Source organism: Struthio camelus, chromosome 9 (assembly GCF_040807025.1).
Source record: "Struthio camelus isolate bStrCam1 chromosome 9, bStrCam1.hap1, whole genome shotgun sequence".
NCBI classification, from domain to species: domain Eukaryota; kingdom Metazoa; phylum Chordata; class Aves; order Struthioniformes; family Struthionidae; genus Struthio; species Struthio camelus.
Window position 1 is genome coordinate 2535378 of NC_090950.1, and position 114046 is coordinate 2649423.

The window sequence follows — 114046 nt, forward strand, 5'->3', positions numbered from 1 at the left end:
TGGGATTTCTGGGATGTAATGATATAGCACATGAAAAGGTGCTGCAAAAGTGTGGGTTTAACAAATTCATGTCTGCAGGCAGTGAAAGGTGCCAGCTTTGTGCCTTGGTTGAGATGCAAAACTCAGTGTGTAAACACATTTGCCAAGCACCCTTAATAAATATTAATAAGTATGCTACAGGAAGCATTATGTGCCGCAGAAAAGATGACTAAACGCTCAGATTTAATGATAAGCAATTTTTAAAGCTGTTAAAAAAAAAAAAAAACCCTTGCCCCAACAGGAAAGTGGAAGGAAATGTCACATACATACACAGCCAAACCTGTATTTCCAAGGTCCATGAGGGGTGCCAGAGGGAGCTCAGAAGGGTCTTCCCCTGCTTGAAAGACCAGCAGCTGAGGGAAGTTTGTGTTTTGTGACTGAGAGCTGTTGGGTATCTCTCCTGGTCACCTGGTTTCCCTGGTGCCCCACGAGAACTGAGCAAAGGCCTTTCTTATACACACTGGGCTGCAGGATGGCAGCTCAGGGCTTTAGTGGCCCCAGGGCAGGCAGGGGAGCCAGAAAGGCCATGCATCTCCCCCTTGCTCCCAGGGATGGTGGCCTAGTTTCTCTGCCTCTTCTTGGGCAGCCACAGCTTTCTCAGAGGATGGGATCCCTGCTGCCTGAGCTGGACAGCCAAGGAGGAGCCGGGCAAGGGGCATCGCAAGATGCTAGGCTGGGCCTCCAGGAAGGTGCTCAGGGAAAGCTGGTCCCACGTCCCAGAAAGCTGCTTCCTCTGTGGCCCACGTCACGGTGTCAGGCACACTGGGGCTGAAAGGCACTTCGTGTGGGGTGGTGAGTCCCTCCTGTCCAAAATGACTCATTATTTGCTTTGTAGCACGCATGTGGTGGGAGCTGCGCCTCAGAGCCAAGCAACTTGAACACGACCCTCTAGGTTGGTTCTTGCTTCATGGGTGGTATTTCTGGGGCTAGCCCCAGCTGCCGCCCAAACGCTGCTGCAAGGCTCATGAGCACCCCATGGATGGGCTCGCCACAGTGAAACGTTTGTGCCAGCTCGGCTCTCCTTTCACCTCCACGGCTCTTTGCACAGCTTTTCAGTGGTTTCTTCCTCACTTGTGCACTAGCACTGCTGTGTTGATACCACAGGATGGTAGCGTTTTATTGTGGTCATGCTTCTATTTTCTTCAAGGCACCACTGTCAATGCTGAGAAATTGCATGAAGGGCCCTTGCTCTGGTCCCAGGGAGGATTTACTTTTTGAAATAAAAATGGGGGACGTGACTTCAGCACCAGCAGGCACCCAAGTAAACCTTGAGATAATGCAGCTAGGCTATCTTCCTCCACAGTGGATCTGACAGAGTCCTCTGCAAGGCTACAGAGGATGAGACGCTGGATGGCAGGGGTAGTTTGGAGCTGTTTTTCCTGCCGTACTGCCTCCCATCCACACGGGTTACCCATCCCCTCTTGCTCCTGCTTCTCCCACTCCTGCCAAAGCCCTGAGATACTTGCCCTTGGCTCCTCACCTTGGTTTTGGGCAGGAAACATAGATACTTTGTGCTCTCCCGGACACATCACCTGGCAAGTAGGATGGTTGAAATGGAAAAGGCACTGAGTACCCCATTGACAGCAATTAATTCTGGCAGCAGATATTGCCAAAAGAGCAGCAGCAGAATATACTGCAGGCAACACTAATGAGATGCATCTTATAGCTGGCTGCACAAGAAGGAGGCATGTCAGCTGAGCTCCTTACATTTTGCCTCCACGTTCTCACTGCAGCGGCTGTGGTTGGGAGAGGTCATTTGAGAGACAGTAGAGCCTGCTAGTTGACAGGCAGAAGAGCATACTGCGGTAGAATAGTGCTGAGTGGTTTTGTTTTCTTTAGAAATTCAGTAAAGTATGTGACAAGAAGAAAAAACAGTTATATGTGGGACAGTGCATATGCAGGATCAGTGCCCAGCAGGTAAAATGCATTATGACGATGCTATTGAGCACGATGCAATGCCATGGTGTTGTGTCTACTGCAGTCTTCAGCATAAGACTTTTGCAGTAATAGGTTTGGGGTAAACATCAGTGAGAACTAATGTGGTGCTTTAACAGTTCTGTGGTGTCCTATGGCACCCATCTATCTAAGGCTGGGAGAAGATCTTTCAACGTATGTGCAGCAACAGCTCTTTTGCAAGAATCTCCTGTGCGACCCTGCTCTAATCTACCACCTACAGATTCTGCGCTCACCTTACCTGGAATCTGCTACATATCCATTTATGCCCTGTGAATGAGCACTACGATCCTTAACCCCCCCTCTCCCCCCCGCCAACAAGCCAGCAAAAGCAATTGCTGCTAGCTGGAACCGCAGTGGCTTCGCTGTGGAAATGAATTGACCCATGGGATAGTGGCAGCACTGTGACTGTGTGCTCACATTGCCGTAATGGAAAAGACTGTTGTCGCTCAGTGACAAACAGCATAAAGTGAGAGACAGCTAAGCTGAAAAAAATACTGAAAAAAGAAAAAAAGCTAGATGCTTATCTGATATACAATGGAGGTTGTTTTTTGGCAGAGCCATCATCCAGATGTGTTCAGTTGTAACACAGCTACTGGGTATGATACTGTGTGGACTAAATTATTCTGAATGCCATCTATTTTCTACAGATCTACACATCCTGGAGTAGAAGGGAGCTGGAGGAAGCAGTGTCACTTTACTTTCTTGTCCTCACTTTCTGCAGGCACTGGAGCTGGAGTTCTCAGTAAAGAGTGACACGAGAAAAGAGCCTGGCCTGCATCTCTAGCACACCCAGGTGCTAGAGATTTTAGTCTGGTTTTGACTGAGGGTAAACAGCTGGAAATGAAAGTGAGGACTGTGGCTGGTCTGACAAATGCATTCTTGGAGCCCAGTTAAAGATGCATTACAGTCCAGAAAGGTTGGCTGCATGGGCTGGAAAAAGAGCAGAGCCAGATGCAATAGCTTATAACCTTTTCTCCTGTTGTCATCCTCTTAGGCAGTTTTCAATGAGAAAGGACCATATGTGCTGGCGTAGTTGCTTTCAGCAGTCAGCAGAAGTTGCTCGTTCATGCTGAAAGCCATGGTTTCCAAACGCAATAACGGAGTGCCCTCCCCAGGCCAAGGCATTAGGTGGGATCTCTTTCACCTTCACTGCTGCCTGGCCTTACCCTGTGGCGCTCCAGGACTCAGTTTGGCATCCAGTGACGGGGACTGTGGAGTTATCTTGCCTACTTTCTTCCAAGGCTTGACTGTCTCCTGGCTAGGACTCTTCTTTTATTGTCTAAATTAAACCATCCTCTCTATAATATAAGCTGACTACTACATATCTTGCACCGGATGGACATGGTGAGCATTTGATTCTTGTCTTCTTTTCAGCAGCCTCTTTCCAAAAGTGCTGCTTGCCTTTTCCACTAGCTCAGGGCTAGAGCAAGATGTGATACTGCAAAGCAGGCTTCCTCAGCATCTTTTCACCATCATCACACTGGTGACTTCTATCCATGTTGGCACTCATGCTGCCTCTTGAATTGTTGCCTGGCAGGTCCACTGCATAGCTGGTTATTTCCCTTTGCACATCTAATTCCTCTTCTCCAAAGGAGGTGTATTGGTCTTGACTCAGCTTCCTCTTTCTTGGGCTTTTTTCCCAGGTTATCAGGACCATGATAGCTTCTAATGCTCACTAAAGTCTTGCAGTCCTCCCAGCTCAGAGTCCTTTGCAGATCTCACAATTGCATGTGCTCTGCTGTTATCCCCCTTATTAATGGATTTATGAAAGGACAGACCCCAGTAGGACCACTCTGGCCCTGAGTTGCATTCACCTAGCTGATCTCCCCCATTACGAGGATGGCACCCAGATCACACTTCCTTAGCTCACCCATTGACATACTGTAAGGAATACTGCCTTTCCTAAGAAGCAGCCCTGTCTTACCTCCTCCTCTCTTCTCTTAATCACAGAATGGTTGAGGCTGGAAGGGACCTCTGGAGATCATCTAGTCCAACCTCCCTGCTCCAGCAGGGTCCTCTAGAGCATATTGAGCCACTGACCACAACCCTCTGAGCTTTGCCATCCAGCCAGTTCTCAATCATCCACCTCACTGTCCACTCATCCAACCCACACTTCCACTTCACTTCCTTACCTAGGAGGATGTGATGGGAGACAGTGTCCAAAGCCTTGCTGAAGTCCACGCAGACAACATCCACTGCTCTCCCCTCATCTACCCAGCCGGTCATCCCATCATAGAAGGCTATCCGACTGGTCAAGCATGATTTCCCTTTGGTGAATCTGTGCCGACTACTCCTGATCACCTTCTTGTCCTCCATATGCTTAGTGAGGACCTCCAGGAGGAGCTGTTCCATCACCTTTCCCGGGATGGAGGGGAAATTATCATCAATGCTCTGCAGGAACCTCTTTGACTGTTTGTGCCTAGCTGTGCTGTCTTCCCAGCAGAGGTCAGGGTGGTTGAAGTCCCCCATGAGAACCAAGGCCTGTGAACGTGAGGCTACTTCCAGCTGTCTGTAGAAGGCCTCATCGACGACTTCCTCCTGATCAGGTGGCCTGTAGTAAACCCCCACAACAGTGTCGCCCATGTTACCCTGCCCTTTAATCCTTGCCCATAGGCTCTCAACTTGCTCTTCATCCACCCCGAGGCAGAGCTCCACACATTCTAGTTGCTCCCTCACATAAAGGGCAACTCCACCACCTCGCCTTCCTGGCCTGCCTTTCCTAACAAGCACGTAGCCATCTATGACAGCATTCACGTGAGCTATCCCACCATGTCTCTGTAACCACAATGAGATCATGGCCCTGCGACCGCACACACATCTCTAACTCTTCCTGCTTATTCCCCATGCTGCACGCATTGTTTCAGAGAGCCAGTCAAGCATGTCAGCTTCCCAGGAGAGGTGCAAGAGGATCCTCCATAGCCATGTCCCATGCTGCCTCCCCCGGCTGTATGCACCTGCTGGAGGCATCCTGACTTGAGCGGTGTTTTACTGACTCCCCTGCCACTATACCACTCCCCTTCCCCCATCTTGCCTAGTTTAAAGCCCTCCTTACCAGGCTGGCCATGTTGGCAAAGACGCGTGTGCCCCATTTGGTAAGGTGGATCCCATCTCTCCCCATCAGCTGTTGATCTTCAAAAAGGGTCCCATGGTCACAGAAACCAAAGCTCTGCTGCCAACACCGGTGGCACAGCCAGTTGTTAACTTGGAAAACTCATCTACTCCTCCTCCCGTCCTTTCCCCTCCCAGGCAAGATTGAGGAGAAATTTATTTGTCATTTAATGACAAGTTACACTGCCTGCAGAGATTTGCAGGCTGCTCCCTCCAAAGGGCTCCATGTTAAACACCTAAGTGCCTTTATGGATCTTGCCAAAGAAGGGCATTTGGTTGGTTTGATGTGATTTGCTTTTCACAAACCTGTGCTGGCTATCTCTGACCAGGATATGATCTTCTCGGTTTGTAGGAACTGATTAGAGGACTGAATAGCCTTCAGTGTTGAAATCATGCTGTTTCACCTGCTTCCTTCCCATTTTAAAAACATAGGATACATTTGCCCTTTTCCAAGTCCCTGTGACTGTCCATGCCTGCATCTTCCATGAATGATCGAAACAACTTCTAAGTGCTACAGAAATTGTTGGTTTCTTTAGTGCTCCAAGGGGGATTCCTTCCGGACACAGAGGGATTACATCTGGACACATCTGCTGTATTCCTTATTTGCTTCTTCCACTTCTGGCCCATACTTCTACATCCACATTAAACCTTTTTTTTGGTCTTACCATGTGCCCTACTAGTTGTATCTCACTTTGTGCTTCTCTGATATTAGCCCTATCTGGTCCCCTGCATTTTATTAATAACATATTCTTGCTTCAACTTTAAACACAGTCTTTTCTTCCAGGTTATTAAAAAGCTCCTGACTGAGCAAGTGGCATAAAGCTGGAGGAGGTGGGGCATATACATGCTCAGTTCGCACAATATAACATTTACCAGCCTCTCATTGCTTAATCAATGGAGTAAGCAGGCACACCTACCCTCTCTGTTATGTACCCAAGCATCAGGTGTGCAGCCACATTAGTTTCTTGTGATTTTTTCTCATTAGCAGCCCGGTTTGGGAAATGATGGGAGAGGGACATGACAGAGCCAAAAAATGGTTCTAAGCACCTCCAGTTTGTGCTGCAATGAAGCAATTTTGCACACTCTGATTGAGCCCATTTCTTGGCCTGTTTCACACACATGGAAATGATTCTGGCTGTTCCCCTAGGTCAGAGCTCAGATAAAACAAATTTTTTCCATCTTCAGTAATAAAAACTTATGGCTTCTTCTCTGTACGGCAGTTTTTATTACGGCAGTAATAAAAACTTCCATCTTCAGTAATAAAAACCTACGGGTTCTTCTCTGTATCCCTCCGGCAGCCCACACTCAGTTCCTGGTAAATGATCCCTTTGCCCCAGGATTTCCTATGCACCAAGGAGACCCGAAGGATTTCTCACTCTGGCAGTAAAGCCCTGTAAACATCCTTTCAGAGCCACTCTGCTAACCTTTCCCACCATGACAGTTTTATGCTGGATTACACTATGGCAAAAACCTCATCTGGCTTCTGGCTCCTTGCTGGCCTCTTCTAAACTTGCAGCATTGACAATCCTCTCCTAAAAGCTCATAGATGATCTTCACAGTACTCCCTGATGCCTCTTCTCCTGGTGAACTGCCAGACAGACCCCACTTTACTGAATTCTGTCTCTTCTTGTCCCAGACTGTCCAGGCAGCCTCTTGCTTCACCCTTGTAAGTCTTTGACTTCAATATATTCGATCAGGAACCTGGTACTATAGGCAGCTGAGCACTACGAATCTTCACACGAATGAGCTGCACTCTCCCTGAGCTGGGCTGCCCAGAGCACTTGGGAGGATTGACTTCCTCTCAGCCCAACCTTTCAGATTGTCACTGTCCTTGCTAGGAAAACAGAGAATGAGGAGACAATCTCTTCCCAGTGGGGAAATCCAGGTCCTTCTGGGTCAAGAACTGGCTGCATGGAGAAACTGCACACAGAGGATTTCCATGGCTGACAGTCCCTACCATGGGAAAGCTAATTACAGAGCCCTGGATCGTCTTGCTGGGAGAGCTCTCTGATCCTAATTGCTGTCCATCTGTTGTGATCCAGATGCTGAAGAAAAGACAGAGGGGTTCTGCAACAGGGTGCCAATGCCCTTTGAAAGCTGGATGAGGCAGCAGCCTAACTGCTAATGTCTCAGGGTACATCAGTCTGTGCTGATCCTGCCCCCAGATACCAGCGGGTGATGGTGTAACTTGACTTCTCCTAAGCACTCTCCTGCTGCCAAGGAGAGGCAGAGATGCTCATGTTCGCCTAGTGCCCTTTGGTGCATGTCTGAAAAAATCTTCGACCTTATCAGCCATCTGCTCCTTCTGATGCAGACAACACAATCATAAGAGAGCAAAATCAGGATAGTTATTCTTGAAGCCTGCACTACATGACATTCATGCTGCCATTTATGCACTAAGCTGCTTTTTCCTGAAAGGATAACAAAATCTTACTTTGTCAGCCTCCCCTCCATCCCGGGCAAGGTGATGGAACAGCTCCTCCTGGAGGTCCTCACTAAGCGTATGGAGGACAAGAAGGTGATCAGGAGTAGTCGGCACAGATTCACCAAAGGGAAATCATGCTTGACCAGTCGGATAGCCTTCTATGATGGGATGACCGGCTGGGTAGATGAGGGGAGAGCAGTGGATGTTGTCTGCATGGACTTCAGCAAGGCTTTGGACACTGTCTCCCATCACATCCTCCTAGGTAAGGAAGTGAAGAGGAAGTGTGGGTTGGATGAGTGGACGGTGAGGTGGATGATTGAGAACTGGATGGATGGCAGAGCTCAGAGGGTTGTGGTCAGTGGCACAGTCTAGTTGGAGGCCTGTAGCTAGCGGTGTCCCCCAGGGGTCACTACTGGCTCCAGTCTTGTTCAACTTATTCATCACTGACCTGGAGGAAGGCACAGAGTGCACCCTCAGCAAGTTTGCTGATGATCCTAAACTGGGGGGAGTGGCTGACACACCAGAAGACTGTGCTGCCATTCCGAGGGACCTGGACAGGCTGGAGAGTTGGGCGGAGAGGAACCTCATGAAGGTCAACACAGGCAAGTGCAGGCTCCTGCACCTCGGGAGGACTAATCCCAGGCAGCAGGACAGGCTGGGGGTGGACCTGCTGGAAAGCAGCTCTGCAGAGAAGGACCTGGGAGTGCTGGTGGACAACAGGTTACGTTTGATCCAGCAGTGTGCCCTTGTGGCCAAGAAGGCCAATGGTATGCTGGGGTGCCTTAGGCAGAGTGTTGCCAGCAGGTGGAGGGAGGTGATCCTGCCCCTCTCCTCAGCCCTGGCGAGGCCTCACCTGGAGTCCTGTGTACAGTTCTGGGCTCCCCACTCCAAGAGAGACATGGCCCTACTGCAGAGAGTCCAGCGGAGGGCTCCAAAGAGGATGAGGGGACTGGAGCATCTCTCCTCTGAAGAAAGGCTGCGAGAGCTGGGCCTGTGTAGCCTGGAGAAGAGAAGGCTGAGAGGGGATCTGATCAACGTGTATAAGTATGTGAAGGGGGGGTGTCGAGAGGATGGGGCCAATCTCTTCTCCGTGGTGCCCAGCAAGAGGACAAGAGGCAACGGGCACAAACTGAACCACAGGCAGTTCCATCTGAACGTGAGGACAAACTTCTTCACTGTGAGGGTGACAGAGCATTGGAACAGGTTGCCCAGAGAGGTAGTGGAGTCTCCTTCGCTGGAGTTATTCAAAACCCGTCCGGATGCGATCCTGGGAAATATGCTCTAGAGGTCCCTGCTGGAGCAGGGAGGTTGGACTAGATGATCTCCAGAGGTCCCTTCCAACCTCAACCATTCTGTGAATCTGTGATTATGTAAGGGGTAACTTGACACTACTGTTTCAGGTACACACTGTTCTCATTTTAGCCTGCCATTCTAAGAAAACAGCCTTGTGTGACCACATGCTATGTAGCTCTCTGCCTGTTGGTTTACTGGTCTCATCACCCCTTTTGGCCAGTTCCAGGTTCATCTGCCAAAGGCATGGAGCGTGGAGGAGGGTCATGCAGGTGACTATTGGGTCTATAAATGGCATAGCAGGTAATTTATGGACATGCTTTCTGGGAAATGTTAACAGGTGAGTACTTGCTCCAGAGCTGAGAGAAAAAAAGTGAGATGATTTCTTCTACACCACTTCGGGCTATCCCTTGACCTGTCAAATACGGTCAAGGTTGGCCAGTAGGTACAATGGTTGCTGTGGCAGAGGGAGTGGGGGCAATATGCCAGCAGACATCCACAAAATAAGTATCTGACCAAGCAAGCGCAAGCATTGCATTAAGTTGTTACTGTCATTTGCAGTCTTTCAGCCGTTCTAGACTGGCTGGCTGGCTTGTCTGGCATCCTCTTGACTCAGAAAAACTACTCCTGACCTATATCCGCTGCCCACCCCACCTCTGAGGATAGTCCACTCAACAGGCTTCAGTCTGACACCTTTGACCTTCTTCCTCCATTCAGGACATTTCATGCATAAGATCTTAATATTAATTCTTTACTGAGATGAGCCACTGCCTAGTGCTCAGCTTAGGCAAAATTCATTCGTGCTATGTTTTTGGGAAGGTTTAGCTCCAGATGGCCAATGCAGGAAAGACACAGGGAAAGGAAATGGAGCAAGATGTTTTCTATTACAGCCTCCTTTGTCTTTTTTTTAGTTATTAGCGTTAATGGTTCTTTGTCAAAAACATCTGCAAATCTTAATAAATCTTAATAATCTTGGGCATAATATAGTATAAACACAGACAACAAGTCCAAGCACATTTAAGAGCAAAAGCAAGCAGCATCAGTGTTCTTGCCCTGGTATGCAATAAATAATCTGCAGAAACTGTATACTGTCCAAAGGGAAGGAAATGTGTGTATCCTCCCATTTTGCATGGTTTATTCTATCCTGAAAAATGTCCTAGGGAGGTTCTTTAGCTCCTGCCTCTGAGTGACTTCCAGATCTGACTTTCTTAGCTGACAAGTGGAACACGGGCTCCATGGGCTCTTCTAACTGCCAGCCCTATAAATTCAGACTGAGGCAAGCTTTTTCTTGCATCATCACCAGTAAAAAAAGCTTTGCAGGCCAAATTACTTAATCATTACCATAATCACTGTCTTCAGCAGCTTTACACAAATGTGGTTTATTTGAATCTCTTAGGCTGATTTTGCTGATGTAGGAGAGCACTAGGCTACAGATTCTTTAGCTGGCTCTGCTGGTCTTCCAGAGCTGACAGGAAATGTGTTAAAATGTCTTAGCTTTATCACTGAAGTCCCATCTGTGGGTAACTATATAGAAAGAGGCTCTGTTAGAGGTATGGCATTTTCTTCTTTTCATGGTGAGAGCCCTTCTAGGAGCCATGAACCTGGCTGGTATGGTGCCAGCCAGCCAATGAGGAAGCAGTTCCTCATCCTTCCTGGGCAAGGAGCCCAGTCCACAGCAGAGGAGGACTTGCAGATGGCTCAAGAAGTCAGTCTGGGCGTATGCAGCGACCATGGCAGTCTGGCTGCAGCACCCCTTGGCAGAAATACTCTTCAGGGAAGAAATACTCTTCTTCAGTAAGAAATCTCTTCCTCTTATGTGATGTCCCAGGTTCACCTTTCTCCTCTGATAGTACCAACACAAAGCAGAGGATGCTGGTGGGCTCTGACTCTTCTCTAGCTAGTATTGAGAGGTGACATGACAAAAATAAGGAGTCATTACAGTAGCTATATAAGTCTCTACTGGATAGAGGGCAGTGCTGCCTTGCAGTGTTCAAATTCTTTGGAAAGAATTGCAGTAAGCCCTGGGACTTTTTTCCTTTGGAGAGACTGCTGATTTTTAAGGGTTGTCTGTGCAATATTTACCCAAAGTCCTGCAGGCTTCTCCTCTCTCCCTGCTGCTGTGGCACAGCCACTCTTTTTTTCTTTTGTAGTGAGCGTCTCCCTGCAGCTGCTCTACTGTGGGCAAGCAGCCCAATTTCTTTGCATAACGACTTTTCATCGGATATTTTGCTTTTTCTCCTTTCCTGGCCACTTCCTGCCCCCTCAGTTCTTTGACATGCTTTCATCAAGACACATTCATAGCAATGCATGTTAAAATAAAACACATGTTAAAACAAGCAGGCACTGGCCTGTGCGCAGCTCTCACACACACAGAACTCTCCTCTAGGAAGGGGGAGGCAGAGATGAACAGCTAAGTACACTCTCAGAAGGATGATATTTATGTAGAAAATAGCTAATCTTATTACCTTGGGGAGGGCTGATACCAAGCAGCAAGGATATTTTCTCCAAGTCCTTTGGAGCCTTAAAGAAACTGGAGGAGGGAACAGAGCCACTGCGATCTCTACATCCATACTTTGAGGAGCAAAGCCACCTGGTATGTTCTCTAGGGCTTTGTCCAAATGAATTGTTGGAGCGTAAAACAGAGCTATTTTCACAAGTCCCACACTGCATCATGAAGCTTTTCCTAGTATGCTGCTTTTTTTTCTTCCTTACATTTTTCTCCATTGCTTTTATTTTAAAGGTAATTGCTGTTACCTCTCTATCCAGCCTTATGCATTTTGCCTTTCTGTTTTGTTTTGATTCTTTATCCCTGAAGTTTTGGGCATGTATATCTCCAGGCAAAATGTCAGCTACAGAAGGTACACGTATTCAATCTGTCATTAACTAGCAGTGTGGTGTAGATGGTTTAGATGACTTTCAGCCAGAACAGAGTCAGTGTCTGGCACAGTGGATGCATAATAATGTACATTTTGGTTAAACTGTAATTCTGTAAAGCAGGAGTTCCATAGGTAGAAAGTAAAAGTTTACCTTGAAATGAGAAACTAGACTCAGATCATCCATTACAGATAGCCCTCATGAAACAGTTTTCTGTGTCTCTACAGCAATTGATAAAACACTAAGCCTGAGCTTCAAACCAAACGCCAGGAAACATTTCCACACCAACTAAGTTTCAAAGTTATCAAAATACAGCCATTTTAAAGTCTTTCACAGGTGTAATTTAACCTCAAAGCACTTGCACGTAAGTCCTGACACGAAGATTAAGCTTTCCTGGGGAAATGCTCTGGTTTTAATTAGGCTTGTTCAACAGGGTGGAAAAAGCCCTGGTTTTAATGCAGTCCTTCAAGGGGGAATCATATGCTACTGGAATTATAGGTTGAGAAGGCCCAGGGAAGCTGGAATTTCTTCCTCATTATCAGTTTATCCAGGAAGCAGAAAGCAATAAATCTTTCAGGAAGGAAGGAATTTAATATACCCAGGTATATGTGAAAAGAAACCTAGCAGTTACTAAAGCACGTTGTTCTACGATAGCCTTTTGCCAAGCATTGCGGCAGCAGGGGAGAGGATGTGTTTGAGAAAACAGAGATGAAAAGTCCTGCTGTGGCCTGTCACAACACCTGACAAGGATATAGCTTGGCTTTCTACTCTTATGCTGAACTTTCCCTTTGTGCAGAAACCATGTTGTATCTGAATACTATGCTGTAAGTAGCTGTGTTTCTCGGCTCTCCTTCCATCTAGCACCAGTCATTTTATGTTCTTAGGATGCCCACCTTCACCATGAATAATAATACACATTTCTCTAGCATAATAATATGACTACGCTGAGCTTGGAGATAGTAAATGTGCAGGTCTGGCATGTTTGGTAAAATATTTAGCAGAAATTTCATTGCAAATTAGTCAACGAAACCCTTCTGATAAATGGGGCACTGAAGACGAGTAACTTTCAATTAGTCTCTGAAAGGTTGCTTTGATCTGACTGGAATCTGCGTATTGACATAAGATTTATAAATGTGCTGGTTCTCTAGGACCCTGCCATGTGAGAACGCTGTAAATATTCATGGTTGTCATCACTGGCTTGTTTTTTCAAAAATCACTGATCTAATTAATGTCCTTATCAGGCTAATCACATTAAACCAATAGCCTGCTTTTGGCTTTGGTTGATTTTGCCCTGATGTACAATCCTTTTAATTCTAGCTAGCGTTGTCTGAGGATACACAAATAGCAGTTGGGAATTCCACCCAGTGTGCTGGGATGTTTTTTATCATTTTGCTAGAAAACGGGAAGGCTGAAGTGATCATAATTCCTGTAACCTGTTGCTTCAGCAACTTTACTTAAGACACTAACCAAAGCTATCTTTCTAAATGGACTGAAATTTTCTGCCTCATGAGCAGTTACATTTGCTTGAAGTGACCCACTGAAAATAGGTAAGTTAATGCTCATTGCATAAAATGGCAGAGTCCAAGGTCTCCCACACTGAATTGAGTTTCTGTGCTGATCGCCAACAGATAAACAATATTAAGAATGAACTCACCAAGACTTACTTCTGAATCTGCATCAAGATCTTTATACGCTGATATGCTGCAATTTTTGACTGGAAGCAGAGAAAGGATTGATTGTGCCAGATATATACATACACCATCCAATAGTGGAAAAGCTAAGTCAGGTTTTATTTTGGTAATTTTTGGTAAAGGAGACATCAATTTCTTTCTCTTCTGAAATAAATACTGCCTTGGACAAACTTAAGCTCACTCATTTGCTTCAGGACAAAGTACAGTGGTTTAATTTACACTCATCTGGCATTTTTCATAGGATTGGTTCTATCATTTCCACTTTTAAGAAGAGAACTATTCCAAATACCAATTTCTGTGCTTTGAAAGTCTTACTGATAAAGTTGGCATGTTTTAATTCATTTGTGGTTGCAGAAGGAGGAAAGATAGGAAATAAATCAGCCTCAGGGGCAATTTAGAGCTCCTTTTAGTTACCTCAGGCATCTGTTTGTTGAGAATATTCAACTCAAGATGAAGGCTCACTCCTCTCAGTACCCTCACAACCCAACGAAATTCAGGAAGCCAAAACTTGGGAAGCTTCAGTATCACATAATTTCCTAGAGAGTCCTAGATTTAGTCTTCCAATTCTTACAAGAGAGTGGGACCTCACTAGTACAAACTGAGTGAGGTAGACAGTGGGATTAAAACCTTGAGTGGGATAAATAAAACACTAATTTGCAGAGATAAAGGTCCTCCAGATAGTGTTTTGATGATCACTGAGGAATTTGCCATAGCTTTATTTACTTGTCAAGTTCTCCGCTAGTATTGTTTAAAATGAGTTTGGAACTGTAGCCTGATGAGAAAACAGTAGTGAAGATTTTGCTTTATTCTAAAGACACCTCTAGCTTTTGTGACTTTACTCATACAGTTTAAGCACGTTTTCCCAGAGCCAAGCACTTACTGACAGAAAATTATCTAGTAGTTTAAGGAAAATACCTTATTTTATCAATTCACAATCACTGTTTTTTCAGGAGTACTGTCAGAACTAGCTTTTCTAAAAATTGTTTCTTAAATATAAGAGTTTATATTTGAGTAACCTGTGATTTAAGCATCACTCAGGAAATGTGAAAGTAATATTCTCATTGCAATGTTGATTTATCCAGAAAATAGACTAATATGTATTTAATGTTCCAACAAGTAATAATAAATACCATATCCAAGCAATAAAACTTGAGCATTGCTTTCAAGATATAAATATTTAACACTTCATTTTAAGATGAAGCTGAACAGAAATCATAGCAATGCAAGATGGTGAGGTCTTCTGCCAAAGTTGATTGAAATGTAAATAAATGATAGATGAATTACGATAGATTAATGATTTAAAATTATTTAGGCATTCATGAATATGTAAAGATGAAAAAACTCAGGTTCTGCTACCCCATTTCCATTTCATCAAGTTGAACTTTTTAAATAAAGTTTTTTAAATCTGAAATTGCTGTAACATCTTAGTCCTTGTTTTCTCTATAGTCAATATAATATGCATCAAGTGCATAAATTGAAAATGACGCAGTAGCATAAGTACAATAACAGCACTCTATGTTAGGAACATCAGTTTTCTCTCTGAACTGTCCATCTAAGAAGTCTTTGTCCGGAATCAGATTTCTTCACCTGACTCCACATCCCAGCCACAGGACTCCAGCTGCTCATCCTGGGGAAACTCAATCTCAACATTGTAGACAAAATCTGGGTCATCTTTCTTCTTCCTGTTCTTTTCAAAGAGCTCATCCATGATGCTCTTCCTTTTGGCTAGTTCCTTGTCATCTAATTTGTTCATATCCTCTTCTGGGTCAATTGTCTCTTCCTGATGAATCTGTTCCAAGCTCTCAGCCAGACTCTGTCCTCCCAAATGACCTTTCAACAAACTGTAGAACTTCTTTAACTGGTGTAGCGAGACTCCTTCAAGGTAAGCTTTGTGCCGAGGGTTATTCTTCAACTGTTCAGCAGCTCTGCTACAGTCTAAAGAGAAGACCACCATGAAGAATTATAGATGCAAGCAAACAGTCATCATATAAACACATCCCCTTTTCCTAAACTCTCACACGCACAAGACATCCAAACTTAGCAGTGCGACTACTCACGTTAGCATGCAGCCTGGGGCTCCTCAGTGGAGACAGTGCCGATACTGTCTCTGTATCACCCTAAAATAGTCCCCTTATGCACTCGCTGGATGCTGGTGAGAAGCTGCCCAACAGTCACTAAAAATACTGTGTTACCAACTAGCTGTTCCTTTTGCTGTGTGTAGAGTGGATCTAAGCAATGCCACAAATGAATACACCACACCTGAGAACTTTGAGAAATTTCGGATAGGCATGATACGCTGGCGAGTTTTATCCTTGTCTTCTTCTTTATAGATGAGGATAATGGATGGAGGCTGAAAGCAAATGCCACATTTTTTCGCAATGTAAGTCATAACAGCTCTTGCTACTGGCTGAAGTACATTCAATTTTATGAAATGTCCTCAGGGACTTCAGCGCTCACTGAAAGAAAGAAAAAGAAGAAAGAAGAAAGAAAGTGTGAGTGTCCCTGGGTACTGTTCTTAGAGGCAATGTAGTTTAGAGCCAGCTATTTATCAGGATTAGTGACCCAAATTCAGCAAAAGCACTCAGCCATGGTGTAAGTATCCCTGATTTCAGCAGAACTTGAACATGTTCCTACATGCTCTTTAAGCATGAGCATGACTCTCAGCTGCTGATTTACACGTTTGTCACTACTTGGCCTTTGAATCAGGATCGAGTAACACACATTGTCACACACAAGTTACAGTTTTTAGTCTATCTGCTAAGCAAAGCACTGCGTAGTCAAATGGTACCTAAAAGACGCTTTTTATTTATGCATTTTTTAAATGAAAAACATCAATGTGCTACAGTTTCTTCATGAACAACTTTTACTGCATATTATACCCATTGCTCTGAAAAGGCTGGGAATTGTTCAATTACCAAACCCTTTTCTTCTCTAAAAACCATGCTTTTAATTTTGTATCACCTGATAGTTTATAATGAAAGTTCAAGGTGTCAGTTCAGGTAGAATCCAATTTTTCTGTAAAGATACTATAACATATTTCTGCTGTACGCTTATTTGAGAACATAGGAGAAAAATCTTTGGAAAGTAAATTTAAAATGAAAACTTGAAACATCTCAGCACTTCACTAAAAGAGTTTGTGCAAAATTAAATCAATCTGAATGTGGCAGGAAATATATAATAGACAGAGTTCTATTATCTATTATATATTATTTTGAAAAGATACAAATTGGTTCATACGGTTCAAATTTCCTTCACGTGTCTGTGTTTCTCTCACAAACCTGGGGATATCGCACTCCTTATTTCACACAATAAGGGAGGACACTTTCCTCCTTTTTTTTTTTTTTTTTTTTTTTACATTACGAATGGAGGGGCGTCTAGTCAATTCTTGCAAAGCTTGCTTCCAATTTCAGTCACCTCAATAAAGCAGCCCATAAGTGACCTATGACAAATGGGATAAGGAGGGAGAAGAGATTCAGAAAAGCAGAGTAAAAATGATTGGCTTCCAAGTAGGAAACACTGAAAACATGCAGTTATTTTAAAGAGATGACATTTAACTGTTTAATTCTTCTCTAACTAGAGTACACCATCAGTGAAACTGAAAAGCTGAGAATACACAAGTGACAAAGGGAAATGCTTTTTAACATGGCACATTACTATTGGTAGAGTTTATAGCTATCTAACGTTCACAAGGACCAAGAATTTATGAAGATTGGAAAATGTTGAGCTGTTATGTGAGGGGAGGAACTGGGAACTTTTGCCATACTTAAAAGGTGGAGAAAGGGTCTTAACTAGGGGTTAGAGGGAAAGACCTGAACGACCCACTACATCTGTAGCTGTATTTATATGGATAGCAAGAACATACAGTAAATATTTATGCTAGGATTTCATTTTTAAGTAAGAAGAACGACTAAACTCTCAAGTATCAGTGTACAGATCAGCTACTAAACAAACTTATTCCATAATTTTCCTTTATATTCTTCTCTGAAACATTTTCTATTGTCTTACAACCAGAAACACGAGTCAGAAAGACTACGGCAATTTCTCTTTTTCTGCTTTATAATACCTGTCTATACACAAAATGCTCTTGCGAACTCCTCGGTGTCTGCCATGCCCTTGGTTCTCATCCCCTTCGAGTCACCTGATATAGGAGAGGAGACGTAAAGATCAGGAACACTGCTGCTGCAGATCTTCTTTCCCGTCTTAGTGTGCAACACTGAATGCAAATGTTACTTTCCTTTTGATTTCAATTAAGTGAAAAGATGTCAAACATCTACGTTGTCTCCTACTTCACCTATCCTACGGACTGTAGAAAGCCAGAATAACTCAAAAAATTAAAATATATACCTCCAAATCAAGAAAGACAGTGTTAATGTTTAAAATTTTTTCTAAGCTGAGTTTAAAAATCAATCTGCCTTCTCTGTTGGAAGCCAAATGGGGAAGAGCTCGAATTCGCAATAATATTCTCGATACTGACAATTAACTACAGGAATTAGCTATACTTTTTTTTTTTTAAATAATTCTATGAGTTGAACAGAAAAGCTAAATCAGCACATTTCTCCTCAGAGCCATTTTCACCATCTTAAAAGGAGAAGATGCTTCAAATTGAACCGTTTTTTTGAAGTACAAATAACAATCATGAGAATCTGCCTCCATGCTTCAAATGGCAAAGAAACCCTTCTTAGAAGAAAAATGGAAGTATGAGAATACGCTATTCAAGTCTACATAAAGGACGAGAAAGAATTTCACATCTTCCAGCAGTATAAACAGAGACCGTTGGCTACTAGTGGCAGCAGGTGCTGAAAGCGTGAAATACCAGTGTTACTAGGCCTAAAACTCAGGTGCCCTTTTTTTCTGCCAAATTCTGCAATATAACAGAAATGTTTTTGCAGTTTGAAACAAGCTTTTCTATTACTGGTTTCTCCGCGAAATGCTCACGCAAGGTGACAAAACTCCGCCTCGGATCCTGCCAGGACGCACCCGCATCGCCTTCAGTCAGCACAACGTTTCAGTCCTCAGCTGAAGGACTCCCTTAAAAGGGTGAGACCATCCCTGAAAGTCTTGCAAAACCGCTGCGTACCCAGCACCAGCCCTCACGCCCGCTCAGCTGCTCTGTGAGAGACTTTGTTAGGATCAAGGCCTACAAGCACTTGGGCACCTCAAACCGTTAGGAAAAAGAGGGGAGGGGAAAAAAGACGACTTCTTTTTCCTCCGACCTCGCCCCTTCCCGTCACCTCAGGCACAAGGGCAAGCGGCAAGCGGCGGCCAGCGGCAGCGGGCCTGGGCAGGGCGCCGCCTCCCCGGTGGCGACGAGAGCCGCAGCCGCCCCGAGGGCGCCAGGCAGCTCGGAGGGCCCGGCCCGGCGGCAGGGCCAAGGCGGCCCGCCCAGTTGCCATGGCGACGGCCCTTCCGGCGGGCCTCGCCACCCGCGTCCGCCCCAGGCCCCCGCCTGGCTGCCCGCGCCGCTGCCTGCACGTCCGAGCGACGGCTCTGGCGGCTCGTACAGCTCTGCAGCCATGCGCCGGGTCAGAACAGTCGTTCGTGTGGAGTGCAGCGACGGCGTTTTGAGGTGGATCTCAGTGGGACCGCAAATTGCCGGGAAGTAGGCGTTGGGCGGTCAGGCGTTCGCTGCCGGGCCTGGGCTGGCGAGGGCGCCGCTCCGGGTTCAAGGCCCCCGCGGAGAGGGCTTGACGGGCGGGCTGGGCGCCGGTCATGGCGGCTGTTGGCGCTGGCGTGGCCGCGCTGCTGTGCGCGGCCGGCAGCCTCTGTAAGTGCTGCAGCCCGCAGCGTCGAGTCGAGTCGAGTCTTTCCGCAGCGGCGGGTTCCTGGGGGGCTCGGCGCGGAGCGGCCCTTGGGGCTGCCGCGGCGGGAGGGGGAAGCCGGGGCCTGTGGTAAAGCCCTGGGTCTGCAGAGGGTTTGAAGTCTCAAAGGTGCAGAAATGCAGAGCGGTATCTGACGGAGGAGCTGGCACAGCACCCGCCGGGGCAGCCCGGTGTTTTTATAAGCGTTTGGAATAACCTTTGATCGCTAAATAGTTTGAACAACAAGCAGTTTTGCCACTCGTGTTTATTTTGGAGCTGAGGGTGTTTTCCAGTCCTCTTGCTTGGAGTGTTTTGTAGCTTTTTCTTGGCCTGCCATCAGTCGAGAGAGCTGTGATGAGGAATGTGGAGGTAATCAAAACCAGAGGATTTATCTGTGTGTGTGTGGGCTTGGGAAGATTTAATATCTTTCCAGCTGGATGTGGTTACAGCTGTCGAGGCCTGGTTAAAGCCAGCTGGGTTGCTCTGAGGGTTATACAGTATGCTAAGTGGTGTAGGCTTTTTTCTTGGTGAAAGCTTAGCTGAGTTTAGACTTAATGTTTCAGGTGATGCTAGATGATGAAAGCTAACTGGATTTGTGTGCAAATAAATAGTGGTGTTGGTCAGATCTCTTTTTTTTTTTTTCTTCTTCAGCTGACTGTTCAACCCTTCTTACCACGTCTCTGCAGTTTAAATTTGAACACCTGGAATCTTTTTGTAGAGACATCAAACAGTTGGGGCTACATTATTTGGGCTTTCATCTTGCAAATGTTTACATTTGTGCTTAGTTTTATGCACCTACTTGTTCATAGGATGGGGTTCTGAATTTGGGAAACAAAGAGATCAATCAGTGACCTAATAAATGTGTAATTCTCTGTTGATCACAATGAATGAAATATTTCCCTTTTGTTGTGAGAGAGTTTGCAGATACTTTGTTCATACATTATAAGACTTTGCTGAGGCTTGTTAAAGTTGTCAGCCCCTGTGACAATTAAAAGTACCCGTGCTATTTTGTAAACACTGTTATTCATTCTGTGGTATTTTAGACGTGCAGGCTACTTGTCAGGATGCCATTGTCACACAACAGCTTCTGCAAGAGGGCTTCCACAGGTAAGCTGTCACTCAAGAACTCCATCAGAATAGCTTGCCATGTAATTTCATGTGTGAAGAAGTTTGTTTTCAATTCATGCATAGTTTTATCGGCTCACTGGGCCGTATCAATGGGTATGTATGTGGCTAGACGCTAGCTATGTGAATATTAGCATGATCAAGTATTTAACAGTTACAAGTTATAGTAGAAGAAGAACAGGAAGCTACCTTCTAAAACGTTTGTGGTGATTGTTGGCAGTTTAAATAAGCGTAACTTTATTTTTGTTCTGGATCTGGAATTAGGGTGAACTACAGCTTCCTAAATGGAAAAGAACAGAATAGCTTGACAGAGAGCTATTTTCTGAATGAATACCATGTAGGACAAATAATGTGAGAGCTGTGTCTAATTGCTGGGCATTTGGGAGCACGTTTCTTGGATTTTTTGGTGACGTCTTTTGAAACGCAGGTATAAACATTTGCTTCTGTTGCGTGTTTTAAGGGACCTATTGATGAAAGTAGAACTTGGTATAATGGAGGAGGATATAGGAGGATGCACAGTGGCAGCTAGAATTCGTCTTCCACCAGGAATCTATGTGGATCCCTATGAACTGGCATCACTATATCAGCACAACTTAACAAAGGTAACGTGCCCCAAAGTTGAGACATCTCACAGCTATTCTGATAGGAAAGAGTATGATTTTTGCCAGCATTTGGAGAATGCATTGCTCAGGAAGCTATAATCCGTGATTATTATGTAGCTCCTAGAATGCAAATGACTTGCTCCTTTTCCTGAAAGGAGATGCTGCACAGTATCATATTCTTGACTTTCCATTGCATCTGTCAGCCTTAGCAGCACTACCTGATGCAGGGCATGTTTTATGTCATGTGCTGGTGATGTTTCTACATGTAGGTGTGCAGACCTGGGAGTCACTGCAGATCTGTTTAGTCCCAGTTAGCAATTCTGGTAAAAGCTATCTGGATTGAAAAGACGGAAAGTTAACCCTTGTAAAAGAGGTGGTGGCAGGGAAACCAGCAGTGATTGCATGCTACTTATCTCCTCAGTCTCCTTGTCAAGACACAGTAGAAAGTATCAAAGTCTTCAAAGAAGTAAAGTAGTGGCTTCTCTGATGCACTCTAAGTAGCTATGAATCCAGACTGAGTAGCTTCACAGTTTCTGTTTCATCACAGCTTTCTTTGTTGCCTTCTAGTATTTATATTCTAATTTGGGGTAGAAATGTGATAAGGCTGTGGCTTTAAGATAATCCCCTTATGTACTTAATTCAGTTAAAACATATGGGTGCAAAGACACTGGGCAACTTCTGATGTTGCGATGCTTGCATGTACTCTTATGCCCCTATTAATGGCATAATTACATTGTAAACGCTTCAGATTTAAGTAACTCATTGGGCAGGGACTTGAAAAGTTATTTTGGAGCAGCGCAAGGACAGAACTTCCAGTATGATCCTCCTGACCATGGAACCAGGCCCAGTGTTAGAAACTAGAATGGTGAGGAAGATAGTTTTCATTAGAATTAGGTTGTAGTAATCTGCCATTTATAATTAGAGAAGGCAGTCATTTCCCAGTTTCTGGCTGCATCTTCTGGAGAGGTGCCCAGATTTTATAGTCAAAAGTAAGTATGGGGGACTCTCTGATTACGGCTAGTGGATTTTTCTGAGTTTGAGGCATGAAGATACATGCAAGTCTTGATTTTGTAAAATGCTAGAATAATATGGAGCTAGTGAAAGACATTCTAGAAAGGAAATTAATTCATTCATGTTAGAAAGTTTGCATGTTTCAAACGAGCACATCTGCTGAATTTTTTCTTAGCTCTCCAGGCAAGTAGGCAGGAATAAGGAGAAACAAGGAACTTAAGCAAGGGGAAGAGAAGTATTTTTGAATAACTTTCTTTGCAACAGATCCCAATTCAATTAGTGTGCAATTAAAGTGCTGAAACTGAGGTCTGAGAGATTTATGTGCAATTTTTGGCTCCACTGCAGCCTACTTGAATTGCCAGTCCTTAGTTCTCCCTCTTTAAATTGGGACTAGGCAGTGCTTCCCTCCTCCCGACATTGCTCTGTTTAAATTGCGCTCATGTGCTAAGAAACAATCATAAAACTATCCATAGTACTTAGCTCAACGGGACCCCTTTCTCAGCTAGAATAACTGGGCACTCCTGTAATATAATGTTTTGCAGTGGATGCAAAACAATGGCTTAAATTGTTGATCTGCATCATAACTTTGGACTGATGTGGATGGGCTTCAACTTGCTTCCTATTAGATGCTTCTAGACATCTACTCTGAGCTCACGGAGTAGATTTTCTTTATAGCCAGTTGGAAAGATAGGCACTTCTAGGACATGGTTCATCTTGTCCCGAGTTTGATGGCCAAGAATAGGTCAGATGACTGTAACTGCTTGGTATCTGTCCTCATTAGGGAGATTTACATGACTGGTCTGTTGTGGGAGTCTTAGGTAAGACAACGTGTTACACAGAGTAAAGTGCAATCTATATGTATGCAGAGTAGACTCCTACAGTTGACTTTCTTTGAAACTTTGAAGAACAAAGTATTAATGTAATGTTCTGATGCTGCAGAATGTTACCACAGCAGATAGTGACCTTAAATCCCAGAGTGGAACACGCTATGTCCATATGTGTTTTCACATCCATCGCCTGTGTTGATTCTGGTGGCAACCGTGCCTGTATCTTTCTCCACTTGCAGGAAGTGTTAATTTCTGATGCTGTTGATGTGGAAGCTCCTGAGTACTTAGCCACAGATCTTGTTGTTCTTACCTACATGAAACCCGACCCTCAGTGTTCCCGCTGTTTTAGAGCTGCCTTGCCCGTGCATGGACGGTACCACCGGCCAGCAGAAAACAATGGGGAAGCGTTGGTGGTTCTGAAGAGTCCAGAAGTACTGATCTGCTGCTGTGACAGTGAGTCTCATTGTACATACTTTGGTGGGGGGGGAGGGGAGGAATAACTGTAGAATCTGGACCTGTTCTCTCTTCTGGAGACAGAGCTCTTAGTAGCCATGTGAAAATGGGAGGAAGATAGTGGTCCCAATAAAGGACATGTTGGCTTCCTCTTTGCATTTACTGTGTATTAGGATGAATGCTACTGCTGTGGGGTTTTTTTTTGTTTTTTACTGTAGGGGGCTGTATCCCCTGAGTTTGGGCTCTTTCACCTGGAAGCATTGACAGTTGGTTTATTTGTCGCAGTCCCTGCAGGCTCTTTTGCTAAAGATCAGCTACTTAGGCCACGTTTTCACAATGTTTCTCTCTTGGCAGCTGAAGCCCTGCATGGCATATTTAATATTATTTGGACGCAAGTACTTAAAGTATTCCGATGGTTTCCAACTTTCTCCTCCTGCGTATGTTTTGAGAAAAATGTAGAAAACTGTCTTGCTGAAGGATGGAATGATTGGAGTCTCAGACTTCTCTGAAACAAGAATCTTGTATCCACTAACAACAAATACTTTAAGTTATATGAACAATTAAGTCCCCCATTTTTGCTACAAATTGTATTTTCTTTCATGAAAACGTTCTTGCTAGCTGCTAAGTCAAATGTGCTAATGTAACTCCACTTCTTGAGCATTATTGCAGCAATTATTTTATGGGATAAGGTAGAGGGAAGGGAGGACTGCTTGGTCAATAAAAAAGGGGTGTGAAATCTTCCCGTTCTTCTGCCTCATGCACTACTTATGAGCAGGAAAACATATTTCTTAACTAACGTAAGAACGTTTAAAGTAGGTGAGGGGAATTCTTGCATGCGGAAACAGGAAGCCAACAAGGATAAATGAAAGAATGACTTCTGTGTTCTGGGGAAAGAAATGTTAACTGCATGGCTGGATGTGGGGAGTCTGCAGACCAATGATGAATCCTTTGCCCTGGTAAGGACAGAGGGGTCAAGATACCACACGGGTGATACTTCTTGCTTAGGCATCTGCTATCTCAGGAACAGAAGATAGAAAAGTCATGAAAAGGACTGCCAGCACCACTTTGAATACACAGGTTAGCTGGTACGTTTCTGTCAGTACCTGTGCTATTTTACCTTTTGGCTAAAAGGTAAGTTGGTGCTGAGTTGGTGCTGTCAAGACATTGTGAAGGAAGGATACCTAATTTGGAGAAATCTTGCAGGCCGTATGGCTTCATCCTGTCTGGCTTTTTTGATGACGCGTTAATGTCTTCTGTAGGTCGCGTGTCAACAGAGTGTTGGAAACCTTCTGAAGTGGAAGCTCCCTGTTCAGGGAGAAATGACTACCCGTGTCAGTGGTATAGCATAAAGCACAAACCTGTGAGTTTTTGTTTCTGTTGAAAATCCTTGGTTCTCATTTAACAATTGCTGCCTTTATCTATGATTAGCATGTTCCAGAGCCTGGGAACTAATCAGTTAAATGGCTAGTTGTGTGATTCCTCCTTATGGAGGCTCCTTTCTTCCTTTCTGACTTGCTTTAGTGGGTGTCATTCTGACATGCTTGTAATAGCTCTCTGTGCTCTTCTACCCTTTGATGGCAGCTCCTTTTTTTTAGTTTGCTTAATAGTGTTGTTGGAATTCGATGATGTAATTGACACTGGTTGATTCAAGAAAGGACTTTGCAGTATAGGTGCCTCAGACAAGTAGCAAAGTGGAAAATAGTGTTATGAACTAATTGAAAAGAGGGATTAAATCCCCACAGGTTTATAAGGAATAACACCTAAAAAGGCCAGTTCTGTTTATCTGGTTGTTTTCTGATCAGCAAAGTGTCTAAGAAATATGAAGTTTCTTTGTTCTGTGTTTTAAGCCAGGTAAAGTTGAATCTTTAGTATGGTCAATAACCGCCTTTGAAACTGGAAAGGGTTGCACTGCTGTAGAGGTTCAGAAATAAGACTAAATTGTCTTGTAACAAATCTGTTGGCTTTGTAACACGCATGCCTTCCTGCATCTAGGATATCGGCAGATGTCTCGGGTATCCACAGTTCTTGTCCAGAAATGTTTGGGAACTTTCTGCAACACAAAGAAACCAAATAGTTGTTTGCCTTGGAGAAAACTCACTTCTCAGTAATCTGCAAAATGCTCATTCCGCGCGCTTATTTTTTTAATACTGTATTACATACAGATCCCCAATGGTAAGCCTGTTATAAGAAGAAAGCTATAGAGAATATAAATGGCTACCATTTAAAATGCAGCAGATTATTGAGCTTTGTAATACAAGAAGTGGCTGACTCTCCAGAAGGGCAGTAGACTGAAAGGGTATGTTGCATCTCAGTTTTGCTTTTGAATCCCAAAACGAGTCTGAGTAAAGGGACAGTTAAATACTGGTCTGATCACAAATCACTAATCCTCTACAGTTGCAGTCCAAAAGAAATGGCCTGTTAAATATGTGTATTAACTTGTTTTTCTTTGTAGGTCTATGAGGAGTTGATTCTGCAGGTTCCAGTGGGGCTCAGACAACATAATTCCTTAGTGTGTGTCGTGACTCTTCTTAGCACGGTCCTCTGTTCCAGCGTGATTCTTGCAGCTGTGTGCAAATATGGGCACTTCTCCCTGGAGACTTTCTCAGAGCAGAAGTAAAGCAATACGGAATGATGGAGTTCAGTGCAGTAAAACTGACAGAATATTGATTGCATCAGCTTCCTAAACGAATCCTACTCTGCTATTATTGATATTTTGGTAGCGTGTGAGGGTCCCATAATGGATTATTGTTCTCTCGGCCTAATTCTTACAAATGCCTTTCACACATAAGATCGTTTCAACGCATCGTAAAACGACAAAGCAGACGGAGGGTGAGAACAGCACTGCAAAGTGCTGAAAATACTTGTCACAGGCCATGCAGCAATAGTCAAGAACAGAGTCCTGGTCTCTGATTGCCGAACTGCCCCTGCTCCCCCAATCCAGAGCCTGTTTCAACTGTAATGCTGCCTCTTGCAGAGATGTGTGTATTTCTTGGATTTAAAGGAACTGACTTGGGGATTGGTTATTAAGGGTATGAAAAACATCATCTAGTCATTAAAGTTTCTGAATTTTAAGCTTATTTACACAGTCCGGGTTGGTTATCTATGAATTTGTGAAGAGACATCCTGTGCTTACCTGGGACAATAAAAGACTTAAATAATAACTCCCCCCCCCCCACACACACACACTCCCCCTTCCCCCTTTTTTTTTATTTAATGACTGTTTGATGACTTGGTCAAATCAATCAGATTTGAAAGGGGGCTTTGAAAATTTGAAAGAAATTTCACCCTATGTCAGAATCTGGGCAAATAATCCTTAGACGATGAGAGCTGGTGAAGAGATACTAACTAGAAGCAAATATTTAGAAGACTTGTATTCACTCATCAGAACAGTTGATAAATGCAAGGAAATGGAGAGGAAATTACTTCATTAATGGAAAAACTAAGTTGCTGTGGGTTGACAGAAGAGCTTGGTTGCCGTCTTTGTCAGTAGGTGGCGTTCTGAGCTTAAAGTAACTCATAAGGACTGTAGAGAAAACAGATATTATTCCCTATAAACTTTTTACTGAATTACTAAAAGGTGATTTTGGGCAGGGGGAGGTGAATGAAAATTCTGGCTTTTGAATTCTTTCCTCCTGTTGAGGCCTCTATGTGCAGCCTAGATGTCTCATCAGCAGAATCAACTTTTCATCATTGTCCGGCTGTAGCCTCAGGATCCCCTGGACGTCCTTCCTCCGCTTCTGCTGCGATTCAGTAGAAAGCTCATCTTGTGATTTTGCCCACAACAGGTTAGCAAGTGCTCTGACACTGGGCTCTTGTTTTCTCTTGACTGCTCTGAATGATGATGGCCGCGCCAGGACTTCATCCACTACCTCAGTGCATGACTCTTCTGCATCTGTTTGGGGGAAGGGAGAAATTAAAAGAGAACAATTGCAGAGAGATTTGGTGACAAATTTAACCATATCAGTGCAGCAGGGCTGTGACAAGATAGGCTGTGAATCAGTATTGCAACGCTTGTCTCTGAGTGGGATTTTTGTTTTTATTCCCAAAGTTGAATTTGTTCTTGTACTCGCTCACATGCAGGTACATAATTCTGTGTTGCAGTCTGACCCTTGCGATGGCAGCATCCCAGATTGCCATTCGTTTCTGACAGATCTTTTGCTTCTGAAAGTTCACAATTTCTTTAATGTTGGATAATACCAATTGAAAATCACAGTTTGAATTACTTATGTAAAACAAGCTGCCTAATATCTTAGTCCAGCGAAAGCAAACAGTGATTTCCTTGTGACCAATGAGAAAAATATTACTTTGGCAAAATATGAAGAGCGGCTGTTTTAGAAATTAGTAGAAGTGATGATGCGAGAATGGAAACCCATGTTAGTGGCAAGCTATAGTAGAGAAACTGAGGCAGGAGGGGCTTGAATTACAGGGGGCTTAGCACTGTCAGTACGAAACAAATAGCTGACATCAGACCAGTTTAAAAGTGGCTGCTAATGGGGGAAACTTCAGGGCACTAATCAGTTTGGAGGGTGCCTGGCTTACTAAGCATCTGTAACGTGCATTGAGATCCACTGATCGGCTTCTAGACTGAGCCTTAGTAATATTTATTCTTGTTGATGTAAAATTTGAGAGAAATCACAGAATTTCTCAGTGAATGTTTTTTGCTGTGGCAAATAGCAATGATTTGCTGGTTTTAAATTCATAGCAGTTGTGTTATAAAAATACAGTAGACAGGTTCTTCTCTAAAAGCTGTAATGTCAGTCATTAGCCAGGGGTCACTGGCAGATGCAGAGGAGCCATAATCCAACCAATTCTCTGTTAAGAAATTCTGGCAGTTTTGGAGACAGAAAGGAGGGGACTGCACGCTAGTTTGAGTTGTTAGCAAGACAACATAGATACAAGAGTCAGACACAAGCGTATACGTTATTGATGAGTGTAAGGATTGAATTAAATAAAGGAATTAAAGCAATAAAAGAAGGGGGAGGGGTACAGGGGGAAAAAGGCACGTTAAGAGTTAAGGGTTCTATCAGAGACTCTGAATCACAAGTGAATGTGCATAATTTAAAAAAAAATACTCTTTTAGTTTGTTCTAAAAAGACATGCCTGGGGAGAGAATGGAATGGGAGGTGGATAAGAGTTGTGAAAAGGCTTTGGGGCAGGACCTGAATGGGTTTGGGGGTACAAAGCTGAATCGGAAAGAAGTAAGGTCATTTTGTAGGAAATGAAAGTAAAGCTGGAGGAGGTGTGAAGAAAGTTTAGAAACCTGCCACAGTTTCTTGAGAAGTACATAACTGTGGAGATTAATTACCAGAACTTTTAGTGCTGAAAGGGATTAATAGGGAGTTGAGTCTAAGCAGGGAGAATGACAAAGCAGCATGCGAAGAGAAGTGGGGACGATGGCCTTGTCTGCAGTAGGAAGGAGACCAGAACAGTTGCCACTGGCCACAGCAGGGTCACTGCAGAGTACTACTCCTGGAATAATGCAGTGGAAATATTGGAGGTCTATGGGGGCATGTGTTCTGCAATCACTCACTCTGCATTAATTCTGTGGAGCTTAACAGAGATGATGACCAGCAAATGTGGGCTGAAAGCAGCAGAAGCTGGAAAGGCTGTTTTGCACTGTTTGTCCCTGGACGTGTGGGCAGGTACCAGGCCGTAATGGTAGCCGCCTACTTTTCCCAGACTTCTTACGAAAAGGATCTGCCTGACATGCTTTCTTTTCTTTCTGAAGGAAAAATCAGATGTTGCTTCAAGCCTGGGTTGAAGGAGGAGGTCAGGTCAGAGCTGCAGGGCAGGTGGATGTTTGGGTAAGTCATCTGGAAGATTAAATATGTCATAGGAATTTTGGGGGAGTAGGAGTTTCGAGGGCAAGTATGCTGCTTTCTCAGCTGTGCTTGCTACTACAGCTCTTGGTACCTGGGCGTTAGAGTAACTACAGAAGAGGTGGTGCAGGTCACTAATGACAGGACATGGTAATGCTGGCAGTGACTCTGGGTTCTGCTGCTGTAGTTCACATATAGTCCTTTTGGCAATACCGTCAAGACACCGAGCTGCAAGGATTCGTGGAATTGGAAGCACGTGGATTATTCTAAGTTAGAGGGAGAACGGTTAATTTGTCATTGGCTATGCTAATACAAAAACAAGCTCCTTCCAGCACATTAAGGCAAGAGGAAGGCCGAGCATAGCATAGCTGAGGACGGCAAAGCACAGCCCTCTGGTGCTCTTGGACGCCCCTGCCAGAGGCAGCAGCTGCTCCACAAGCACGGCGGGAAGCCCCCATGCTGCAGTAAACAAGTTTTAACCAACAAATCACAGAATGGCTAAGGTTGGAAGGGACCTCTGGAGATCTTCTAGTCCAACCTCCCTGCTAAGCACGGTCCTCCAGAGCATATTTCCCAGGATCACAGACGAGTTTTGAATAACTCCAGGGAAGGAGACTCCACTACCTCTCTGGGCAACCTGTTCCAATGCTCTGTCACCCTCACAGGAAACACGTTTTTTCTCAGGTTCACATGGAACTTCCTGTGGTTCAGTTTCTGCCCATTGCCTCTTGTCCTGTTGCTGGGCACCACAGAGAAGAGACTGGCCTCATCCTCTCGACACTCCCCCTTCACATACTTGTACACGTTGATCAGATCCCCTCTCAGTCTTCTCTTCTCCAGGCTACACAGGCCCAGCTCTCGCAGCCTTTCTTCCGAGGAGAGATGCTCCAGTCCCCTCATCCTCTTTGGAGCCCTCCGCTGGACTCTCTGCAGTAGGGCCATGTCTCTCTTGGGCTGGGGAGCCCAGAACTGGACACAGGACTCCAGGTGAGGCCTCGCCAGGGCTGAGGAGAGGGGCAGGATCACCTCCCTCCACCTGCTGCCAACACTCTGCCTAAGGCACCCCAGCAGACCATTGGCCTTGGCCACAAGGGCACATTGCTGCCTCATGCTTCACTTGTTGTCCACCAGCACTCCCAGGTCCTTCTCTGCAGAGCTGCTTTCCAACAGGTCCACCCCCAGCCTGTCCTGCTGCCTGGGGTTATTCCTGCCTAGGTGCAGGAGCCTGCCCTTGCCTGTGTTGACCTTCAGGAGGTTCCTCTCCGCCCAACTCTCCAGCCTGTCCAGGTCCCTCGGAATGGCAGCACAGTCTTCTGGTGTGTCAGCCACTCCCCCCCAGTTTAGGATCATCAGCAAACTTGCTGAGGGTGCACTCTGTCCCTTCCTCCAGGTCAGTGATGAATATGTTGAACAAGACTGGAGCCAGGACTGACCCCTGGGGGACACCGCTCGCTACAGGCCTCCAACTAGACTCTGCGCCACTGACCACAACCCTCTGAGCTCGGCCATCCAGCCAGTTCTCAAGCCACCTCACTGTCCACTCATCCAACCCGAACTTCCTGATTTTACCTAGGAGGATGTGATGGGAGACAGTGTCCAAAGCCTTGCTGAAGTCCACGCAGACAACATCCACTGCTCTGCCCTCATCTCCCCAGCCGGTCATCCCATCACAGAAGGCTATCCGACTGGTCAAGCATGATTTCCCTTTGGTGAATCTGTGCCGACTACTCCTGATCACCTTCTTGTCCTCCATACGCTTAGTGAGGACCTCCAGGAGGAGCTGTTCCATCACCTTGCCCGGGATGGAGGGGAGGCTGACAGGCCTGGAGTTTCCTGGCTCCTCCTTCTGGCCCTTTTTGAAGACTGCGGTGACACTGGCTTTCTTCCAGTCCTCAGGCAGCTCTCCTGATTGCCATGACCTTTCCAAGAGGATGGAGAGTGGCCTAGCGATAACATCCGCCGGCTCCCTCAGCACTCGTGGATGTATCCCATCGGGGCCCATGGATTTGTGGGTGTCAAGTTTGGACAAAAGATCTCTAACCTGATCCTCCTCCACCAAGGGAGAGTCTGCCTTTCTGCAGCCTTCCTCTCTTGTCCCCAGAGTCTGGAATTCCTCAGCACTGGCCTTAGCAGTGAAGACTGAGGCAAAGGCGGCATTCAATAACTCTGCCTTCTCTATATCCTTTGTTATCAGGGCACCCGCCCCATTCACCAGTGGGCCCACATTTTCCCTAGGCTTCCTTTTGCTATTGATGTACTTGAAGAAGCCCTTCTTGTTGTCCTTGTCCTCCCTTGCCAGATTTAATTCCAACTGGGCCTTAGCCTTCCTCGTCGCATCCCTGCACACTCTGACAACGTCCCTGTATTCCTCCCAAGTGGCCTGTCCCCTTTGCCACATTCGGTACGCTTCCTTCTTCTGTTGGAGTTTGGCCAGGAGTTCCTTGCTCAGCCACGCAGGTCTCCTGCCCGCTTTGCTGGACTTCTTCCTCAGAGGGATGCACCGGTCTTGAGCTTGGAGGAGGTGATGCTTGAGCATCAAATGAAGTATTGGGGAAATAATGCCAAATTTCAAAGAAAAAGCCAGAAGATAGAAGAGAGGTGTGAGTTTAAAAGACGTCCTTGTCCTTTATTTTGTCTTGAGGGTGTTTGCTTTTGTCAGCTGTGGGGATGTGCAGAGACTGCCTCTGATCGCCTCACTCCTGGCGGTGACGCTACTGAAGCAGCGTTAATTTGCTCTATAGGGAACCGCGTCCAGGGCCTGTAGAGCCGCCGCTGCCGGAGGTAGCGCCGCTGCCTCCGGCGCCATCTTGGGCCGCTTGCCCCAGACTACGCGTCCCGTGAGGCCCCGCGCGCCGAAGCGCCGCCGCGCGGCCTGCCGGGAGTTGGAGTCGGCGTGCGGCGGCGCCCCGCCCCTGCCCGCCCTCGCGGGCTGTGGCCGCGCGTGGCGGTTCCGCTTCCCCCTCCGGCTCCTGCCGCCGCCGCCTCGGTGGGTCCCGCCGCCGCCATTGCAGGAGGCGCCGTGTGGCGGCCGCGCCCCGTCCGCCCCGCCGCCCCCTCTCGCCCCCGCCGGGCCGTCTGCAGAGGCGGCAGGCGCTGCCGCCATCCCGGTGAGTGCCGCGGCGGCGGCCCGCTCCCACCTGCCGCCGCGTCGCCGCGCCTTCCGCCCTTTGTGGCCTCCTGCGCGGCCGCGGGCCTCTGGCGGGCCCGGGCGCGCCGTCTCGGCCGGGCCGCCGCCCGCCCTGCCCGCCGGCCGCCGTGGGGGGTGCGCGGGTCGCGGCGGGGCCAGCTCGGCCGGGCCGTGGCACCGGGCTGCGCCGCGGGAAGCCGCGGTGGCGCCGCGGGCGCCGGCCTGCGCCGAGCGCGCTGCCCCGGGGGGCTGGCCGCGCCCGCGGCGGCGATGCGCTGGCGGGAGGCGCAGCGGGGGCGCTGCCCGGGGGAAACGGGGCGGCGAGCTGGCGAGGAGAGAGGCCGCCTGGTCGTTTGGTGATCCGGAGGAGCTGTGGTGCGCTCGCCGCCGTTGCCGCGCGGCGGTGGCTGGCCGGAAAGCGGTGCCTGATGTTGCTGTAATGCTGATTTGCCCTCTGTGGGCCAGTACTGCGGGAACTCAGCAGGCGCTTTCTGAAGCCCAAGGGTCACCTCCATCCTCTGTCCCCTGCCGCCCCCCTCCCGACACGTCCCTTTCTGCCTCAGGGCTGGGCGCGGTGGTGGCACCCCCAGAGCAAAGAGCAGTCTGTCCCGAGGAAAACAGTACACCCTTCACAACAGCCTTCGTTGTTGTCAGATCGCTTAAAGTGGGGGGAAAATTAGCGTCAATGTATCTGTGAAAAACTCTTAAAGAAAAATCTGTACAAGTACGGAAATGTAGTGCAGAGAGCTTTTGGTCACATGCTTTCCTACAGTGAGTGAAGGAATCCGAGTACTGCAGCAGGTTATGAATCTTTCTTTGGAGCTGCTGTGATACCCTTTTTATACTAGACCGTAATGTAACTGCTACTCTTTGTGTGCTCTTCTGTTTGTTTTTTCTCTTTGCTGTGTTTTCTGTTTAGTTTTTGTTAGTGCGTTTTGCCTTCCGTTCTGTCCGTGCTGCCTGCCCGACAACAGTAGATGTCTAATGGTAGGCTGATCAGGGAATTGGGAAAAAAAATTTGGTTTAGCCTGAGCTCAGGGACTGGTGTGTACAAGCAACTGCCGGAAGGTTTGTCTGGGAGCAGACAGTTAATCAGCTAGCTTTCAAAGAGCAATACTGCACTTTGCCTGTAGCCAAAATAAATCCATTTACATGCTGTCTTATGGTAAGTGAAAGCAGGCCAGATATTGCAGCATTTTTATTAATAATCCTCATTATTTTGGAGGTATTGCAATAACTGGGATAGTAAGCACAATGACTGGGATAGTAAGCACAATTTGAGCATGGAATTTTGTGTCTTTTTTGTTTTTTATCTTCTTGCTCCTGCCTTTCTCCATTTTTCTCTTTCTTTATGTCTCTCTCTCTCTCTCTCTCCTCTCTCTCTCTCTCTCTTTTTTTTTTTTTTTAAAGATAGGCTTGCTCTTGGGCTTTTCAGTATGGTGCAGCCTTCACAATGTGAGCCCTGAAGTGGTATGTGGCTAAAAATCAGGGGACTGAGTACTTTGTGGTTCGGTTTCTCCGTTTAGGAGATGGAATTAATTTAATGCACAAAGATACTGTAGAGGCAGACTTACAAATATCCGTACATAACCAAGTGTGCTGTACCAGTTTTATGCCACCATAGGACTAAGAAATTAGTCATTTTATTATTGCAGACTAATAGACTGAAATAGGAGCAGTGTAGAAATGTAAAAATGTAAAGCCTTTGCATGATGAGATTTTGAGGAGAATCTTCAAGATCACAGGAGCACTTCAAAACAACTCGCCAAGTAATGCTTTAGATGAAGGAAAGGCCTATGACGGTGGGGGTATATTTCCATTCTTGGGGTAGAACAAAAATATTTTTGAAAGCATAGTGCAGATTCTCTGTATTGTCTAAGTTGCATGTGGGATTTGACTCTGCTTTATGTAGACATAGTTATTCAAAAAAAATGTTGGGCTAGGAAATGGTCAATAATACAAACGTTTTCAGCTGCTGTCTAGATATTTTGCATGTTTTAGCTGAGGGCAAAGTGTTTCAGTGGATCAGAGGTGCATGTGCTCTGAGTTGTTTTATAGGACGTTGTCAGGATCTCATTCACTGGGATGAAATTTATGCCAGCTTAACCTGAAAGTTTGGCCAATTGGGGGAGTTTTTCTGAGGCACCTGTTACTGTTTCCTGTCTGGAATAGCTGCTGGAGTAGATGGATGGATGCTTTGACCATGTATGGTAGGTCTAATCTGCTTACTTTAAAATGTGTCTTAAAAAAATCATGCACACTTGCATTGTTTAAATTAGCGTTTCAGTTATGTTTGAAAGGAAAAATTATCAAGCAACTTCATTTTCTAAATAACTTTAGGATAAATGTTAAAGGCTTTGATGCTGTTAATTTCGTTCTTTTGATATCAAATGTGAAAAGCAGCAGGAATCTGAATATAGGTCTCTGTTTTACTAGTAACAGCTACCTCCATTTCAGAATTCTCTTATCTGTCTTTTTTTTCCCCCTCCACCTTTCACATGTCTGTGCGGTAGCCACAGTTGGGAAAATAGTTAATTTGTTTTGGAAACAAGTCCTAGTTATAGAGACAGTGTTCTAAATGACTGGGGCCAGTGATAACTTGAGCAAAGCTCTGGTGACAGAGAGTTGAGCTCTAGCAGAAAGCTTTGAGAGTGAGTTGTCTTAAGAAAACATTGAGGAGGAAAAGAAGGGGCTAGGGGAGGCATAGTGGTGGGAAGAACAAGAAGACGGAGAGGTCTTGAGCAGCTGGGCATGATGCAGTCAAGCCAAGCTGCCTACTTAGCTCAGCTGTCTGAAAATGCAGCTTCCTTAACTTTTCACGTTTCAAGTGTCTGTTTAATGAAAACAGTTTCTACAAATGAGGTTTTGTAAAAATGAATTATATATTTTTATTAAGTTGTGGTTAGGTAAGTTTGATTTTATAATTGAGACACACTCCTGGAAAATGATAGCTTTGGATCAGTTTTTAGCTGATCAGAAAATAGATTACTTTCAAGCTTTATTAATTATTGATGTAATAATATCAAATACTAAGATTTGTAGTGGGTTATTGTAGGGACATAACTGACACATACAGGATCGTGTTACTACTGATGGTTTGAACAGGATGCAAACAAATTGTCCAAAGAAGGCAGTGGTAGAACCCTTCTGTAACTTGTTCTAGAAACTTAATTCCTGTGATGAATTCTACCGCTCAGCAAGCAGAGACGCTCGCTTGGATTAGAAGAGAAATTCAGAAAAAATGCTGGATGCTCAATTTTTACTTTTCTGAGGAAGCAGCTTCTTCTTAAATCAATTCAAATTTGATTATCTGTCTGAAAATGTTGAGAGCTTTGTTACTGCGGTGTAGTCTTGGAAGTGTTTCTGTACCTGCTATGGAAGTAGCAGTAATTGGACATACCTTTACAGTTAAGTTTTGCACTGCAAACACTGAAATTGCCACTGAAATTAGTTAAAGATAACTAATCAGTCCAAGTACTTGAGTGCCAGGCTGAACTACTAGGTTGGGTCTCAGAAACAGTATAGTCCTCTTAATGCCACACTTGGCCCAGTGCTGTATTCCTTCTGCCTCCTAGCAAGGTTAATTTGGCTAGGGAAGAACCATGGTGGATCTTCTGCGAATTTGACTATTTGCTGGGTTTTCCATTATGCCAGGTCAGTGTTTTTTCCAGCCTTCAGGCATGGCAAGGCCTTAGGGCAAGGCCTGCGGTTTGAGGTGGACAAGCAGGGAGTGCATATGTGTGTACATGGGTGCGGGTGCAAGGGGAAACCTTGGGTTCTGACAAGATGTGGGAGTAGCAGTGCTTGTGCGAGGAGAGCATTAAGCACTGGATGGGGAAGAGAAAAAGAGCCTAGGGTGCTTGTGTTGTGGTGAAGCGTAAGAAATTTCTGGGCAAGGTGCTAGTTTTTGAAGGCAGGACAATGCAGCTCATGTGCTTTAGCAAGGAAATGCTACAGCATTCCCTGAAGGCCTAAGGATCCTTAGTGTGCATTGGTATTTAGAATTAGGATGTCTTGAGGTTGCTAGGTTGTAAGATTTTTTTCAAAAACTCTTACTTGCATTTTAATACAGGTAGTAAGAGATACTGGATTTTTTGATATGAGAATATCAGATCAGCTGGTGAACTCACTAATTAGGGACCAGACTGTTATATGTAAATAGAGCTCACCATTTATATTCAAGCCTTATGCTGCTCAAGGTTTCTGGGATCTTGAAGCATGATTTCATATCAAGTCATGTTTTAGTTTAGTTGGAAACTAATATGCAGTTCAGTACTTGTATTTTGACTGACATAGTGGACAGTGTCTGCCACTGAAACACTGATTTTTTGGTCCCGCTCTGTATCTAACTTGCACATAATTTATGTAAATCATTCCTTCTCTTTTCCCAGCTAGGAACTAGAATTAATCAGGTTTTGAAAATGTCTCACCTGATGGGCAGACGGAGGTAGGAACGTGGGCATACCTTTCAGTTAAGTACAGTATTGGTAGTGCCGTACTTGCCTTCCTGAACTTTGGGGAAGGGAGAGGTTTCTTGGATACCTGCTAGAGATATCTTTGTGGGTCTTGGCTGGGAACTTCATTTTTTTTTATCCTGGCTCCTGGCAAGTAGTTATCTGATGTGAAGCTTTACCTTCTGTTGCTCTTGAAGGAGACGTTTCCTGTCTCAGAATTGCATCTGGAGAGTTCTGCCTTGTACTAAATTGTTTTTGCTCTGTGCTCTTCCTTCAGAGATTGGCTGGTCTGGGGAGGAAGGTCAGGCGCTTTCTCCAGGCAGCTGTTATCTTAGTTCCCCTTCTCTGAGTAGATGTAGTACTGCATTTCCAGAAAGTAGTAGTGTACACATTACCACTCTCTCTCCATAAGCTTGTGAACAAGCCTCAAAATTGACAAGAGTTTCATTTCTGATGTTTGGCTAAATTTCGAGTGATTACTAGCGCTCTTGGACCCACTATCTGTGAATATACAGAAGGAATTCTTATGCATTGGTTCAGCTTTTGAAAGGCTAAGGTTACTGTATATTGAAATGCTGCAGAAATTGGTGAGACTTTTTCCAGGCAAGACAAGTGGGTTTTGAAACTGTCAGGTTGATATATCTGACTTTTATTTGTGAATTTCAAAACGCTTTGCTTCAGCGGCTAGCTATATGCCTCAACTGCTAGTGATGCACTGGTATGTAAAACTGCTTTAATGAACACTCCTTGCTATGGGGATATAATATTGGATGCTTTGTAGCAGAGATCTGGAGCTTTACCCTAGAGATCTCGAGGCTAGTTTTGGGGTTGGTGTGATGACTGAGGATGGCAAGCAAAGAAGAAAACAGACTCTGTTGAGGAGAAAAAAGTAAGTAGTCTTTGGCTATTAAATTTGTTCATGAGCATCTCTACGTTGTCAGCTTTGAGGGAGACATCTCTGCTGCAATGTGAAAAGATAGGTTTTGCATAAAAATAATATATTACCTTGGCAAATTTCCATCACTGTTCCTGTCAAAAATTTCAATTATTATTTAGGCCTGGATCAGCAGGGGTCCTGTGGTCAAATACCTAAATTTCCTTTTGTCCTCTAGTTGACCAGTGCAGAACCTGGTGGCTCGTTTCTAATCACAAGTTTGCCCAGAGTTGCATACTTAAACTGCATGGCTTCGTTTGTTACTGAAATACCAAATGTTGCCTTGGAAGATAAGTGGTTATCTGTTGCCAGCAACTGTGCTTTATTTGAATCTTGAGTCAGAGTTGTTCTCTCTGCTAATTAGCAAAAATCACTGCCTATCCCTACAGGAGGTACTTTGATAAGATAGATTCTACTACCTTCTAATTATGTAGGTTCATTTCCAAGAAAAGCAGCTGTAGGAAGGAGCCAACATGTTAGGACAGCTGTGAGTATGATTTAAAAGTTGTGTACTGTATTAATGAAGGGATTTAGCATATTGTGAACCAGAAGCAGGACAGCTGGCAGGTGTATTAAGGGATGGGAATACACTAAAAAGTCTTTCCAATACAACTTCTACTTTTCTCTGAAGTTTTCTACTCCCTGTTCAGGTGATGGTGCTGGATGTTTGACTCATCATGTACCCACAAGAATTTACAACTGTCAGTGTTCGCATGCTTTCCCATAGCTTCTTTAAATGAATGAAGTTAGAATTTTAGCCACTAGTGTGGGGTTTATTTTGGAAACAAGTGTAGTGCTTTTTTACTCTAAGTTATATTCTTCTTTTACAATCTTTCTAGAACTGCTAACAGGAACACCTGTTGGATAAGAGAAAAAAGGCTGTTTCTGGAAGATCTTTGTAAAATTAGCCTTGAATGTTAAAGCTCTTTCTCCTTGGAAAGGTCTGATAAAATGAGAACTTGGAAGAATTTATGACAATATCTTTCTCCTAAGCCTGTCTGCTGCAAAATGCCATCCTCTCTAAAGAGGTCTTACGGCGATTTAAGCTTCACCTGTCCTGAGGTCAGGCAAGAGCTGGCTAGGCAGTTTCCTGTGGAAATAGCTCATTGGAAAAGGCTGAATTGAAAGCACTGTTTACCTTGTGTATTACCTGATTAAAAAAAAACAAAGAGTTGGAAATAAGCTTTGTTAATGTTTTAAAATGAGTAGTTTTTAAAATGTCAGGATATTACCTAAAGGGTAAAAGGAAAAAATTAAAAACTTAAACACGGAAGTTAATAAAACATTCTAACTTAACCTTTGACCTGACTAGGAATTAGAAGATAATGAATTAAAATTTTCTGACACTTTTTGCCATGATTCAAGATACGAGAATCAAGGACAAACAAGATGATGAGAAGAGCATCTCTGGAATTTGGAGGTCATGGAAAGGATCTCCCTCTTCTGATATGGACAGATCACATCAGTTTGTCAGCACTGAAGTGCCAGTTGTGCTAACTGAAGTGCCAGTTGTGCTAACTGAAGTGCCAGTAGTGAGTGCTCTTTGAAGGTACTGGAGGAGAAAGGACCAACAAGGGAGAACAGTCTCTGTAGAGAGTCCCAGCTGTGTGTCTGTAAGGCCTTTTAGGCTAATTCACACAAACATGGTACACACCAAGACAGTTTTCCCACCACTATGCTTGCATGTATCTGTATGCAGGGAGCATGCAGAAAAAAGGTTCCTAGTTCAACACCGTTGCCTTGATGGCATAAAAAGAGGCGACTTGCAGTTCTTTGGCAGTTCTTATGTAGCTTGGGAATACAGAATATAGTAAAAGGGCTAGGTGTCAGCTTAAGCAGCTCCAAACGTTTGGATTTTAGTTAAGTCTTTTTCCAAATCTGAGTGATCTCCCCTGGCCCAAAACAGTTGTTTTTACCCGTTCCCATGTAATAATACTGGGGCTTCCCCGAGTCTGTCGTGATCTGGATCAGAGAACTGAATTGACAGAAGACTAATAACTGATTTTAAACTTGGCTTGGAACTTTTATTTAGTGATCTGACGCTGACGGCACAATTTAAAAGAGCTGGAAAGTTGTATCTCTAGCTTTATACTCTTTCAGACACTTTCACATGTGTTTCTGAGCTTTTGAGAATGTTATTTCAGTCTGCAGATCAGGCATAAAATGAACAAACTGATGTTAAGTTGTAGACCTCTTCACAAAATATCACGATTGTTTGCTATGACGTGGAAAGTTCTAATGTTAAATTATTATTACTTTGAAAGTGCTCTTTATTAATGTGTGAAATACTAGCTGTCATTATTTCAAAAAAAAAAAAGTGACATCTTTGATTTTTAGAGTTGGGACACTATCACAGCGTATCACTTCTGCTTGTTCCCTTGCTTCTTCTACTCCAAGGTGCAAGTTAAGTTCAGGAGTTTCGAAAATATTTAGCAATAAGAACAGTTAAGTTCAATCTGGATGATAAGGCTTTTTGATATCAATGTCCAGACTTACCACTGAGGGTCAGAAGTAATTCTTTGTGGTAAAGAGAGTCCTAACTGTTGCAATCAGGCAATTTGTGCGAGTACCTCTATCTGATTTTCACTTTTGTCATGCTGTAAAGTATATGGCAAAACAGTGGGATGAAGACCTTGTCACAGTAACTAAGGTACATGTTGACATAGCACTGGTGACCCATTGCTTTTATGAGTGCTCATTTTGCTTTCTAGCCCTTCTAGATGTATTTTTAAGGGTTTTATATATATGGTATAGTAGTACTGTGCATTTTCTTGTTTTTTTTCTTGAGAATTGATGCTGAAAGTTTTAGATATAAGATTATTTTTCTAGGTAGCTGATGTAAATGGCATATAAAAATTCAGAGCAGTTCAGTTTGGAGGCTTTCTACACAAGCAGATTGGAGCGTTCTATTTTTCAGCTTTGGTGTCATCTTTCTTTAATAATTATTTCATTGTAAAATATTTTATTTTTGAGACGAATAATTCTCCCTCTTGGCTTGTTAGGCATTCTCTAGAAAGTCTCTTTTTTTGCAGCGGCAGCAAATGGTCTCATCTTTGGTAAAATTTACTAGAGTATTACTCATGTGGAAGAAGTTAAAACATCTTGTAAAATTATATGATAGCACATCTGCAGCAGTATTGCAGAGCTTGGAGCATCCAAAGTAATACAATTTTCTATTTTATTTTATTTTTTAAGAAACTAAAAGAGAAAGGGAGAAGGATAAACTGTAAGAATGGAGGTTGAGTGAAAATACCAAGATGAAAGGGTTTTAAAATAGATTTGGTTTAATTGAAGGTCTTAATGGGTTTATTTTTCTGGAAAAACAAAATCTGCATTAACTCTTTAACTTTTTTTTTTTCATTCTCTCACTGCTTTTGAGAGATCAATGTCAGCAATGTGTCTGACATTGACTTTTGTCATGTTATGCTTTCCCATGACATGTTCTGCTGTTTTATTGGGCATTGCCCTTGCCCTGGTATTGAGAATCTTTGGAAGTATTTTTCTACCAAATCTTACTTGGCTAAGTGACTGTTAACAGTTCTACTTTGCTGCTTTATTACACCCAAAGCCCGTGGCCCAAAGTGAGTTAGTCAGCTTCTAAATTTATGATAAAGCCTTACCTGGAGAAGTCTGTTTCAGGGATCTTAGTCAAAGAATGACTAAGAAACTGAATATAGATCAAACTGTTGTTTGGCTGCTGAATTAGCTTTCTCTTCTCTGACCTTTAGTATTTTTGTCACTTTGTCAAATATCTTATTGGTAATCATGAATTTAGTTGTTCCTTTCTCTTCTCTGTACCTAGTTTAAGAAATAAAAGGTATCATCACTGTTTTATTTCTGGTTTCATGAGTTATGCACACATGCGTGTACATACTGGGTCAACAGCGGAAAATGGACCACTTTCCCAAGAGCAGTGTGGGGATAGACTGGTGGCAAGTGACTGCTCAAACTGATATTTTGTGGACTTTCTCTTTGTTACCAAGTTTGATAGAGATCTTTATCTCTACTTAACTATTTTGAAAGAGCTTACTGAAATTCTTTTCCTGTTTTCTTAACAGAATTGAAAGAACCTGAGAGAATTTTCCCTTAGATGACAAGCTCTTAGAAAGTAGACCACTTCTAGAGGCATTATATTATGCATTACATTATTTTATATTGTTACTATAGATTTTTGAGGACAATCTTTTGTATTTTTTTTTTTTTGTGTATGTGAATTTTCATAGTCACAGAACTTGTCAGCCTTCAGTGCTTATTTGTTGCAACAGAAATGTTTTATGCCCTGGTTCATACGTTCAGACTGACTAGTAGCATCTAATAGTATTTTAGATTAAACAAAACAAAACAACAAAAAAGGAAGAATTGGAAGGTGAAAAATGGCTGTGCTGGCTCAGAGCATCAGCCTCTCTAGCCCAGTATGCTGACTCAAGTCTCTTCTTAGCTAGTATCAGCTGTGGTATCTGTTGTTATCGCCCTCATTGTGGGGACCCTATTAAATGACTTTTTGCAGCTGGGATGTGGCCCAGGACTTGCTTCAGCAACTTTCTGCAGTACTCTTCCATTGTAGTGCGTACAGATGAAGGAGTGTGGGAGCAAAACAATCACGTAGTGATGCTTCCCTGATATATTCTCCATCTTTCTGTGATTTAGGGCTTAGATAGCACCCAAGATTAAAGTAGTTCTCTAATGCAAGTCTTATATTCATTGCACAGCATGCGAGCTGTCAATCTCTTAATTTTTTTTAATTGTTATGATATATCCCTTGCAGTGAAATTAGAGTTCCTCAGATAAGTGAAGTACCTCTTATGTCTATTAGAAAAGAGCAGATGGCTTTAATTTCTTATTGGGATAGTATGTGTGTATGTGAGGACCTCAGGGAGGGAAGTTTCCAACTCATGGATGATTTTTTGGGAATTTTTGAGGGCAGTCATTAGTCATTGAGGTCCATTTATGTGAAGCCAGTCTCATCCTCACAGGCATCTTCAGCTTCTTTATAATTAAACAACTGTTACTGGAGGCAAGACAATAAGGTAGATTCGGAGTTGAGAACTGCATCCTTTTCACGTGTAAATGCCTAAGCCTCACAAAAATGCGTTTTCAAAAACTTTACTCTTGCTCTGTAACTTTTCACTGAAACTTTATCATTCTCCTCTTAAGAATTTCATTCATTCTGTATTGAACTGATACGTAATTATAATATGTGGAGCTGGTAGGGCTACTTAATTTTAAACTTCTCCAAGTGCTGTCCTGCTGAGACCCTGTTCTCTTTTTTTAGTAACGTTTGGCCTGAAGTTTGTTTACATTGTGTCTCTCCCTTGGGCTATGTTATTTTCAAGTTCCTTTTAAGATAGGCTAGTTCCAAGATAGAAATAAGGATTCATTATCTGTTGGCCATGTTATAAATTCTCTCATCATTTTTGTTAGTGTGTTCTGGTTCTACTGTGTTTGGGAAGACCTGGCCAAAGGTCTTCACTTGTCAGTTTGCTAACTGCTTCCGATTCTTGGTCTGCTGGGGTGTTCTGTAATGATGACAACCCTTTTCTGTCTTTCTATTTCAAGCAAAATAAAATGATCTGTTTTACGTTTCCTTCCTTCTCCCCCCCCAAGAGAAACAAAAAGCTCAAAACACTAGTGAGTTTGCTAAACAGTTCTGTATTCTTGCCCAGATAGTCCAGCCCTTACTAGCTTAACTGTGATTGCTGAAATGTTAATAGAATAAAAACACCAAGGAACCACTTTTGAATAATGAGTCTGATAGGATCACATTTACAATTGCTTAACGTCTTCTGTAAATTGTTAGGCAACATGATAGATAGGTGCCCAAAGACTACTTGTTACCGGCGATACGTAGAACTTCGGCGCAGTGTTTAGTCTCTCACGTTTTGAACTAAATTTACTTTGTCTTGGCTTCCAATATACCCCTTCTGTGATTAAACTCCTGTCATAATTTGTAAGTAGATTTCTTAAGGTCTTTTGTAGCTTCCCAGATTCAATATTCTGTTTTGTCACCTGTTTAAATATTATTTTAACTTGATTGCTTAATTTGGAAGCTCTCCTGCTTCACAGAGTGCTAGTTACCCTGTTCTGTTGTAATTTTCACTGTAGTTGCGTGTATAAACTTGGCAGGTGTTTTCTTCATTTTGCATTTTTATTTTGAAAAATCATTTCGTTCTTGAGCTGTAATGAATTCTATTTTTGTGTTCCTGATGCTGCAGCCCTCTTGTATAAACAGCATTTGACTGTTAGAGATGATCTGCATCTGCTTCTCTACCGTCAATGCAGGGACAAAATACTAACTTCTCCTGTGAAGTGTGATAACATTGAGTGTTAAGTTTTATTGTAATATTTTGAAAATTTGATAAATTTGACTGCTTATGATTGGTTTTCAAATCATTGCACACTTATGTAATTGTCCTTAAATTATGACACATTTTTAGCTTTTTTTGGCTGAGTGTTTTTATATTGCTTTGTAACTTGGATCCTCTGCGCAGCCAGTTCTAGTTGGTTTGGATTAGTTTCTTTAGCATTTATCTAAAATCTATTTATAGGTATGAAGAGAGAGAGTAGTTTCACCACTAAAAGAAAAACTTGAAAAATTAATTAAACCCCTCCCCCCTTCTTTCTGGCATTCAGTTTTTTGAATGCAAAGTGATGAACATGGCATTCTTCAGGTGAAAGAACTAGTGTTTTTTTTTGAAAAAACTAGTGTTTTGATTCCCTAAAAGACGTTCAAGAACATTTGTCCAAATTTCAGGGATTTGTTGCATTAAATCATAGAATACTGTGTTGCTGCTACGTGTGCATAATCTTTAAAAGTAATTTTAAAATAGAAAGAGTTAGCAGCATGCAAGGGAAACATGGACTGGAGTATGGGAAGGGAAAATGACTACTGGAGTGTAAGTACTGAAGAGCAATTTATAGAGCCAGTTTGTTAGCTCACTTTTTCTTGTTTTGTGTATTATAGTCTGCTGTTCCTCTGTTAATGAACAAAGGTCTTTTCTATTGACATGTCTGAAATTTTATATGCATGAAGAACTTAAAAATCCATGTTGGTTTGAGATGTGACAGCTACAGTTTGTGCTTTCTGTAGTCTTGATGTTTGAAGTAATTGGAAAGGATGGGCTATGACGTTGTGCCAATGACTGTAGCGTCTAATTGTATGTCCCATCATGTGATCTTTACCTCTGTTAGTGGAGTTAAATATGCTAGGAGCAATAGGTTAACTGATAATTGCGCATCTGTACAGTTTGTTACCTCAAATACTTGGCCAAAAATAGCTTTCCCAGCTAGTGGCAGGTGAATTTCTCTTGCGCAGAAATGCGATGCTGCGGCGAACACTTCTTGCATAGGAATTTGAGTGTATGAAGATGTCACTGCGTTTATCTGTTGTGGTGCGAACCTAGGAGAAATGATGTTTAATTTTCTCTGTGGTGCTGCTGGAACATGCGCAGGAGATGAATTGTGTCCACCTGAGGCCTTTATTTATTTTTTTAAAAGGCCTACTGTCATGCCCCAGTGCTTTTCAGATTTAAAGATCCCAAGCGTGATTTCTTCTAGGCAGTGCTGTTCATCGGTGAATTCATATTCTGTGTGAATATGAAGAACTAAGCTTCTACTCCTGGGACTTTGGGAACTTAAAGCAAACTAGTGGACCATTACAAATTGTTGTAAATCTCGGGGTGGTAACTCTGTACTGCCAGCCGTTGGTGCACGCAGTGGTTGGGAAAGTTAGTTTAGAAGAGACGGAACTTACCATTATGCCATTTTATTCCAGGCTAGCACTGTTTCACAGTGCTGCAAGAAGAGTCAAGAGTTTTTCCCCTGGGACTGCAGAGCTGAGGTAAAGCTGCTTATGCTAACTGCAGTTTAATCCAACCTTGGCCAACCCCTGGAGAGAAACGAAGAACTCTATTCTTAGTGTATATGAAAAAGATGGTATTTCTGGAGGGAGTTATTTCTCTCTTCATTTCCCTAATATATTTCCCCTATTATTCCTTTCTTCCTTAAGTGACGTTTGACAGCTGTGTTAGAGTGATAGGATAGTGATGGATCCCTAAAGGATGCGTTCTTCCTTTTTTTTTTTTTTTTTTTTTTTTTTTAAACCTTCCTGGTGCACGCTCAATGTTTCTTCTCTTTCTGGTTAGTCTCAGGCTGCTAATTTGCGGGGGTAAGCCATATCCTTGCCAAGGGTCTTACTGTTGTCCAATAATAATTTGGGAGGTTAGAAAAGACTTTGTTTTCTAATGTCTTCTAAGGGTGACTGCTCTATATGACACCAGTAGGCTGATGTTTTTAGAGATGTGTCGTTATACTGAGTGGTGATTGTACTAGGTGTAAAACTGCTATAAAGGCTATCAGAAATATAAAAATATACCAAGTGGTGTAGGTAACAAGTGCATGGTAGAATACCCTTTATTCAAATGACTTTTACTCTGGAATGCATGATCTTTCACTGCCTGAAAATGCTAGGTTTAAGTAAGAGAGAAGCTCAAGGATGAGACAAAGGCTTGATTTTTTTTTTTCCTGTAAACTTTTCCTACTTTTGATTTTCCCCATTTTTCTTTGATCTTAGAAAACCTTTGCTCATTAAAAAAAATGGTTCAAATGTGTTTTCTACTTAATGAAATATTATGAGTAAGCATGAACACCTTGAATCACAGATTTGCATGGGATGTATATGCTGCAGGCTGTCTTTTCTTCCTTTAGTTTAGTCGTCTTAGGTTTTTAAGCTGGTAGAGCAGAGGTAAGTAGTTTCCTTGTTGAGGACTGAATAGGCTTTTCACACACCTTTGAGTTCATGTTATCATTATGCAGCGCTGCACAATGGTTCGTTGAAGAAAAACTGTGGCTGTGGGCTATATGAAATGAAGTGTGGCCTGAATTCAGCCAGTAGGCGATGACTACCCAGCCCTGCAGCAGAGAACGGAAATTGATACCGCTTGATTTAATTTCTTTTTATGAAGCAGAAATTAGAATTCAGGTGCTGAGAGTTGATTGTCGTTCGTAGTTTAAAGGAGAAAAAGTGAAGCTGTATCACAAGACTTGCACTATCTTGCAAAGCAGTGTATCATGAATTTGCTTGAATTTTCTGTGGCACAGTAGACTCTTACCAGGACTCTTGAACATCCTGTCTTCAGTCTGTGCCTCTTTTGATTTTAATTAAGTTAATATAGTTTAGTATTTGATAATATCTTTAAATCTGTTACCATCTTTTTCAATCACAAAACATAATTGATAATTAAGCAATTATTTCCCCCTTCCACTAAAAAAAGTTAAAAATTGAAAATTTGTGAGAAAAAATTGTCCTTACCAAGGAATGCGCTCACTGCTGTTTGTTTTTAGCTACATATACAGACTTTTTGTTGAGCTGCCAGTTTGGTAGGCTGCCAAAATCTTAGTAGTGTAATCTCTTCTGCTTATCTTTTATTAATAAATTATAGCAAAGTTGTACTTTATTGTTCCTGCAATGAGAAGTGAAGATATCTTAAGTTGTAAGGACTGAGGGGTGAAGAAGTAACAGGCCTCATACACTCGTTTGTCAGCTGCCTTCTCTTGAAAACAAGAAGGTGATGCCTACCACTGGTAGCTTATTAGAATAACCGGATCTATTTTTATGTCTAATATGTCATTTTAGCAGACTGCTTGTTTTTAGTGCAAGACTTTGCACATCTACTAAGTGCCTTCAGAAGTAAATAGCTGAATTGCTTTAAGTTGCAAAGTATTTTGGCATTGGGTTTGAAGAATGTTCTTTAGAAGGATCTGCCAAAGCCTTAGTAACCCTTTCAAATGCCCCACTAGTAGAATATTTGTCTTCTGTAGTTTGGTCCACAGTAAGCACGTCTCATTACAGCTTTGGAGAGACACTTTCTTCTTCTGTACAAAAAAGCTTGGAGCTAGCTTCCTGTTCTTTGCCTTCTGCTTTTGTACGTTATTTCTTCTGCTTTGACTAACCTTTTTTTTTAACTGCCGCCTTCACTTGATAATTAAATGCCAGCTGTTTTTCTCTGCGCTATGTTTTTTACGTCTGAGTTAGCAAAAATCATAAGGAATTTGAGGGATCTGAAAATAAGATGGAAAGAATTTACCTGGGTATGTTGTCATGCGTATCACTTAGTCTGATTTTGCAAAATATTAAGGTTCTCCTATACTATCTGTAGAGTATGAATATGTGTTGCCTTTGTTGCATATAGCAGTAAAGGGTAGGTAGCAAGAAAGAGCCTATTTACAGACTCGATGTTTATATTTTAAATGCTTGATGGTGCTTGTGGCTGTTAATTTTGCAAAAAAGCCTCGGGCAATTTATCTGTTCTGTTAGTGAGTAGGCCTTGACAGGCAGTTAGATTGGTTAATTGGTGTCCTTGTATGTATCTTAATGAAAAATTAGTATTTGAGGTATTCAGGTTTCTTTTTCTGTTTTTTATCTGTTTTCTCAGTTACAGTTTGAAGGGGTATCTTGCTCAGTTGTGCTTGCAAGTTAGAGATCTGTGCTTGGTTGGAGTCTCATAGGTTAGTCTATTTTCCTCTTCCATCCCCCTTTCTATAAAGGGAAGTTAAAGAAAAATAACTGTCAACTTTTGTGGGTATGTGGTTTGGCATTGATGAAATACCTATTTTATATGGGACCATCTAAAGCTGAAAAGAGATGTTTCAACAAGTCCCATGGAGATAGGTGTCTCTCTTTTTAGAGTGTGCAAGATTGGCAAGCTTTATGTTGTATTAGAGCATCTGCGCATAGTTTTAATAAACATAGGTGGTACACATTACCCTTTTTGGCTCTTAGTGGATATTATCAAGGTTTTCTTGTACTTGCTTTTGCGTAAGTCCTCTTTTGGTGGGCTGGAGATCTGAGAAGACTGCATTTGCCAAGTCTGAAAGAAAGTAATTCTCTGTCTGTCACCGATTTTTTTTTTCTTCAATTTTTCTGAACTGAAGAGATAAGTATTCTTAATCTTAATCTGTGAAGGTAGTCTCTTATTGTTTCAGAAAACTCCTTTTTGGATCAGATGAAATCTCATGGAGCTGAGTGCTTTGACTTGGGAAGCAAACCATCAAAAAAGATTTGTTTTGCTTTCTGTGGATAAGGCTGTCAGAGATTTGTTTGATCTGTGAATTTTTCTGCAGTGATGAAATCATTGCAAATTGATTAGCTGCTGAACTAACATGCTGTTAGGGGCAGGAAGTGAGCTGTGGCTAGGTAGCACAGCCTGAATAAAAACTTGTCAGAAAGCTGCTTTCAGCTAATCCCTGAGAGGAAGTGAGCTATAATCAGTACTAAGTGAGCTAATCACAGGAAATCTATTGCTCAATGGGAGTCTTAAAAGAGTGGGGGAAGGCATGAAAGAAAAATACCCATGCAGATACTTCATTCTGCTTTTGTACTCAAAAATCTATTTGGCCTAAGAAAATTGAATATCTGATAAAATGACCAGGCCTCCAGTCTCCATATAAGAATTGCATGACATAGATATCTGGTGTTTTTGAAGGTCTGTTTGCCTTTTCCTCTTGTTCTTCTGGAATAAACAAGAATCAAGTCTCATCTCCTTCAGGAAGATGTTTTTTCAGAAATTAAAAGGTGGTGATGGGGAGCCTGAGGTCAAGCTAGCAATCAAAATTCCCGGGGACATGGGTCAGTATACTGAGAATGAGTCTCCAGACATTTTCAACAAGTATTTTTATGATACAAACTAAGAGTAGAACATGGCTTTCTTAATCTCTCATTATGCCAGTTTTTCTCATTAGGCAGTCCTGCAGTTGGACTTTGGGAGGTCACCTGTCACAACTGAGCTCTTTTATTATTTTTTAAATTCATCGACTTTCTTATTTTGACATCTTCTGCCTTGCATATTTATTTGTGAGGCATCTCTTGCGCTCCTCTGCTCTGGATCTGGCTGTCCCGGATGCTGCTTTTTGTGTGTGGCAGATGTTGCCAACAGCACCCTGTAAGGCTCTACAGGAAGACAGCAGATGACAGCCGCAGTGTTGATTGCTGTAAGGATAACTTTCTTTTCTCAACCCTTGAGCGCTTGGCTAGAGCAGGGACAGGGAAATACACTTACCATCAAGGCTTTTCTAACTGAAGTTCTTGCTTTTTTGCTTTCCAGCATTGTGTATGCTATGTCCCTGGCTCGGATGATCTACAGTTTTCCTTGAACCGTTTCACGTGATGTCCCACCAAAGTCCTGCAGCTTTAGCGGTGCATTTAAAATTGTGATTTCAAAAGCCAAGTGGTTATGTTTCTTAACGCAGCATTAGACTGAAATCAGTTACTTCTGCTTTTTGCTCAGCCCTGCAAAAGAGACTTTAAATTTGGCATTTGCCTTGCTCCTTCTGTGTTACATTGCTGATAATAAATTGGTTGAGTAATTTTTAGCTGTATGAAACAGAACTGAGTTCGGTTTGCAGCTCCAGGAGTCTCTTGTCAGAGCGTACAAACATGGATTGGATTTGATTTACTTCACCGATAGCAGAGTTTTTGCTCCTCAAAGATCCACTGCTTAAGTGGCAGTGTAAAGCCAAGGATATCTTGTGCCAGGAATTGGCATTTACATGCATGTTATCAAACAGCCCTGAGTTTGATACGTTTTCTTTTGTGAGCAGTAATTCAGTCAATTTCTTTTGCATCAAATGCTACACATCGAAATATAGATGTGGCCCAGAGTACCCAAATACATTAATTTGAAATTACATCTTAAAAATACAAAATTTGAACTTGTAATGATATGAGAACTTTCTACTCCAGCTGTTTCATTTGAAATATGGCACCGTCGTCTTATTCTCACTCAGGGCCTTATGATACTACGCGACAGATTAAGACTAACACGGAGGTATGCATAATGCATATTTAAAATATAATCTGTCAAAGTACCAGTGCTCTAGGAAAAAATGTGAATGAGCAGTAAAACGGACAGGAAAATGCTTGTCCTCTATTTCATTGTTATTTCCCTTCAGGCATTCTGAAAACAAGTTTGAGGGGAAAACGTTTGTCCTTTATTAGAAGTGAGAGGAGCTAAATAACAAGGCTATGACAGAGAGGGCCCCCGTGGCAGAGCCTGCTGCAGCATGAGTGCCTGCTTCAGCTGGAGGGGGAGCGCGCAGCAGCCCTGATAACCCAGCACGAGAGAGGCTGCGAGAGCCAGGAGCAGTACCAGCGCTGTACTTCAGTAGTTCTTCAGGAACCAACCTACTTTATGCTCACATCGGGGGAAATTAAAAACCAAACCAAACCAAACCTTCCCCCCCCCCCCCCAAACAAGTCACAGCTGGAGGGTTTGCACTAATGTGCTGCAGTGGCATAGGCTTATCAGCTTTCTGAAAATGCTGCCTGATTCTCCCTTTGCCTTCCTTCCAGCTTTTACTTGTTCTCAGTGTTACGGTTATGGGTATTTTCCCATGACTAGCAGTGCCAGCAACTACCGTCTCTCTTTTGTTGTGTGGGAACGCCATAGGTTATCAACACTCTTTTCTTCCCCAAAAGGAAGGAAGCTAGCTAGCAGCAGAACTGGCTCCCGTCACATCACTGTAAAAATGAAACTGTGAATCAGTTATTGCTGATCTGGTCTGTGAGGAAGATGGGTTAAGCTACACATGTGGCTTCTCTGCTTTTCTTGCTTCAGCCTCCCTGAACAAAGGCAGGAGCAGGGGAAGAGTTGCATTTCTGAAGAAGCTGTCTTGAAGTCTTGCACTGTTCGTGCTGGGTAATTTAAGAGATCACAGCGCCCAGCTGGCTACTTGCTACCTCTTGGTAGCAGGAGAGGGAGCACATTTGCTCTTCAGCTGCTGCAGTTCATGTTACGATGATATCTAAGACCGCAGAGGATGAAGAGGATGCTTCCGCTTTCGCTGCCTCCGGGCAGGGCAAGAAACCTTTGTCAGAAGGATGAGGGGGCAGCTATTGCATGCCGTGGCGTAAACTACTAGTGACAAGTATTGAGAATCAGTCTTCCCGTTACCAGCTTTAGTTGCAGTGATAATGTTTTGGAGAGTACGTAGCAAAACTGTCGGAAGAAAAGTTTTTAGTTCTTTTGGAGTCTGTTTTGTTACAGTAGTGGGTTCCAGAACTGTCCTGCCATAGGAATGAGTCAGTGCAGAGACTGTAGTAAGTATTGTGTGCAGGCTTATGGCTTGTCTCTGGTTCATTCCATTGCTTTCTAATTAAGCAAATTAAAATTAAATTTACTATGACTAGTGATTGGCAGGGGAAGGCTGTTATATATTTGAAATCCACTGATATTATTGGTATTATGTTAATTGGCTAAGGTGAATCCCTTTACACTGATTATGTCCTCTGACATATGAAACCTTTGTTTTTTTCTGTCCTCTTTCTGCCAGATTTAGCATACTTGTAGGAGGCTATGCAACGTTAGGTTAACGGTTTTAGTAAATGTCCTGCAACCAAAAGTAAAAAAGAAAATGCATCTACTTCTGTCAGGGAAACATGAACTTGGCCTCATCTTTGCTACTATTGCACTCTTTTACAGGTGCTGGAAAAAATTAAATTCCATCAGTTCTTGCAATTTCGTGTGCAAGCTGTGATTGGGCAAGCCAGGCAAATATATGGTGGTGTGAGAGTGGTTAGGTTGAGCTCTTGTTAAATGCAGCAGACTCCTTTGCCTATCTATGGGAGTGAAAGAGCAGAAAAGGAGCTGCAGGATGTATTTGCATATTTGCACTCTCCTGCCTGCCTCCCTGCCTGCCTCCCTGCCTGCCTCCCTGCCTGCCTCCCTGCCTGCCTCCCTGCCTGCCTCCCTGCCTGCCTCCCTGCCTGCCTCCCTGCCTGCCTCCCTGCCTGCCTCCCTGCCTGCCTCCCTCCCCTCATTGCACCTAGTGCCAAACCTCTGCAGCAATTTCAAAGGCACTTCCTGAGTCTGTGGAAACTTTCCCTGTATAATGAAGACAGGATAAGAATAAGGAGAGGGGAACTGTGCCTTTCTTCAGCGCTCAGATATTGGAAGGAAACTAGCCATTTGGATTTAAACCTATGCTACAGAATGATTGGTTTTAACTTCTGGTGATGACTGTAGGATCAAACCTTTTTTTTTTTTTTTTTTTTTAAATGAACTGATCTGTGTTGTGAATAGCACTATTGTAATTTCTTTAAACTTGGAACTCAAAGCTGTTGTTTCTTCTGCGCATTGAAATGGTCCTTTGTGCAAAATAAAAATTTTCGAATGTAGAAGTTCACTTGAACCAGTCTTTGAAATGATTACATGGAAACTATAATGCTTTATGTTATTAAATAAATCTCTCTTATCAAGTTTTTTAGCAAAACTGAGATTTCTTTTTTTTTTGGTACTAAACCACACATTTAATGAGCGTGAAGGATTTATGCATGACTGCAAATGACTGAGTCAGCATTAACATCCCACCTGAGTGCCTGGCACAGCTCTTTCTACCATCGCAATCTGCCCAATCCATCAGCCCCTGCAGCTTGTCTTCCCCTTGGTCCCTACATTCCCACTTGAGATTGTTTTCCTCTTCAGTGCTCCTGGTACCTGTTTCCCACAAGGTCAAGGATATTTTTGAACACTTGAAAACTAAACAGCCAATCAAGATTGCAGCTCGTGAGGATTCTGCACATAATACTGTTTTGCCCTTTTTTGAAGTGCCTTATTTTCTTACTGGGTAGATGAATTTTGACTTTCTGTATGCTTTCTTCTTCAGCTTACTGCTTTACAATTTCTTCTCTTGAAAATACGAAGCTATCAGGAATAATTCTGTTCAGATCAAGGAGCTGTAATGCAGAACTTGCGAACAGCTGGCATGAACTGCTTGGGCTACTGAAAAAATCTGGAATTTTTACTGTAATGAGAATTTTGCTTAAAATGTGTAAATGAAAGTGTAATAAATGTTTTGTAAAATTAGCAAGCTAAATGCAAGTTTTAGCATTGTTCATTTAGATGACTGGCCTCAGTTGTCAGTCAGATGACTGGTGTCAGTACCAATCTGTTCTGGTCCAGTTTAGGACACAAGTTGTTTATCTTTACATCCTGCTGTTGCAAATATCAGGTGGCTCAAAGAAGTGAATATATGGAGGAAATAATAAGGAGGAAATAAATTTACTCCTGATGCTTTTGTAGTGTATCATTTTGGTGTTAAAGTTCCGTGGTTTGCTGCTTAACTGCTGTGCGTTATTTAGTCATCTGTTTGTATTTCTTTGTTAGAAGTAGTGCTTCCTTTTAAATGTCTATTCCCATTTGGATAATTAAAGACCCCTTACCCTACTCTTCTCTCAGATTTGATTAAAATGAGGAAAAGGGATTACTGTCCTCTGTACTGCCATCACTCCATGCCTGGCTTCAGAGCTATGCATCAGTCAACCCAAACCCTCATTACTGTTCTTTTCTCTCTGTGCCCTGTTCATAGTTAGTTCTAAACAATAGGCCTCTTGAATATTCTATATCTGATTTGGTAGCTTAGACTATAAAGAAATTTAAATGTCTCAAACGGGAGGAACAGGCTTTGTGAAAACAATGTGTATTGTAAAGAGAGCAACTGGAATTAAAATCCCTCTGGGTAGGCTTCTCAGACCTGTTGTTAAATTTCAGGGCTCTTAATTTTTTCCCCATATTGTAGTTTAGGTGCTGGAAAATACAGAAGATTCTGCAGATAACTTGTAACATCTGAAAGAATAATCAGGAAGCACATTTGAAAGAATGTTGGAAGGTAGAAATCACGTCCTAATCTGCCACTGCACCACACAATCACGGAACAGCTGAGGTTGGAAGGGACCTCTGGAGATCATCTAGTCTAACCCCCCTGCTCCAGCAGGGTCCTCTAGAGCACGTTGCACAGGATACTGTCCAGATGGGTTTTGAATATCTCCAGGGAAGGAGACTCCACTACCTCTCTGGGCAACCTCTTCCAGTGCTCTGTCACCTTCACAGGAAACAAGTTTTTCCTCACGTTCAGACAGAACTGCCTGTGGTTCAGTTTGTGCCCGTTGCCTCTTGTCCTGTCACTGGGCACCACGGAGAAGAGTATGGCCCCATCCTCTCGACACCTTCCCTTCAGATACTTGTACACACTGATCAGTTCCCCCCTCAGCCTTCTCTTCTCCAGGCTAAAGAGGCCCAGCTCTTGCAGTCTTTCTTCCTAGGAGAGGTGCTCCAGCCCTCTAATCATCTTGGTAGCCCTCCGCTGGACTCTTTGCAGTAGGGCCATGTCTCTCTTGGACTGGGGAGCCCAGAACTGGACACAGGACTCCAGGTGAGGCCTCGCCAGGGCTGAGGAGAGGGGCAGGATCACCTCCCTCCACCTGCTGGCAACACTCTGCCTAAGGCACCCCAGCATACCATTGGCCTTCTCGGCCACAAGGGCACACTGCTGGATCACGCGTAACCTGTTGTCCACCAGCACTCCCAGGTCCTTCTCTGCAGAGCTGCTTTCCAGCAGGTCCACCCCCAGCCTGTCCTGCTGCCTGGGATTAGTCCTCCCGAGGTGCAGGAGCCTGCCCTTGCCTGTGTTGACCTTCAGGAGGTTCCTCTCCGCCCAACTCTCCAGCCTGTCCAGGTCCCTCTGCATGGCAGCACAGTCTTCTGGTGTGTCAGCCACTCTAGTATCATCAGCAAACTTGCTGAGGGTGCACTCTGTGCCTTCCTCCAGGTCAGTGATGAAGACATTGAACAAGACTGGACCCAGTACTGACCCCTGGGGGATGCCGCTAGCTACGGGCCTCCAAATAGACTCTGTGCCACTGACCACAACCCTCTGAGCTCTGCCATCCAGCCAGTTCTCAATGCACCTCATCGTCCACTCATCTAGCCCACACTTCCTGAGTTTACCTAGGAGGATGTGATGGGAGACAGCGTCCAAAGCCTTGCTGAAGTCACCCCTGTCACCCCTGCTGACACGTTCAAACGTTGCAGGCCTATTTATTGCTCTGCCATCAGGAAAAGGGCCCAGCAACAGATTTGTCTTGGTAGGTGTTACGCACCATTGTCAGCTGTTCCACATCAGTGTCTAAGCAAATGGGGTAATAGCACACGTCTAGTTCATAGTTACGCTGCTGCAGCCTTGCTTCATGCTCTTTGCTCTCTTAAATTGTTAGTATGGAAACAATATACTTTCTTGGGCAGTTATGGTGGTAATTCATTTTAATGTTTTTCGAGTGTCATGCCATGAAACTCTTCTGCTGCTTGAATTCAGGCTACTCATCTGCTTCCTTTTTCCTAGTTGGGATTTGGCAATATTTGTTCTCCAGTGCGATGATAAGGAATGGCAGTCCACCTCTTTGTAATTCTTCTGCGAAGACTATGCTGTGAAAGGTGCACATGTTGCACAGAGACATTATGCGGTGCAATATTTATACTTTGGAAATAAGGTGTGCTTGATAGTGTATTGCACTGTCTTATCCCAATATTTTAAAAGGCATTACAAATGATTGCTCCAGTGGTGTAGCTGAGACAGGCATGTGTTTTGGGACTGTGTGGGACAGCTGACAAACACCAGTAGGCTATTCATTTCCAGAAGTGCCGTGAGAAACAGAGGAAATAGGCATAAGAGATCTGTGTTGATCCCTGTTCCAAAGGGATATCTCATTGTTTCAGTAAATCGAGGAGTGAGGGGCATACTTATTTTCCAGCTGTCAGCAAAGGGTGATTTCTGTAAATCTTTCGTCATGTTATTTACTCTGTTGCAGAGGGCTGCCTGCTTCGTGGTGATCAGAGATGATAAATCTCCAAGATATGGGGATGGAGGAAAGGCCAGTGCAGACTTTTTGAAATGTGGGATGTGTCATGCTGATGCTCTTTGTGCTGTATTTTTAATGTTGTTCAGGATTTCTCTCTCATGGAATGATTTTTTTGTTAGGAGCTTTTAAAGAGGATTGTGATGATAGTATATTCTCTTTTTAGAAATAGAGAAACGGTGACACAAAGTGGTAAGAGTGATGCAGGTCCTCATTCAGAACTGCAGTGCATCCAATAGATCCTAATCCCATGTTTTTTTATGTAGGCTGCATGAATTGAGTAGAGAGATTCTCAGTACTACTTAGTGTTGACAGTATGTTGAACTACGTCTTCCAAATATAAGCTGTTCTTCCCTCCCTAAAATCTTGTCTTATAAATGGCAAGAAGAGAAACATCTAAAGCCTTTAAAAGTATTTGAAAGAACACAAAGCCCTTTGAGCTAGAACTACCCTTAAAAGAAGTTGTCCTTGTATCCTTACGAGTGCTGACCCTTGCACTTAACGCAACCTTTATGTGAGCAGATAGTGAACCAGGTCTCAGAATCGGTCCAGACTATACCTGGCTATTCTTCATGGCTGGATTAATTTAATTACTGGATGAGTTTGTCAGTTCATTCCACAAATGAATGGGTGGCACAGAAGTAAGAGCGAGAAGCCAGAAGGGAGGGGAGGAAGGGACTGCTTCCTTCAGAGGTGATGTTAATGTTTGCCAGTCTAGTGCTTACTAAGTTCTGTAGTGTTGAATGCACACCTAGAGTAAATGCGTCCTCTTTCCCCTTTTGGCCAGCAGAAGAAATGCTACATTTCTATATTCCATGCTCTGATCCTATGTTTAAACAAGTTTTTCTATTTCAGTGCTTTCACTAGCTATTGAGAATCATGTCTGACAACGGAGAACTGGAAGACAAGCCACCAGCTCCTCCTGTCCGGATGAGCAGCACTATCTTTAGTTCAGGGGTCAAAGATCAGCTGTCTGCCAACCACAGCTTGAAACCCCTGCCCTCTGTACCAGAAGAGAGAAAACCTAGGAGTAAAATCATCTCCATATTCTCTGGCACTGAAAAAGGTAAGATGCCTAAGTTTTCCACTGTTACGACCTGTATTCCTTTACTCTTCCTGTAAGTTTTGATAGTGCTTGAGACATTTGAGTTCATAATTTGCACTTCAGGTTCCTGGAGTTTTGTTATAATCTTTCCAAATGTGGGAGATGAGAGGACATGCTGAAGGTTTGGTACCTGTGTTTAGTGAGCTGAGACATTCTTTTCTGTTTACCACTGGGATGCACGAAGATGGCAATGCAAAGGACAAATTGAATAGCTCGTTGAGGAAAACCTCTGTCTACTGCTTCTCATGTTTGCTGCCCCGTTTAAAGCTCTAGTAATGCACTTCTGTACACACCTAATAAATATTTCTGATTCCTGGGTATCATTTACCATTTTGCTACACTAAATGCAGGTTTCCGGTTTGAACTGAGCATCAAGCTGATTTGGAAGTTACTTCATACTGATGACTGATTTATATGGTACCTTTAGAATTAAAAGAGAGTAGAGAAATAGTGGGAGGTTGCAGTTTGCATGAAGGGGAACCAAGAAAAATAAAGTTCTTGTATTGAGGTCAGATTTGTGTAACTGCACTGCTAAGGTTAATTGCTGGTGGGGAAAAGTTCTTGATTGTTATATAAACAATGATTATTAATGAGAAAAATTTACTGTAAAGAAACTAGACTGTATCTGTGCTTTGTTTTTTCCCTCTTTTCTGTATGGTGAATATATGTACCGTACAGGAGGCCTGATCCTCATTCTCCAGGATGTGTATATTCCCATGAAGAACAAAATAGTGCGTAGAAAATCTAACATCTGGTAGGGTGAAACTGTGGGGAGAGTTATTAGCCTGACCTTAAAATGCCATGCATTTTATCTGTCTATACCAGTTACCATTTTTGTGATTAATATAAAGTTGTATTCCTAACAGAAATTAATACCAAATATTAACACACATTGACATCATGTATTTTTTGGACTAGTTCTGAAGATGTTGCACATTTAATTGTTGAGTGTCCCCTGTCTCCCTTTTTGGACATCGCTTTTGCTATGAATGTAGGAACCATGGTGTTGAGTTACAGCAATAGCGATGGTGGTCTCTTTTCTGGAGTGGGAAGAAGCATTAAGGAGAGACGTCTTAAAAGAAAATGTGCGAAGTTACTACACGTTGATGGTGACAAACTGAGACCTGAGGCCTCTGAGCTTTGTGAAGGCAGTGAATCCCAGTGCTGTTCGTTTTAACAGCTGGATTTAGTGCTGTCTGTCTAGAGCAGGTTCTAGCTTAGCCCTTCAATACCACAGAAATTGGTTTTTTTGTTACGTAGTTTATCATGGGAGTAAACACCTGGAAATTGTTGTGGTGAGAGCTATAAGAAAATCTGGTGGAAGAGTCAAGTCCCTCCATCTTCTAAATGGGAGAATGGATTATTTGTGTGCCTAATTTAGGAGCTAGCATGTTGCTTGTAATTGTGCTGTTTCCTAGATGGGACATCAGGACTTTTGTAACTCTTTTTTTCAGACAGGCTATAATGAAGTAGAATGTAAAAGCAAAGTGAAAGAAGGTCTTCGTTGCTCTGAATAAGTGATACTGGGTAAGGCTTGCTTGTGCTGTGAAACATGATTGTGCAGAAGCATCTCTTTATTGTGGAGAATATGGAAAGGCTCAGACCATTTGTGGCTGTAAATTATTTCTAAGGAATTCCTGTTAATTCTGCAGGAGCATCCAGTGAGGTGTATGCAATTTTTTTTTTTGAGAGTTCCATTAAGAATGCAAGTAGGTGCAGGGCAGCTGGATAGCTTTACAGCATTTTATAGTGTCTTTACTTCTCCTGAGGTGTTCCCTGTGCCCATCTTTATGGTGAGTTTATTCACTGCTGGAATGACCGGAAAGGGGGTGCATCAAGCAGCTGAATGAAGACTTGTCTAAAGTTGTGGTGACTCATCTAGGTTTAAAAATCCAGTTACTTATTGCAGACCACTCTGTAGATAATGATAGGTACCAAATTTATGGAAGTTAATTGCATACTTGCTTAGCATGTGTCTGTTTACCTAGTAATGCAAACTAAAAATTAAAGAAGTAATTTCAGCTAAGAGAAGTGTATTTTTGAGACCACTGTGCCAGTTTAACTTTTCTAAATGTTAAAAAATATTTAAAGTAATGTACTATTCTGAAAAAAGTGGAAGGTTTTACCACATGGCAAGATAATAGAAAAAATGGTATTTGAATTATCCCGATGAAAGAAACTATTTGAAAGATAGCTTTTTTCATTTGGGAAAAACTTGTCAATTGGCTGACGCACAATGAAGATAATGTAAACATCTGAAGAAATGCTTTCAGTCCTCATGGCTGCAAAATTGGCTGTCAAACATAAGCAGAATATAAATGAACACAGTGACTTTCTGGCACTGAAACAATCGTCCGATGTTAGTTGTTTTGTTCACTAGCAAGGCTGAGACGCACCCTCACCAGAATGCCAGTTCAAATATCCTTTTTTATTCTGCTACTTAAGCATCACAGAAATATTAGGTTCCTGCTTTTTTTTTTTTTTTTTGATTGGATTATATGCCAATTAGATTGTTAACCTGACTTTGTATTTAAGGTAGATGTGTTTTTGAGGGAAAAGCTTCTCCTGACTCCAGTACAAAGGTTGACAAGTTACAACAGAAATGGTAGATTCTCCTTTTCAGAAAATGAAGATAGATCTTACTAGGAGACATACAGGGCTGCTGCAGATGATTAGACTCGGTACAGGAATAACTGGCTAAAATTGTTTGGCTTTGTTCTGCAGATTTCTGTCTGTATGATTTTGCAAGAACCCTTCTGGGTTTAGCATGCATGAATAACCAGATAGGCTAGTTAGAAATAACATATGCCATTCTTTGTTATTATCTTCCACAACTTAATTTCTTGTGTGTGTATCTGAGTGAGTTCCATCTCTGATAGTCAGATGTTGCTGTACTGAATGTTGGAGCTGTCAGCAGGAAAGGATTGTGTATGTACAGCTTGGATTTTCGGTGGTGCTTATAGAGAAGCCTGAGGATGTGTCACTGTAGGTCTTTGTAGTGGTGTTTGCACCAAGGCAGCAGTTAGGACCGCGTCTCAGGGCACTGTGTATTTTGGCCTTGCTTTTTCTGGGTTTCAGAGATCGTTAAATTGCTCAGGAAACACCATAGCTTTGCATTAGCAATCTCTTGCATCTCTGCTGATTCCTATTAGGTGGCTATGCTAATGCACACACTGGGCTCTGTGCTGAAGTCTGCTATGGCATTTTTTTTTTCCTGGATGGTGCTGGCCTTGCCTTTTCCATCCCACAATTTCCTACACTGTTTTGATGCCTCCCCTTCCAGCTCTAGATCCACTGATAATATCATCTTATCTATTGCTACAGCTCTGCCTCTCTCCCCTCCCCTTTAGTACTCCCTTAGGAGGTTTCTCTACCTTAGGAGGTAGAGTTGGGGAGATGGTGAGATTTGGAGGACTAACTGCAGACAGTGAGGGTTAAGATATTTGAAATGCAGAATTTCTGCCCCAAGGCAGAGCTAGTTGGGCAATGAATTAATCATAAGAGCTTGAAGATATTGTTTAATGACCTAGGGATGGAGGCTTTTTTGTTCATTCCGTTGTTCAGGATAAATGATGAGATAGTCATCTTTTTACTACAGTACTTAATTGCCATGGATTTCCTTGGCTAGACTTCTGAAGGCGAATGAACGTGTGTGTGTTTTTTGGAAAGCTTTAAAAAAAGTATTCTAAAACTAGAAATGTTTGTCTTAGAGCAGAACTTACTAAAGGAGATTCTGTGGGGTCTAGCCCAAGACCACGGGGACGTGCCTGTGACATGCTCAAGATTTCTGGCTCAGAGTAGATTTCAGTGTGGCTTCAGCTGGAGGCTTCAGCAAATCAAAGCGTACCCCGCTTAAGCCATCTACTTACTATGCCCAGGCTGTTGAGAAACCTCCCTGTTTCTTGATTTGTATGTGGAGGTTGGCCTGAGCACACGTTAGGTATGTACCTTTGCATGTTGATAGGGAGCAATAGATTGGACGGTACGTTGAGGTTGGGTTGCAGTGCAGGAAGGTATGTGAAGCACCTCGGCTAACATGTTTCTGAATTGCGATGGTTTCATTTGGGGCAGAGCAGAGCCTTAACGTATTTGAGGCATTTTCTTAATTGGAGAGAGCAATTCTGGTTTTCGAGGCCCTTTGAAGGAGCCTTGCGTTTTCCCCCACCCTGTTTGAAACAGGACTGTTGGCTGCTCCCTCTGCAGGGCCTGAGAGCCTGCTCTAACTATAGGAGCAAGGGACCATATCTTAGATCCATTTGTGGTTTGAAGCAAGTGTCTCCCTTTGTTAAAGGGATTCCCATTTAAATACCGAGCTGTGATACAAACATAAGCAGAGGTTCAAAAATAGTGTGGCCTCACAATGGCCTTGTTAGCAAGTGCGCGTTGCCAAACCATGACTCACTTGGACCTGCCTCTTGACTGAAGTTTGCTGCTTGCGTTTGTTTTAAGTGCTTCTGTGGTCTAATATTCCTGTTGGCAGAGAAGTGTGTTTTAGACTCTTTGCCTACTGTACTTAAGAGGATGTGTATTTTTGAAAGGCGAGGGTTTATTTGTGCGGCACATGCCTGAGGATTTGAGCGCGAGCTCCTGTTCCCTAGAAGCCAAGTACTTCAGAACATGAATCTTCCTGAACAATATAATTTTCTTTTTTTTTTTTCCTGCTTTCACATAAACAATTGCAAAAGGTTGGGCAAAAACAGCACTTTCCTTAAATGTTTTCACCTAAGCAAGTTTCTCCAGGCCTGCGACGGAAATATGTTAATAAGGCCATTTGACAATCCACTTGCTTGTTGGCTCTGACCTGTGCAGCCATGTTAAAGATATCCTGTTTATAATAGCAATGTCTTCCCGAACAATAGCATTGTTCTGCTCAAGGCGCCCCGCGTGGCTTTCCATTTCTAAGCATCGTCTCCAGCTCCCTCTCCTTCCTTTCCTGCCCGTATGAAGGTATTTCAGAAGGGCTCTGCTTGAGAAGTGCGAGGTGTGCTCCCCCCCCCCCCATAGTCTGTGCCTTCTTACCACATTACAGCTACGAGGCTGCTTTTTTAGCTGAGCTTTCCCTGTGCTGAAACTTTGTGGCTTTTATTGTTAAGGTGATGGGTTTTTTTGAACAAATAACGGATGTTGTAGTGTTTCAAAACTTTATACCTTTACAAAATGTGCTTTGCTTTGTGAAGCTGACTCGCAAAGTGAAGTGGTAATCAAGTTAGAGGGCTTTTAAAATGGTGTACTGCTTTCTTTTGTTCTTATGAGCACTGTGATGTTCTTGCTGACTGCATGTGTGCTATAGTAAACGCAGATGATTAACTGTATGTTCTCTCGGAGTACTGTATGTTCTCTCGGAGCCGCAGGCATTCCTAGGATTATGCATTCAGTTTCTCGATCTCAGGTTAGATCCAACAGAAGGCTGTGAGACGGCGCCTTGGGCATCCTCTTTCTACCTGGAGAGCAGTTCTCCAGAAGCACGCCATTCTTTGCTGGCAGGGAAAGAAAACTTGGGCTTTTTTGCAAGAGCAGAAGAACAGGTTCCTGAGACCTAACTTACTCAAAAAAAAGAAAAAAAAGAAAGATTCAGTGTTGAATGGACCGTAATGGTTTATAATTCATGATAACTGTATTTCATACTTTGAGTTAAAATAAATGCCAGTGGAAGACACTTTGCAATTATATTCTGTGTTAGAGAAATGGAGAAAAAAGAAAGACCCAAACCCCATGCATTATAAAGCATCTTATAAATTTAGTTGAATCTAAATTCAACTAATGTGGAATTGTTCACATGGTCCTTCTCATTATCTGTCCTCACGTCTGATACTTCTTATGGTTGCTTTTTTTCTTTTAATTTAAATTAGGTAATTGATCTGGGGCTATAAACTCTTATCTTCATTGCAGGAAGCCCCAGTTTACATTAACTAACTTGAATTGAAGCAGTAAGGCAACAGAATTTTAACTGACTTTAGGGTGAACTTGAGGTTGAACTAAAGTTATCCTCAGTGTTGTTTTTAATCTATATTAAAATATTTTTTTAAAATTATTTTTATTTTTTGCATTGTAAGCAGTTTGTGTGTGTCGTAGAGCTCCTTGTGTTGGGGGGTTCTTATTCTCTTATTTCTACCACGCTATAAATGATTTTTAAAAAAAGGAAATGCTGATTCTCATGTGAAGTCTATCCCAGATTGAAAATATCAAATTACTGTTTTGCGTATATAATTGCATGTGTCCGTTAAACAGAATAATGGTTATATTCATCTGAAATGTTTTAATGTTTGGTTTTGTTGTATTAAATGGGGAAAACAGGACTTTAAGTCTCTACTGAGTAGGCCTTTCAATGTCTTTTTCAGGAAGCAGGAAGAAAGAAAAGGAAAGGCCAGAAATCTCCCCTCCATCAGATTTTGAACATACCATTCATGTTGGCTTTGATGCGGTTACTGGAGAATTTACTGTAAGTATACCTGACCTGGAGACACTGAGAAAACAACTGTGGGTCTGCACTGTAGAGAAGCCATTGAGGTGTTCTGCAATGAAGTATGAGTTAATCTATTCGTTTTTGTCAAAGAAATCATATACTGTATATTTGTACAGTGTACAGAGCAAAGACACCGTGACCTCCCAGTGCTTCTGCAATGTGTATGTCAGATCTAATGCTTTGTTTCATCTGGGAGAGTCTTCCTTGAGAACTGCTGTGAGGAGAGGTATCCTTTTTAGCTCACTTTCAGTCATTCATAACTGGTTCTGTTGAGTGCTTTAGTATTCCCATTCCTCAATTAGCTGACTTAATATACCTGAAAGGGTTGGTGTCATGTTGGCTCAGGAGATTGGAGCCCCTGGTATATTTGAGAATGCTTGAGACGTTGAGCAGTCAGGAGGTATTCCAGCTGTGGCTTGATTTATGTTGTATCACCTATGGATGCATGGCTCCTCAGCATCAAGTGGGAACATTGAAACACCCTCCTGCCTGTTCATGTGTTCAGGGCTGTATGTATAATGCTTTGTATGGAGGAAGGAAATCTGTTCTGCTTTTTTGATATCTTTAAAATACTGGAAGGATGCTTAAATAGCCTATTATTTCAGGGAATGCCAGAGCAATGGGCTCGATTGCTACAAACCTCAAATATCACCAAGTTAGAACAGAAGAAAAACCCTCAGGCGGTACTGGATGTGCTGAAGTTCTATGACTCCAAAGACACTGCAAAACAAAAGTATCTGAGTTTCTCTGCTCCAGGTGAGATGCAAAAGTATTCAAGGCGTATTGAAGGTGGGGAGGGGGAATTGGGTATTTGGAACTCAGTCTTCATCTCTTGTGGATTAGTAAGTCAGATTCAAATGCTGGAAAAGCAAGCTACTTCTCAAGGAGGAAGGAACATTTGAAGATGGATTTAAAGCTTACTGGAAACTGGCTTTGTCCAGTTAATTTCCTGTTTTAAACGGAGAAGGGAAGAAATGGAACTGAATAATTCAAAATAGCAGCTAAAATTAACTGTAATGAGCTGTATTTTTGAAGCTGGGCTCTGAGACTATGATTAATTGGTTTCATACTGGTGACCTTGCTTTTGCTGTCTGTGGTCAAAACATGTTTCTAGATGGTTGCTGTCTGAACTTGGATTTTTATCTTTCCCAAGTGATGACATCAAAGATGCCAAATAACTTGTTGCGCCTAGGTCAGGAGCTACGTGGGGAGGCTGGGGGAATGACTGTCCTACAAACATATATGGTTCCTTTTATCTAGTTCTCTTCCAAATTATTTCCATTCTGAAAATAGCTTAGTAATAAGGCTTTGTAATATCTTCATCTTTGATTCAAAACACAATTAAGGGAACAGAAATACCAGTTTGATATTGATTTCTTTTCTCAATACAATAGGACACACACGCATGGCAGGCAATATTCATTTTAAAAAACAGTGTGCGGATACTAATGTGAGTTGAAGCAGTAGAACAGGTTAGGAAATGGGTAGTTTTAACTGACCCTTAGGAGATGATCTTAGTAATTCATTCCTCCCTTCTCTGTAGACTTACAGAGACTTACAGAGAGCTTATCTCATTTGTTACTGTGAAATTTTACTTTCTGAAAGAAAGGAATCCCCAGAATGTCCATGGTCTTAATGTTCCTCTGCTACTCTAAAGTTCATTTTTTATTATTTATTCTGCTGATTTTATGTATTCTACTGTTTGTCCTATTTAGAAAAAGATGGTTTCCCATCAGGAACACCAACGGTGAGTGTGTTTACTCTTCTTTGTGGCTTAGGAGAACAGCATTATAGATCTTCTGTATTTGTTATACTAAATCTTGGAGCAAAATAAGAACTTATCGTGGAATAAAAACCTAAAAAGCAGTGTAGAACACAGCATATTTTACTGGAGCAATAGTATTTGAATCTTGTAATGAAATGTAGTAGGGCACTTAAACCACTCAAACTATCCTTTTCTTTTGACATTAATAAGAATTCTTTTGTCTTCATATTAAAAAAAAATACAAGTCTTTAATGCTTTGTCGGGGATACAATTTTATTTATACTTTTTTTAATTTTGGTAAAATGTAGACCAATGCCAAAGGTTCAGAGCCATCGACAGCTGTAGCTGACGACGACGACGACGATGATGAAGAAGCTCCTCCTCCAGTTATTGCTCCACGGCCAGATCACACAAAATCGGTGAGCAACTTTTTTTCACAGTGTTGTAGGTCTTTTTCTACTCCTTTTTTCCAGCAAATTTGTGAAATGAGCTGTTACGTGTTTTTAGGAGAAAGTTCTGTTTTTAATCAAGTTTGCTTGCTAAGAAAATACCTGATTTCTGGATTTCACTGGAACTGGAAATCCTGAAGTTAATGCTGGTATAGTTTGTTGGTTTGTGCTGAAGATATCTAGATATGTTTATCCTCTGACCCAAGATGTGAGGAGGAGGTTTTTTAGTGCTAAAAATTATGGCTAATTTCTATCTTTAGATAGTATAATGGCATAAGTGTAGGAGAGTGCATTTGAACATTTGTTTTTTTTTTTTTTTTGGATTACAATGAGATGGCTTCATCAAATATACTACCCAAACCTAAATTCAAATTTAAGATTTGAAAATTTATATTGATCACAAAGTCATCAGTATTATGTTGAAAGTTAAATGCTTATGAAGTTGATACCTAAGTTTTAGTGTCAGCTTCTTGTCCTGTGCACCCTGCTCACAGTGTCCCAGGAATCCTACCTACTACAGCTCATTCTTTGATCCATGGTAGGTGTGCATATTGCTGCTCTGCTGCCCACTGTGGCCTTATTTTTGTTCCAGGAGCATAGATATGAATTGCGTATATTTTTTCAAGTGGTACGGTTTTTAATATTGCCTACTCTGGGTATGTAAACATATGCAATGTGGGGGGTCTACCGTTTGGTTTTACCAGGGAAGCTATGTATGGCTGTAAAACTCAGTAGTTTCTTCAAATGCAGGGATAGCAAACAGTGGGAAATGAAATAAAAAAGTGCAAAGAAATCCCCAAAATTTGAGAAAATGAGAAATCCACAGATTCACGCTTCTTTTCATGTTGAAGCACGAAGCTTTTTTCCTTTAAATCTTTGGAGTAGTGTCTTTTGCCATTAAATAATGATGTCTGTTCTGTGAAACTTGGAGTTTGTAGAACTGAGGTAAATACACAGACGAAAGGGTATGTACGCCGCTCAAGTCAACTGATATATTGTAGAGAATAAGCAGGAGGAAAACGCACAACAAGTCTATCTGGGGAAGACAGAGAGCTTGATTAGATACACTCCTAGCATCCGCTCTTTAATACAGAAGGTATCTGGGTTTTTCTTTCAGAGGTCAGTAAGGTTGCTATCATCTTGACTTTCTGGAATTTAATGCTTCTCAAGTCTAACTTCTGGCTCCAGGGTTTTATGTAAAATGGTGCTTAGTGGTCTTTTAAGAATTGTGACTGTTTTGAACTGAAAGTCAGTGATTACAAAGAGATTGCTCAAGTAAATGATCTCTTTTAACAACAGATTTATACGCGGTCTGTAATCGACCCCATCCCTGCACCAGCTGGTGACTCTTCTGTTGACAGTTCATCCAAATCAGGTGATAAACAGAAAAAGAAGACCAAAATGTCAGATGAAGAGATCATGGAAAAACTACGTAGGTGTTCTTTATTTCAATTAAACAAAGGCTTTAGGACTGATTTCAGTCTCATTTGCTTTTTGACTTGAGAGGTTTTGTGCAGTAGTGATCAGCCCTTTGTTCTGAGTCATAATAGCTATGAGATAGCTGTCAGGCTGTCACGATTGACTGAAACATGCTTATAAAATGGCTTGTGCATCTGTATTGATGCTTCTGATAGTTTATTTAGCCAGCAGAGAGGGAGGATATTAAGTTGTCGACCTTATCCTGATTTTTGTGTAAGGATCGTGTGAATACTGTGCTTGGTTGGTTTTGTGTCAGACAGTAGCTGAGAGGAGCTGCACGTTTTGTTAATTTGTATACTTCACAACCCTATTGGGTAAAGAATATTGTAGAACAGTTTTTTTGGATTGAAGTTCTGTTACGGTAATATGATTGGCATGTATATATATATTCATGATAATTCATAAAAACATAAAATATCCTAGATTCTGCTGTTGCTTGTTCCATAATCTTGGAGATGAAGTTTCACCGCATTAATGTTCTTGTGCTTAATAAGTCAGGAGCTTGACTGATTTCTGGAACAGGCTAACCTAATGGATTTGTTAATAATCTAGTACCGGGTTCTGTTATCCAGAAGGATAGCATTAAATTGAGGTGTTAGTGGGAAATAGCACGAGCTGTCTTATTAAGACCAAGACCTGGCATAACAGTTGTCTGAGATTGGGCCATTTGCAACTGGAACGAAATCAGGAAGCTTTGGCTCTTAATGCATCAACCTTTTTACTACTTGAGCTGACTCACACTCTGAGCTATCCTGGCTGAAGCTAGTCGTGCTCAAGGGGAATGGTGGGAACGGCATGTATTTTCAACATGAGTTGACAGAAACAGTATGCTGTGTTGTGATAGCAAAGAACATTTCCTAAGGCAGTGAGCCTTCTAAGAATTTCTGTGGAGGTGTTGTGGAAATGTTTTTCTTTTTTTAGGTACTATTGTGAGCATAGGAGATCCCAAGAAAAAGTACACCAGATATGAAAAAATTGGGCAGGGGTAAGTGTTCGTCCCAGCTGTTACTTACAGTGAATCAGTGTTAAAGGTAGTGTACTGTTCCTATCTGATACTACCATGTACCCACTCCTTACTGAAGTGGGCAGAAATGTTTGCAGTATTAGACAATGATGAACAGATGCTGAAGGTGGTAGAGATTTTTGAATTGGGTCTTTTAATACAAAACCGTAGCCCTATGACTTCTCTCTACCATGTCTGTGGCTTCTCTGGTCCTCTTTTAGTAAGATACTTTCATCTGTTCTGTAATCTGACTACTGAAGAGCTTGAGGGTACACCAGAAGGCTTTCTGTGTGATGGACTAACTATACTTCTTACCTATGTTACTGTTCTGGTGTTCTTAGGAATTCTTTTGAAAAAAAAAAAGTTCACTTGAAGAGTATACTCAAGGGTAGCTTACCCAGCTTTGATTATCTAAGCATAGCTCCTACTGTCTCTCCCTTTCCAAATATTTCTCTGTGCATTTGTGGGAAGGCTACCCCAGGCAGAAATGAAAAGTAATGCCTACTACAGAAAAGACTGTCCAACTTAACCTGGTCTTACACAACAGCACAGGTTTTAGGGGCTTGGACATCCTGAATGCAGGAATGGTTTGTCTTAGAACAGAGTGGACTTGACGTGTGATTTAGTTTGCTTTGTATAAACTGACAAGCATGTCTTTGATACCGCTTACTTTTGACAGCCTTCTTTTTGATAGAGCTCTTGCAACATACAAAAAGCTGAAACAATTTTGCATTTGTGATCTGTCTGTTCGTGTGCATGTGTCTTACACAGAGAGCTGTAACTGGCTGTAAGACTTTTCTTTTTCTTCACAGGGCTTCAGGTACCGTTTTCACAGCTATTGATGTGGCAACGGGGCAAGAGGTAAGAGCTCTGTGCTCATCACAGTCAAAATGCTTTTTCCATATAGATGTTCCTCTGTAGGTGGTCAGAATGATCTGACCAAGTTTTGTTCTGTGGCTTCCATCTCTGCTATCACCTTGCAAACTAATGTTTGTCGTAGTCATTTGTAACATTGTGTGCCTTGTTTTGTAGTAATCAGGTGATGAAAGCTAAAAATAGGGTTGTGTCTTTCCAGTGAGAAGCAGAGGGAGTGAGATGTTCCAGATACAGGTTTTGAAAACAGTTTATCCTTCAAGTATTGTAGGCAATGGTGTCCTGGATTTTCAGCAATAAATCTTCATTTAGTCTTAACGTAGTTGGTTTCTAGTCCCATTTCAGTAGTGGTGATTGAGATGCCTATCTATATGTCCCCATATGATTCTTTGCTTTAATTAGAATGCCTTCTGCACATCCTGTTTCTTGTTTTTGCTACCTGGTACATCCAAACCATCCGGTAAAGATGATGACACCAGTAAAATGCTGCATCCTTCTCATGCAGTGATCATCTCTGATTCCCCAAGATTAAAACGTTAGCAATTACTTCTTTTTAAATTCAGTTTCCTTATTTTTCCTTTAAAAGTCCAAGCTAGCCATTCTTTAGGTCAATGATAGCTGCCTTTTCATCAGTATCTACCTCTCCCAGTTCTGTAGTGCTAGAATGCTTTCTACTCACTGCAGTACTTCTTGTCCTCTTACTGACCGCATAGTAAATTGGGCAGCTAGATTCCTTTCTTAGACCGTCTCTGCTTCTTGTTAGGCAGGTAATCCAACAGTTGATCTTGCTTGCAGTCTCTGTCTTCATACATTAAACTGATCCAGTACTCTAGCTTCCTCACGGCTTATTGTCTGAGGAAGAGGAGGAAGTTCTGATAACAGAATTGGGTTTGTTCAGTGGTAAGATGAGAAGGCTAAAGTTGGATTTTATTGCTGTCTCCAGCTGTAATGGGACGGTGTAGAGAAGATGGAGCTGGACAGCCTGGAGCTCCGCAGGCAACAGACAAATTGCACTAAGCTAGAATCTGTTCAGATACTAGATTTCCTCCCCGCTCCCCCCACAGTGAGAGTGATCAATCACAGGACAGGGGCCCAGAGAAGTTGTGGAGTATCCACCCATTGAGATCTCCATTCAGAACTCATTTGGACAAGGCCCTCAGCAGCTTGCTCTAAGTTGGTCTTACTTTGAGCAAGGGCATTGGACCAGATGACCTCCAGATGTCCCTTTTGGTCTTAGCTATTTTGTGATTCTGTGTCACAGGTTCTCTTCTTGTAATGCCCATGGAAATGTGATAGTGAATATTTCTACAAGATTATTTCAGTTCTTGTGGTAACACTTTGATTTTGGACAGATGAGTGGCTTATCCTGTAAAAAGCCTAAACGCCTCCTGAAAATATTACTACTAGCAGAACGGACTTGGGACAATTTTTCATCTTAAAAATCTGGAAAACTTGTCCTAGTTAACTTATTTCTTCGACCAAATAGTTCTTTATTTTCTCTTCTCTCTCTGGGATAGTTCATTGGTTTTTAACTGCTCTGAGTGAGTTATCTCCTACTTTCCTTTTCCCCTCAAAACAATCTCATGACAGTGTTTCTCCTATGATTGTCACCACAATCAATTGGTGTTCTTTACTTAACCTTAGCCACACCAGTACCTGCTTACAACTTGCTGTCAGCAGTAGGGCTGTGAAGACTGCTATTACTGTTGATCCAGCTATTGATTCAGTTCTGTCTCTCATCTGGAGTTCTCTCTCAGACTTGGGCTGGTTTTGTCACTTGTACCATTATAAACATTTTATTCCTTATCTTGCTTCTGTTTTCAACGTTCCCACTTGCCTGTTTGCTAGTTTGCTGTTTCTTATTCTTCAAAACTTCCTCTGTTGAATTGCTCTTTCAATCTTTTCTGTGCATGCTGATTTTTCAACTGCTTCTACCTTCCTGCATTCCTCATACCTAAACGCTAATCTTGTCAGAAGAAGATGCATGGAAACAAATTGCCTCACCTTGCCTAAGGAGGCTTATACCATCACTGTTAGTCGCTGCAAGATGCTGCTCTGCTTTAGGCTGGCTGATATGAAATCAATGGGGCGAGTATCTGTTTATCTTCTAAATGTTTCCTCTGCTGTTTATTCTGGCCTTTGCTATTGCTTGTCAGTCTTCTCAGATGCAGGAGGAGGATGTTGGTTGTGGGTGTGAGTTGTATGCTAATAAAGTTGTATGCTAATAAGTAAATAGCCTACCAGTTGCGTGGTGTTTCTTGGCCAAGCTGCCTTGATGCTCTTACAGAATCTTTTACCCCTTCTAACCTTTTACTGTATTAAGAATAACTGAAAGTTTTTGATACTCAAGTTTGAATTATTAATGTTTCCCTTGGCCCTCCTCAGGTTGCTATCAAACAGATAAACCTGCAGAAACAGCCCAAGAAGGAGTTGATTATTAATGAGATCTTGGTAATGAAGGAGCTAAAGAATCCCAACATAGTCAACTTCCTGGACAGGTAAATGCAGACAGCTGGCTGATCCCTTCCTCCCCAGGGGTTTCAAGAGTTTTTAACTTGACATTCCCATATAGACCCAGAGTCTCTGTACCTCAGGGTCTTATGAACAAATGAGACTGTATTTAGATTGAGAAGAATTTAAAAAAAAAAAAGTATTTTATAGGGAATTGTCATGTTAATTTGGTAAGAGGCCTTCTTTCATCAGTGCAGTGCTGCATGTATGTAATCAAGGAGCAGTGGTGGAAAAGAGCACAGCTGGAAGTGCTGTGTTCTCAGTGAGATGCAGGTGTTATCCTGACTGTTTAGTTCAAGAAGTGTAGGGCTTTTATTGTCAGCATTTACATTTTAAGCTACCTACTTTCTTTACTGTTTGTCGTGACGTTTGTGAATCATTTTCTTGGACAGTTGTCACAGTGCTGTTATCTGTCACTTTTCAGTTCTCAGTCTCTCTTGATGGCGAATGGGCATGCTTTTCATTTTTTGTTTGTAGTTACCTTGTAGGAGATGAATTGTTTGTGGTGATGGAATATCTGGCTGGAGGCTCACTGACAGATGTGGTCACAGAAACATGTATGGATGAGGCACAGATTGCTGCTGTTTGTAGAGAGGTGAGTACTGTATTTGATGTGCAGAGAAATGAAGGCACACTCTGTTCCTCTGGGTTTTATGGTACATTTATGTTCTGACTAATTGCAACAACTGCCCTTGGGGAAATTCAGTTGGGAAGATTTAATGATTCTGCGAGCAAAAATCAATATTAAAATCTGGGATAAACTCATTTTATTATTTACTGCATATAACTCAGAAAACTGCATGCACCCGCCTATCCCTGAACAAAACAAAACTACCTTTCCCCACCCCCTATCAAACACTTGACCTCGGAGGAAACAATATGAAATGGTTAATTCAGTGGCAGAGAATGCAGCGATGAGAAGTGCACTGTGTATGAAAGGTCATTGCATATTAGACATGGGTATGCGATGTGTAACACAAAAGAGCTATGGCAGTTGGAGTTGGATGTTTAAGGGTGTTAAAGGATGGAGCAAATAAAGATTTCCTTTTTTGGCACCTGGATGATTCAGTCTTGGTGACCGTATTAACGGAGAGAGATTAATAAACTGAGCTGAAGTTCAGGGAAGAGCAACAAAGAAGTTTAGCTACTAGAGAGAATGTCTTTTCTTTACGTTTATTGCTAATGAAGAATATTTGATGGTACTAAAAAGAAATTAAATATTCACGTGTAGTTAATGTAGCAAAATAATGAGAAGTGAACATACTAGAGAAAAGAGAACCTGAAATATGTTAAGTTTCAGAGTGCTTTCCAAATGGGAGAAGTGGAACTGTGTTTGCTTAGAAAGTGTAAAGGTAGATCTGATGAGACAGGAATACTTTAAGAAACATATGCTAACGTAGGGATGAGCTTGATACAAACTCTCCTTTTCTTGGTTTAGCAGCTGTTTTCATGATTCATAGTATGTGCAACTTATAGTCCTGAGATGGTTAATCTTTATGGATTTTTCAGAAAAATAATTATCCAGAAGATTGTAGCTGGAATAATTTTAAGATTTCAGTGTGTATCCTTCAGATAGAAATTAAAAATAACTTATATTGCAGCTTATCAGTTGTTTCTGCCGTGAGTCAGAGGGCCAGTGTCCACCTCAGACTCAATTTATTATGGGAGAGGGAGAAATAATTGTATCACCTAGTGTGCAGGAGAAGCTTAGGCTTTTAAAAACCTGTTTGGCTACACCAGCACGACATCTGCTTTTGATGACTCACCTAAAGGAAGAGGATTAAAAGCAAAATGGTATACTAGCATGTATGAACAGGTAATGGTTTCCTGAGAAACTGGAGCTGGAAGCAGAGAACTAAAAGTAACTATTTACAGTAACAGTAGTTAACTTTTTTGAGGGGAAAAGAATAATACTGAACTTTATCAAATGCTGTACTTTATCAAGATTCTGCTGCCCAGAATGTCGTGTACCCTTCCTTATGCAAATTAGTGTCACTTTGCTAAAGAAAGTGAAGGCAAAAACACTCAATGAGGATTACATCCATGCCAGGTTAAAATGGTGAATATTTTGTTTATATTAAAAAATTTGTAAATGGTGTTTTTGCTCTTTCTCAAATAGCAAAACTAAGTTTCATTATGTTTTAGGCCGAAACGTAGTATAAAAGGTTTTAATCTAAAAAGACTGCAAAAACAGTATTAGTGACTTTTATAAGTCACTGTGGTAAAGTTGTCTGTATGTTGAGGATGAAGCATTCCTCTTAGTGAGACTTCAGGCTAAAAGGCTCTCACTTAATCCCATATGGCTCCCCCATAGCATGAGGCTGTGGAAATTACAGGTACCAAAATAAACATCATCTGTGAGTGATTTTTGTGAACATCTTAGGTGATGACTGGGTGATGAGGATTTTAATTTATTAGTTCTATAAGATGAGAGAGAAACTTCATAGTTAAATAACTTCTGACCTCCTTGAGTTCTGGAGAATATTTTTTAGCACAAGAGCTTCCTCTGCTGGTTACTTTAAATAATACTTGCTATATTTTTACACTCGATACTGGTTGAGGGTATAAGCATTTTGAATTTGTGTTCACATGTGCAAACTGTGTTTGCATATGCTAAATATATATATATATTTTTTTTTTTTCCCTCCCATCCAGTGCTTGCAAGCGCTTGAGTTCCTCCATGCCAACCAGGTCATCCACAGAGACATTAAGAGTGACAATGTGCTGTTAGGAATGGATGGATCGGTTAAACTCAGTGAGTACCAGACAGTTGTTGCAATGTTCTGTTTCCCCTCTCCAGTAAACTTCACATTAGAGAGTGTGAGCTGATAAAAGGGTAGGTAGTTGGCAGGGATATTTGAGGTGCCTTTTTACTGGATGTCAGCAACAGAAATTCATTGCCTCTTATAAAATCTGTAATTCACAAATAGGTATTGAAAGTCTGAGAGCCCCAAGACTGTAAGGCTGTGAGCATGTTAAACTGGCAGGATTTTGAAGCAAACATAAATGCATTGGTAAAAAACTGGTAAGATAAAGTGAAGGAAAGATGCAGATGGTTGCAAGAGAAAAGTGCAGCTAACTCTGGTTGCTTTATGGTCCTTTCAGGTTGTCATGACTTGCTTTTAATGTTTTGCCCTTCTCATTTAGAAGGTGACTAACAAGAAATTGTGCGTTATTAACCATTTATGTTGCAGTCTAGTCTTATGCTGCACCTGTACTGGGGTCTCCTTTGCTTGGACTGAAAGTGTAATCCACTTTCATTAATAAAATCATGAAATGACCAAAGAAACTACTTGCTTTTCAGGTAATTGTCATGCATGCTATAACTTGTGTACAGTTAGTCAGTTTATGGTGTGTGTAAACGTGTGAGGCATCTGAAGGAAGAAGAGGTTTTTAAAATTTGAAAAATGGGAAACCATATGCAGAAGCCATCAGGATTGTTCAGAGAGAGGTGTGTTATTCATTGTCTTGGCACCTAGTAATGCGTGAAGCATAAAGCTACCAAAGAATTATGAGATGGTGTTTTTACAGTTGGGTAAGAATTTGGAATGCCATAAGAAAGCATTTCAGCAGTATTCCTTACTCTGGATGCCTTGTAGTCTCATGTCTGTCATGAGGTGCAGTGTGAAGAAGGGTTATAAGCAATCTGACTTGTTCAGCCACATTGTTGGGTGCACTGCTTACTTGCATAGGGGTGTTTGTTTTTTTTTTTTAAACAGGGTGGTGAGTATTTGGGCACAAACTGAATGGATTCAGAGGCTGAAGATAACGAGTTACAGGAGAGAATGTGGCTGGGAAAAATTAGCTGTGGACGGCTCAAAAGATACAAGAGTTGTCAATGAAAAGACAAGCGGAGAAAAGGACAGGGTTGTGGTGAGGGGCACTGAGGCAGCAGCCTGTGTGAAGAGGCCCTGGCCTCAAGAGATTGGGGGAAGATAAGGAAAAGGTGGAGACGTGAGAAAATAGGAGTTAGCTATTAAAACGTGCTACATGAAGGACGAATATCAGTCTTGAGACTTGCCCTTCATTGGCTGTGTGGCTATAGAACCTTCTACCAGCTGTGTGGGGTGGAGGGGTATAAGTTGCACCTTCTTCAAGCTCTTCCCTTTTCCCTGGAGGAGACTGGCTTCTGGGAAACTGCTGGCAGGAACAGAGGTTCTGATCTGCCTATCACCTGAGCACTTTCTAGTGATGACTTTCCAGCATGCGGAGGGATGACATGATAGCATCTTTTGGAAGAAGGCAGCATCTAGCTGAGGCTGTAAAGGCACATTCCCTGGCCAGCTAAAGGATCTCTGAAAAGCTGCCCTCACCACTAATTTCCCACATTCACTCCTGGTGAAACTAGAATCTTCTTGTAGGTGAAGGGATGGACCTGCCGGAAGTTTTTGCTTGCTTTTTCTCTCCCCGCTGGTGAAGGTGGTGCTGAAGGTGCTGTTGGTACATCATGAGAAAAACTGTTGTTGCTTCTCTGATGCATTTGTTGAAATAGGCTATTCTTTGAATTGAATATGACACCTTCCAGAGGGTCCAACTGAAAGAAATGCTGGCTAGCTACTTAGGGGCTAGCGGCTGCTATTGGTTTGCTTTTCTCACAGCAGCATTTTGACAATTGGGGTGGGGGTAGTTCTTTGCTAAACTGTCCTCTTGGTGCAACTTAGCATTTGCACGACTGTGGCTCTTTTGTCAGCACTGCTTGGCATAACACTTTCAAAATCGATTTGAAATTTTAAATTCTCTCTCTTTCTCTCTCTCTCTCAAACGTAGTGTCAATGATAAGGTAAAATCTGGTTCCTGCCTTAACTGTGTTCTTATTGATGCTTTACATGCCTGGGAAGTGGGAGTGCTGCAGCTGGATAAAGTAACATGATGGAACATGCATTGCTGCTGCACCTGAAGGCTATAGGAATAGGTGACTTTTCTTGTTTTCTTGAGTGTGGTTGTTCTCTTCAGTACTTACCTTGTGGAAAGGTTTGTTTGTCCAGGTTCCTTCTGCTGAGTAGGGTAATGTTTCACTTATCTAAAGCCTTATATTCATGTCTGTCAGCTGTAGTACCTGTATTTGATGTCCAAATTACTGTGAAATGTTGAACTCGATAACTACAGAAATAAAATCTGTTTAAGAGGGCAGAAGCCATGGTTTGTAGATTCACGTTTTCTAGTTCAGGCAGTATAACATACCATGCACAGAACAGTTTCCTTCTGGATTCTGCTTGATTTCTTTTTTGGCTGGTACTAGTCTTGGAATCCCGAAGGAAGGATTGGGGAAAACATCATTCTTCTACAAGACAATGCTTATGCCCTTATTCCAGGGGACAAAAAGCCTTATCTTCATTCCATGGAAGTCTGCCTTACTTAAACACCTTTGGGTTCTCTATCCATCTTGCACGTTGAATCTTGTAATATGGAGAATAGAGTTTAAAGCAAACAAAAAAAACAACCATCCCCCAGCCCCCCACCCCAAACCTTTCAAGTGCAGATGAGTAAAATATATTTGTAGCAGTAGAGAAGTTTTCTAGCAACCCCACTTACCTAGGATGCAGTGAATTAACTTTTATTAATTCTGTTATTCTACAGCGGACTTTGGTTTCTGTGCTCAGATTACCCCAGAGCAGAGCAAACGCAGCACTATGGTTGGGACTCCTTACTGGATGGCTCCTGAAGTGGTCACACGGAAAGCATATGGCCCAAAAGTGGATATCTGGTCTCTGGGAATCATGGCTATTGAGATGGTGGAAGGAGAACCCCCATACCTCAATGAAAACCCTCTGCGGGTAGGAACTCTAGACATGGCTAGAACTGTGGTGTTCTGGCTGGGTGTTTACCAGCTGATCATTTTCAGTGGATTCATTGAATTGTTCTTCGATAGCGTCTGTGTTTAAAAAAAGTGAGAAATAAGCTTCAGCAGTGCAGGAAGATTCCCCCTCCCCCCCCCAAGAGGATGACAGCTGTCTTGAATTTGCAGTCAGCCCTGCCCTGAATTCTTGAGATACTCTATTCGGAAGATGAATGAGGCACCCTAAGGGTACCCACTTTTGACTAAAACATTGGACTTCGAGAATTTAATCCTCTGTCTTTAGTAGACTTCCCTAATTCAAGGAAAGTAAATCCATTAGGTTATGAAAAATACTGATTGGCATGTCAGAGGCCGATACCTTCTTTGCAATGGTATGTAGATGTGTCTCTTAAGTATCTCTCGCTGAAAGATTTTGAACGTCTGCAGTCATTTTGCTACTAGCAAGAACAGGCCACAGCTGCCTAAAATTGTGTAGTGGCATTCTTACAATTATTCATCTAATCAGTGAGAGAAGTAGGCTGCAGAACTCCTCCTAATCTAGACTAAGATATTACCTCCAGGCAAGTCAGTTTGACATCTTTTAAACATTTGGCTTGGTTATACAATATTCCTTATTTTACAGGCTTTATATTTGATAGCAACTAATGGCACACCGGAGCTGCAAAACCCTGAGAAACTGTCCCCAATATTCCGGGATTTCTTAAACCGATGTTTGGAGATGGACGTAGAAAAAAGGGGATCAGCCAAAGAATTGTTACAGGTAAGAGTCAGCTTCTCATCAGTGCCAGAGATACAGAGGTCACTTGTAAAGTAAAACTGTGATAAATGTCACTGTAGACTGAAACCTCTTCTGTTTTATATTTTCTGAGGAGGACTCTCTAGTGGAGAGTAGTTGGAGGGAACCCAAGGCAAAGTTTGTGAGGTGTCCTTCCGAGCAGTAGTCCATGTCTTCTTTCTACCACTGCTGAATTATCCAACAGTATGCCAGCTTACTGCAATGCAGTCATTACAATGAGCAGAAGGGGAATGAGGGAAGATATTTGAGCAGGGAACCTCTTTGTAGTGAATTATTGGAGAAAGGAAGGCCTGTTTCAGGAAGAGGAGGGAAGGCTATAAGGCTGGAGCTTATCCACTTCATTCTCTGGATACGTCCCCTCTATTTTGCAGTGCTTTTCATATCTCAGGATGAAAATCACTGTGGAGATAATGTGGCCTTCATTTATTTATTTATTTATTTGTGTATTACTTGTCTTTTACTAATTTACTGTGTTTCTCTCTTCCTGGCAGCATCCCTTCTTGAAATTGGCCAAACCTCTGTCTAGCTTGACGCCACTGATCCTAGCAGCCAAAGAAGCAATGAAGAGTAACCGCTAACAGTATTGCCATGGCCTTCATCTTTTTGTGGTGTTTTGTTTTGTTTGTTTTTTTACAAATCTTTATAATATATGGAATTGTTACACTTCTGGTGGGAGGGAAGGGGTTTGGGGAAAAAAAGTCTGCAAAAGGGAAGAAACTCTTATCCAGAAGACACCCAAAATAAATTGTGGTGACTCTAATGAACCCTTTCTGTGGTCCAGAAGGAGTTGAGGACTGAATTACTGGCTTTTATTTTATTTTTTTTTTCCCCTCCAGGCAGCCAAGGAAAGCCACTTTCTGTGCCCGGGGTTTTAAAGGTTTTCGATGACTTTACTGTTACAGCTCCCATTCATTGTACCATCCTGGGTACTTTCAATACTTGAATGACAGATTCAAGCTTTCAGAGAGCAGGACTAATTTTACCTGCTGATGTCTTTTATTCTCCTCTTCCTCCCCTCGACTCGTTGACTTTTAAATCACTCTAGTAAGCCCCTCTATGACTAGATTAATGGCAAGTGTGACAAATGTGAAGGTACATCTTGCCTTTCCTTCCTTTTAGAGATTAGCTGTCACTGTACTGTAGAATTAACAGCTTGACTACTTAAGAAATCATAATGTGTTGAAATGTTTCTTTCTTTTAAGAAAAGAATGGAGAGAGGGGGAAGAGAAGTATTCACTCTTTGTTATATGTCTGTGTTCTGTGGATTTCTAATCAAAGGTGTGACCTCTAGAAACTTCTTGATGGGTCAGGTCTTTGGATGTCAGGTTATGGATATGTGGAGAGGGGTCAGATAAATTATTTATGATCAAATGATCAGTTAAAGTCAGGGCAAGAAAAAAATTCCAGTTGTCTTCCTATCTGCTCTTTTTTTTCCATTAGACTTGCCTGCCAGAAGCTTAAGGGATATTTTGCTTTGTGAGGTGGGTGGTTCAAAGACACGTGTCTGTACTCTGACTTGGGCTTTGAGAGTTATGCTGGTGCCTTTGACTTTTTTATTTTACGTTTCCCTTCTTTGTATCAAATACATTTTTGTATATGTTGTAATTTTTCCCCAAGCAAATAATGCATCAGCCTATGGAGTTGTCAGAAATTAAGTATTAGAGCTATTTTTTGCATTTTTATATATGCTCCATTTGTACTAATGAAATCAGAAGAACAAATAATCAGATCTGAGGACACTGAAGATGGAGAATTTTTAAAATATAGTTCAAACAGAAGATTACAAACACCTGGAAATGGCCAAAATGCTGTTCTGTGAAGACAAAGGTTGAGAGTGGAGAACAATGCCGTCAGACGTTAATGGGGCTTATTTGACTGGCTAGTTCGAGGCTGAAGAGGCTTGATATGTTACACTGGTCCTTTCTCACTAAAGACATTTTACCAGCTAGAATCGCTGAAGTGAAATATTCACTGCAAGAAAAGATGCCTCCCTCTAGGGGCAGTGAACAATGTAAGTGGTTGAGTACTTAGGGTATTGACAGAGGCAACTGTAGAGGAATCCATGGCCCCTGGCTTCTTTTAATGCTGCAGTCCATGCATTTCAACCTCCAGAACAGTTTAATGAAGAGCCAACTGTAATTACAATGTGCCAAATGATTCTGTGAAAGAACAGCCATGAATTGAGTGGGAATCGACATTTTGTTGTGTTCCCAGTGGGCAAATGCTTGAATGGGTAGGGTTATGGCTGGGTATGGACAGAGGGCCCCAAATTAAAATTTTTGTGCACTTTTGCAAACAGTGCTGGCAGAAGATAAAGTTGATTTTTAGAAAATTTCAATATTCATATATCGAGAGGAAAAAACTACATTTTTGGGGACTGGTAGCCAAGATATGACAAAACTAACTTCCAGCTGTGAGTGGCCGGCCAGAACAGCTGAGCCTGTTTGTGCTTGTGAGGAAGGAGAAGTGAGGTAAGGGTCTCAGAGTCTCTCCTGCTGCTCACTAGCTGCTAGGAAATTGCTTTGTACCAACAAGATGCCTTATTTTGTAAGGAACCGGAGTATCATGGTTCAGTTTGTTTTCTGGTAAACTCTTCTGCGGTAGGTACCTAAGTAAATTGCTAACTGTACCATTAAAGGAATAAATATCCCTCTAGCTATAAGCATGAGAATGTTCATGATTTTTAAATTCAAGAAAGTGTTGCTTTCCAGGCAAATAATTCTAGATGCGCTTCCCAGGCAAAACACATTAAGGACGCTTTAAACACTATAATGGCAATACCCCCACGGTTTGAATGCATCTGGCTTCCTGATGAAAAGGAAGCAACAAGGAGGCTTGGCTAAGATTAAAAAAAACCTTTCTGATTGATGGTTCCCTCACTGTCCGTTGCTGGCAATGGACTTTTTGAAACTCCTGCCAGAGTTAAACTGGGAGCTTTTCTCCTGATTTTCCCCCCCCCCTTTTTTTTTTTTGAATGGCACAGTCTAGGCAGCAAGATAAGTATAACTTGTGCTGAATTGAGAATTTTTTAAATAGAAAACCATGAAATCGTAAGTAATTTTAACTTATTAGTTCATTTTTATTGATAAATGAGAATGTTTTTAATCTTGTATTAAAACATTTGCCTGCTAGGAGATGATTAGTCTACTTAGGAGGTGATTTCTGAACTTTAAGTCATTTTAACAAACAAAACTTAGCCTATTTGAGGAGTTACCAAAACATATCTCAGTGCTTGCCATATGATCTGGAATAGTATTTAGCACTGCAGTTGGAAAGTACACACCTCTCCCCTTCCCCACACAGCAGCTTTATTACTATACAGTTATGTTTCTTAACCCCTATTGCCAGAAATTAAGGTCAGAGATGGAGCTAGATAGTAACTGAGTTGGCAGAAAAGGAAAGTCACGAGGAAGTTGCTGTACTGTGTTTTTGTGCACTAGTGGGTTGGGTATCGCTTTTCCGATGACGTCAGCTGTATGGGTGTACAAAATCTAAAAATACAAGCTATGTTTTTTCCCTGAAGGGGAGCGGGTTAGCATTCTTAAGGCTTGCTGCAGAGCCGTTCAGCTCAGCTGGGTAACTGGGGCAGATGAATGGAGAATAGCCAGAGATTGGGTAGATGCTGAAAAGGAAAGGATTGCTTCTGAAAGTGCTGGGAGTCCCAGGGGTCTCGCTTTCATGTTCGGGTGCCAGCATAAGATCCTGAATCAGATTCTAGTCAAATATCCATGCCAGTAATAGAGCTGAAGTGTTATGTACAATGGCATGATTAGTTGTATATAGGGTGTTGGGCAGCTTACGGCTTAGATGGAAACCTGCAGGGAATGTGTGATTCCTGTTTTTTTTTTTTTTTTTTTATCATAGAATAAACCAGGTTTCCCATCGGAAGTAAGCGTGGCTTTGGGAATATGCACTTTGATCTGCCTAGATGTTAGCAGGATGAGTTGTGGGATGTGTTCCCCCTCCCCTGCCAAACGCAGGGAGGTGCAAAAGGTGTGTTTAGACCAGGTCTGAGAGATTGGGCTCCTTTGTCAGAGGGGATGGCAGGCAGGCTGGGAAGGGAGCAAGAAGGTTGTTAAAGGTCTCCACAGCTGGAAATGAATAAATGTCTCTGGTCTGTTTTCCCTCTGTTCCTCACATTATCAATGGAAATGGAAGTAGGTGCAAGCTTCTTTTTGGTTTTTTTTTGTTTGTTTTGTTTTTAATCTGTCTTCAGATTTTAATGTTGCCTTTTGTGTAATTTAATCCCATTATGTTATTTAATTGTTACTGCAATATTAACTACTGTATTTGTTGACTTTGTTTAATAACTGTTCTTTCAGGGCTAGAAATAAACTTTAAAAAAAAGTTTCGTTTTTCCCCTCCCCATCCCCTTCGTGAGTTTATGTCTTTTAGAGTAGCTGAAAAAAGGAAATGTTGAGATGTTTTAATAAGAGTAAGAGAGTGTATTGTTTGTAATTAGGCTTCTTATCAACACTTTAATTATGATGGATATAATTTTATGCTATACTAGCCTATCCTGTTTCTCCTTAAATTTTATTACACATCAGTGTCTGTACCAAGCTCATGGGATATCTGCAAGCTTTCCTTGCTGCCACGCATTCTGGCAGTCGGTCATGCCTCCTGCAAAATGCTCCAGACCACTGAAGTGAGGAGAACCGGATTTGAAACATCCTGTTTACCCATCGTGGACCAGATATCTCTTGCTCTCTTTATTTGTGGTGCAAAAGCAGCATCCTCTCAAAGAGCAGGCTAGTTTGGCAGCATTGCATCTTCTACCTTCCAGACACCAAAAATAGTGTTTTGTTAGTAACGGGCTTCGGAACTGATGGGCCAGTGAACTGGGATCAGGCTCTGGCAATGTGATGTTCCAGTAACTATTCCAAGACTGCTTTATTGTTCTGTGAACATCATCCAATATCCTGCTTGTAAATATTACAGTGTAGGAAACAAATGGCCATGGGGAATGAGCTGTCCTGTCGTCTGTGTGGAAAACTTGACTGCTGCTTTTGTACCATCCCCTGTGATCAGCATTGGACTGGTAGAGCTGAAGTGAGAGGGGAAGTTGGGTGTGGACAACTGACCTAGGTTTTGGGATGAGAATGATAAGTCTTTTGGAAGACTTTGGGGACTTTCTCATGTATTTCATCTAAATGTTACTACAAAAACACTATTGTGTGTTGGCATTGCAGTCTAGCTAAAGAAAAGGGCATGTAAATGAATTTACTTTGGGATCAAGATTGGTTCCGCTGAAATACAGATGTAAGTTCCGTCTTGGTTGTGAATGTCAAGGTCTCATCATATTGTGTATATCCCATGTGATAATATTGGGAAATCATCTCTCCCCTTACTTAAGTGTTGTCCAAGCTTGGCTCACACCACTGGCAAAGGGGGAATGAAGGAGCAGCTCATCTTCAGAAGCCTTTTCAACCAGATACGAAAATGTTGTTCTGCACAAAACACTGTCTCTTCAGGTTCATTACCGTGTTGGAGTATCTTTGTGTTTATAAATAGTTGACCCTTTGTGCCTTTAAGCCGATGTTCTCTAACACTGTGTTTAAGTGATGTTTGCATCAATTTGTTGAGGAAGAAGTTGACGAGAGGAAGGAGAAATTACATAGTGGAACTCACTGGTTCATCTGGGTATTAGTACATGTGCTGCTTTAAGGTGAGCAGGATTTTGGCTGAATGCACTTTGCACAAATTTAAAGTTTCTAGTTCTTGCTTGATAAGTCCAGATGTAATGTAGTGGTTTAAGTCTTGTGTGGACACGCTTTTTACTTGCATATACCTGGTCTAAACTAATAACAAGAACAGCTGCATCTTTTTGATCAGTTTATTCAAGATTTCTAAAAATGGTAAATCAAGTTAAAGCAAAAATCGCTATAAAGTTTGAGGAAATGACTTTTTACTTTCATGGCTGTGCTTTTGTTGCAGTGACTTTACACAAAACTGATCATGATTATTTGAATTACACCAGCAGTAATGGGTGAGCACTGAAAAAGAGTGTCTTCATTTTAAAATAGAATTTTTGCAGTGGTGCATGAAAGAAAGTGTTGGTTTTCAAGTGTAATTATATGGCTCATACAAAATCACAGCAGTTGTTTACACGTGCCTGCTTGCCGTGATTGGTACAGCTACTGTTTTCCCTCCTGTTCTTAAAACTTTCGTTCTGCTGCATGTTTGATCACTTGAATCTCCGTGAAGGTTGTTCTTAGTGAAAATAGTCATCCTGGTTGGGCGTGATGATGTCCTATGAAAAAGGTCACGTGAAAAAGGTATGTGAAACTTCACTCAGCTCAGCTATGTTGGTGGTTGCTCTCCAGATGTGTGGACGAAGCAGATTTTTCCAAGAGCGTTCTTTCCGCTCCTTGGAACTCCAACCTGAGAAAGCATTTTCTGAGGAGAAATAGCAAGTGAAAACAGTGAACTTCTGACTATAATTTCACTATAGCTTGGCTACCGGGAAAGGAAACTGCAATCTGTTGTGAAGGAGGAGGGTAGCAGAAGTGCAGCTTTTCATGCTGTCTTTTCTTACCTATAGCATTGCAGTGATGGTATTGCTTTTTCTCTTTCCTGTCTGTCAGCCAGTATCTGAAGGGAGAATATCTTCCAGCACATTGCAACTTTTTCAGAATCCATTTACCTGTTGTTGACCTGGTTATTGAGACAGCGGGTAGGGACCAATGATGTTTTTGATGGGGTTTGCCCAATCGGAAGTTGACAGTGATTGTTCATTCTCTTTAGGATACTAAAAAGCTGCCAGGCTTCTGCTTCCTCAAAAATTTCTCTGGCACTATCAATGATTTGGAGAAGATGCATTGAAGCAGTAGAAAGGAGGATGGGACTGGCTGAAATAGCAGGCGCAGGATGCTTCAGTGCATAAACTCAAACTGTTGGTGTTTTCTGAAAGGCTTAGGAGGAAGGAGTCTGGCTCAGGATAACTCTTAGGTTTTTGAAAAGATCTAACGTCTCAAAATCAAACAGTAGTAAAGTGCTCTCTGTGTTGGCAGCTTCTGTGTCTTTCAGAACAAACTCCAGTGTACTGGGAAAAAAAAAGAATATGTTCTCCATCGCCAAGTATTTGAATCTCTTGGTTCAGATAAGGGTGTTTCTTGGTGAGTGATGTTTCTGCTAATAGCATCTCCCGTGCTGGAGTAGGAGGAGAGCAAAACCTTTGCATTGTTCTCTGCATCCCTTATGGGATGTTTGGAGGTGATGGGGGGATAGATGCTCTTTTTCCTTACTGGGTACAGCAATCTTCTAAATGTGAGCTGGTTGTTAGTAGGGATGGACTTCTCCCTTGAATTCAAGGTTTCCAGAGGCAAGTAGCATACATCTCTTAACTTTTCCTCCTAGAGAATGTTTGTTCTAAGGATTTAGGTTTTGGTACAAAGCCAAATGGATCGTGGCTGTACTTGACCCCTTTTTTATGTCTTGCTGCCTGTAGATGGGTGTCAGGATGCTTGTGCATATGAGGAAACCTGATTGCAAGTTTCTGGTATCTCATCACAGTGCCTGATCACAGGTGGAGCTGCTGCTGGGTTTGGGAGAAGAATTTTCCTACCCAGTAAAACTTGTCTTAAATAACCTATCATTACCTATTTGAGAGTGAAAATAGCATGGTAGGGGGAGCTAGTGTGTTACAGTTCAGGTATCCTTATCCTTCAGTGTTTTTGGAGAGTGTTTATGTTACTGAACTGTCTGTGGAAATGCCAGTACCGTTTTCCATTTGTGCATATCACCACCGTTTGACTTAAATAAGCTTGTAAAAAAATCTGACTTTGAAGCTGTTGTAGTTCTTGACAACCTTAAGAGCGAATTTGGTTTAGAAAAGAAACTGATGTCCCAGACGTGTTTTTGTTTTGTTTTGTTTTTTGTTTTTAAGTGCTTTTGGAAAAGAGTTGGAAGAAAACAACTTCTGTTCATCTCAAGTGCTTCTTTTTATCCAGCAATGTTGCAGGAAAATGGACAGCGAATCTAGTAAAGATTGGGCCCTGGGCTCTGAACTCCTCCAGTGCAGAATACTCTGATCCGTTGCTCTTAATCAAATCCCTAGCAAAAACCAGCACAAATTTAATGGGAGTAAACCAGCTGTTTGCATATCTTAATCACTGTCATTATTTGATCTGGCAGTTATATTCCTGAGCAAATGTTTCCAGATCCTCTCTCAAGCCTGGCTTAAGTGTCATACAATTGCAGGGTGCGCCATGGGCATAATTGCAGGCTGCTTACAGGAAATAGTTTTTAAAGACCTCTGAATAGTTGCTTCCTAAGCCCCAACACGGTTTTACTTTTAAAGCGCTTGAAGAGGAATGAGGTTAAATAGGTTCCCATGGGAATGAACAGATGTTGGATTCTTACCTTTTCAGTTTTAGCATGTATGCCATGAAATGGTTTTCTATGTCATAGCTGTGATTCTTGGAGGAAGGGGAAGAGAGTTTACTTGCTTTTTAGATGCTAGCTGGTGGCAGTCTATCCTTGTGTGACTTTTTCTTGTAGCAATGGTTGAAAATGTTTTGGTTTAAGGAGGGGGCATTAAAACCCATTTTTGTTGATCTGTATGACCCTTCCTCAATGGCTGTGCTTACACTGGAAGTTTAAACCAGTGCAGTAGAGCTGGGTGTTCTGAATGAGTGCTACTCCGTGTACAGTGTGGATCAGAAGTAGGTTGCCCTTTGTAAAATTGTGATGTTTTGGGGCAGGCAAACCAAGAAAGGGCAGATTTGGTGGGAAGGTCTGCGGCCTTGGAGGATGGGGTATTCAGATCTCTCTCACTGCTTGGCTAGTAAAGATTTCCAACGCAAGTGCTGTGTGCTGCTGCCACTAGGGACCAGGTACCTTACCAAAAGCACTGTCGGGTGGGCACTTTGTGATAGAAATGACTAGCAGAAGTGAGATTGAAATGAGAGGAAGTGCTGCGATTGCTGTTAGGAGTTGGAAGAAGGAGAGATTTGAGGTTGTCTGTGACCTCCACAGAAAACCTCCAAAATGCCCTGATGTGCCTTTACCACAATGTCTTGTTTTCTCTCTGCTGCGGTAAGGCTTGTAAGGGAGAAAGACCAAGCAGCTCCAGTGTGTTAGAAGCATCCCCGATTCTTTTGGGATCTGTGTTGCCACACTAACGAAGCAGCCGTGCTGAACTGCATTAAGTGCCTAATCCTCGTCTCAATTTTGAGTCAAACCTGTGTCTACTGGAGATTTCTTTTTTTAAACTACTAGAGGGAAAATAAAATTGAATAAATAAAAGCTGTTGGATTCTGGCTCCTTGCATTCCTTGTGTGTGTTGATTGCACAGTGAAAGGAATCTGTCTGCCTGTTATTGCTTCCTGTGCCAGGGCAAGGGAACAGGCTTTGCTGTGGGCATAGTATACCCAACATAGTATACTCTGTGCTGCTGCTGTTCTTTCCTTCACTCACTGTCCCCTTTCTTTCTACAGACCCTGCAATCAGTGGGAGTCTGTGTGTCACCAGTAACCCCTGACAGTAGCTGGGGCAGAGAACTCAACCTCTGGAGTTGGGCATGGAGCAACTGTGCATTTTGTTTGTGCATTTGCAAATCTGCCATGTGTTCAGAGATCTAAGCCAAATGTGTTAAAGATGTTTTGGGTTTCAAAAGTCAGGTAATAATGAAACCATGACTTTTTTTTTTCTCATATTCTCTTAACAAGAAATATTCCCTATATTTATGATAGCAACAGCCATTCTGTAACTGCCTGTTGAGTTGGGAAAGTGTCTTGGATCCTGTCCCTGGTATGTGTATTATCAGCGGGAAGTGTTGAAATTAATTTTTTTCCCCTCCCTTCATTGTCATTAAAATGCTGCCTGCAGCAAATGGCAAATGCGGTTCGTGCCAGTGACAAACAAGGTGAGATCTTACTCAGGCAGAGTCTAGGGAACATGAAGCAAATGAGGCTTTCAAATTCACTGAAGCTGATGAAATTCTCTGTGGCTTATCCTGATTCTGTGCTACCTTTGAGTATGCCCAAAATGCTGGAAAAAAGGTAAATCTGTTGCTCTCATCTTAAAAAAAAAAAAAAAAGCAGGAAAGCTATGTATTTTAATTTCTACTTCCATTGTCATAAAAATACTGAGTCAAGTAATTGGTGAGCACCTGGAAGATGACAGGGAGAAAAATACTGTCAGAAGGGATTTGTCACCAACAAACTGTCCAAATAAGCTGTCAATAAGCTATAACAGAGCAATGGATGTCAGCTTTAGTAAATGTTTATTTTAATTATTCTCTTTCACCTTTTCATAAATGGTGGTAAGAAAAAATCTGAAAGAAAAACTTAGGTGGGAAGAAAGGGTATAACAACTCTGACTGAACAGTCATCCCTGAGTAACCATCAAGGATTCGTTGTCAAGGATGTATTAAGTGGGGCCCCCAGAAAGTCTATGTAGAATTGTGTCACAGTTACGTGTTCACAACCTGGATTACAGTACACAGAGCATGTATTAAGTAGATGTCACCCATATGGAGAGAGCTGCATGTTGGAAAGAGACTAGAGGATTTGAAGTGATCTTGGCAAAGCAAAGAAGCGGTCTGCAAGAGGCTGAATGCAGTTGAAATGGAAGGGGATGAGCTTGCCAGCTAATGGATGTAAGTTGAGTTGCGTGTTGCAGAGTGAATGTTACGGCAGGATGTACAGACAAGAGGAACATTTACCAGCTCTTCTGGCCCTTGGCATGATGGAGTCCTGCTGGAGCGTTGTTTCTAGTGTGGAGCACTGTTTCAGGAGAGATGCCAGCAACTGAGAAGGTCACTTGTTTTTGATCACAGATCTATTGGGATAAGGTTAGAAGTCACCAGCTGAAGTTTCAGGGAGAAGTTCAGGTTAGACATGAAGGAGAACTTCTTAATGTAAGGTGATGAAGCACTGGAATAGATTTACTAAGGGTGGGGGGATGCCTGTCAAGAGAGCACTTTAAAAACAGATTTGGCAAACATACCTCTGTAAGGGGTCAGAGCACTGTTCTCAAGGTCCCACCTTCCTACACTTTGGAGCTGCTGAATTGTCTTTGAGGGTTTTTCCCCCTCCCCCGACCTATTTTGGAAGGAGGGGGGGTGAAATTCAGGAGCTGATTTTCAGGGACCTCTGTGCTCTGTTGCTGCAGCGCTGTGAGCCTTCTCTTGAATGCCAGGGGGAAGGCCAGCAAAGGAGAGATGTCCTCCTCCTCCTCTGGGGGAGACTTCCTGCCTCCCCCTCTGGCAAGGTCTGAGCAAGGCTTGCTCATCCCACCCTGTCTTTCCTTTGCTTCCCAGGCTTGGTAGGGGTTGGGAGGGGGGAGTAAATTGTATTTTATAGTCTCCAGTGAGAGCAAAATTATTTTTTTTCTTCCCTGTTTAAAACCTGAACAACTGCAGAGAACTGCGACAAACTCCTCGGAGAAAAATGTTGGGTGGGGGGGGTAAGGGGGGAGCAGTCAGTAACTCCTAGTTGGAGGTGACACATAGATCTTGTTGCACCAAACAGGAAGCTGTCTGCTGATCTAGCAGCAGATAAGTCCACCAGCTCAGTGCAGTGCACAGCAAGCATTGCTCCATGAAGGAGAGGTTACTTTGACCTGAAGGATGTCTTCTTTCTGATGGGGGAGGAGGTTTTGGCTGATAAAGAGGAGCAGGCCACCAATATTTTTTGCAGGTGATATTGTAGGTGACATTCTGGCAGCTCCCTCAGTTTGGAGGGCAGCATGTGCGGCTTTTCACAAGGACTCCCTTGGCAGCTGACTGAGTGCCTGTCAGGCTATGCCACGTTTGCTTCAATATAGCTTTATAAAGAGGAGGTGCACAAGCTTTCCCAGCCTTCTTGGCTGGTGAAAGCGGTCCACTCTCTCTTGTGCGGCCTTTGCTATGGCAGGCTTGAATGTTTCTATTGCTTTTCTTTTCCTGACTGTAGGCATCTGCGAGGTAGTCAGGCAGCTTTCCAAAAGACTTCTGTCTCTTGGAGCATACTGTTGTCTTGCCAGAGAACTTGTTGGCTCATTACAGTTGTGTGCAGGCTGCCTTGAACTGAGGATGCTGATGGAGATTGGCCTGTGGGGTGGTGGCTTTGGCCCAGATGTGGCCCTGACTCTGCTCTTCCTTCTCTTTGTGGCTCATGGTGCCTCATTTGATGGAGCATCTGCTAATCCCACTGTCTCTCTCCAGGAATTCCTGGTCCTGGATTCCAGCTTAGCAGCAACTGCTGCCAAGCTTCTCGCCCAGTTTATAGGTATGGGCATAGGCTGGGTTATCACCAAGTACTACTGGTCCTGGGAGCTGTCGGATTTCCACCTCATCCAGAATCTAATGTCTCTGGAGTGCAGTTCCTCCCTCCATACGTCATTGTCTCATGGTGTCTTTGTGGAAGGTGTCTGCTCTTTTCTTTTCCATCTAGTAATTCTCAAGTTCCACCACAGTTGCCCAATGTACCGGGTCCCTGCCCTGGCAGCGACTGTTACCTTCCTGGCTTATGTAGGTGAGTAACTTTTTTGTTTTCTACAATGTCATGTAGACAGAAAATGTCAGAAAAAAACCTCATTTGTGGGGAAGGAACAGTCCAGACCCAGGACTTGAATTGTGAGATGGTGATTACTAAACTGTTTGTTTTCTGTTCATTTTGGGGAGTATTCCTTTTGGATGAAGACAACTGTTTAGGAGATCTAGGCAGCAGGCAGCCTATGCTGAAACTAGCATGACTCCAGGCTAGAGGTCTTGAGGGACATCATGGATTGTAAGTGGCAGCTATGGAAAACATTAGAGAATGCCTCCCTCCTCTTGCACTTTTGTGGCTCTTCACTGCTGCCCCAACTGGCTCAGTTCTCCCCAAGTGAGGCAGGTAAAATTCTCAGCCCCATTTCACAAGTGAAGAGCAGGCACAAGCAAAGCTGTAGCTTGCCCAAAGACTCTGGGAGTGCAGTCATTGAATTTCCCCTGATGCAACCCCTCTGTGATGCACTGATGAGCTCTTAGTGTTTCTTTGTAAAGCTTAGAGCCAGGGCAACAAGGGTGGGATTTGCCAGTGGGGCCTTTGGCTGCCCTTGTTGTACAGTCAAAGAGACACAACACCTGGGGCTAGCTAGCAGAGGACTGTGGAGTCTGCAGCCGGCATGGAGCTTTCAGATTCTCCTGCAAGGCGGATTGGGTTGCAAATGTACTCCCTGCAGATCTCCTGGACCCCACTGCTTGAGGTTTAGTACATCCACCGTACTTGGCTTGGTCAAGCTGCTAAGGCACCAGTGGCTTAGTGAGCTACTGAGAGGGTTGGAAGCATCCCCGCATCCCCACTGGATATGGACGGGAAGGTGGGAATGGTGGGCAGCTCTCTGGAGAGCAGGTCCTGGAAAGGCGGAACAAGAGCAATCTGAATGTGAGGTTAGAGAAGGAGAGGTGGGGGATCTGTTTCCAGAGCAGTATGGAAACAAGACTGCTCTGACGCTGCCACTAATGCAATAGTCCTTATCAGTGCAAGTCTTTAAAATTACACACATGTGAGTGAGACTGATTGCTCTGCTTCTTTCCCATGCAGCTGGGCCATTCACAGGGGCTTTTTTCAACCCTGTCCTTGCCATGGCTGTTACCTTCCACTGCTCAGGGAGCAGCCTGCAGGAGTATATCCAAGTTTACTGGCTGGGGCCCCTTGCAGGTGAGATCTGCCCAGGAGGTACTGCTTCAAAGTGCAAAGGACAGTTTGGGGTGGGAGGTTTAGGGAGGACTGGGTACTTCTGTGTCTGCTGGTGGCCTGTAAGAGGGTAGAAACTGTTCCTGACGAAGGGCTGAACGTCAGTCTTGCCTATGGCAAATGCCCTTTTTCTTATCCCTCTCCTGTCACTTGAGTCATGCTTTTACTATATTTTATCCAAATCCTACATGGAACATAGCCAAAATGAACAAAATCTCTCTCAGGCCAAAGTCTGCCACCCTTGGGGAGAATCAAGCTAAGATGTTTTAGGAAATGATAGGTTGAGCTATGTTATTGAGGTTGTCTGCAGTCTCAGGAAGACCACAATGAACTGGATACTTGCTGTCTGGAATGCAGAAAGCAGAAGACCACTGTCAAAGAACTGGTGTGGTTTGACCCTTCTGAGTCAAAACAAGCCTTGCTTTTACTTTTAGGAGATGATGGTTGAACTATCCTTAAAGTACCGTAGCAAGGGCCTTTTAGCTACTCTTAGTGGGGGCTTTCGTTGTGCTGAGCTGGCTTTTGATCATGAGCAGCATTGTGGCAAGGGTCTTAAAATAATTGCTTAGCCATGGGGAGGGTGGTCATGTGTGATGCTGCACATTGAAGGGGTGTATTCAAAATAAAGGAAACGGCCTCCTCTCATTTCAGGGATGCTTGCTGCCCTCTTGCTATACCAAGGGAACATCCCAAGACTCTTCCAGAAAAACCTGCTTTACAGTCAGAAGAGCAAATATAGGATACCCAAGGCAAGGGTGGCGCGTGTGTCTGGAGATAGCAGAGAACAGAGGCAGAAGAAAAAAGGGGAGAAGAGCAACTCAGAGGCAAGCGTCTGAGCTGCACGTAGCCTTCAGGGAGGCCTCTGCAGCCCCTGTGATGGGAAGGGGTTTCCTGGCATGGAGGAGAAAGCACAGGGGATTTGGCATGCTCAGGCCCTCAGCTCTGCCATGGGATGTGTGCCCCTTGCTGCAGCCCTTTGGACTAAGCTGGCCACATTGCAGGCCCAAAGGCTGTGATATGGTGTGCAGGCACTGTGCATCTTGCCCAGCACCAGTCCTATCTATGTGATCACCACTACAAGTACAGCTGCAGGATGAGCTTTTTAAAGCATCCTGTGGGATTTGGACAAGGTGACCTTGACAGGATATCTGAATCCCTTAGGCTTCATCAAAAATGGCTTTTTTAAAGGCTGGTGAGCCTGGAAAGTTTCAAGTATACAGTGTTGGCTCAATAGGGAAAACAAATATATTTGCATAAATTGCTCATTGTCTCACGTATTCCGGAAGAGTACAGGAACTGAGAGGCATTACATGGGTATGCTTGAGCAACTTCCAGTTTATTGCATTGTTCAACACTTGAAATAATCTGAATGTGTCTGTTGCAGTTATAAAAAGAGAACAAAAACCAGTAACTGTACTGGATGTAGTCATAATTTAGACACCCTCCTCCCCTAAGTAGATGTTGTTCAGCCTGTGTTTCATGTGCTGCTGGTGAGCTGCAAGGCATCAAGAAACGGTGCATTAAATGTTCTGATTTATTATTTCTTTTAACAACCCATCAGATATGTGTGTGCGCTTGCAGATTGTCAGGGGGATCCAGCCATGGGCTCCTCTCAGTATCTAAATGAAATATTTCTAATGATAAAATTGTGGTTAGTGAGATAATGATTAAAAACATTTTAGGTGAAAGGTGTCATTGCTTGCCATACCTCAGCTACTGAGCAAAAAATAAAGAAATCTGATCCTTCCCAGCTCGCTTGCTTGCTCCCTGCCGTTTCTCACCCATTTGACTGTTTGCATAACGCTGGATTAGGAAAAACTGTCCACAGGATAACAACCCTCACACGATCTTCCTTGTGGTTCCACACCCCTTGCCTTCTTGCTGGATGGAGAGCACTGAGAACAGGTGAGTTCCTGGTTCTCCTGGTCTGCTTTTCCATGGGTTTAGTTTCACTCTGGAAACGCGCACTGTGGGGTTCCTGTTGTGGGTGAGTAAGTGATACATATCTTCCAAAGCAAAGATGCTTGTTTTGTCAATTCTCACTCTCAGTTATTTTGTGTAATGCCAGAGTACAAAACCATGCTCCTGGAAGGAAAAACCTCTTGGTTCGTACAACTGTCCCCATCCTGCATTTTTTTGCAACAGAGCCAGCTCCCAGTTTGCTGGTGCAGAGCAGTGATTTTTGAGCTTGCTGGGGGGTCCCTAAGAAACCTTCTGCGGGGTTTTTGGGCAAGTAGATGAGTGAACTGTGGCTTCTGGAAGATGTGATATCAAAATTGCGACAAGGCTCCTCTGTGTCTGAGCTGTGCTGGATGTGACCGTTTAGGATGAGCTAAGCCCATCTCCAGTGCACACCTCTCTGAACAGGAGACACCAAAGAGATTTCTTAACTGGCTATGCCCCATATGTCACTTGCTCTGCACAGAGCAAGCAGCAGAAGGCTGAACCCACCATCCTGACAAGACATTAATGGGATGTGAAGTGAGTCCTGCTTGGTGGTGGGGAGGTAGGAGCAGCTCTGCATATGTTCAGCTTTCATGAGTATTGTAATCTCAGGGATCCCCTGTGAAAAGAAGTCTTGTCTTCCCTTTGGGGCAAGCAAGAATCTGTTGTAAGCTGCATTTAGGATATAAATGATGTCTATTCTTTTAAAAACCACCTAGTCCCTGGTAGTCATGCAGAGGTAGCTGTGTGGATCCAGTTGCTGTCTGTATAAAACGTTCCCTGAGGGCTCAGGCCTGCAGCCTCACGAGATCTTTGGAGATTTCAGGAGGGTAGAGAAAAAGAGAGACATCTCCACTGAGCAGGGAATCTGACTGATTGCAGAAATGCTTCCAGCGCTGAGTGGGTGAAAACCAACAAAATACCAATTCTGCATGAAATGTTTTGAAAAATTCTGCATAGAAGCATCTGAACTTCCAGCTTCAGCACTGCTGAGTGCAGCATTGTGCTTGGTTGTCCTGAATCATGGCATTTCACTCCCTGGCATGTGCAGCCAACCCTTGCTCCTGCCTGGGCTTCCCTGGATCTTTTATTGCTCCTGCTCTCCTCCCTGGCTAGGCGCTCAGTTTCCTAGTGGAGGCCTAGGCAGTGTTGGCCATGCTCCTTCTACAGCCCTTCTGGGAGTGAGTGGACACAGGGGAACATGATACCGTGGCCATAAAAGGGTCCCTTATCTGGGTTGCCTCTGTAGGAACTGAGCTGGTTGAGTTGGAGTAAAAACTGCCATTCTGTTTTGGGGGAGCCAGGGACCTGTTCCTCCCTTCAAAGACTCTTCCCTTGCCGCAGCAGGGAAGATCTGGTCCTATTCATTTTAACTATGAACAGTGAATAAGGAAATGGCACCTGATTAAGTTGTATGAAATTTTGAATGAATTAAGAGCCTGTGAATGTGACAGATCCAGGTTTGGTACCTGGACAAGTGGTGCCTTCTGCCCCATATGTCAGCCCTGATTCTCCATGTTTCCCTTTCGGGTTTATGGAGAACAAGCCTAGGGTGTGTTTTCTGTAGTTTGCCTGCCTCTCTTGCTCACTTGTGGGATTGCCCTCTGGGATGAGCTGGAGATCAAAGCCCAGGAATCGAGCGAGGAATTAGACCACTGGAAATGGTGAGTCCTGCCAACAGAAATCAGGGAAGCAACCAATGCAACAATACCTGAAGGCACCTTAGAGGTGAAAATTTATGGAACAAACAATGCCCAGGCAATAACGCAGCAAACAAAACCAGTATCCCACCAGTACCCTAGACCAACCTCTGTATCATGACCAGCTGGAAACTTTGCACCACCCAGTCTCTTCTGGGAAAGGGCAGCTGGGAACACAGTTTGTTCTTTATCCTGGTTAAAATGTGAGCTTTCAGTGGGGGCCAGGGCATCTTTGGATGGAAACCAAAACTTTTTAGGCTCTGTATAGTTGGCCAAATGAAAGCTTGAAAAGCTCAGATCCACAGCAATTTTTTTCTGAACGTCTTTGGTTTGGAAATCAAGCTGAGAATCTTGGGATGGGGCCTCCTTGTTAGATTTCCAGGATTTGTCATTTTTTTCTGACACAAAAAATACTATTTGGCTCTAGAGATGTTTCAGATTGATACTGCAGAGCCCAGAGCAAAGCCATGAAAGTACAAAGCTCTGAAAAGCTTATAAGGAAAATGATTTGAGGTTTGAGTTTGATCTCCATTTAATCCAAACTAGTTTGCCCAGCTCTGCTTTTGATTTGAGGATAAGTGTGGGAAGTGAAAAATAAGGTTGACTAGCCCACCATGACCAATTCTTTTGGTACCTTTCCCAAGAAGAGTATAGAATATTCCTACAAATGCTCCAAGTGGTGAGTTGGTATTTTCAGCAACTGAAATGTTCACAAGACAGCTCCCTGACTCGTGTCTATTTTAACTAGCAGTCTGGTATTGCCATCTCAGTGTGGCTTGTGAGCTTATCCTATATAAACATGTTGTACTAGCTCAGCATCTGCAATCAGGACATAATCACAGAGTCGGGGAAAGAAGGCTGATACCCACCCGCTGGGTGAGAACAGAGTTTCCAGATGTCTGAGGTGTCTTTCTTTTGGGCTGCTGTGGAGATCATCAACTGGGAAGACCGATGTAATTAAGGGGAATTTGATAGGAGTAATGGTAAATATTGTTATTTTTAATTAACGAGGAGCTGCTTTTCCAGCACAGTAATGTTAAGGCTTAGTGGAGAAGACCTGCAGCTGGACAGACAGAGGGATTCCCAAACTGTAAATCAAGCTCTGCTTGGTTGTGTTGGTCTGATTTATAGCTTGGCTCTGTGTGTTGGAGCACTGTCCCTTGCTGCCAAGTTGGCGAGCCATCGCAACCTCCAGCCACCAAAAGCACCTGGCAAAAGGCAGCTGTCACAATGAGAAGGTGACACCAGCCATCAGCTGAAACTGTACCCTATTGCATATTTGGAGAAGGTGGTTGGAAATTGCTATGCAGATGGATGCAAATGTAGATGCCTGGGAGCAGGACTAGCCCCAGCCATTTTCCTCTGCCTTCCACATGAACTATGCCATCTGGCACAATACTGAGCTGCCTGTGGAGGACATCACCTCCGAGGACTGGCCTCTGCATGGTTATCCTGCTGACTTTGCTCCTTAACTGATGCAGTTAGTGCTACAAAGCACAAAGCCTAAGGTTGGGCACAGCTTCTCTGGGGGAGGGGGGGCTTGCCTAGTGGTATGAAATACTTCAGGAAGGGGCAGTGTAGCTTACACTTCGCTTCCCTGGTCTGTAGGGTAAGAACGGGACTCCTTGTGGTGTTTTCACGTGCCTTGTGTTTAATTCCTCTCAAACATCGTATGTGTAACAGAATAGACAGCACTCTGGCAGAGGCATCAGAGAACAGCATACACCCTCCAGTGGAGAGCTGTGATTTGATTTGCTGTGACAAGCAGCCTTATGATGGGGGACTTGGCTGAGTGCAGCCTGCCCTTTCTCCCACTCTCCCCCCCCCCCCAAGCTGTACTCAGCTCTGCTACAGCCTGAAGCCTCCTGGCATCTGCTCTGTTTGCTTGCATCCCCTGGATTGGCTCCTCCAGTGCTTTGGTTTGTGAGTCAGGGATTCCTGCCCTGTTTGTTCAGGACCTACCCCAGGAGAGTCCTGTCCAGGTGAGCCCCTGGGACCCACCACCATGCAGAGCCTCTGTTGAGGCCCGCCCTGCTTTGCAGCAACAGCAGTGCGTAACACCCAAGGACTTGCATAATCCTGCAGAGACGGAGGTTTCCAGGGGCTCTGGCAGATCTCGTAGTCACCAGCCTGCCAACTTGGTTGCTCCCTGGGGGAAAGAAACCCCTTACTTAAACCCCAGAGCACACAAGGTGAGCAGCAGCTCAGGCTCCCTCCCAGTGGCTGGACAGGCGCACGGCAGCTTGGTGCCTTGCTGTACTCAGCAGAGAGCTGGAGAATGAGGCCTGGAGAGGACAAGGTCGCTCAGTTTTGGGTTCCCTCCAGCCTATGCTGCAGGTCCCCTGAAGGTGTTGCCCTGCTGTGTGCCCTGCAGTGAGGAAACTGGCTTCTGGGTCTGGAGAAACTGTTTCTTGTACAAAGCGCTGCTGTACTGCAGCTCTGGCGTCACCAGCCGCCGGCACATGTGCTCCGTCTTCTTGTCCAAGCCCTGCTTGAGGTTATAGCCTAAGATTTTGGCATTGCCATATTGCAGTGGCAGCAGGGAAGAGTCCTTGATGTCTTTAGGGGCTACGCTTCCTCTTCCTTGCAGGCAGATCCTTGCCAGCTCTGCTTGCCTCTCCTGAAGTGCCCTTACTTCCCGCTGCATGCGTTCCCTGCCGATATCTCGATCAATCCTCTCCCAGAAGGTCTTGTTGAAATGGGTGTAGATTTCCCAGTCCAGCCTGTTCCAGTTCTTTATCTTCTCCACCATGCTGTCTGAGAGGGGGGACCTGGTACTGCTATCCCTGCTGTTGAGTGGGAAGGACACGACACTGTCCAGGTCCCAGCACAGTATCTCTTTCAGCAGCACCATGGACTCATCAAAGTACTCAGAGATAAGGAGCAAGTCAAAGGATGCCTCAATGGCCTTCAGCATCAGGTGCACCCGCTTTGCTGAGACATCTCCGTCGGGATTGAAGCCAAAGTCGAAGGTCATGAGGTTCCTGGCGTAGTGGCTGTCACTGGCTGCGGGGTTGTAGAAGTGGTAGGGCTGGCTGAGGAACTCCTCTAGGCTGCGGGCACGGGAGAAGGCTGATGTGCCCTTGTAGTACATGAAGGAGGACTCCATAAGCTGCACTGGGTTTCTCAGGATGGAGAAATAGATGGCTGTGCTTGGTACCACTCTCTGCACCTGTGTAGGGAGGAAAGGAGGTTTAAAGGTGGGGAGGAAGGGAGAATGGACTTATTTACTTGTTCCCATACAGTCCTATGCTCTGCTGGAAAAGCGGTAATTCTTGCTCAGGGATAAGAGATGCTAGGTAGTCTGGAGAACTGGGAGAGGTTTTCAGGGAATGGCTCATCAAAGGAGTGTTTGTGTCAGCTGTGGGGAGCCCTAGAAGAGGTATATGGGGAGGGGAGCAGCCAGAGCTTCCCCTCTGTGTGCTGCCACAGCTGGGTGTCCTGTCACCATAGGGCTGAAGATTCTATTTTCTTGCTTTTCACCAGACCTGCATGACCTCAAGTGGTGTTCAGAAGGGTGGATGCCGGGTATGGCTGGCCTGAGCTAGCAAGTGTGATGCCTTCAAATTGTTCTCTTCTTGTAGAGAGAAGAGTGGTAGCCTCTGGTCCTGTCTAGGCAACAAGACTTCCTCTAAGTACCACTGGACAAGATGATAGTTGCTGACTGTTGCAGACACCTTCCTCTGGCTTCTCTCAGGAACGTGCCTCAGTTTACTGCACAGTGATCTATCAAACCTGTTGATAGAAGCTCTTAGGAGCAGGAGATAACACACAGAGCATAGGAGATAACACACAGCAGTGGGCAATCCTGTCTCTCCTTAGCTTCATCCTTGAAGAGCCTACATTTCTGGGTGTCCCACCTTATTCCATGCTAGAGTCTTCTGCCCTACCCGTTTTCCCCCCTCCCAAGGCATTGAGGCTTTGCCCCTTACCTCTGGCTGTAGGAACCGCATGTGGTGGCAGAGGATGTTGAACTGCGGAGCATTTCCAGGGGAGAACCCTTGCACAAACCTTGCCAAGAAGTGGTGTGGGTAGAAGAGCTGGCTGCTACCCTTGAGGGGGAAGGCGAAGGTGAGGTTGTGCGTCTCGCCAAAGCGGAAGAGGATGTTCATGACAGTGCTGCTGGCACTCTTATGCACTTTCAGAAAAACAATGTTGGTCTTGGGTTTGCACACAGCTTCCTGAGATGAAATTCCCTCAACCTGCTGGCCTTCTCCAAGTGCTGCCTTTTCAACCATAGGCACTTCTGTCCAGCTTGGGAGCAATCTCCTCTTCAGGCCTGCCCTGTAAAACTCTTCTGCCTGTAGGTCTTGAGCTGTTTTTATCATAGCGTGGTTAGGTGGGCTGTCCCATCTATGTGGGGGAGAAACTGTGGCTTGAGACTGACTTTGTAATGACACCTGTGTTGTCCTGGGTGATGCTGTTCTCTTATGTTCCTCTGCAGTGATGCTATTTGCAAAGGTTAGTGTCTTCCTGATGTTGTCAGCAGCCTTTCTCATAACTGTGGAGATACTCCCAAGAATAATTGGAGAAGGACCCTCTTTGGCTGCTCTTCTAGGGCCAAGAAGGTGGGATTTCAATCTCTTGGATGAAAGATAGGTTTTCACCTTCTTGTTGCTTTCTACAAGTTGCTTTGTCCAGAACCCCTCTTGACTGTCTGGGCTGCTTTCCCGCAGTGTTGTCTGGCTGAAGTTTGGCTGCAACTGAAAAGTGTACTGTGCACTCTTGGTTGAGATGGGATCTGGCATGGCTTTCTTCTGCCTGTGTGGGGGAACATCCTTCCCTAGCGTCTTAGGAATCTGTAGGATATAGCTGGGCCTCTTCTGATTCTTGCCTGTGGTCTGCTGCAGAGCACGTTCCAGTTCACACCGACAGTTTCTGTAAAAGGGAAACCAAGAGTTGTCACCAACATGCAGTCCTTCAACCTCACACCATCCAGCACACAGCTTAGTCTCCTAAGGGTGGAAATGCTGTGTGCAGTCCGGCATAAGCTGGAAGGATCAGCATAATGAAGCACAGGAGGAACTGAAGAGCCTCAGAGACACATGGCCTGGACCATCATGTGGGTTCTTCTGCCTCTGAACTCCAGGGTGCAGAGCTAGTGATGTTAAGAAACACATTTTAGCTCCTGGTCTTGATACTAACTGCTTGTGAGGTGTGAGTGGACTTTATTGCACCCATCGTGTGAGTAGGGGACAACTGGCAGTGAGGATTTGCTTTGGGAACAGTGAGTGCACTGCTATGGAAGGTGCCGTGCAGCTGAGGAAAATGACCCACTGCTTCTGGGATGCCCTGCTCCCAAGGCAGTGACCTCTAAGCTCAGGCAATGAACAGGCTGCTCAGAGATGGTTTGCTCTGCTGATTAGAAATTGCCTGAGCCCATCACAATTCTTCCCAAGCATTTGGGAGTTCAGCCTCCACTGCAGCAGGGTTGCCCAGCACCCAGTGCCTCTGAGGGCTGCAAACAGGCAAAGGAAGGAAGAAGCATGTAAAGTTAGCTTCACTGCAGCCTGGCAAAACCCCCCTGCAGAGATCCTAAAAAAAGAGTTCTTCCATTTAGCTTGGGATGGGAGGCACAGCAGATGGGTGCAGGACTTGACCACTTTGCGCTACTGCCTTGGGAGGTTGGGGCAGACATAGGAAGAGAAGGCCAAGTTGAGAGCCACACAATGACTCCTCTGTCCCCGTGGAGCACTGTGGGCTATAGGAAAGGAACAAAGCAAGAGGAAGGGAGAAGAAAGAATAAGACAAGGCCTGGGGAAGATGGAGGAAAGTTTTCAGATTACCTTGAACTGGGAGGGCCAGTCCTCAAGAGCAGGACTGCCATCCTGAGGGACCTGGACAGGCTGGAGGAATGGGCCATCAGGAGCCTCATGAAATTCAACAAAGACAAATGCCCAGTCCTGCCCTTGGAAAGGGAAAAGCCCTTGGTAACAATACAGGCTGGAGGTTGCCTGGCTAGGGAGCAGCTCTGCTGGAAGGGCGCTGGGGGTCTTGGTAGACAGAAGTTGAACGTGACCCAGCAGTGTGCCCTGACAGCAGAGAAGGCCAGCAGCATCATGGGCTGTATGAACAGGGGCACAGGAAATCCAGGGAAGTGGTTATCCCCCTCTAGCCAACACTTGTTAGACCACATCTAGCTACTGTCTACGGGTTTGGACTCTCAAATACAAGAAAGACATGGCTAAAAGGAAGCCAGTTCAGCAGAGGGCCACCAAGATGGCCAGGGGCTGGAGTTGGAGCACTTGCCTGCCCAGTGAGAGGAGACTGAGGGACTAGAGCTTGTTCAAGAAGAGATAGCTTCAGGGACCTAACAACAGCCTGCCAGTACCTATAGAGAGGTCATCAGGCAGGCAGAGTCAGGCTGTTCACAGTGGTGCATAGCAGGCATATGAGAGCCAATGAGCATTAGCTCCAGCAAGAGAGGTTCACACTGGATGTAAGAAGAACTTTTTCCCCACGGGGACAGTCACACTGTGGGGCAGGTCACCCAAGGAGGTTGTGCAGTCCTCTATCCCCAGAGGTTTTTGAGACCTGTCAGGAGAAAGCCAGGAGCAGCCTGATCTGGCCCTGGAACAGGTCCTGTACAGGGTGAGGGTTGGGTAAGATACCCCTGGTGGTCCCTTCCCACCTGAATGATTCTGCAATTCTAAAGAAAAGATTGTTGAGTGGTTTTGAGGATGGCAGTTTTGAGCTGTTCTCAGCTGTCAGCAAAAGACTGGAGGACAGAGGTGCAGGTTTACAGTCCTGCTTGGAACCTACTTGGCAGGCTGTAGCTTCTCCACGACTTGAAGAGTGACCAGGAGGAGGATGAGGAGGCTGAAGGAGATCCAGAGCCGACCTAGCTGACATCTATATATAGCTTTCAATTTCCTGCAAGTAAGCAGACATTTCAGACCATTAATTACGTTGTATGGGTAGAAGGAACACGTGTGTGAGGCACAATCGAGAGGTGAAAGAGGCCTTGAATCTCCTGCAAAGGGCATGACTCCTCTCAGAAATTAGTCCTTTTTTTTTTAGCACACATTTAGGTCACATTTTTATGGGTGGAAGGAGGTGCAGAGACAGCAATAACCAACAAACCTCAAACACTGTACTCAAGGAGTGCAGCCTAGTGGAAATTTCCAGCTGGGACATGAATATCGCACCAAAAGGTAAACAGTGATAACCATAAAGTCACTTGGCTGCTCAGAGGTGCCTTACCACCACAGCCAGGGGTGACTGACTTCAGCAGCAGGAATAGGTGCTGCTTGCATTTGCCTTGCCCTGCATGGCCTATATGTATCCCGGCCCTATCTCGATAAACAGAGATGATAAACCTTTACTTTCCCTGTTCCCCACCTCTCTGGATTTCTGCCATTGGGCAGTGATTAACCCCCAGCATAGGCTCCGGTTGTGGATGCAGACATGGAGGGATGTCTCATCTGTCTTGGGAAGTCAGAGCAGATACACTTCTGGAGTTGAGCAACAGTGTTTTAACTAAAGCCTGTTATATACTAAAGATCAATTCTTTGCAGATGGTGTCGTGAAGGGCTGTTCATGGGTGGTGAGCTGTGCCTCTTCAGTGTGCAATCTGGCTCTGTCTGAGGAGGGAAAAGAATTGGTTTGGAGCTCTGGTTTCTGCTCTGGTCTGCTGTGGGGACCATTTCCAAGTCAGATCAGAACTGCAGAGATCTGGGAGTGAGCCCTGAAGCCTATTTTTAAGCCTGTACTCTGAGTCTACAATGGCAGCACAAGGTCTTCCCTGACTTCCACAGTGCTGTTCAGGGAGTCATTGGCACTGTGTGATGGGGCTTTGGATCTCTCTGTTGTGTTTGGCCCTGAAAACCATCTCTGCAGGAGTCTTACTGTTTATAAGGGTTGCTGCAAACCATAGTGGAGCTTGAACTTAAGCTTTCTAACACAGATCAGTCATTCTGCAGAGGGGACCGGTTGGAGGGCTAGGCTTCCTGGAAAAAAGGATTAGCTTGCATTTCATTTCTACTGATTTCTACTCAGGGCCCTATTGTTACATAATAGGAGACGATTTGTACCAAGACTCTGGTTAAAACCTTCATTGTAGATTATTCCTTGAGCAGGAATCCAGCCTGCAAGGCTCAGCTGTCTGCTGTCAACCTCTCAGAGGGAGCAGGCAGGCGCTAGCTGTTTTGTTGGTGCTGCCGAGCTTGAAATGGAGGGCTTTAAGTAGGAAGAGCAAAGGAAAGCAGAAATCTGGGCAGAGTCTTCCCACTAGCCACATTCCAACAGCTGACCCACATCCACTGATGTTACATGTTTCCTTCAGATGCTTTTTCTGTGTTGCTTTGTCTACTGTGCTGGGCAACCTTCTGACATGTGGAAGAAGTACATTGGCTATCGTTTCTATTTGATGAACTAACATAAACAAGGGCTATCTAAAGTCATCACTTGCATCCCATTGATATTGGTAAGGGATTTGGATTTGCTATTGAAGAATGGATTTGCTCCAGAAAAACAATTGGTTGATTGACTGAATGCTGTGACTAAGGGTGATGTGTTTGTTACAACAGTACTCCAGTAGTTGTGCACCAGCTTGGACACTCATGGGTACAATTCTGCTCTGATCTCAACAATGTCAATCACTCAGCTGACATGACAAACTCCTGGGAGATTTTTAATGGCTAAAGCATTTGGGATTGTGAAGTCTAGGAAGTCTTAGGTCATGATAGTGCTACTAAGGAAGGTTCAAAAGGCATGTAATTACTAATACTATGTGGTGAACAAGCTGGTCATCACCAGCACAGCATCTCCAAAACCTGATAACAACCTGGAGATATCCGTGGTCATCTCATTGGCTGTTACTGTGTGGTGGTTTGCGCTGGTGATGGCAAAACTACCTGGGCTGGAGGGAAATCAGGTGATTGGTCTGAGTACCACCAATGAAGAGGCAGAAGTCACCGACTGTGCAAAAATCAAACTCAATTTGAGATAAAATATTGAGTTACTTCATGGCAGAAGCCAAGAAATTACTGGAGATCATGCTCTGGGCTGCTCATTTTCAACTCAAAGAGCGGACTGCATATGCCAAATTGGACTGGAAAAATGAGACATAGAATGTATTGTCTAGGGTCTAGGCCACATGTGATATGAATATCAGTCCTAATCCAATAAACTGTTGGATTGCTAGCAGCATCTGCCCCAGGGCATTGAAAAGCTCAGATAACAGACAAGCAGCAGGCAATCATGCAAACGGCTTGCTGCTAGGCTATGCAAAGCAGCATCATGTGTGATGACACATGAACTTGTGTCATCAAAGATAAATTGATATTAGAAGTAATGGATCAGAAACTTTGCTGCTAGTCTGCCACTTCTTTGGAGATGACAATGTGTTGGTTGAACATGCAATGCCTTGCTGACTGTTTGGGTATGAGCAGGCTTGGCTATTTGCATAAAGACAGAGCCCTGTCTGGCTATGGTGGGATACATATAGATCAATGAGCATACACTGAGAAAGGAAGAGCTGTGGCAGCACTGAAGTTCAGCAGGATCCCAAGAAGTGGCACTAAAGATAGCAGAAATGAGTTAAAATGGCACACATGGAATGAGAAGCCTTTTTCTTGGAGGCTGCAGCAAAACAATGTACAGTTTTATCTGCAAGAAGCTCATGTGGTTTCCACGGTTACTTCCTTCACATTCTTCTCTCTTCTTGCTTACTATGGTGGGATGACATCATGGGTGCTGGCACCTTGGGGAAGTGTTAAATCATTGAGACCAAAGTACTGGGAAGATGGATGTCTCAGGTGTCCAAAGCTGCTCTGTAGGGTGGGTCAGACTGAGAATGCTGGGAGGATAAGCAGTTTATATGTCCTGAGGACTGCTAAGGCCAGTCCTCAGGAATTCCAGACCTTGGAGACAAGAGAGGAAGGCTGGAGAAAAGGCAGACTCTCCCTTGGTGGAGGAGGATCAGGTTAGAGATCTTTTGTCCAAACTTGACATCCATAAATCCATGGGCCCCGATGGGATGCACCCACAAGTGCTGAGGGAGCTGGCGGATGTTATCGCTAGGCCACTCTCCATCCTCTTGGAAAGGTCATGGCAATCAGGAGAGGTGCCTGAGGACTGGAAGAAAGCCAGTGTCACCCCAGTCTTCAAAAAGGGCCAGAAGGAGGAGCCAGGAAACTCCAGGCCTGTCAGCCTCCCCTCCATCCCTGCGAAGGTGATGGAACAGCTCCTCCTGGAGGTCCTCACTAAGCGTATGGAGGACAAGAAGGTGATCAGGAGTAGTCAGCACGGATTCACCAAAGGGAAATCATGCTTGACCAGTCGGATAGCCTTCTGTGATGGGATGACTGGCTGGGGAGATGAGGGCAGAGCAGTGGATGTTGTCTGCGTGGACTTCAGCAAGGCTTTGGACACTGTCTCCCATCACATCCTCCTAGGTAAGCTCAGGAAGTGTGGGCTAGATGAGTGGACAGTGAGGTGGATTGAGAACTGGCTGGATGGCCGAGCTCAGAGGGTTGTGGTCAGTGGCACAGAGTCTAGTTGGAGGCCTGTAGCTAGCGGTGTCCCCCAGGGGTCAGTCCTGGCTCCAGTCTTGTTCAACTTATTCATCAATGACCTGGAGGAAGGGACAGAGTGCACCCTCAGCAAGTTTGCTGATGATCCTAAACTGGGGGGAGTGGCTGACACACCAGAAGACTGTGCTGCCATTCCGAGGGACCTGGACAGGCTGGAGAGTTGGGCGGAGAGGAACCTCCTGAAGGTCAACACAGGCAAGGGCAGGCTCCTGCACCTAGGCAGGAATAACCCCAGGCAGCAGGACAGGCTGGGGGTGGACCTGCTGGAAAGCAGCTCTGCAGAGAAGGACCTGGGAGTGCTGGTGGACAACAAGTGAAGCATGAGGCAGCAGTGTGCCCTTGTGGCCAAGAAGGCCAATGGTCTCCTGGGGTGCCTTAGGCAGAGTGTTGCCAGCAGGTGGAGGGAGGTGATCCTGCCCCTCTCCTCAGCCCTGGCGAGGCCTCACCTGGAGTCCTGTGTCCAGTTCTGGGCTCCCCACTCCAAGAGAGACATGGCCCTACTGCAGAGAGTCCAGCGGAGGGCTACCAAGATGATTAGAGGGCTGGAGCACCTCTCCTCGGAAGAAAGACTGCAAGAGCTGGGCCTGTGTAGCCTGGAGAAGAGAAGGCTGAGGGGGGAACTGATCAGTGTGTACAAGTATCTGAAGGGAAGGTGTCGAGAGGATGGGGCCATACTCTTCTCCGTGGTGCCAAGTGACAGGACAAGAGGCAACGGGCACAAACTGAACCACAGGCAGTTCTGTCTGAACATGAGGAAAAACTTGTTTCCTGTGAAGGTGACAGAGCACTGGAAGAGGTTGCCCAGAGAGGTAGTGGAGTCTCCTTCGCTGGAGATATTCAAAACCCATCTGGATGCGATCCTGGGAAACATGCTCTAGAGGACCCTGCTGGAGCAGGGGGGTTAGACTAGATGATCTCCAGAGGTCCCTTCCAACCTAAACGATTCTGTGATTCTGTGAGGATGACTCAGAGAGTCTTGGGAAATGCCTCCAGCTGCCGGTGGGCTTTAAGTGAAGAGTCCCTGACAGTCAGGGACTGTGTGCTATCATCTCCAAAAGTGACAAAGCAAGGTGCAAAGGTGGATGCAGCACCCCAAGTGTGCCTTTGGCCATATGGGGTGAAAGCTGAGCTAAATTCTCAGCTGTAGAGCCTCGGCAGCTCTTAATCCTTAAGTTGGCTCAACAGGTTTCATCAAAAGCCAGTCTGTCTGTCATTTAGTTGCAAGGGGTGAGACCCCAGCCATATTCTACTGTCTGCTCCTGGCAGGGGAGGGGTTGCATGAGGTGCTGCTTGGAAGTAGGCACTGCTTGATTGCGTTGGTAGCTCAGGCTTCCCCTCTGTTTTCCCCTACTTGAAGAAGAGAGGGTGATCAGCTTTGCTCTGTTCTGTGCCCTTTCCCTGAATGAGACAGAAAACTTTAAATGCACCCCTTGGGATGGACTGTTGGTAGGCTGGTATTTAGTAAACTGTTGCTGCCCCTTGAATGCAGCCTTTGGGTCTCAGCCCGTGTTGTCTCCCTGGTGCTGCGGGAGGTGGCCAAAGCTGATTTTACTAGGTGGATAGGAGGCAGAAAATGACTTCATTAATTTGCTGTGGCTAGATATGCTCCAGGCAGCGAGAGATGTTGCACAGGGAATTAACTTACATGGGAACAATAGAACTCTGAACAGTGATTGGAGGTACTTGCTTCACTCATGTAGCAAACAGAAAACAGGGACACCCGTCTGTGGGACGCTCACAAGAAGATAAGGTAACAGTGCCTTTCATTTCAACATGGGCAGAACTGCTTGCCTGTGTTGGCGCCTAGCCTATCCTCGAAACCGGCAGGTTGGGAAAACCACTGAGAACAGCCTCCCCCCCCCTCGCAGTCACACACATGAACACTGCATCTTGGTGTACGGCAGCAGTGTGTTCAGTGCCCCAGACACTGCAGATACATGGGGTAGAGCTTTTTTTGCCTGGAAATGCTCTCACCCAGGAAGCAGATTACTAGTGGGCAGAGCAGTGATCTCAAGCCTTGCTCTCCGCTCTTCCTCATCTCTCCTCTCCAAAATAGAGCCTCTGGAAGAAGGCACATCACTCCAGATGCGTTAGCTGGGCTTGCCGTATAAACGATTTTCACCAAGCCATAGTTATATTCCCCATCTACTCCGCAAGTGAGCATGCACAGTTGAGAGCAGCAAGCCCTTGCCTGGAACGAGGCAGGAGGAATAGGCATGCTGCTTGCCCTGCCAAGGTCTTTGCAGCTCCTCTTCCTTTGCAGCATTGGGCCTTACAAAAAATAATATCCCTGCTTAGCACAAAGGGGAGAAATGCTACTCTTGGCGTTTCACTAGAAGAGACAGCTCAATTAATCTGCATTTATGCAGAGCTGAAATGATGCCCTGCCAATTCCCATCATCACTTCAATCTCCAACCATTTCTTAGCATAGAGGGACCTATAGGGATGTGACCAGATCTGGAGAGGAGGAAGGCTAGCCTCACATCAGTAAAAGCTTTTTGTTTTCTTCAAAGGAAATAGTATTTTACTTTAAAAAAAAAATCCACTTACATGATCAGGTACCTTTTGAATTTCAGCATGGTGAGTGGAGCTTTGGCCGAGGAGCAAGTGGTTATCGTGAGGTCAGTGCAGAGACTGGGAGAATGGAAAGCAAATACACAGGTGCTTGGCTTGCGTTCCTGTAGCCAGTAGCCCCTCCCCAGGGCGCCTGGTGTGGTGAGCCTGGAGCAGACCTTCCCACTGGTGCTCCGCTCTCAAGAGCCTGCCCCCAGGGAGTGATAGCTCACTTGGAGCGGTGAATTTACACAGCAGGCCTTGGAGAGCTGCTGGCACTCAGCAGCCTTCTGCAAATCGTTGCCATTTTATACAGACAAGTGGGCAGACTGTCCTGGCAGCCTTGATAGCAGGAAGGAGCAGGTGGTGGCTGTGCCACTCGTGTTTGTGTCCCTGCCTTCCCCCTCAGGTTCACTCAAGGATACAGCATGTTGGTCTGCTTTGGCCTCTTGTGACCTCCCTACTGTGCTCTTTCTGAGTGAGCTTTGCCCCTTCTTTTTTTCCTTCTCATGTGCTTGTCCTTTTTCTTTTCCTTCTTGACAAAGATGAGGTTGTGACGGCCTACCCTGTGATAGTTCCTACACTGATGCAGTCTTTGGGTCTGTGTTGTGGAGAGGTCTATGGAGACTGGATCACATCTGCATGGCACAAGGCTAACTCCCTCCAAAGCAGTTGGGCTTGATCTGTGCAGGGCTGTGCTGGAAGCAAGCCCTGACTCGCTCCCTGGGCTTCCCCTCATTTTACTCAGTGCTCTGGGCACAGCATGTAACAACCCTTGAGAAGCATGTGGTACTCCACGCACTTCAGGTTGGCCTCCTATATTGTCCTGAGGCAGCTCCCTCCTGTGCTAGGAAGGTGCTATACAGGATGACCAGCTGTGGGGCACACCTGGTAGGAAGCCAGTTGTCCCTCCCAAATGCCAGTGCCAGCAGAAAAGTGAATCACAGGGTCTGCTTCTTCCTGGCTGGTGGACAATGCAAGACAACTCAATAGAGAACTGGGAGGCTGCCCTCCATGACGAAGATCCACAGTTGATCCTTTCCCCGGGGTCTCTTCCCTCTTCAGTAGTTCTTCCTCTGTATCCTTGCCCTCCAAGACTCATCCCAGCATCTCACAGAGCGTCAGCAAGAACACAGCCATGGCTTTGTGTGCTCAGGGATCCTGGATGGCAGGATGGCGATGGACCACATGCCTGAGGGGTGATAGAGATGAGGGTGTGGTTGTGACTTCTGCCATGAGGACCATCAGGATAGGCTGTGTGACAGCCATTCTGCCTTCAGGTGTCATGGCAAGACCAGGCTGCCCATGTATACAGCATGGCACTGGCTGAGGACCCTGGCAGGGTATGTTTTCCCTTTGCTTGTGCCTGTGTGTGTCAGAAAAAGAACGGCAGGTAGATACACCTGTCTGAGCTCCTTTTCAGCCAAAATGTCATCCTTCTTTAGCAACAACAGTGTCAGTTTTCCTCCCCTCCCCCTCATAGGGAGGCAGCTCATTCCCCCTTCCCTGGCACAGGCAGGTGTTGCCTCTCCCTGTCCACCTCATCAAAACCACAAGTTTACTGTAGAGCTGTTGTGTCTCCACCCATCCTGTGTTTCTGCTATTTACTGTGGCTGGTAGCTTATCTTGGAGCCTGGGGCTGGGCAAGAGACATGGGCTAGCTTACCTTTTGCATGAGTCAAATCCCTTTGTGCTGTTGCCTTTCGCTAAATGGGATGTCTGGATTGAGAGCTGGTGTTTCTTCCCCCTCCTTCTCTTCCGTGCAGTCACGACCATGTCTCACACAATCTGAGCTGGATAAGCCTGGTTTATGGAACCGTGGTGCTGTGGGGCAGGTGGCTTAGGGTCTGTGAGCACCTCAGGGCAGGACTTGGATGCAGAGGTCCTGTTGCTGCAGGGCAAGGGATACCCCTTCCTAGGAGCATCCACACAGGCACACTGGAAATGAGAAGCTCAGGAACATAAGGGTGCCCAGGCAGGCTTAATCCTGCTCCTATTTGGTTTTTCCCTCTTCCTGGAAGAACTTGTGGGATTTGTCACTTCTCAGCTCAATTGTTTCCATAAGGACAAGCCTATTCATCATGAGAGACCCAGTTTTGGTCTGTAATCGTGTTCAGGGTCTCCTATTCTTCCATATGCTTCCTCACAATCTCTTTCCTGGGCATAACTTGATGCATCTGTGGAAGAGAAATTCAAAAGGCAAAGCTGTCTGCTCTCAGCGGGGTCTGATGACACAAAGAACACAGCATGCTGTTGTTTGTGTGCAAGCAGCCCTCTTGGAGGGCACTGGGTTGCATCCGTTACCTTGCAAATTGCATTGCAGGGAGACTGTTTCAGAGTGTGGCAACACGGCTGCAAGTGTTGTTGAGAGGGTCGTGATGGTGATTCTCTGCTCCCTGTTTCCAGGGTGTTTTGAGTGGGGGCAAACGGCTGTTTTTCAGCGGCTTCTCTTAGGAATTGGAAGATGCCCTTGTAGGGGGAGAATGGGCTCTGTCTCTGCTTGCTGGGCAGATCTTGCCTGCCAAGCTAATGGGCTTGGTGTACTTTTGTGTGCACGCGCGGGCTGTCCTGCTGGCACAGAGCTACCTCAAGTGCCTGTTGTTAAGAGTATGACCTTAATAGGTGGGGGGGCATATTTACTGCTTGGGGACGGGCTAATCTCACCGGAGGGCAGATGAGCAGTCCTGAAGACAGGTAATAGCAGAAGCCTCCAGTTCCTTCTAGTCTCATTTTCCTACGTTCCCATCACCATTTGAATTGATGAGCCAAGAGGCTTCAGCTTGCCTCAAGATACTCAGGATGACTGCCCTTCTCCAGCCAGCGCAGTCACACAATGGCTTTCCTGAGGGGCCTATCTGTAGGCTCTTGGGGCTTTGGGTGGGCTTTTCACATGGTTGTGGGGCAAACTGTGCCTGAGCTTGAAAAGCAGGAATCCGTGCTCCCGTCTCAAGCCTAAATGTGGGGTTAACGTGACATGTGGAAAGGTGAGGAGGAAAGGAGTACTGTGGCCAGGATCGCCAGCCTCTGGCTGTTGCTGTTAGACCACCCAAAAAGGGCTCCCCACAGTGTCACCTGCATGGAGATGGCATCCCATGAGTGCATGCATTTGTCACAGTTCCTGTTGTTGCATAAAGGTCTATGCTGTGTTGTTAATATCTAACGCAGAAAGGCAAGTCCTGAATTACTAACCATATCCTCCTCAAACAAACAGCTGAACGCTGAAAGGACCTTTTTCTTTTCTTCAGTCCCGGTTTTTATCAAATGCTGATTGACCAATCTTGTTCTCCTTCCACTTCACAATGAGGCCAATGTGTTAGGAAGGGTGTGGTTTCACCATTCAATGAAGCTCCGCTAGTGGCAGGTGCTGCTCCTTTAGCAACAGCCTCCTTCCCACCTGGCTCCATTTCCCTTGCACCAGCACTGATGCTTGGCTGGCTCTCAGTAATCCTGATCAGGGACTAAACTGAAGTAAAACCTTTGAAGGCTTGGTGTTTGCTGATTCAGTTCCTGATGGAACTGACCCTGATGGCTGGGTCAGATGGGTGCCAGAACAGGGAAGGTAGGGGGGGCCAGAGTGATGGATAAGCGTGAAGGAGAGCAGCAGGATTTGCAAGGGTTTGAGGCTAGCTGTGACATCAGCTAACTTTCTCCTTTCCTTCATCTGCACCTTTTTCCTTTCCTTTCTGTGGTGGGAGTGCTCCAGCTTAAAAATAACCTAGCAGAAATCTGTGCATAGGCTTTTGCTAAAGCTGGATGCATTTGCCATAAAGAGCACTCCTTGTTGCATCCTAAGGCATGAATAGCTGCCTTCAGGTGGTCAGCTTGACAGCTCTTGCTGGTAAAGGTGATAAGCAGGCAAGGGCTTTCCAGGCTCAATGGAAGGTGCACTTAAGCCTTTTTCCCATATGAGAGCTGGGATGTTGAGGGCGTGCTATGAAGGTGAGGAGCAGGAAAAAGGGCACACACTATGGGGCAATGTTTTGCTTGGCTAATAAGGACAGAACTGATGTCCTTGCATGTGTTAGCAAAAAGGAGGCAGCTGCAGCCCAGAGATTACAGGCAGAAAAGGAGGCATCTTTGCAGAAAGCAGGGAGACTGGGGTCCTGCGGCAGGCTTGGAAACTGAGGAGCAAGCTGCTGCTGAGACTTTGCTTTGCCTGTGTTCAGGAAAAGAGGTTTTCCAATGGTTCCTTGGAGACAAGTACTGTTGGTTGCCTCAGGATGGACCTCACCAGTATTTTTTTTTCTCCCTGACCAGAACGAGCATCTAGCTGCTCAGGCTTAAGAAAGAATGCCAGTATGAGTGGTGGGATGATTTCATGATGGAAAACATGAATATTGTTGTGAACCACAATAGACCGATTCAAGCAGGTGTTTGCAGCATCCCAAGGTGACCAGGCGTTTGGACAAGAACTTTGCAAATGGAGGCTGGAGGCAACCCCGGGGATCCCCTGGGTTAGATAGACTGACATGTGACTGGATTATGTCTTTGCTAGAGCAAAAGTTCTGCAGGAGCTGCTCAGGACTGGCTAGTTTGCACTACTTTTGCTATGCTGCCAGAGTGAAGAGGTTGCAGTGCCTGCCCAAACCTTTGGAAAGAGATACAAATGAGCAGGCCAAAATGGCATGGTGCAAACAGGATGGGGCAAAATGCCATCTGCAGAAATCTCTTGTGGGTACCAGTGACCACCCACGTGGCCCTGAGTGAAAAAGGTTAGTCCTCGGCTCCTGGAACTGCTCATGCAGCTGCTTATATAAGGAGTTAAGTTAAAACTTTTTTTCTGCAAACATGCAGGCACTCTTGTCTCACACGTATTATTCTGTATGTTTGTGGCTAGCTAGTGTGCAGATAGCGAAGGCCAACATTGAAAGGGTGTGGTTCATGGCCAAAAATGGCAAGTTTCAGGATAAAAAAGGCTGTATAGATCAGCACTGCGGCAGGGGCATTTGGAATTGCTGATGCAGTCTGTGGGAAGTGAAAATTGTTTGTTTTTGTGGAATGAGTGCAATTGGCAGCCCAAGGATCTCCTACCAAATCACGTTAGTGTCCCTCAGTAGTTTCATTAGGAGGGAATGGAGAATGATGGATCTCCCAGTGGGAATGGCTTCCTACTTTTAAGTCAAAATAGAACATCTGCAAGATAAATGAAAATCTCTTTTTGCCTAAAAGAAGTCTTTGGCAGCCTTAAGATTC

The 114046-nt window shown here is 43.8% G+C and overlaps 5 protein-coding genes across 28 annotated transcripts; 3 read left to right on the forward strand and 2 right to left on the reverse strand.

Annotated features, from left to right (window-relative positions):
* Nucleotides 1–14159: 14159 nt before the first annotated feature.
* Nucleotides 14160–18794, reverse strand: CEP19 (centrosomal protein 19). 18 transcript variants are annotated; one of them, XM_068953909.1, is made up of 5 exons: nucleotides 18615–18749; nucleotides 17447–17521; nucleotides 16739–16822; nucleotides 15643–15839; nucleotides 14160–15318 (listed from the first exon to the last, which is right to left on the reverse strand). In XM_068953909.1, exons 4-5 carry the CDS (start codon nucleotides 15770–15772, stop codon nucleotides 14957–14959), a joined length of 492 nt encoding a protein of 163 aa, XP_068810010.1. In that variant the 5' UTR covers nucleotides 15773–15839; nucleotides 16739–16822; nucleotides 17447–17521; nucleotides 18615–18749; the 3' UTR covers nucleotides 14160–14956. The 18 variants fall into 18 exon arrangements, with proteins under 18 accessions (XP_068810010.1, XP_068810006.1, XP_009665148.1 ...); XM_068953905.1 differs by having other exon boundaries at nucleotides 16662–16822; XM_009666853.2 differs by having other exon boundaries at nucleotides 16621–16822.
* Nucleotides 18795–18830: 36 nt separating this feature from the next.
* On the forward strand, nucleotides 18831–26276 carry PIGX (phosphatidylinositol glycan anchor biosynthesis class X). 4 transcript variants are annotated; one of them, XM_068953900.1, is made up of 6 exons: nucleotides 18831–18949; nucleotides 20225–20288; nucleotides 20767–20908; nucleotides 22986–23199; nucleotides 24459–24559; nucleotides 25652–26276. In XM_068953900.1, exons 3-6 carry the CDS (start codon nucleotides 20777–20779, stop codon nucleotides 25814–25816), a joined length of 612 nt encoding a protein of 203 aa, XP_068810001.1. In that variant the 5' UTR covers nucleotides 18831–18949; nucleotides 20225–20288; nucleotides 20767–20776; the 3' UTR covers nucleotides 25817–26276. The 4 variants fall into 4 exon arrangements, with proteins under 4 accessions (XP_068810001.1, XP_068810000.1, XP_068809999.1 ...); XM_068953898.1 differs by lacking the exon at nucleotides 18831–18949 and adding an exon at nucleotides 19017–19147; XM_009666877.2 differs by lacking the exon at nucleotides 18831–18949 and adding an exon at nucleotides 19055–19550.
* Nucleotides 26277–31944: 5668 nt separating this feature from the next.
* On the forward strand, nucleotides 31945–82322 carry PAK2 (p21 (RAC1) activated kinase 2). Of its 2 annotated transcripts, none has more exons than XM_068953895.1 (15): nucleotides 31945–32004; nucleotides 57071–57281; nucleotides 63659–63759; nucleotides 64389–64539; nucleotides 65499–65530; nucleotides 65857–65967; nucleotides 67297–67429; nucleotides 68398–68461; nucleotides 69292–69340; nucleotides 71738–71850; nucleotides 72341–72458; nucleotides 74519–74618; nucleotides 77441–77637; nucleotides 78283–78420; nucleotides 78948–82322. In XM_068953895.1, exons 2-15 carry the CDS (start codon nucleotides 57095–57097, stop codon nucleotides 79032–79034), a joined length of 1581 nt encoding a protein of 526 aa, XP_068809996.1. In that variant the 5' UTR covers nucleotides 31945–32004; nucleotides 57071–57094; the 3' UTR covers nucleotides 79035–82322. The 2 variants fall into 2 exon arrangements, with proteins under 2 accessions (XP_068809996.1, XP_068809995.1); XM_068953894.1 differs by lacking the exon at nucleotides 31945–32004 and adding an exon at nucleotides 34209–34355.
* A 141-nt stretch (nucleotides 82323–82463) lies between these two features.
* Nucleotides 82464–94350, forward strand: LOC104138944 (aquaporin-12). 2 transcript variants are annotated; one of them, XM_068953896.1, is made up of 4 exons: nucleotides 82464–82613; nucleotides 83007–90917; nucleotides 91968–92084; nucleotides 92772–94350. In XM_068953896.1, the coding sequence occupies exons 2-4, from the start codon at nucleotides 90311–90313 to the stop codon at nucleotides 92954–92956; spliced, it is 909 nt and encodes a 302-aa protein (XP_068809997.1). In that variant the 5' UTR covers nucleotides 82464–82613; nucleotides 83007–90310; the 3' UTR covers nucleotides 92957–94350. The 2 variants fall into 2 exon arrangements, with proteins under 2 accessions (XP_068809997.1, XP_009665154.2); XM_009666859.2 differs by having other exon boundaries at nucleotides 90837–90917; nucleotides 92772–93968.
* Nucleotides 94351–97274: 2924 nt separating this feature from the next.
* On the reverse strand, nucleotides 97275–109792 carry LOC104138961 (galactose-3-O-sulfotransferase 2). Of its 2 annotated transcripts, none has more exons than XM_068953893.1 (4): nucleotides 108863–108911; nucleotides 102527–102637; nucleotides 99697–100642; nucleotides 97275–98936 (listed from the first exon to the last, which is right to left on the reverse strand). In XM_068953893.1, exons 1-4 carry the CDS (start codon nucleotides 108877–108879, stop codon nucleotides 98091–98093), a joined length of 1920 nt encoding a protein of 639 aa, XP_068809994.1. In that variant the 5' UTR covers nucleotides 108880–108911; the 3' UTR covers nucleotides 97275–98090. The 2 variants fall into 2 exon arrangements, with proteins under 2 accessions (XP_068809994.1, XP_009665173.2); XM_009666878.2 differs by having other exon boundaries at nucleotides 97283–98936; nucleotides 108851–109792.
* Nucleotides 109793–114046: the final 4254 nt, after the last annotated feature.

What these genes read in the sequence shown, in the direction of transcription:
- LOC104138961 (XM_009666878.2), bottom strand. Translation starts at nt 108,879, where the DNA reads ATGCTGAAATTCAAAAGGTACCTGATCAT. An exon ending in TTCAAAAGGTACCTGATCAT is followed by an intron (nt 102,638 to 108,850) that starts GTAAGTGGATTT and finishes GCTTACTTGCAG; the next exon opens with GAAATTGAAAGCTATATATA. An exon ending in GAGAAGCTACAGCCTGCCAA is followed by an intron (nt 100,643 to 102,526) that starts GTAGGTTCCAAG and finishes TCCCTTTTACAG; the next exon opens with AAACTGTCGGTGTGAACTGG.
- PIGX (XM_068953898.1), top strand. Translation starts at nt 19,093, where the DNA reads ATGGCGGCTGTTGGCGCTGGCGTGGCCGCGCTGCTGTGCGCGGCCGGC. An exon ending in CTGCAAGAGGGCTTCCACAG is followed by an intron (nt 20,289 to 20,766) that starts GTAAGCTGTCAC and finishes GCGTGTTTTAAG; the next exon opens with GGACCTATTGATGAAAGTAG. An exon ending in ATAGCATAAAGCACAAACCT is followed by an intron (nt 24,560 to 25,651) that starts GTGAGTTTTTGT and finishes TTTTCTTTGTAG; the next exon opens with GTCTATGAGGAGTTGATTCT.
- LOC104138944 (XM_068953896.1), top strand. Translation starts at nt 90,311, where the DNA reads ATGGCAGGCTTGAATGTTTCTATTGCTTTTCTTTTCCTGACTGTAGGC. An exon ending in TACCTTCCTGGCTTATGTAG is followed by an intron (nt 90,918 to 91,967) that starts GTGAGTAACTTT and finishes TTTCCCATGCAG; the next exon opens with CTGGGCCATTCACAGGGGCT. An exon ending in CTGGCTGGGGCCCCTTGCAG is followed by an intron (nt 92,085 to 92,771) that starts GTGAGATCTGCC and finishes CTCTCATTTCAG; the next exon opens with GGATGCTTGCTGCCCTCTTG.
- CEP19 (XM_068953907.1), bottom strand. Translation starts at nt 15,772, where the DNA reads ATGACTTACATTGCGAAAAAATGTGGCATTTGCTTTCAGCCTCCATCC. An exon ending in AAATTTCTCAAAGTTCTCAG is followed by an intron (nt 15,319 to 15,642) that starts GTGTGGTGTATT and finishes TCTTCTCTTTAG; the next exon opens with ACTGTAGCAGAGCTGCTGAA.
- PAK2 (XM_068953895.1), top strand. Translation starts at nt 57,095, where the DNA reads ATGTCTGACAACGGAGAACTGGAAGACAAGCCACCAGCTCCTCCTGTC. An exon ending in TCTGAGTTTCTCTGCTCCAG is followed by an intron (nt 64,540 to 65,498) that starts GTGAGATGCAAA and finishes TGTCCTATTTAG; the next exon opens with AAAAAGATGGTTTCCCATCA. An exon ending in ATAGTCAACTTCCTGGACAG is followed by an intron (nt 71,851 to 72,340) that starts GTAAATGCAGAC and finishes TTTTGTTTGTAG; the next exon opens with TTACCTTGTAGGAGATGAAT.